Below are 129,631 nucleotides of genomic sequence, written 5' to 3'. Positions count from 1 at the left end.
GAATTTTAATTTCTGTAACGGGTCTGGGTGTTTTCTATGTATAATATGTATGTATTTACAAAAAAAAAAGTATTTAAGTATGTTTATATCCGTTGTCTAGTACCCATAGTACAAGCTTTGCTTAGTTTGGGGCTAGCGGCGCAGTGTAAAATGTCCAAGGATATTTATTTATTTATTTTTTATTTAATATACTAACTGCATAGCAGCCAAAGCTTTAAGTGTAGAAATTAGATAATTCGTTTAATTTTATAATATTTATTTTCCAAGAAATAATCCTCACAACGCCATTCTTGTGGCGGAGTTTTGGGCCGACGCTGTGTAGGTTTGTTGTCGACACGACAAGAAGAAGAAGAAACAATTTGCCAGAAGTTTTAACATTGAGCCACCAGCATGCAAAGCCAGAATCAACACCTAGTTTTATTACAGATAGGATATCAATAATATATCATCATCATCCAGTCATTAAGTCACTACGGGTGCACAATCCTCTCTAATTTACAAGAGGCAAATGGAGGATTAGCAAGCTGAAGTGGCAGTAGGCAGGGCACATAGTACGCAGAACTGACGGCCGATGGGGCAGCAAGGTTCTGGAGTGGAGGCCGCGTACCGGAAAACGCAGCGTGGGACGTCCACCCACAAGGTGGACCGACGACCTGATAAAGGTAGCAAGAAGGCGCTGGATACAGGCCGCTACCAACCGTGCGATGTGGAAGTCATTGGGGGAGGCCTATGTTGAGCAGTGGACGTTCTATGGCTGAAATGATGGTGATGATGAAATGGAGGATTCAGCCAACCAACACCTATAAGCCGAAAGACGGCTAACAGCTTACCAAACTGGTAAGGTGAACTTCATGGCAAAAGTAAGGCATTAACCATTGTATATTTATCGCCACCATTGTTTTTTTTATTCCTCTAATTAACACTTAAAATATTGTCTGCCAAAACAATCCACTAAAAGCCATTGTGAGTTAATATCGCATTAGACATTCATTGCAGGAGTGCACACTGGCGGCCGGCATGGGCACATTATTTTAATAGCGCCCCTTAATTGGAGGTGCGCGTCATATTTTGTTAGGGTGGCCATAGAGCTATGCTGTTGCGGACTAGATTGGGTAATTAACACTATTCATTCTATGGCAAGAGATAATCAGAAATGAGTAGACCCGTAAACGATTAAAGTCGCTGACATAGCCCGACGGATTAGCAAGCTGAAGTGGCAATAGGCAGGGCACATAGTAGGTACGCAGAACTGACGGCCGATGGGGCAGCAAGGTTCTGGAGTGGAGGCCGCGTACCGGAAAACGCAGCGTGGGACGTCCACCCACAAGGTGGACCGACGACATCATAAAGGAAGGCGGTGGACGCAGGCCGCTACCAACCGGGCAGCATGGAAAGCATTGGGGGAGGCCTATGTTCAGCAGTGGACGTTCTATGGCTGAGATGATGATGATGATTCTAAGGCCCAACTATCTTCAATTTTGTGGTTGACACTATGAACTAATAATTCCAAGACAACTTCTCTAAACAATCACATTTATTCTAACCCCCATATACGTATGTATCTCGGTAGGTGGAGGTAAGATAGCCATGGTTTATATGGTTGAGAATTTTGGCTGAAGCTCGCTTCCACCTTTGACCTCATCATCACTTTCCATCAGGTGAGATTCAAGCTAAGATATTTTTTTTTATGTGACAGGAGGCAAACGAGTAGAAAAGACTTTGTATTACAGTGAAAAAGTACAAAGTTATCCAATGTTCGTTTTGTTGCCGGAGAAAAAGGCGCCATTTTTCATTAAAATTGGGACTGAAAACGTGATGATCAATAAGTAATAATTACAAACTCCCTATTTCCATTAAAATGTGTCTGAAGATGTATTAAATATCCCGTTTGTCCACAAGTGTCACCCTACTAGCGAATATTAGTATGCTCACGCGCAGGCCCGCCTAAACCGTAGCGTCCGGTCCGGTTTAGGCGCGCACGCGTCGATCGCCTGAAGGACGATTTTCATACGGGAAAATGTATAGCAAAATTATTTCTTACTATTAACCTTATAGAAGCTATTAAATAATAATAAATCCAGAACGAACATCCATACTATTTTATTATGATTACGGAGTTTTTGTAACTCTACCATGAAAATTGCATACTTATCTGAATTTTTGCGCCTATCATTTTAATTCTTCTGACAATCATTAAGAAATTTAGATTTTTGATATATTTGGATTGTTTTATTACATTTTGTTAAAGAAAAACTTACTTAATGAGCACATGCTGTAAGTATTTAATCTATAACGTATACTCGTAATAACTAAGTATACCTACTAATTTCGTCTAAGTAGTGGCAATTTTCCTTGGCATCTCTTTAATTAGACCTTTTAATAAAATACGTCTACATTTTTATATCCAGATCTGAATTATTAATATTGATGAGATTACTACTGCAGAAATATTTACTCAAATTATAATTGGTTTCTTTTGCGAATTGTGCCATAACCCGGTACAAAGTAAATTTTTCCTAACCAATATTTATTTAAGTAAGTTGCAAAAACTCCCAGTTGCGTATGAAGAATGTCACTAATGTCCTTTACAATTATTTTGATTTTATACGTCGCTGCTGAATACTAAAATCGGGTGTATCACGTTCACGATATATCCAGTTAAGAACAGACTACTTGGAGATTTAATTAATCTAGAATCTTTTTACTGTCTCTTTTTAATGAGAGAATAAAAAGAGCCTTTTCTTAAAAAGTGGAGCAAGTGAAAACCAAGAGATCCCTCGGTTTTTAAAAATACTACATATAATTATTTACTTGCTATTCTGGCGATTTGGTCACTCAAAGCAGTGAATTGCTTTGACATCGGGGTTTGAATACTGCAGGGACTGTATCTATTTTATTTTTCATTATTGTGAATTAATAAGTTGATCAAATAAGTATTATTTCGCTAGCCTTAATAATAAGTATAGTTAAATGACTAAAGTAACTCGTAAGTCAAATACTACACATACAAATAATAGTATATAGTATCCTACGTTGTTATCTTTTTTGGCTGGTAATTAAATAACACGCAAGAAAATCCATACCCAGACTTTTCTCGAACTGGCCAACTCTATCATCAGACGACAGCACGCACCTACATATTTTACGCAGATCCCTTTAAAAGGAGAGTCAAGCTCGATTATGCAAACCAAATGTACTTATGCAGAGCGACTGGTTCGCAAAACGTATGGATTCTGGATTGCAAATGTATGCCCATTCCTTCAAATTAAATTAGTTTTTAACGTAAGGAAAGGTAGTGTTTTGGATTTATTCAGAATGGCAGATGGGGCTGATAGCTCAATTCGAAGCTCTTGGAAACCACGTGAGTATTTTTAAATAGAAAAACAAGCGACTCTATAAAACCAGTTGATAGCAATGAAGATAACGAGAATTGTTACTTTGTATTTTGAAATATATTTCGCTATTAATTCAAAAGCGTAAAAAAATAAAATGGGGTATTTATGATCTTCGGGAAGAAGGTATTGAAGGTGTTGCCAAATTAAGACCACTTTTTGAAAACAACAAATTAATTAATTGATGTAAAGTTTGACTAACAACACGAAAGGTCCTTTTAAAATACTTATGTTAGTTGTTTTATTTTTTGCCTTGATATTATATTATTATGCAATACGCATTACCAAATATATGCAGACAATTGCCATTTAAATAGCAAATTCTTAAACAATGAACTGATGAAGCTAGAGTCATAAGTAAATGATTACAAGAACTCAAATACATAGCAGCACTGATTAAATATCATACTTAAGGGCCAATCAAAACAGTAATACCAGACGTGGCTATGCTACGCTCCAGTATTTCCTTACTATTATTTTGATCTTCGTATGATGCGCGCACGCATCCGAAGTATTGATACAATGCTTATTAAGGCGCGCGCCTTAGAAAAACAGCAAAATTATAAGATGGACCGATCGTGTTACAGGCAAAAAGTGTACGACACATGCAGCGTACGAGCCTGAAAAATTGCCTTGAGGCTGTGCGATTTGTCGTGGCGACATCGTGGTCGTGTAGTTACGAGAATATGTGGGGGACTTTTCGAAAAGTTTATTTGGAAAATTAAGACGTGTGTAGTGCGTTCGGAGGAGATTATCGTCTCTGGTGATCCGAAATAGCGTGCATTCGAGATAGAGTTTTTCGGAATTCCGTGTACTCGAGCTAGATTTATTCGGGATTCCGTGTATTCAAGCTAGAGTTATTCGGGATTCCGTGTATTCGAGCTAGAAGTTAGGGACAGCGTGCATTCGGGGTAGAGTGAATCGAGGTTCTGATTTTCAAAATTAAGAATCACAGTCTTAACTGGCACTGACTGTGGCATAGTATATTTATAAGATCTTTGTAAGGACCTTCTGTCGCATCGCACAATGTAAGTGAGCCCATCAGCTGGATAAATACGAGTACGGGCGGAGTGCTGTCTCGCAGCCTCCATAGTAAATGCACACGGGGTGTTTATTATCATCTTTATTGTTTTTCAAAAATTATGTACAAATTATTTACTACTTTCATTCGTTATTGGCGCGTAAGACCACGTTATCCAAACCCTAAGATAATCTTGTGGTATCTAAATGTTTTCTAATATATAACTTTAGTTTCTGTGAAAAATGTTGTTGTTATTTAGCAATTTAATGATTCGAAGCAACACTCTTTGTGTGTAGTGAAAATATTACTTCTTTTACTCCAACTTTTATCTGCCTGTCATAGTTGCAACATTGTAATGAGGGTTTTCGCGATTGTAAAATCCGCCAGATGGCAATACGTAGACGCGAGGTCCAAATGCTGCATGATTGGTTATTTTTGGCATGACATTGACAGATATGTCAAAATCCACCAATCACGCAGCATTTGGACCTCGCGTCTACGTATTGCCATCTGGCGGATTTTACAATCGCTAAAACCCTCGTTAAAATAATACTCACATCAATATCTGTGCTGATAGCAAACCAAGTTTAACGATCTGACCAAACTAAGCAAGCTAAATGCGCCCAAGAAAAATGCACTCGTGTGCGCGCACGCACGTCGCTTATAATATTCAGCGTACGATCTTTACAAAAAGCCGCCCTGCCCTTTTGCGACTGCGCTCCGTTGTTATTACGGGAAAATCCTATGTTAATTACAATTATGTACTGCCCACCGTCACTTGGTGACAAAAACCCGGCCTCTATGCAATTTTAATGCTACTCGCGGTATTTACGGAAGATTCCGAGCCGGAAAAAAGTATGTGTCGTGTGGATGCGCCTTGCATTCTGATTTGTTGGTGTCTAGTGCGCACATTATGCGAATGTGGGTGGGACGTACGCCTGCAGATGCAACTATGACGTTTTTTGCGCGTCAAATTGACGAATCGAAGGGGAGTACGGCCCACTGAAATTGTTTTTCGAGTTAATAAAGTTGATAAATGACGATGACTGATGATGATATTCGAGGCTGTAGGCATAACTCTTTATATACAGCTGATGGACGCCATCTGAGCTTACAAAGTACGTATCTACACAAATAAAGAAAAGTGAGGAATACATAACATGACTCTACATCGATCGCTTGAACAAAGAACAAATGAATATTAAAAAACCATTTCGTAATGGGTTAATGTCAATAGACAATTTGACACCATTCCCCAATAATACGAAATCTCAAGTTTTTTTAAAAAACACTTCATTCTGGTCTTAAAAACTTAATTAATTTTAAATTACCTGTAAATTACGATTTTTGGTGGCAATATAATTAAAAAAGTAGTTTAATTGAGTGGGCAAAATAGTGACGTCACTTGCTTGTAGTGCCATACAAAATCTATGGGAGAGTTTCGTTTTGACAGTTTTAAAAAGTACATTAATTGATTGGTAATGTCAACACCTCTATTGGATAAAACAAAACACTAACGCCTAATGCGTTGTGCCTTCACAATTAGAAAAAAAAACACTAACGAGTTGTTCGTCTTCAAAATAAAGTTGATACTGGCAGTTAATAAAGCGACAGTTTAAAAAAAATTGCTCTCAGTTCAAGCGCTTTAATCCAAGTTCTGACTTTGAATAATGAATTTAAGAACAATTAATACAAATATTTTCAAAGAATACACATACATAGGTACTCGTACCTACTCGTAAAATTATTTGCGAAAAAGTTGTCTTCAAGCAACAATATTACCAGAAACGATAACATTCATAATAAGTAAGACTTAATTAATGCATTCCTCAAAATCGCTAATTATTATTAAGCCTTCCATAATTAGTTGCTAATGAGCTATTATAATTACCGTCTACAAATAGCTTTACTGCTTCTGCTAATAATTACAGATGTAATTAATTTACCACCCGTACACAATACATACATACAAAAGGTTGGCTGCTCGTACATTGCCATTAAGTATCTATACTAATATTATAAAGCTGAAGAGTTTGTTTGTTTGTTTATTTGGACGCGCTAATCTCAGGAACTACAGGACAGATTTGAAAAATTATTTTAGTGTTAGATAGCTCATTTATCGAGGAAGGCTATAGGCTATATACCATCACGCTACGAGTAATAGGTGCAGAGCTACAATGAAAAATGTTGTGAAAATGGGTTTTAACGCGTACGAAGTCGCGGGCTTATAATACTTAGGGTGGATTCGACCAAACAAGAGTAAATATTAATCTCAGAATAAATCGTGGGTTTTTTTTAATGATTTTCCATACAGAAACTGTCAATGTGCCGGTTATACCAGGAGTTATTCTCGGATAACAGTTTGGTCGAATCGGGCCTTAGTATATAAAGTAGGGAAGAGGTAGCAGGTTTAAAAACCGAAGAAAAATTTGGTATTTTTAGGACGTTCTTATCCTTAACGTACCTAGAAGTATTTATATTGTTCAATCAATTTTATCAAATGATCTTAGGATCAGTTCTTATTACTGTCCGAACTATTGGTCAGCTTGATTTTTAAAAAACATTAAGGGACTTAAAACTCTTTTCAAAAGTGTGTATAGCATCTTCATCATCATTGAAATAATTCCTCAATGTAAAATGTGTTTTCTTAGATTCCACAAGGACATAATTTATTGTACAGATTAAGAGAATCGGGCTACTTTGCAACGGCATTCCTTAGAGATGATTGTATTGAAACCTAGTAGTACACAGCTCATTACACTACACATTTGTAGCAAAATCACCCCTAATACAAGCACATTAAGGTGCTTGTGATTACCGTGATGTGCTGTTAGTATAGTCAGCGTCAAATAGTTCGTGACACCCAAAGTAGCCAAGAATATAATATAAATATATAATTAAATAAATATCCTTGGACATTTACACTGCGCTAGTCCCAAACTAAGGCCCGGTTTTTTGATTCGTAGTTAAAATAACCAATAGTCAAATTTGACAGATGTCAAATGACAAGTGGTTAAATATCAGAAAAAATGTTTTTCGAACAATGGTTAGCTTGACTTTTAGTACATTTTTTAACTATTTGTTAACATTTTGTTAATATTTAACCATTAGTAGCAAAATTTAACGAATTGTTATTTTAACTATGAATCAAAAAACTGGGCCTAAGCAAAGCTTGTAGGTACTATGGGTAGGTACTAAAAAACAGACATAAACATACTTATATACTTTTTTTTTGTAAATACATTACATATTATATATCGTAACACCCAGACCCGTCACAGAAATTAACATTCATCATTTCAATTTTTGCCCGGCCGGGAATCGAACCCGGGACCTTTCGGTATAGTAGTCCGGTCTGAACCACTACATCAAACGGCCGACGCAACACGTCTTTGTTACAATTGCTTTCAATCAGCGCTTTACAAGTCCACTGTTGGACTATGTGCCTCCTCCACTTTAGTGGAGGGTTTTGCCATAATCTCCACGCTTGGCAATGGCAGTTTTAAAGATTTAAAGATGTTTATCAGAAAGCACTGCTGCCCGTTCTCTGTTTAATGTGTAGTCCCTAAGCAAGCTTTCAAAAAGAGAGCGTAATATCTTCACCTTAAAGGCCGGCAACGCACCTGTAACGCCCCTGGGTCTGCGGGTGTCTATGGGCGACGGTAATCACTTACGTCTGCTCGTTTGCCTCTGTCACATAAAAAACATCATAAAGGTAGCAAGAAAGCGCTGGACGCAGGCCGCTACCAACCGGGTAACATGGAAAGCATTGAGGGAGGCCTATGTTCAGCAGAGCTCGTCCTATGGCTGAGATGATGATGACGATGATGACTTAAAAAAAGTCGGCTCTTACTACAACCACGGAAAGAGTAAGAAATAAGTTTGTGTTGTCAACTTTTGGCCACTTTGTGTCACGAACTATATGACGCTGACTGTTCCTACTTAGTATTAAGTAATGCTTAATTACTCAGTCTGACCAGCGATGCCGAAGGTGAGGCTTTGACCTGCTACTGCGCATGACTGGAATGCTCTCCACAGATTATAATTAAATTATGTAGCACAACGAATTAAATTATGTATTTAATTTTAACCAAATGACGTCCAGTGCTGTCCAAAGGCCTTCCCCAAGGATTTCCATAATGTCCTGTGTTTATAAAATTAATTAATTTTAATAAATTAAAACGTAGGGAAATATTTAAGCGAATAGGCAAAAATGCCTGTGATTTGTGTAAGCACAAAATGTATTAGATTGAGATAAAAATAACTTAGTCACATAATGATAAGTTAATATTAATATCGATCAATCCAACATGATATATATTGTTTAACAGGAGAAAAATGCAGCTATACTTTTGTAATTTAAAAATAACTCTACATTTGTAAATGCATTTGAATAATTTATTAGTAATGGGATTGAATATAAAGGCATTTGCTTTTTCATGTGAAATAACAGTAAAATGCCAATTAAAAAAAAAGTGTTTCCAAACAAAGAATCTGGAATAGTTTTTATTCGACAGCGTTTATACGATATTCCTTTTCGCCTTATATGGAACCCCAAAAAAGAATATTAATTAATTAATAGTAATACTGAAGAGGAAAAGGCACCCAGTCTCCCCTTACCGTTGTCTGTGATATTTAACCCTTAGTATCCTGTGGATATTAATTAGGGAAAATTTCACCCCCAATTAATGAATGACCATCCTTTGAGACGGATTCCCTTTGACACAAGGTATACGTTGAAATATTTTGACTTCGTGATGAATAAATAATAGTAAGTATCCTATATTTTCCGGGAAGAACGATGGTAAGTACATTAATTATGATAATAAGGCACGTTGCTTGTAAAAGTTGTATTTTTAAAGGTTTTCAGTTTATTATTGACTAACGCCCGTATTCACAAACATTATGAGGTCTCACAGTGCGGGTGGACGCACAAGGTCACACACGAACCAATCACAGAGCTCTATTCAACGCTGTGCGTTTGATTTGCTGCTTCACTTAAGCAAGCATCGTTTGTGAATACGGGTGTTCGTGCTAAGTTTGCCGGTCCGTGGAATGCGCGTCCCCTCCCACAACCGCGATTAAACGTAATTAATTAGTGATTAAACGCAATTAATGTGTCTTATTTTACGCAAATACATAATTTTTTATCAATAATAATAAATAAAAAATATTTTAAATATACCTAGTGTGTTAAAGTTATAGACGCTTCCCTTCGAGTGACGTCATATCGCCAGCGGCAAACCTAAAGCGAACGGATAGTTAGTATGTATTTTGCACCCGCCTACACAAAGTTTCTGTTTGACCTGAAGGTCAGCTGGTAGATAATGCCACACGGCGTTAGGTTCGCTTTTTCTGCTACGATTTTTGTGTGCAAAAAAGGTTTTAAATAAATTAATTAATTTTACGATTTTCATTTGCGTCTGGTAAATGAGAGAGAGAAAGAGAGAGAGTCTGCATTACGAAGTGGCTACATGTGCTGATGATCACAATGATGATGTACCAAACTAAAATGTAAAACACCCAAGTCACTAACTACGCCCACCATCAAACACAAAACTTCCTCCACATTCCACAGGACTTCCATTTCAAAGATTTGTTTGTAAATAAACAAACGACGGCACATTAAGCTAAACATGGTGACATGTAATGTATTCAAAATAGGTGCTACTTTACAACAAAAAAAAGTTCTGTGTTACTGTATTCGTCGTAAAACTGACCCGCCGTAAACTGCAGCCATCTTGAAACAAAGAAGGCAAGGGAATCCCTCAGACACCACGTGCATCTCCTTAACAGCTGCCGGCAGACCATAATTTTGGTGCCAATCCATAACCAAGGGACCAACGACTTGCCTTACTCCATTTGCCGACTTTGTCACCATCTCGGTAAGGCGGCGTCCTTAAGAGGCGACTAAAGACGCGTTTTTAGTCCAGCGGGAGTTCTTTTTTGGTCCGCTAGGCCCCAAATGGCACAGTTGCATAATGGCGTGAATGGATAGTGTTTATGTGTGTGTTGATTGCTTACGGTTGGCAAGTTCAAGTTTGTGATAATGATAAAGTCTTTTTAGTAGAATGTAAAAATGACTGAGACTATTTTGGAAGGGTATGAAAGTGCATAAAAATTAATCCTCTCTGGGTTGCACCATCTTACTTTAACTTTTTTTTTATGTGACTGGAGGCAAACGAGCAGACGGATCACCTGATGGTAAGTGATTACCGTCGCCCATAGACACCAGCAGACCCAGGGGCGTTACAGGTGCGTTGCCGGCCTTTAAGGTGAAGATACGCTCTCTTCTTGTAAGCTTGCAGGTCGTATCCGTCCGGAAACACCGCAGACCACAGTCCATTCCACAGTTTGGTTGTACGGGGTTGGAAGTTTCTAGAGAAACGTACTTTAACTTTGACAAACGTCAAAAATCTGTCAAACTCCATACAAAATACACCGGTTATCGATATAGTTACGGTCAAAGTTAGGTGGTGCAACTCAACCTTTATCTCTCAAGTGGCAGTAAACGAGACACAGTTGAATTTGGTATTAATGCGCTAAAGAGTCTCATGGCATCAAGAAGTTAAATTAAAGTTACCTATTAAGTTGTGCAAGGAGTTACATTTTAGACTAACTAGGGCTTAAATTAGTCTTTGTAGTAGATCGANATGCAATTAGTATTGCTTATTATTAAGTGTTGTTCATATGTACATGCCGATCCTAACTTTACTTATTATTTTATATTAGCTTAGTAACTTGAGAGGTTGTCTGCTTTAATTGTGTAATTTAGTCATAGGTTTGTTGGCAATAAACACGAGATAAAGCCCTATAAAATTGGTTTTGGTCATTTCTCTCTGTAGGTTAGGTTCCCCTCTTACAGTATCATAAAAAAAACTATTCTAACAGACCTTAATGAAGCCAAAATTTTTATGTTTTCTGTTAAAATAAACGATGACTTTCTAGTATTTTCCCTTTTTATAGGTACATACTACATGTAATTATTTACGCAGTAAAAATTCAATTAAATAAAAAACTTTAGAAAACTTCAGAAACACGGACAGTTAATTTGTGTTATTTTGTTCAAAAAAGTAATATCCTACATAGCTATACCTACTCGTAGTAGTTACAGTGGTCATTATTGGAAATACAGTATAATACATACATACATAATATATACAGTATATTTATTTATTTATTTNAACGTGTTAATGAATTAGAAAATACTCACTTCCTGCACACAATAACACACTTTCGTTGCAAAGTCCAATTTCAATGTCAATCACAGTGACACCGTTCGTCACGTGACCGGAGGTGGCGCGTGATTCGCCGCCGATATTCGCGCCGTTTCCGCGCAGGCGCGGCCGGAAGGACGAGGCACAGTTATGTTCGCGCCGGCCGCATTCTAACGACATCTAGCGGCCGGAAGGCGGACTTACGGCACGTTTACAAATCGATTTTTGATAGATCGATATCTTTGTTTCCTATGCATTACGCAATTAATTGGGTGTACGTAGATAGTTAGGTATGAACTGAAACTTTTAAGGAAGGCGTTAGTTTTTTCATGAAAAAGGTAAAACCGACTGACGACGTATAAACCTGTAAATGTAGTAATGTAAATTAATATTCAATTCACATTCGTTTGCTTCTAGCTGGAAAACGGCGATTTGCGGTAAAAAATATTATGTTGTTAGTTAACCGCAGACTAAAGACTTTTTGTCGTCTGATAGTTGGGTCGGGCTTTTAATCAGTCTGTAGATCTATGAAAGTGCGCACATTACATTGATTAGGTATCTGCCGATTCATCATACAAATTAGAATCGGGCCCAACTATCGGCCGACTAAAAGGGGAGTTTCAAACTACTGGGCACAGCCACAGTATGAAACGACAACACAATATAAGATTCAATTTGTAGAAAAATTGTACTTATACTACAAATGATATGTCAATGTTAAACGTGATGAGCCATCACTCTGCCTACGCTTCTTTTGTCTCTAACCGTATTCTCCTGAAACGAACGTCCTTTCATTATTTCATAACAACATTCAAAACACAAAAACAATTGATAGTCGCTAAAAAGCCTTGAATAATCACGTGACGTAACCTATTTAGCGTCTTTGTCAAACATTTGGGGACCAATTCTCGTCGCCAAATACGTTGGCGGTGTTTGGCCAATAGTTTAGGGCGCCTAATATGGGCAGCCCCTTTTCGAGTTCTAGCTCTAATTATTGTAAAACTAATTTTGACCCAAAACGTTTTGTTTGGCTTTCGTAACACGTTGACGTTGGATGTTTTCAATGACGATATAGTGTCCACGTATTTTGTCAAATACTATAAATACTCGTAGTCTGAGAAACAATATGAGCCAAATAGCGAAGGTACTCTGTTCTAACGGACTTTAAATTTAAAAGGAGATAATTGTTGTATTTTAAAGGACGCCTGCATTTTTCTTAGTCAGTAATGTCATTTATTTTATTTTTATTTAAAAAATGTATTGCACACACAAAAAAGCGGTATAAAAAGGCGAACTTAATGCCATGTAGTTAGTAGCATTCTCATTCAAACACGGACGGTTGTGGTCATTTGGACATAGTTATACAATAAATACATCCAAAGTAACAAATAGATAACTCATTTAGGACCTTAATTCAACATCATCCATGACAATGAACAGAAAAATCGGGACTATTCCCACCTCTCGTTCCCACCACTGCAACTCCTGTGTAGCCAGGATCTACAGCTTGACCGCCATAAAAACCAAACTAATGAAGGTCAAGTTTGTACCGGGGGGAAAGTTAAACTGTCATTGGACCCGCAACGAAATTAATCAGAAGAAACAATGAACAGAAAGTAGAGATGATTAAATATTATAAGAAAACAACAGTTGATGAACAAAATCGCTCTAACACTAGTGGGTAGATGAGTATATTGAGTATCCATCGGTAAATTCTCAAGCAAGAATATTTNTCACACCCATCTTACGTCACTTTCCCAAAATCTAATGGAAATTCGAAAACTTTTACCCAAAATAGTCTACAAAATCGTTACGCTGTCTCATTAGTGGGGTACCGTTACCCATTGGTCCGTTTACCCCAAAAAAGTTTTTTCCGACACAAATCTCCCGAAAAGGATGGGTGACCATTACGAAGTTGATTCAGAATGACCACATATTGATGCTTATTCGGAGGTAACGGTGGCGATATGAAAAGTAGGGTCATTCGCAAGTACCGATTTAATTCATATGAAAACGAAAACAAACATTATGTTTTTTTAATCATTTTAATTCAAACGGAAAATTGTTTTATTACCTACTCAATGAATGTGTTAAAACACTTTTAGAGTAGATATTTGCTTGCTTAGTACCTACAATTTGACAACCACCGAATCGTGCGTGACCGTCAGTTTAGCATCTTCTTTGTACTGTACAAACTAAAATACTAATAGCTCATTATCTTCTATTGACGAGTCATAATTGAGTAAATATTGTCTCACTTATAGTACTTTTATAAGGCTGTTAAAATTATTGTTTAATTTACGAAGTGTTCCCGGCTTGAAAATTGTGTTCTGCGTCAATCACATTTTATTGTATCACAACTTATCACAAGTCAATTTAGTCAGGGGAAAATAATGGTGGCTGACAGACTTCTTACAGCGCTTGAAAGAGGCTTCAATCTATTAAATACTTTTCTCAATTTTTTTCTGTAATGTTTGTTTTCATAAAGAAAAGGACCAATATTGTGGTCTAAAGAAAACTGGCTATTTAGTAATATAGAAAGTTATTTTATTTTGTACCTTCATTCAAACTAATGTGACCCCAAACTATACTGAACAAAAGCGTAACCAAGTTCATACGATTTTCCCAATAATTGGCCTGATTACCGCCACGCTGCCCGGTAAATATTAGTCGAATTACCCAATACCAGAGTTTTCCAAACTGTTGTATAGCTCCGCCCTTCAAAATTAGCAAAAAAACAAGAATACCTTTCTTTAGTATGACATAGGAACAGTAAATCATAAATCCTCATCCAATAGGTAACTTCATTTAACAACAAATAGGTGGTACCTATGCCAACGAGTAACGTCCTCCTTTTAAAATGGTTTTGAGCTAAATTGGTTCCTCAAGCCAATTCATTAGTTCATAAAAACAGGACATGAAAAAATTGGTACAGAACTACAGATTTTCCGTTATCGAATAATGTAGGTGGAGATTTTATTTTCTCCTTTTGGCTTTTTCTCTAAAATTAGTATTTAGCAAGAAAAAAACATGGATAAAAATATCTGTCAGATAATCAAGTTGATTGTGCGAAATAAAGAGTAGACAACAAGTAGTTACACGCATACATTTTTGATTCTTTGCGTAGAAAATACCTGAAAAAGCTGGAGAGCCAAAATGAGCTTACAGGTTTGTANAGCCTAATCTAGAGTCGATCGATTAATTGACCACGGAGGTTGGGCTTAGGGCTGATGAGGGCAACATGTTGAAAACCGCTGTCCAGCACGAATTGACATTAATCGGTCCCCGACCTCGTGTTTACGTCTAATCCAAGTCTCCCTAACGCCGTCCTTTTTGGAAGTGCGTGGTCCGACTGCCCCCGCGATCGGTTTCACAATAATATCCTTTTACATAGAAAATATATGCGATAAATTTTTATGACCTAGAACTGTTGTGGTCAGAGACCTCGAGTTTGTTTTAGTTTAATCAGAAACCGTCATCAGAGAAAATGAGGTTAATTTCATTTTACATTGCTTTTGAAATCAAATACTAATAAATAGTTTCAAAGATCACAACTCCTAACTAAACAGTGCCTGTAGAAATGTGATAAGACTATGGATTTAGGTATACCTAAATAGCAATTACCTACTTAACTACATAAGCTATACATAAACTATCGCCCGTATTCACAAACATTACCATGAGGTCTCACAGTGCGCGTGGACGCACAGGGTGACACACGAACAAAATTAAATCACAGAGCTCTTTTAAACGCTGTGCGTTCGATTTGCTGCTTCACATAAGCAAGCATCATTTGTTTTATCTATGGTATGACTTTTCATAATAACTCTAAAGTGAGAATACCCCGTGAGAATATCTAGAATCTGCAACCTGCACATGGTTGTTGAATGTACCTATTTATTTAGTTAGTTTTAAAACAGAGGTTTTCTTTAATCATTCGTATTTTCCGTTAATTTAAATCCAGTGTTGACTTTCTATACGTGATTTTAAGACTACCTACTAAATGAAAATTTAGACTGTACGTAGTACCTATAGCTATAGCCCAACGATACTCCCTGAAATATAATTTTTAAAGACTTTTCAGACTGATTTATCAATTTTTAGATCACAAATTCTTAAACCTAAACTGAAACTTAACTTTTTAAGTATGTATTCGCAAATAGTGCGATTGGAATAATGTCATTGATTAGAAAATTCCAATCCACGTGTAAAATTTGGATAGTGTACCTACTACTGCAATAAATTAAATTAAATCGAATCAAATTAAAAATAGGCACCTGACTAAGTAGTCAAATTAAGTGAAAACACTTAAGTATCACGACAAGCAATTATTGGCATGTATTTAAATGATCTTTTTAAATTAGCAAAAACGGCAAATAAAAAAATCTAAATGGTCATCTATTTTAATGATTGATCCTCTTTCTTTGAGACATAAAATAAATAAAATCGATCGATATTTTAACCTCTTTTGAACTACGCAAAAAAAAATTGAGATGTAAAAAATATATCTGATCGTTACTTGTTGGTCCTCAAAAATAAAAAAAGAAATGAGCACCGAATATTCAATATTGTGATACTTTTTTAAATAATTCGATTTGTATAAATTATTTTTTGTCTATATCAAATAATCTTCAAAATAATTATGTTATGGTACTTATTTTTATTAAGTTGTAGTCAAAGGATGGAAACTATTTAAAGGCACTTGATGTTCAAAGTTTTTTTTTTATTAAAAAAGCATACTTGACACTGCGTTATCGGGTCGAATTGACCTTAGGTGCTGGATGCGTTGGTGCGGGATGGATATATTCGGTCTTTTCAGTAGTACGAAAGATAAATATTGTTTTGCAATTGTTTCGTCAAACACAGTAAATATTTGGAAAAAAAAACTTATCAGGTCCTTACGACCCGATGTCACACTAAAAGTAAACAAATATCGTTTAGTGCTTATATCTTGTCTAATCGACCCATTGACAGATGACTTTATGGTCACTGATCACGGTCGAGATCGGTATACTAAGAGAAATTCAACCTTGCGATTTGAAAAAAATAAAGATGTAAAAATTATGATGTCGGGTTCAGGGATGTCAGAAGTAAGAAATTATTTTACATAGCGCCTCTAGTCCCAAACTAAGCAAAGCTTGTAATTCAAACAAACATGGCAATGCACCATTCTGCTTGCTTATTGGCCGCTAAGCCCTTGGCCAACTCAGTAACCAATGACGGACGATTGTCACTCAACCACAAAGTACCGCGTAAATTAAAAGATATTTTTTAATTAAAAATATTAACCAATAATATTTTTTGTTAGATCAAACATATTTTAAAGTTAAGTTATACCTAGTATTATATTATCTGTGGTTATACATAGATCGAAATGTATTTATTAGGTGATCAATATTAAAAGGCAAACTTGATATAAAAATCATCAAATTAACAAAATTAAAGATCAATAACTAAAAAAGAGGATCAAATATTATTTTTGTTTACCAAATATTAAAAGAGTAGGTTAAACATAAATATGATGTTACCTTTAATGAAGATCATTCATAATTTATCCGTAGATCAACTAATATAGACCCAATAATTAATATAAAGATAAAATATAATAAAAAACATCATTTATTTTTAAAAGTGCACATACAAAAAAGATCAATTAGTTTTTAGAGGATCAAATAATATTGTCCCGCAATTATTATTTGCATTAAGATTTTTAGACGTGTAACGCCATCTACCGAAAGCCAATGCAAAACAAACACTTTATCGCTGGCGATCGATACTAACGTCTGAGTCCGAGGTTCGTGACTGAGCCGGTTGATTGTACAATAAATTACAGCATTATCCAATAGGTGGCGTTAATTTCGAAAAAGCACTTCTGAATAAATAATTTTAAATATCATCTAACTAAGTAGATCAACCCTTTAGACATAAGTATTCAAAGTTTAGACATACTTAACCTTCGATACGTGACAAGTTCGATAAATACGTATTTTTGTATGTGAAGTTAACTGGGCAGACTGACACACAGATTATATCGATTCTAGGTCTATTTAATCGAATACTTACTTCAATAAAAACACGTCTATTTCTATTTAGATCTAAGTAAAGTCTGTTAACATTCGAGTTGCAAATTCAAACCGTAAACTATAAGTAAGCCGTTTAAAATACCAGCACAATATTTACCATTCCATTTTCAGAAATGGACTAAAAATATTTAGTAGTAAACATTCTATTAAAACGTCCATTACATTTCTAAAGGCTTACCACTCGAGTGCACCTAGAATTCTCAAACAGACTGTTCTAGGAAAAGGTCTAGTATTTACATAAAGCTGCAACTCCACTGTGCATTCAACCGCGAATGCGAAAACAAATAACCGAACGTTTGCGAGGGACGAATGTGTTCGCTACATTTGACAAGTATTTGAATTATTGATTTTCAATTTAAGAGCAGCTCACGTAGATACATTCCGTTCAATTTTGTGGATCCGTGTGGTTAGGACTATAATATGGATTGGGAGTTTGTGACTGGAGGAACCGATGCCTATTCATCAGTGGACTGCACCAGAAATTGATAGGAAAATTATCTAATTAATCTTTAATGTATTAATATTACTAGTTTTCCGCCCGCGGCTTCACCGCTGAAACCTATTTTTTCCAAAATAAAATTTAGCCTATGTTACTCGTGGATAATGTAGCTTTCGAATGGTGAAAGAATTTTTAAAAACGATCCAGTAGTTTTTGAGCCTATTCATTACAACCAAACAAACAAAAATTTCCTCTTTATAATATTAGTGTAGATAGGTATAGGTAAGAACAAGATGACAGTCACAATTGATTTGTGAAGACACTGTGGACATCTTCTATCTTATATTCATTGTGATTAATTGAACTTTCATTGTGTAATTTTAATCGGGTTCAGAATTGTCAGTATTCTTACTTATCTTAAAATAACTAAGTACAAATACCCTAGTTACATGTTTCCTGATATGCAAGAACGAAATTCAGTTACAGGAATAAAAATATTTATGAATAAGTAATATTATTTTTAAATTAAAATTGAAATAACCTGAAAATTGATGAAAGAAATACAAAGTAGAATTAATTACTGCATAGTTAACAATTCCCTATAAAGGTATTAATGAGGATGCACCTTTACATTCACGATTTAAAAACACTTCTGGGAAAAGAAAATACTATCTCTATTAATTGACTATTATTAAACTGTTTAAAAGATAATATACCTAGAAATGTTCTGAAGAAAAGAGCTATCAAAGCATAGGTACTTTCAGGTACAAGGTAAATAAGGTATGAATAAAATAAATAAATAAATCTTTGGACGATTCCACACAGCGCCAGCTAGCCCCAAAGTAAGCAACTTAATGTGCTTAGTGCTAGCATAACGAATATGATTATAATTATTAATTACGCAAGACGCTGAAATATTTTTCAGCCATTGTAAACAAAAAGACCTTGACATTTGGTAGAACTTGTCAGCTAAGAACGTACTAATATATTATTGTTTGTTAGAAAATCCATTAATTAATTAGGCAGAGTTGCACTACCTTAATTTAGCCACATAGCAATAAACCTTATTCGAAATTTTTTGTATGGAGTTTGACAGAGTTTTGACGTTTGTTATCGTTAAATTAAGATAGTGCAACCCAGCGATAAGTAATTTCATAGATTCGGTCTACTAATATGTAAATAAATAAAAATGTTAATGTATTTTTGGTAGGTAAATGTGGAACGAAGCTTTAAAGTTAATAGCTTAAAAACGGTCCATTAAAATTAGTTCTAATAAAACAAACAAACATGATAAACCCGAAACCCAAATTGAACTTCAATTTACATAATGCGGGTGTAATCCATGGAAAATGGAGGTACCTATCCATGGGAAAATAAATGTCTAGACAATGTCCACAAAACCCACTGCCCTCGTTTTGGGGAATGTACAAAAGTTGAATTGTGACATCGACCGACACACCTACACACTATAGCATGTAATTATTGGAATCGATTGGGAATTATCTACATGCATGCCGATGGCCAGCATACGTTGAACTCTGGGGTTGTTGAGGTGGGTACACACTAGCTAGACGATTAAAGCGATCAACACATGAACATAGTAAACAGAATGGGTAGAGTCATAAATAATGAAGCTTGTTTTTTAATGTATTTACCCGACTGCGTTTATAGTAAGTATTCGTAGGTATAAGTCAAAATGTTTCTGATTTTACATTTATAAATAATCTTCTATAAATAAAAATGAATTGCTGTTCGTTAGTCTGATTAAAACTCGAGAACGGCTGGGCCGATTGAGCTGATTTTGGTTTTAAAATGTTTGTTGTAGTCCAGGGTAGGTCTAAACGGTCAAAATTTGCTTATTTACTGCCTTTAAGGCGGAACAGAGTTCGCCGGGTATCTATCCGGGTATCCAGCTATCGGTAATAAATATTACTTAAAGATATTTTTTCTTGATTAAAAATAAATTGTTTCAAGACTAGATTTAAGTTAATTTAGTTTAGTTGCATAATTTAGAGCTGCTTCTAACTCTACAGACTGAATTTGTCTTGGCAAAAAAAAATATTTTAAATCTTTAATATTTCAGTGATAAATATGGAAAAATCAAGTTAACAAAGAACCTACCATCTTCTTCTTTTCGTGTCGACAACAAACCTACACAGTGTCAGCCCAAAACTCCGTAACAGCCTAACCTACCATAAGGACCAAGCATAACGCAGACACAGGTTGTCGCTTATTTTGAGAAAAAAATGGCTACCATTAGATGCGTCAATGTGTACGGTCTAACACCGAGGGTGTTTCTGAAACCACCATAGAGTTCCAGCTATGGTGGTCATGGCATAATTTGCGGGGGTGGGGGGTGGGGGCCATGCATAATGGAGCGGCAATCAGTGGTAGGTGTCCATCGCTGATTGTGGAACAAGCGCTGAGCCTCTTTGCAATGGAGTCGCCTTTTTTACTTTTTTATGACCATATTATGGTAATGTGGTCCGTGTTCATTTTTGGGTTTTTGAGGCTCTATGTTTACATAAAGATATGATGTTGTTTCTTAAGATACTTTATAATACATTAGTAAAATAGAGCTTGAACTAAAGAGATATTATTATATAAACACATGATGCGGTGTATAGGTAGACACGTACCTTTATGTTCACAAATACACAAGATGCCACCGGAATCAGCTTGATATGGCACCGTCCGTACTAACATAAGAAATTAATGTTGACTAACTGTTGACTAACTAAAGGATCAACACGATTGATTTATCTAAAGAATCATTATCCTAAAAATGAGTTACTTACAAGACTTAGGCTGGGTTGCACCATCTTACTTTAACTTTGACAAACGTCAAAAATCTGTCAAACTCCATACAAAAAGCATTGGTTTTTTTTTTATATGACAGGAGGCAAACGAGCAGACGGATCATCTGATGGTAAGTGATTGTTACTGTAATAGTTACGGTCAAAGTTAGGTGGTGTAACTCAGTCTTAGAGAAAATGCTACGATACGAATCATATGTGCCTATCAGAAAACTACGAGCAAAATCTTCCAACTGTGTTTTTGACGTAGTATCTTTGAGGCACAAAATCTTGTTTCATTTTCTTTTTATCATGTTATTTTCCCAAAATGATGAAAAAAAAAACAATAAAAAAAATAAAAAAATCGACTCGTAAGTTTTCCTTGTGATTGATGGTAGTGGCAAGGGTCTGGCTGGAAGCTTATAGTGGCTGCTTGTAATTTCTATGTAAGCATTGTTAGAGTCCTAAACATACCGCGATAATGATGTTTGATACTTGAACAACATTTTCCATACATTCTAATGTCGAGGCATAAAGCAAATTTTTGACTATGGTAGAAAGATAATTACGAAAAAATTATATTCATCTGTCATCGCCACTATTCGCGCTGATTTAGATTTTAATATGAATAATCTTGTACCTATTACAAAACTGGGAAAACTAACCATAAAATACTAAAATGACACTAATATTTTGTTTTCCCAATTAACTATGAAGTACTAAACCATACGTGGGCAGGCCTCCTACTAGGTGGACTGACGATCTGGTAAAGGTCGCGGGAAGAGCCTGGATTCGTGCAGCGCAGGACCGTTCATTGTGGAAAACCTTGAGGGAGGCCTTTGTCCAGCAGTGGACGTCATTTGGCTGCAACGAACGAACCAAACCATAACCAGCTTCACACATTATGAATGTGTGTGTAATGAAGATATGAATGCCTATTTTTAAATGAATATGAGCCGTGTTCGTCACACTATTGCCCCCAGCAGTATTCGAAGCCGCAACCGCAACTGACGTAATCCGGTACACGAACCACAATTCAAATAGTACCAAATCCCGATAAGCCATTTTCAGAAATACTGCACTTCAAGCTGAGCGCTGTTGCATCTTAATTATTTGAAATAGATGATATTTTTGCTAACATGTAGGTTAAACTGATATCATTATGCTAGCGATACATCAAAGAAATAAAACGCAAAGTATCAATCCATCAAAGTCGGGGTATTCAACCACTATCACACTAAAAGAGTAGTTGGTCGGGTAAAATAAAATTTGTATTAATCGTATAGTAGTGTTGACGATGCGGCCGAGGCAGCACGGGTGCCCCGTTCGATTCCTTGCTGACGCCATTTTTTACGCGTGAATTGAAAAACCTTTTGACCTAGTAAAGGGGAATTTGTGACCCAAATTAGCAAAAAGGATTGAGTTTTTAAGTGAAAACTGTGATAAGTAAAGTGACTAGATAGTTTTATTTATAGATTTTGTATTGATGTGAATTTAAGTGGTTTTAAAAATAGGCTAGTGTCTTTTTAATAGCAGTAAACCATAAGGTACGTTATTATTCGAAGATACGTTTTTTAGTTGGGCATTGATACGTTATGGATCGATGTATGAGGGCTTGATAAAATAATGGGTTCAGTAACCTCAAAGCTGTTGTTAGTTCTAAAAGGTAGGCTAGTTTGCCTAGGTTACATTGATCAACTGTTTAGGTTGTACGAGAAAACACATTCTTTCAGCAGTCGATAATACATAATTTTGTATGTTGTGTGCAGAAAAACAACTAGTCTTTGGCTGGGTGCACCATCTTACTTTAACTTTAACAAACTTCAAAAATCTGTAAAATTCTATACAAAAACCGCCGGTTCATTATAGTTACGGTCAAAGTTAGGTGGTGCAACTCAGCCTTATAGCATTACTTTGTTCTCTGACTGTTATGTTATGGTATCTACCTCTGTTTTGTGCACCAAATAAATAAAATAAAGCCAAGTTCTGTATTAGGGGTTCCCATTTCTTATTCTACTGTACTGTAACTCTTTTCTACCCAGGATTTACCTACAGCTTGAGATGTCCATACTTCCATTATATTATAAATATGAAAGTAACTCTAACCTTCTGTTACCTTTTCATGCTGAACCGACTTCTAGATAGGTAGGTACAGTTTTGTACAGATGTAGTTAGAAACGGAAAAAACAACGGATATGTTTTATTCCACTTTTTGAAAGGGGTATAAACGCGATAATCTCTCTGTGATAAAAAGAAATTCACGCGGACGAAGCCACAGGTTAAACCTAGTATCACATGGTATATCCACGTCCCTGTGATCGAGAACGTCTGGATCTAAATACCCATGATTATAAATGCATTATAATCATTATACCTTAGGCATTGATACTAAGTGGCCATGAACTGTGAAGCACGTGCTATTTCCCATGCGAGTGCAGGTGTCCTGCTATGGGCTAAGACAATACGGAGTCAGTAGTACAAGAACAGTATTCACAAACATTACTATGAGGTCTCACAGTGCGCGTGGATGCACAGGATGACACACAATCCAATCACAGAGCTCTATTTAACGCTGTGCGTTCAATTTGCTGCTTCACTTAAGCAAGCATCGTGAATCACGGGCGTTAGTGTGACCCAGTAAAGAGCTATCACTATCATGGAGCAGGGTGATTATTCGTAAACCAAACATTACTAAAAGCAGCTACTATAGAACTACTAAGGAAAAGGTTTTATTGCAATATCTGCAATTTAAAGGGGTCCGTGGCCGAGTCCCCCAGTATCCGACGCACCCGTGGTTGAAGCCCCCGATTTAAATAAATTTAATATCATATTTTTTTCGGCTTTTGCACTAAGTACAGTCAACGAAAACCATGCATGTTTGACGCTATTTAAAATGATGTATTTAATTTTTTGTTAAAAATACTTAAAACTTTCATAAAATTATGAAAGTTTTAATAAATATTTATACTGATCGTACAAATAAATGTTTAATATTATTTTACCATAGTGATACTTAAAAATGTTTTAACCTATCATATTTTATCATAGATTTTATTTACCTATAATAACATGTAAATCGTTTTACTTAATCAAAATAATTGTAACAATCAGTCTTTAAAATAACTTACTTTCTCTACATTTAACTAACTACAAATAAAAGTTTTAATTTTAAAACTTTTATTTTTGTGAGTCAGTCAGTCATTTGATTAAAAATTGCTTCTACCTGACCGGGGGCGTCGACCACGGGTGCGTCGAACACAGGGGGACTCGGCCACGGACCCATTTAAAGAACTCAAATCCAAACTCATTTATTTTGCGAGTAGGCTTCTAAAAAGCTCTTTCACACGTCCCAGTAGTACTTTCATCCTACCACTGCCTCAGGACAATAAATGGGCATTACAATGTAAAGTAATTTATTACACCTTATGGCCTTAATTCTATAGCTGCACCATATTATGGTGCAATTGATCTGCAATAGTTGTAATGTTGTTGGGCACTGTGTTGCAACATGTTGCATAAAATATTTTATTTAGAAGCCCCTAAAAACAAATAATTGATAGAAGTGCAAGAAAGTTAACCCAGTTCATTCTTATAGTTCCGAAACAGTGGTAGGGAATGGTTAATACTGGGACGTGTAAAAATGCTTGTAAAAAGCCTACTTAAGAAATAAAATGAGTTGAGTTCAGTTGGTGATGAACCTACTGCTACACATCCTGATAATCGATTAAGCAGTTCTTATAATTGCATGTTATTTTGAATGTCCTCCAGTTTGTGTTTACTTTGCTATAATGCTAGTCCAGTCCAGGTGACATGCTCTTACAAATTGACAGCGAAATAGTTGATGTATTGTAAGCATTGTGGTTGCACATTGGAATCTATTCCTTTAATTATATGTAATATAGACTAGAATGCTACCTGCTGTTAACTTTTCCGAGCCCAGTCAAGAGTGAATAGGAATTTACTAGGCAGGTAAGGGACACCAAATTAGTATATTTTTTTTTACATCAACGCTTATTTTTATGCAGCTTATTATTATTTATTTTACAAATGGTGCCCCTCACTCGGCCTGGAGCACACTGAAAACCAGCGCCGTGTCCTTCGTCACCGTGGGTCACGGGCACGGCATATGCTGCGTGGGGTCCCGTTGCAGTGGGCATCTTTATTTTTTCTTCCTTTATTATATTATATGTACTGTCATGTCTATGTAATTACCTATATTTGTGTGATGTCCATTGTAATAAATGTATCTTTCTTTCTTTCTATTTTATGAGCCTAGATTCATTAAAATATATCTAAAACTTAGCTATGTTTCGAATAAGTGTTGAAAGAATTAAAAGAATTTACTCCAAGATGGCTAATGCAATCAACGTGGAAATATCTCCGCCGAGAAAAAGGCGGGAAATGTGATAAATTGCCGCGATATTTCCTTATAGCTTCGGACTGATTCCATTGCCTTTGCTAGCCCTTTAAAAAGAAATAAGTTTTTTAATCTGTGTATGAAAGGTTTCCCGCGTTCCCGCGTCATGTTTTTTTATTATACTTTTTTTTATGGCTTGCGCATTGCCAGTTCTGTGTATTTTTTTTTTTAAGTTGTAGGTAGGTATGTTTATTCGAATCTTTTCTTTTACGAATGACGACTTATTGTTGGTTGCATAGACAATCGTCAGCATATTAGATACATTTAATTTTGTGATTCATTTGTACTACAAAATAGTACTTATGATGTTACAATCTTACGATGTTTAGAATAACGTGTCATCTTCTAACATTAATTTCGGCGACATTTATGGCTAAAATAAAGGCAAGTTTTTAAACTTAGAGAGTCATAAGATAAGTAGTGTTTAAAAATACAACAAGATGTATGGTTTACACCGTACTTAAAGTAGAGCTCTTCATTGCCCTAATAGATAGCGTTATTTACGTTGAGTTACAGCCTTTGCTCCCGACCGCCATTGTAAATTGTTGGAAAAGCTACGGGCTGTTATAATTTCCTGATTAGCCACAAGGCACAGTAGACAATAGCTGGAACAGTAGGGTGCTCTATTCAATAAGAATTTCTTAGTAAAACTGCAAAAGCGTCGGTATAATGGCTTCTTTCTTGCTAACTTCGTGGAATACCAGGTTTTAAATGAGGAATATGGTGTAGCCAATATTAAATCTAATTAAACCAAGATAGGTAGTGCTCTAAACCACGTAATCAATAGGTAGTTTTCAACCGACTTCAAAAAAGGAGGAGGTTCTCAATTCGACCCGTATGTTTTTTTTCTATGTTTGTTACGCGATAACTCCGCCAATTATGAACCGATTTGAACAAATCTTTTTTCGGCGTATAGGTAATACCTCAAGGGTGGTCCCATTTAAATTTAATAATAGAAAAAACAACCCCCAAGGGTGGAAAATTAGGGATGAACTTTTTTACACGCAATATCTCCGCCGATTATGAACCAATTTGAACGATTATTTTTTTGTTGAATGGGTATTATCAAAAGGGTGGTTTCATGCGAATTTGAAGAAAATATTTCACCCCCAAGGGTAGAACTTTTTTTTAATTTTTAGTTTTTTATTGTGTTCACGCATTAGAAGTCGGTTTTTTTTTAAAGTTAATTATTGATTATGCATATTGTTTTAAGATTGCAATGAATTGATTTGTACCAACACTCTGTAGAGTCATTACTGTATCTAACCTTTGACAAAGAGGATGATTATCCTGAAGCAGCAGTAAGGTTTAAATGGGACATGTAAAAGCGCTTTTTGAAACCCCAATGCCAAAATTTTTATAATTTTAGTGCTTGACAGTTGGTACCACCAACAACTAACGGATCTTAATCACTAGTGGCCACATCTACTAGGTACTTAGTGGGTAAAACTATGATATAATTAAAAGTATTTCATAGTGGATCCACTGAACTACCCCTTTATTGGCGAGTCAGATAAAAAATATCGCCCCGACCAACGGCGATTCTGTTTTAAAATATTTTAACGGGATTATCTTTTAAAATTTTCAACGGGATTGTAGTTCTTTGAAATTATGCGAATTTTAACCGAGGAACATTAAAGTGGCGTGAGAATTTCGTGTTTTATACGTAATTTAATAATCCTTGGTGCATGCAATAAAGTAGTTACTTATTGTTTTGGAAATCGTATGTTAGTTTGGAAGAAAATAGTTTTTAATCGATTTCAATTAGTTTTTAAGCGGTTTACTCCATTGATAGTCGTCTGGTAGGTAACCGACTACATTCATGTGGTCATCCATCCATAAGCATACCGCAATCTTAGTTGCTTTCCCCCATCGATCTCTCCATTTTTTCATGGCATAAAGCCTTCGCACCTCACGTCCCGAATGTAAATGTCTGCTCTAATAAGGCCATGATGGAAAACCTAAGAGCTATTAATTTGATTACTTTTCTGTAATGGATTGGGCGCTTTCAGGTTTTTCTTTTCATATACTTGGGTTTTGTGAGCATCTCTCGCTTGGAAGCTTGCGTGGCGTGGACGCGGAATCATTTTAATTTGACAGGCGTAGAGCGCGCCATGTTTAAATGTCTGTCAAAGTTGTCAAATTACACGAAAGAGCCAAAAGAAACACCACACTCTCCCAATATGATTATCAAAAATCAAAATCAAATTAGCAGGTAATTGTTTGTTGTTGTTTCCACGCCTAAGCCGGTAAACAAATTAATGATGAATTTTTAACCAGCTCAACAAAAAGAGGAGGTTCTCAATTCGGTACAAGAATGTAGCTTCTTGGAATAAGACTTTATGCTACTATTTGTTGTAAAGAACTTAATATTAACTTAGGCATACTTTTATTAGAAAACACCAAATAATGAGTAGATATCAAGACCGTTCTACACGTTGAAAGCTGATATTGATAGGCGTTTGACGTATGACCTATTAGGTTTTGTATGGGAATACATTATCAGTGAATAAATCAATAATAAATGAGCTTCTTTCAAAATAAGGTCGATACTACATTATGTAGAGTGAATGGTGCTGGACACTTACTTAAATTGAAAGAATATAGAGGATAGTTGACGGTATTTATACCACAGTAAACAGCAATGGAATCTTTTGTAGTTGGACCTAATTACCTACTTAGGTGTTATTTTTCACCAAAAATCAACGGACGAAAATCTATTTTTTTTGTTCTTCTGCTACTAAGAGAAAGTGGATTTAATTTTAAATGAGTTACTTCGTTCGTTCGTTTCAGCCGAATGACGTCCACTGCTGGACAAAGGCCTCCCCCAAGGTTTTCCACAATTAACGGTCCTGCGCTGCCCGCATCCAGGCTCTTCCCGCGACCTTACCAGATCGTCAGTCCACCTTGTAGGAGGCCTGCCCACGCTACGTCTTCCAGCCCGTGAAATACTTACTTACTTAATTATTTCGAAATACCTAACATACTACCGATTCCTGAAAGATTGTGGCACTTCCAAAAGGTTATGGTTACTGCACTCGTGATTACTTTTTGTAGTTTATCTAACAAAAAACAAGGCTATCTGAAACTATACCAGGAATTGAAATGAACCTTTGTAATATTTACTTTGTGGGACGGCGCAATTTCGATGAAACTCAAATCAGGTGATTCCATTTTCCACATAGTATGATGACAAACCTTTGAAGCATGATACACGAGCTACAATCGATTACCCGCGTGAACCCACACCTTCACAGTAAAATAATTACGTTGACATTTCCATACGTTGAACTGTATCACAACAAAACACGTATTTGGTTAATTGCTTTTGTAGTAAGAGTGACTCATAACTTTCGTACTATCATTATAGGGGTCTACTGTAACAAAAATGGCAATGTTAACACCAGTTAATTAATTAAAAAGTATCACAACTAGATAATTGTCTTTTATAGTAGGTTTGGTGAAAGTTATCGAGTAGCGACCACGAGGCAAATGGGCAGGCCTCCCAGTAGGTGGACCGACGATCTGGTGAAGTCGCGGGAGGTGTCTGTATGCGGGCACATGCGGGCGCCACAGGACCGGACCAAATCCTTGGGGGAGGCCTTTGTCCAGCAGTGGACGTCATTCGATGAAATGTAAAATACCTATTCTATGCAATAAATGTTTGAATTTGAATTTGAATTTAGTGAAATGATGTAGTTTTACTACATGCTACATGACGTATGTTTTTACACGACTGCGCCAGAAGGAGGGTTATGTTTTTTTATGTATTTAGCTGATCAATTTAACTTTATTAATGGAAACTATTGGTTTGGAATAGTCGTGCTGATAATGTTTTAACTTAATTTTCAGGATGAAAAACGACATTCCACGTGACCATTAAAGTTGGCTGCTTTATCGTGAACACTGAAAGCCTATTTATTTAATGAGCTTCCATTTTAATTGCCATTTCACGGTTTAGAATACCAATTAACGAACATGTGGAATCAGTTCGTCATAAAAATCAACATGAAAATAATATTTTCGGTCGCCAAAATTGATATTTGCAGCCTTTGATTCTGTAAATAAAACCAATTAATTAAAATGTACATACATGTTCAATTAATGTGTATTACGAATGTATTTTTGATATTATTTAAATTAAATTCCTTACTGTAAAATTACAGAGAGATATAAATATCTCTGGAAATATTTGATCACGTTGATTGAGTGTTAATGGCACACAAGCGGGAGTTGGCAAGAGCGGGAAATGGGAATAATCCCATTAAAATGCTGCCTTAAATGGTACTGACAATTTGAACCAAAAAAGCCCAAATCTCAATTTGGCCCAAATCAGACCACAATAACACCAAATATTTCACACTCATGTTCATTCTTTCAGATCAGACAGACTGAAATGATCTTCACCCCTTTATAACAAGACACAAAATGGGTTGCGGCTCTTCAGGCAACGTGGTGCCAGTCCAAGAGGACGCAAGCAACGGTCATAGCAAGGTTACCAATGGAGTGAAAGGGTTAAATGGTCACCATGACAATGACCATGACAGCTTGCCCACTGTGGTCCTGCCAGAGACCCCTATAAAGCCTAAACCTCGTAAGTAGTTTATCTCAGTATTTTAGTACAGCTAGGTACAGCTTTAGCTTTCGATGTAATGGTTATACATGTATAAACCCTAACTTGGTCAACCAACTCTACCTTCTGTCGTCCTCAAATACTGCCTTTGTAGAAAAAAATCCGAATATCTAGTGTGGAGAGTGTAGACCAAATCCTTCATTTACCTTTAGTAAATAAGAGAGAGTCGTTCTCCTGCAGTGGGGACTTAACGACCTGATGATGATAAATATTGATGATGATAGTGTTAAAAAAAGCTTACATATCTCTCTTTAGATTATTAATTGTTGGCTTTGGTGCGCTTTACTCGCATTCGCAACGACATAGCGACGTTAGAGCCAAAGTACACGATGCGTTGCGGCGTGTCAACTGTCACCACAAAGATTTCGCCGTATTACGTTCGCACCGCGTGTACCCGTCACAGACCTTTTTAAATAAGAAGACGCAGCGACACCGCTCCGGTATCGCACCGCCGCCGCAACGAATCGTGTGCTTTCACATGAACTATTCAAGTAAATAGAACGCTTAGCTTCGCTTTTGCTAACACCAATTACCATTACACAGGAAATCTTTTTCCAGCGGTGGCCTTCGAGATCCCCCTGGACGAGTTCGATGCTACCCGCAAGGAGTCCACCCCTCCTCCCCACCTTCAGAGGCTGTTACAGCCCCCTCAGCCGGAGATCAGCCTGCCAGATATTGAGGAGAAGCTGGCTGAGGCGGAGCAAAGGAGACTGTCGGTTAGTGATCTTTTAATATCTTTAAGCACTTGCCTGCATCTTAACTGAGATTCTTAATCTCGAAAATCCGAATCCCGATTTACTTTATCCCGAAAGAACGCTATTCCGAATTTCGATGGGCCGAATGCACGGAAGACCGAATGCGGGGAATACCCACCTGATGGAAAGTGATGATTAGGCAGAAGTAGAAGCGAGTTTCACCCGGAATACTCAACCAAAGATGAACTGCCTTGGCTATCTTACCTCCAATTGCTGGAACACAACAATGATATTAACATTGTTGTTATTTCAATTGTTATGTAAGATGGTGGCAACTATGTAAGATGATGGTGGAAAGAAAAAATATTTATTTGGTACTAAAAATAGAATGATAACAAACTAAACCGAACCGAAAAATGTTGGCCTTATGGTCGTACACTACGTTCTTTTCAGGTCTCCGTCCGTTGGGCTTTGTCGTCTCAAATATCCCTAATAATAACTTAATTAATGTCCGATCACAATGTCATTTTTATCTTGAAATGCCAATTTAAGCGTTATTTAGCGTCAAGTAAAAATTTAGCTTCAATTTTCCAGTGACCTCTACCTACAAGGTTCAAAAATGCTAATTTCATTTCACATCGACTTTCCATCAATCGCATACTACAAATTGATTGGATTCGCACCTTCACACCCTATATTAATTAATTAAATTAACAATAAAACCAATTACAACTCAGAATGAGGGAAAATTGGAAATCTTTATGTTTACCGAACTGAGTGACGGGGGGCATAAATCATAAACAATGAGGGTTTTCGCGATTGAAAAATCCGTCAGATGGCAATACGTAGACGCGAGGTCCGAGGACGAAAACCCTCATTTGACGGTGATATGTGTTTTTTGACGTTCCAGATTCTGCAACAGAGGGCAGCATCGGCGCAAAAACGGTCGCAGAGGATGATGAAGTCGTTACATGAAATGGAGAGGCTGGATTCTGATCGGGTATGTTTACAACAATCCTACTACGAGTAATATCCTACTAATATTATAAATGCGAAAGTTTGGATGTCTGGATGGATGTTTGTTACTCTTTCACGCAAAAACTTTTTTATAACTCAGAATAACATATAGGCTATAATTTATGACGATCTGTGACAAACTAAATTTCACGCGGGGGAAGCCGCGGGCAAAAGCTATTTTACCTAAATATGTTGAACTAGAGGTGCCCCGCTCCCGAGAAAAATTCGTTCAGCTGTTGGAAAATGTCCACAAAATGAAAAGCTTTCGGAATAATTCCTGATTTTACAAGTGTTTATGAATGAGATATTATTTATGTAACTTACGAAAAACTAATCGACAAATATGATTTATTTTCGGCTCTTAGCTTGTATTGTTTGCTTTAAAAAAATATAAAATAGTAATGGGACAAATATTTTCCTAATCATGCTTAAACTAAACCTCTCGGAAACCTCTTAGCTAGAGCGCATTCACAAGATTTTTAACGAATCCCTATAATAAGTAAAAGCATACGTGAAGAGTCAGAAAAACTGCTAATTAAAATAATAATTATTATCATCATCTCAGCCATAGGACGTCCACTGCTGAACATAGGCCTCCCCTAATGCTTTCCATGTTGCCCGGTTGGTAGCGGCCTGCGCCAGCGCTTTCCTGCTACCTTTATGATGTCGTCGGTCCACCTTGTGGGTGATTATAATTAGTAATTAAAATAATAATTCCCTACATTCCAGGAGCACCCTGAGACGGGGAAGCACGGCACCAACGCGCTCACCATCCCGCCCGAACCTGGAGTCTGCGAGGACAAATACATCACTTAATTTTTAATTATTTTAAATAAATATAAGATGAAAATCATGGACAATCGACGCCAATATAATTCAAGAAGAAAAAATTGTAGTCTGATAAAGATCAGCCTTAGCTAAACGCCAAAATGTGTATTGTGGAATTATTGTGGAATTCGTTCGTTCCTTCATTTCAACCTCGATATCTACTGTTGAAAAAAGCATTTATCAAAGATTTCCTCAACGACTGTTGGAACTTTTATAGGGTTATGTCATGGTGAAATTGTTAACTCCGTCAGTTTATAATATAACGCGTGTGATTGTAAACTTAGGCTGGATTGCACCATCTTACTTTATCTTCGACAAACGTCAAAACTCTTTCAAACTCCATACAAAAAACACCGGTTATCGTCAAAGTTACGGTCAAAGTTAGGTGGTGCAACTCAGCCTTACAGTAGGTTTGGATTGTAATCTAACTACGTCACATTATAATATGTCGAAATTTTCAATTTTAGGGTGAAAGTTAACAAAGATTTATTATTAAATTCACAATAAACGTCTTGAAATGAAGTACTGTCGAATTATATTCGCGTCGACTAGTTATAAGTTCCTATATCATGTATTGTATACCAAGTATTGTTAGGTGCTTTCTTTAATTATGAAAATGTAGTCTTAGATATACAAATAAGTTTTAACATTCAAAAGCTAGTTGAAGTTATATTATTGTGACGTCAGTGGTGCTTTGCAAAAGCTTGATTTAAAAAAAGGTTTAATGAGTTTCAAATTCAGTGCACTTTTTTGAAAAATTGTAAATACATCCATCCATATCCAATAGTTGTATTTTATTATTATTAATAATAAGTGTTTTTATTTTTATGTGCTTAAGTGTTGACTAAACGATACTTTAGTCCGTCCATTAAAAAGTTTTCAAATTTTATACATTTAGATTATAAAAATAACGAAAATTGTGTAAGTTTTGATTTAATAAACGTTTTGATGCCTTGAAAATGTTTATTACATATTTTCATCATATTTTGGAACAACATTGAGATTATGGAGACTAAGGGTGAGTTGCACCATCTTCATTTAACAACATAAAAAAAGCACAGGCTGTCGTTAAAGTTACCGTTAAAGTTGGTGGTGCAACTCAGCCTAAAATTTAGAGTTTACAGAAATTAAGTAAGCTTATTTGTGTAATTTTACCTGTAAAGTTTGTAGGTATAGGTAGTATAGCAGTGTTTATAATATACAATGACTAATAGATGATAAAAACTAACAAGTTGAGACATTGCATTGAAACAATCGAACAAAAATCGATTCGATCACATTATCCACCAACTGATAACACAAATGAAGCAATCATTTCCTAGTAATAAAACCTACTTGGCATAAAGTCTTGGAAGTTGCTGAGGGATGAATTTTAAATCGGCCTTATCTTTGGAAAACAATTTTCCCCGTTTTCTCTTATTTCCTAGGGGAGGGCCGCATGTCTGGCTTTTACATTTTTCAGTTTATGTTATATTTATTTTCGTCCTAATCTGCCTTCAGACATGGTTAGAGTGAGTGCTCGTTTATTATGATAAAGGATATAAAAGATGGCTGTACCTCTAGTACGAAAAACTTTCGAGTTCGTTTCGTTTGCGTATTCAAAGTGTCATCGAAAAATTTTGTATGAAAAATTAAACAGCGCCCCCTATATTATAGCCGCCCTAGGGGGTACTGATGAATGAGAATAATCAAATCAAATCAAATATAAAGGTATAGTTTCGTAAAAACGTCATATACATGCGGTGTACAATGATGAAGGTGCTTATTTATCGAACTGCCTAAGGTGGGAATCGAACCCAATCCAATATCTAAGTAGCTCAGATGGAAGATCAGTCGCCCGGCAAGCGAAAGGTCATAGGTTCGATGCCCACTTTAGACAGTTCGATTTTTTCAAGTTATTTTAAAAATATTTAGATCGAGTGGCGACTCTTATTAATTTTTAATAACTACATTCAATTTCATTGAGACTTTTGATTGGTTGACACAAACGATTTGCGAAATAGAATTCTAAATTCATGGCACCATGGCATTAGTCCAGTTAATGAATGCCTTAACGACGGTGTAGAGAGAAATCCGTGGAACACAATTTCTGACCTCGGGACTTTATTTAGCCTAGTTAGGAGGTGAACATAGCAAAAGTCCCCGCCCTTAGCCCTTGAGCCGGCGGGGAACCAATTGTAGCCACTTTTGACTCCTCATCATTCAAAAACTACTGTGCATTAACACTTCAAATTTGGCTCATGTATTGAGACTTGCAAGATATACATCAGCTTCATAAACANCAAAAGTTGCAATTTTGTTGTGCAGTGTTATGATTATGAGGTGGTCCCTGACAAGACAGAAATTTGGTAAAATGGTCCCTCATGACTTAAAGGTTAAGAACCACTGCTTTAAGCACTTGGCCTGCGTCTCGACTGTGATTCTTAATCCCGAAAATCAGAGTCCCGATTCACTCTATCCCTAAAGAACGCTATTCTGAATATCGTTATCCCGAATGCACGGGAGACCGAATCACGGAGGACCGAATGCGGAGAATACCCACCTGATGGAAAGTGATGATCAGGCCGAAGGTAGAAGCGAGTTTCACCCGGAATACTCAACCAAAGATGAACTGCCTTGGCTATCTTACCTCCAACTGCTGAAACACAACAATGCTCTTAACATTGTTGATATTTCAATTGATGTAAGATGGTGGCAGCTATGTAAGATGATGGTGGAAAGAAAAAATATTTATTTGGTACTAAAAATAGAATGATAACAAACTAAACCGAACCGAAAAATGTTGGCCTTATGGTCGTACACTACGTTCTTTTCAGGCCTCCGTCCGTTGGGCTTTGTCGTCTCAAATATCCCTAATAATAACATAATATCCGATCACAATGTCATTTTTATCTTGAAATGCCAATTTAAGCGTTATTTAGCGTCAAGTAAAAAACTTAGCTTCAATTTTCCAGTGATCTCTACCTTCAAGGCTTAAAAATTATAATTTCATTTCACATCGGCTTTTCATCAATCGCATACCTACAAATTAATTGGATTAGCCCCTTCACACCCAGTATTAATTAAATGGACAATAAAACCAATTACAACTCAGAATGAGGGAAAATTGGAAATCTTTATGTTTACCGAACTGATTGACGGTGGGCATCAATTTTTTACAAACAAATGATATGTGTTTTTAACGTTCCAGATTCTACAACAGAGGGCAGCATCGGCGCAAAAACGGTCGCAAAGGATGATGAAGTCTTTACATGAAATGGAGAGGCTGGATTCTGATCGGGTATGTTTGTACAATAATCTATACTAACATTATAAAGCTGAAGAGTTTATTTGTTTGTTTACTTGAACGCGCTAATCTCCGGAACTACTGGTACGATTTGAAAAATTATTTCAGTGTTAGATAGCCCATTTATCGAGGAAGGCTATAGGCTTATACAACATCAAGCTACGATGAATAGGAGCAGAGTGACAATAAAAAATGTTGCGAAAACGGGTTTTCACGCGTACTAAGGTGCGGGCACAACTAGTTTACCTATAAAAAAATAAAAATAAAATTTTGAACTAGAGAACTAATTCGGAATGATTCCTGATTTTACAAGTGTTTATAAATGAGATATTTATGTAACTTACGTAAAACTAATCGACAAATATGATTTATTTTCGGCTCTTAGCTTGTATTGTTTGCTTTAAAAAAACATTTTTTAATATAAAATAGTAATGGGTCAAATATTTTCGTAATCATGCTTAAAACTAAACCTCTCGGAAACCTCTTAGCTAGAGCGCATTCACAAGGTTTTTGACGAATCCCTATAATAAGTAAAAGCATACGTGAAGAGTCAGAAAAACTGCTAATTGAATAACAAATAAATATCCTTGGACATTTTACACTACGCTTCTAGTCCCAAACTAAGCAAAGCTTGTGCTATGGGTAGGAAGACAACGGATATGAACATACTAAATACTTTTTTTGTAAATCCATACATTAAAATAATAATTCCCTACATTCCAGGAGCACCCTGAGACGGGGAAGCACGGCACCAACGCGCTCACCATCCCGCCCGAGCCGGGAGTCTGTGAGGACAAATACATCACTTAATTTTAATTATTCTAAATAAATATAAGATGAAAATCATGGACAATCGACGCCAATATAATTCAAGAAGAAAAAAATTGTAGTCTGATAAAGATCAGCCTTAGCTAAACGCCAAAATGTGAATTGTGGAATTCGTTCGTTCCTTCATTTCAAGTTTCAACCTTGACATCTACTGTTGAAAAAAGGCATTTCTCAAAGACTTCCTCAACGACCATTAAAACTTTTATAGGGTTATGTCATCGTGAAATTGTTAACTCCGTCAGTTTATAATATAACGCGTGAGACTGTGAGCTAATAGTGGTTTATGTCAGCTTGGATTGTAATCTAACTATTACACTGAAATTCACAATTTAACGTTTTCAAATTAAAAATTGTCGTATTATATTCGCGTCGACTAGTTATAATATAAGTTCCTATATTACGTATTGTATACCAAGTAATGTTAGGTGCTTTCTTTATTTACCTATGAAAATGTGGTTTTAGATATTAATAACTAAGTTTTAATACCTGTATTCAACAGCTAATTAAAGTTATATTATTGTGACGTACAGTGGTGCTTTGCTAAAGCTTGATTTAAAAAAAAGGTTTAATGAGTTTCAATGCACTTTTTTGAAAAACTTGTAAATACAAATACATACCTAATTAGTTACTATTGCTGACAGTATTATTATAATTATTAATAATAAGTGTTTTTATTTTTATGTGCTTAAGAGTTGACTAAACAATACTTTAGTCCGTCCATTAAAAAGTTTTCAAATTTTATACATTTAGATTATAAAAGTAACGAAAATTGTGTAAGTTCTGATTTAATAAAAGTTTTGATGCCTTGATAATGTTTATTAGATCTGTACCCTTAAATGTAGGACTTACTGTAGATTTCGATTCAATAATCGCATCGTATTTTTGGAAAAGATAGTTGACATATTTTCATCATATACATTGAGATTAAAGAGACTAATGCCCGTTATCACTATCAATCCCTAATTTGTAAGTGACCCCTATGAAAACAAAATTCCTGTTATATATTTACCATAGAGGACACTTAAAAATTAGGGATTGATGGTGAAAACGGGCATAAGGCTGAGTTGCACCATCTTACTTTAACTTTGACAAACGTCAAAAATATGTCAAACTCCATGACAAAAAACACAGGCTATCGTTTTAGTTACCGTTAAAGTTAGGTGGTGCAACTCAACTTAAAATTTAGAGTTTAAGGAAAGTTTATATGAATGAAGTAAGCTTCTTTGTGTAATTTTATCTTTCAGTAATTCCACCAAGTTTGTATATAGGTAGTATAGCAGTGTTTTATAATATTCAATAACTAGCTTAGATGATTTATGAAAATCGAACAATATAATCGATTCGATCACAATATTATCCACCAACTGATAACACAAATGAAGCAATCATTTCCTAGTAATAAAACCTACTTGGCATAAAGTCTTGGAAGTTGCTGGGGGATGAATTTTAAATCAGCCTTATCTTCGGAAAACAATTTGCCCCTTCTTCCCTTATTTCCCAGGGGAGGGCCGCATGTCTGGCTTTTACATTTTTCAGTTTATGTTATATTTATTTTCGTCCTAATCTGCCTTCAGACATGGTTAGAGTAAGTGCTCGTTTATTATGATAAAGGATATCAAAGATGGCTGATGAAACAGAATATAGGTATAGTTTCGTAAAAACGTCAAATACTCGTACATGCGGTGTACGAAGATGAAGGTGCTTATTATCCAACTGCCTAAGATAAGAACATTTGCAACTATTGTCGTGTCGTTATTAATTTTCAAAACTATTTTCAACTCAACTAATCTCAGAGTAGTACGCCGACCACTATGCACCAGAGGGAACACCCCAGGTTTTAGTGGGTTCGAGCCCCATTTAACCTGCCGTTCCCCGGCAGTAGGTATGGATAGGCCATTTTCCTGGGTAAAAAAAAAAACATACGGGTCGAATTGAGAACCTCCTCCTTTTTTGAAGTCGGTTGAAAAAAAGTAGTTCTATACCTTGTTAAGATGTAGGTCTCAACAAGACAAAAACAAATACCTAAGCAAAAAAACCTTGTGAAAGACACAAGTACGAAGGCTCAATAGTCACTGTGAAGAAGTCTAAACACCATTGAGTTTGCCTGTGTGTGTGCCTAAGTAATAAGTTCATCTGTCAAATTGAACCAATAAAGTCCGCTAATGAGATTGACGGCCGTTTGCGACTCGCTCGGGCGAGAACGCCCCATAACTTTACGCTGGCAACACTGCTCTGAAATGACGCGCCGTGAATTTATCTTGCTTACACCCTTGTAGGTCTGGAGACGTGGTAAGTATATATATTTTTTATTTGTTTATTTATTTATTTATTTAAGAAAACCGGGGTTTTACAGTGTATAATAATGACAAGTTAAGCAACAATGTTTCAAGTTATAAGTAAAGAAAGAGTGTTACATAAAACACACCTGTATTCACAAACGATGCTTAGAGCTCTATGATTGGTTCGTGTGTCACCCAGTGCGTCCACGCGCAATGTGAGACCTCATAGTAATGTTTGTGAATACGAGCATGAATATATCAGTTTTACACATACATTATCTGAAAGTTTCTAGAATGATACTTCGCTAAGATATGGAAGGAATCAATAAAAACTACAGACGGACAATATGGGAGTAAGGAAGAAGTCGTTTGTTAGGTATAGATAAAGGTCTCGTAATAAGATAAGAGAAGCGTTTATTTGCCAGAATATAGGTTATAAAGTTCTTACAAAAAATGTGAGTACAAGAAGACTTATTATCATGGAATAAAGAAGTCTGTCCCCTAGCCTACCTGCGCCCGAGTCTAATCCACGTCTTATGTTAAGCCGCCTGAACTACGTGGCCGATACTCGGATATTTGACCCACTCCTCGTCCTGTGTGTACTTACATCAGGTATACAGGGTGTAACTATAAAAAAGTAAATAAAAGCTTATGAAAATCACACGCGGGAAACAAATAGTTCGCTCATTCATTCGTTTCAGTCAAATGACGTTCACTGCTGGACAAAGGCCTAAAAATTTCTATAACGACCGGTCCTGCGCTGGCCGTATCCAGGTTCTTCCAGCGACCTTTACCAGATCGTCAGTTCACCTACTATGGGGGGCTTGCGGCCCGTGGTCGCCACGCAAGACTTTTCTGGGATAATAAATACTTCTATGAAAAGGAACATTGCGGGTGTCACGCATGCGGAGAAATTCCATATCATGATATAAACATCCTGGAAATCCGGGACATACGACAAAATCAATAGTCCCATTAGAATAACATAATTCAATGGAAGATGTAATGGTAACATTTTATGCTAATATAAAGCCTTTGAGTCACCAACTCAAAGGGTTTATATTGGCAAGTAAAGATGCCATTCTGGGAAAATCCAGATATGTCATTTTTCAGTTAGCATTCGCGGAATTTTCTCATAGTAGAGTTATTGAAAATTGTGAATATTCTTGATCTAGAAATATTTACTGAGAATCACAACTCTCTAGCTGCAACATTGAGTTTATTTTAGGACGCAAATTCGTTATATGCATTTTGTAAATACAATACGAATACCTAAATAAATAAGTGATAGGGCTTGTTCTCGGTAAGTAATCCAGTTTGCGGGATCCAGTAATGTAGAATCCCACAAAATTGGAATGCTGTGTGAAAAAACATAATTTATTATGTGTGTCTGAAATTCGAATTTTAAAAATTCGAAGGATTGGTTTTTGCGGGACATTGCAAACTGCAAAAAAGAGGATGTCTCCATGGAAACAAGCCCTGATATTGACATACCTCTAATGACAAGCTAACTTGAATTCTGAAATCTTAATTCGATGGTTTAACATCGATATACGAGTAACAAATAGAGATAATAACGTTTTGTGTTGATTTACTCTATCCGCCGTTTTTGGACAGTTTAATGTTTATTTTTTACTCGAAACAGATTCATGATCTTACACATCCTGTATAAGTAAGCTGGGTTGTTACTTCGTAGGCTTAGTTGACTGACCGTCGACGCGGGGACAAATGTTGATAAGCACGAGCATTTATATTAGTGTAATAGATGAAGATTGAAGTATATTTGAGAATATAGGGTGTAAGTAATAAGTTATAAAATGGACTGATTATCCGAAAATTGAAGCATGTTGGTGTAGCCGTTCTCGAGTTTTACTATAAACTACAGATAATTTATTAGCGACTGATTTTAATATTACTAGTAGATTGGAAACAGGAAACCAAATGCTGATATCCCAAATGATGAGTTAGTATACGTAGTAAAAACATGGAACTGACGTTAAATCACGATTTGAAATAACAAACAAATTAAACTATGTTTGAACCAAATAAAGCATTTTTCTCACTTCTTTCTTTCTTTCAAATTGAGAGATGAATAAGTAAATAAATTATATGACTGAGACACTCATAGATTTCCACAAACTACAATGTTCTCTGCTAAAGACCATCCTAGACTGCATCCCACTTAACAGCAGGTGCGATTGTGGTCAAATACCTGCCTTGTTATGCATAAAAAAAGAATATTTTCCTGCTTAATTAAAGATCAATATAACTTCAAAATGGCGGTCCCAGGAATAAAACCATTCAATTCCGCCTCCAGTAAACACAGCGACTTTCCCGGCTTTTGGCGGGCAAAGAAAATGGTATAAGAAAAAANAAAAGGAAAATTGCGGGTGTCACGCATGCGGGGAAATTCCATATCATGATAATATAAACATCCTGGAAATCCAGGACATACGACAAAATCAATAGTCCCTGAAATAACATAATTCAATGGAAGATGGTAATGGTAACATTTTACGGTAAATAAAGCCTTTGAGTCACCAACTCAAAGGGTTTATATTGGCAAGTAAAGATGCCATTCCGGGAAAATAAAAGATATGACATTTTTCAGTTAGCATTCGCGGAATTTTCTCATAGTAGAGTTATTGAAAATTGTGAATATTCTTGATCTAGAAATATTTACTGAGAATCACAACTCTCTAGCATAGATTTTATTTTAGGACGCACATTCGTTATATGCATTTAGTAAATACAATACGAATACCTAAATAAATAAGTGATAGGGCTTGTTCTCGGTAAGTAATCCAGTTTGCGGGATCCAGTAATGTAGAATCCCACAAAATTGGAATGCTGTGTGAAAAAACATAATTTATTATGTGTGTCTGAAATTCGAATTTAAAAAAATCGAAGGATTGGTTTTTTGCGGGACATTGCAAACTGCAAAAAACGGGATGTCTCCATGAGAACAAGCCCTGATACTGACATACCTCTAATGACAAGCTATCTTGAATTCTGAAATCTTTAATCGATGGTTTAACATCAATATACGAGTAACATGAATAGAGATAATAACGTTTTTTATGTTGATTTACTCTATCCTCCGTTTTTGGACAGTTTAATATTTATTCGATACTCGAAACAGATTCATAATGTACACAGACACACCCTGTATAAGTAAGCTGGGTTGTTACTTCGTAGGCTTAGTTGACTGACCGTCGACGTGGGGACAAATGTTGATAAGCACGAGCATTTATATTAGTGTAATAGATGAAGATTGAAGTATATTTGAGAATATAGGGTGTAAGTAATAAGTTATAAGATGGACTGATTATCCGAAAATTGAAGCAAATTGGTGTAGCCGTTCTCGAGTTTTACGATAAACAACAGATAACTAATTAGCAACTGATTTTAATTACTAGTAGATTGGAAACAGGAAACCAAATGCTGATATCCCACCCAAATGATAAGTTAGTATACGTAGTAAAAACATGGAACAGACGTTAAATCACAATAGAAGATTTGAAATACAAACAAATTAAACTATGTTTGAACCAAATAAACTATTTTCCTTCCTTCTTTCTTTCTTTCAAATGGAGAGATTAATAAGTAAATAAATTATACCTACCTACAACTGAGACACTGCTAAATGTCCCCAAAACTACAGTGTTCTCTCTGCTAAAGAATATTTTCGTGCTAACAATAAGTAAAGATCAATGTAACTTCAAAATGGCGGTCCCAGGAATAAAACCATTCAATTCCGCCTCCAGTAAACACAGCGACTTTCCCGGCTTTTGGCGGCCAAGGAAAATGGGAAGAAAAAAAGAAGGTAAGCGGGCAGGTAGTGAATTAAAATTCAAACGCTCTCACTAAAAAGAAAAGTAGAGCTCAAAAACAAAGGCCGAAAAGGTGTCGGGAGCGGAGCGAGCAGAGCAAATATTTTAAAACCGGAACGGATCAGGTAACCGGTTTTTACTGGGTATTACCGGGTTTTCCGAGCCGCCGATATTAAGAACGTATTAGGTCTGACTACGGCGGGGCTGCGGCTTATTTTTTGCTCTTACAGGATAATTTTAAGTCGGAAAAGGAGTTTTCTCTTTGATAAAGCCTGTCCCATTAATGACAGATTATTTTTTGGCTGAAGGCTTTCTTTACTTTTTTGTAATTTGTGGTTCCAATATTTTTTTGCGTTCACGTAAGTACCTAGTAGTGGACTTTGATTAAAATGTGATTTTAGATATAGACGATTAAGGACGGTAAGTACCTATCAGTTTAAGGCTCATAGTTACGTTCAAAGTTAGCTGGTGCAACTCGGCCCGTGTTGCGTGTTCTAAAGTAGGAAGGTACTCATGCTTTATTGTATTTGTTTGTTATTTCAGTTAGTCCGCTTACAGCTGAAAACGTTTTTATCTAAATCGAAAGGCGTAGGCTTTACGGCTGGATACATTTAGTATGATTTTGTATTTACATTTGAAGAAAGATTATTTGTCATTTTATTCATGAACGAATTCGCCAAAACAATATTAAATATTGACACCCTGTATGGATTGAGCTGTTTGTTAAATTCACTTTTCGTCATTGTTTATGAAACGGTCAGTTCAGCGATAAAGCGGAACTCTACTTCGCACATAAATACATAAATCAACGTTGCTCTATATACGCAATTTGCACTTTCGATGAAGCGAAAAATACGTCAACTGTAATAACAAAATGCTTGACTTTACTGCTTGAGACATACCTATTTATCAAGTCTTCTTATTTTTTTTAGGAATCATCATCATCATTTCAGCCATATGACATCCACTGATGAACATAGGCCTCCCCCAATGATTTCTACAATGACCGGTTGGCGGCCTACATCCAGCGCCTTTCCGCTACCTTTATGAGATCGTCGGTCCACCTTGTGGGTGGATTTTTTATGAATGCTAGAACAATTTCATTGGTACAGTTAACAGCACATCAGACCATGGTTTATGTTGGAAACTAGCCTCTATTACAACGATAATATTAGAAAGAAGTCAGTGTTTACGTTCATACGCGTTTAAAATCTGTGTATGAAAAGTACAAATAAGTACCTATACTGGAAAAAATATTATAAGGTCCAGTTTCAAGTTAACTTAGGTATTCTTTGTGTAAACAAATTAATACATAAATTAATTCCAAGGAACCATGTACATTATGTAAGATCATTTGCATAAAAAATAAATTTTGATCACAATGATTATTTCCATAATTGTTCAATCGAATAACCGATGCATATTTATCGATTTAATTACTCGCTGTAGTTACTCAATGCGTGCTATTGTATTTTCCGGTAATTTGTATTTATTTGGTTACAAATGATCCTTTTTTTTGCCAACCAAGATTCTATGAATCTGAAGGAAAAAAATCGAATGAGCAAACCTATAAAAACAACGGTACTTCAAAAAGTGCCTGCTAGTCAATCCTACTATTCCTACGATTATTCCAACTAATATTATAAATGTAAAAATAAGTAGGTACTTGGAATGAAATTAAAATTAAAACCGTCGCGCCTTAAAAGGGCTAACTTTAAAAATAATCATAATTTATCAAGTATCGTCTTTAAGTTAACTAAGTTTAGGGTTTTGTAAAGACAAAATGACTATACGCACTGAAAACAACTGAAAGTTGGTAATGGTCATTAATAAAGTTATTAAACTTTCATTTACTAATAAATGAACGTATAAATTTAACACGTCCACGCAGATTACCATCGAAGCAACAATTTGAACAATGTGTAATTACCGGATAAACCTTATATTCATTTAATTAATGTTTCCTCCGTAGGTTCAGAACTAGTTTATTGATTTGCTCGTAAATTCCACATTATCGCCTATTATGGCGCTATTTACATCGTTTTGCAAGTAGAGTGTAAGGGAAATAAAAAAATGGAGGAACTTGGTGTCAAGCGTTGTGTTGTGAGCTGAGATGACGTAGTTGAATAGGACTGGATAGCTCAAGGAATTTTTACATTCTACGACCAGTTGAGCGACGTGCAGTGACATTTGTATGAGACAGTGGAGATGTCTGACTAAAATTAATATTACAGCCAGTGTCACATATAAACACGTCTATTCCCATTGTCTCCCACAAGCGATAAAAAAAGTTACGGTATCTGCCATTGGGGAACAGAGCTACTGAAATTTTCTCAATTTTCTCTACTGGTGGACGCAATAAAATACAAATTACTATAAGACGACTGACTGTTAGTTTTTGTTGCAAAACAATATCTAACATAACTACATTATATCTAAAAGATACACAGTGTCAGGTGGGAGTACTGAATGCAGACAGCGCTGGACCGGTCATTGTGGAAATCCTTAGGGGATGCCTTTGTCCAGCAGTGGATGTAATTTAGCTGAAACGAACGAAAAGCTTGTTGTACAGATAGTGTCATAGTTATTGACACAGGAGTTGCAGCGGTCGGAATAGTCCCGTATAGTGTCATAGGATGTGACAACCAAAGTATAGCCAATAAGTGCTGCTGACAACGCCACCCTTGTGGCGGAGTTTTGGGCTGACACTGTGTAGGTTGTTGTCGACACGAAAAGAAGAAGAAGTTGGCAATACATGTTACATTGGAATATGGTTGTGTTGTCTACTTTTTGGCCACACTGGGTGTCACGAACCATTTGACTCTGACTTTACCTACCGTTTGTCTGCACTTTTCCCATTGAAAGTGACCGTTTAATGAAACAATTACGCCTCATTCAACGTATCAGAATCTGATTGATATTGACCGGTACTTTTGGCTGTACAATGCTGCAAGGATGGCCGATGCAAATGCAAGAGCTGTGTAACACGACAGCGATATCCGCTGGTTTCGGCTGAGACCGCAGGACGCGCGCCCGGTATAAATGCGTGCGCGCACTGTAATAGGTACACTTCGCCTGAAGAACCTCAAGACAATGAACACCTACGTTACTGTGAGTATTGGATTTTGTGGGATAGATAGATCTGTGTATTTTGGCAGATAATTGTAATAATATAAAGTGTACGAAAAAGAGCCCCAGTTCAGCATTAGTTGTGATGTGATACTTGTGGTAGAGTACCTATGGCATGACGCTGATTTTCAGTCAAAGTCAAAGTTAAAATTTGTTTAGACTAATAAATAGTTCTTACAAATCGTCATTTTGCTCTTAGGGAGCCTCTACATGTCTCATAATCTTTTTACCCTACCAGCGCTTCAGCAGTTTACTTTGGGGCAATGAGGTTGCAATGAAATAAAAAAATTGTGTGAGATTTACAGTGGTCTCATAGTGTTTAATGAAACTGTCAATCTAAGTGTGAACTCAAACAAAAAGAAGTCATCTTGTTGAAGTTATACAATTAATAATCTTGATCCATATCGCACTCACTCATGTATATTGGTTTAAAAATCAGGAAAAAAAGAAGATTTCGTTTCGAATTACGATAATATTTTGTGTGATTTGATTACTGTACTAAATATTTCTGTGATCTGTGTAGCTCTACTATTTCAGGATTAATATTCGAGTCAGTAAAACAATTGTAACATTCAATACCGTCTTCATTTTCATCAGTTGCCGTGACCGAACAGTTAACAGTGGATGTAACGATTTACGATGCCTTAAATCTTCTGTTAACCAACTACAAAACCGATCGTCCATAAACGGTGTGCTACTTTCCTGTATACATTATTCCAGTTGGCTTGCCTGCTGGCCGTCGCGGCCGCCGCGCACGGCTACGGAGGCGTCGGCTTGGGCTACGGCCTCGGCCTTGGCCACGGCTACGGTTAGTATTTCAAACTAGTTTATTGGTAAAAATGCAGGAGTATAGATAAGTGATGGAACTTTTTGATGGCTGCGAAAATTGAATCCCTTCAAGTAAAAAAAAACGCTAAAGCACAGACCTTTCGAAATTACAAACTTAAAAAAAACTTTTAAAACTCATTNCGAGTGGGAGTCATTTTTAAATAATATTCTCTATATTATCTTCGATCATAGAATTAGGTACTACAACGCACGCCAGCGTCCTGACGGGCGCGCGCGTGACACTCGACTGATATAATCCCCGCCGGCGGGGCGCTTCGCTGAAGGTAATTATCGGATGTACCGCGCGGAGTGAGCCAGGCCTGCCTGAGATATGAGAGCGGCACGGGAGGGTGTTTCTGTAACGTCAGCGAAACTTCCTTCAGATTTGCATACTCTGTCACGTCATAATATTATGTCAATGTCATTTCAATGCCTCAATGCCTCAAACTCAATGCCTAAAGATTAGAGTGTATAACCAATGTGTGTTACCAGTGATAACTTATGGCTCGGAAACGTGGCCTCTCACTATAGGCCTATGCTTGATGTTTCTTTGCGAGATCGAATCAGTAATGAGGAGATCCGTAAACGAACCAAAGTCGCTGACATAGCCCGACGGATTAGCAAGCTGAAGTGGCAATGGGCAGGGCACATAGTACGCAGAACTGACGGCAGATGGGGCAGAAAGGTTCTGGAATGGAGGCCGCGCACCGGAAAACGCAGCGTGGGACGTCCACCTACAAGGTGGACCGACGACATCGTAAAGGTAGCAGGGAAGCGCTGGACGCAGGCCGCTACCAATCGATCAACATGGAAAGCATTGGGGGAGGCCTATGTTCAGCAGTGGACGTCCTATGGCTGAAATGATGATGATGATGATGATGATGATGAATGTCATTTCTCCCGAACCGCTCCCATACCTCGGGCACTGACTGAGCTATGAACTAGAATTAAAGAAGCTAAAGTATGAATTCACTTAATAGTCTGATGGACGTGAATCGACTCTAGCGAATCTCAGATCAGTACGAAAAACTTTCGAGTTCGTTTCGTTGCGTATTCAAAGTGTCATCGAAAAATTTTGTATGAAAAATTAAACAGCGCCCCCTAGGGCGGCTATAATATAGGGGGCGCTGTTTAATTTTTCATACAAAATTTTTCGATGACACTTTGAATACGCAACGAAACGAACTCGAAAGTTTTTCCTACTAGAGGTACAGTACCTCTAGCATGAACAACTTTCGTCTTCGAATCGTTTGCGTATTCGACAAAATTCGATACTCAACCTTCGAACTAAACGATAACGTGACAATTTTGATTCTCAAAATAAGTTTCGTGCAACCATTTCTCATACTAAATTTACTTTACGACATGTTCATAAGGGCGCTGTTGTAGTTTTCGTACTAAATCTATTGATGGCGATTTGAATACGCAAACGATTCGAACTCGAAAGTTTTTCGTGCTAGCCGTACAGCAGTATCTCTGAAGGCAGTCCAATACCTAAACCTTTGGGTTATCGTCACTTGACTAAACTTTGTTGTTGAAATAAGCCAAAAATTAAGTTTCTTCATACAACTCATGTTTCCCCATTAAAATAGCCTTGATATGTTCCCCGCATTTTCCCAGAGGCCTCCGCGGTGGCTTGAGCCGCAGACGTTACACGGCAAAGATGCTCACGGGCTCACAAAGTAGCATTGTCTCAAACAAAATGAACGAATAAAACTTGCCAAGGGCGACCGCTGGCTTGTGTGGGTTCTGCAGGCTTGGAAAAGTCGTGAAGAAGATCAAGCAAGTGATTTTCCGTGAATTACCGTCTATTAGGGTTGGTTTTTCAATCGCCGGATAACTTTTTAACTGAAGAATAAGTTTGGCACATTGACAGTTTCAGTACGGGAGATACGTCAAAATGACAAGTTTATTCTTCAGTTAAAAGATATCTGACGATTGAAAAATCAGCCCTTAGAATAACCATCAAGGAATTTCATCGTGTATCTCTAAATTCAATAGATAGCCTGCTATGTTGAACTTTCATCATTAAATGATCATCATCTAACGGATATTTCTTCTTAAAGTTGCTGTGCCTTAACTGGGACTGGGCCCACATTGTATAACTGCTTAAATTGTAAGACCTAATGTGAATGTGCTAATGTGGTTATGCAATAAACAATTCAATCAAAATCAAAAATATTTATTCAGTTTAGACCACAAGTGGCACTTATGAACGTCAAAATGTAGTAAAAAATAAAAAATAAAAGGTAGCCCTTATTTTTAATTGAGTATTGAGTAGCCCTTAATAAATTGAGTGTTGAGTATTGATAGGTACACTTTTGGATAAGTTGGTACTGTAATACATTTCGTACTATCAGTACTTCGACGTTTGCATTGGGAAATTTTAAGTCGCCGTTATTTAAAGGATGATGGGCAAAAATGTATGGAAAGTGGTAGGTACCCGCTCCAATAGCCATAACCAATATATATTTTAAAAGGCCTTTTGATGTAGGAAAATGTCTGCTATGGGGCCAGTTCTAATTCACGTTTTGAAAGCAGTAATTCCACTAAGTATTATAATGAAAGTATAACACAATCATCCATGTATACGAGTATGTATTATGACTACAATCTATTAATATAACTAAAAGAAGCATCGAAAAGGATTCTGCAAAAAAACTGCATTCTGCAAAAAAGTATGTATATCTTCGTACACAACCAGATCTGAGGCTGGCGGTCATAGTAAAAGTTGTTCATCTTGGTAAGACCTTTCAAACGATACTAGACACATATCTATTGGAGCCGGGTACCATTTTGCCCATTGTCCTTTCAAGGGCATTTAACTTGCTAAAACGTGATTGTACCTAATTGGAAAATATTACCGAAAAACAAACGACGACTATACGACTTCTTTCTTTAGGAACAAAGTTAAGAATTCTTTCGCTTCAAATTTTTCTTACAATTACGACAAAAAAGAAGCTAATAATAAAGTTCAAGATGTAACCTGCGGACCCCCAAACCACCTTCCGCCTCGCGAGCACGTGAAACGTATCCTAGCTTTAATATTTGTATGCGAATGTGCCTTTTTAACATAATCCGGGAAGATCCGGCGTTCCCGCATTCATGTTTATTGTCTAATTTATTTATTCAGTTCTGTATAGCTTTAGGGGATAAGCACACTTTAAGTTGCGATTGGCGATTGTCATTTTTGTTTATCTGTCTCGACATTATTCAGTTAGTACTTTTTTTTAGGATTTTGTCATGAAAAGTGGACTAAAATTCAACTTTTGGGGCCACTATAGATATCGTGAATGTCGTAAGAGGTGACTGAGGGAGAAATATGCTTATATGCCTGAGGCCTTCCCAAACCGTGGAGTGGTAAATTAGAGAGACTCGTCCTTTTGCAGTGGATACTAAACGGTTTGATAATGGTAATGATGATGATGAGTCACATCTAGACGTCTGAGATGGCTCAACTAGATGTTATCTCAACTGACTCTACGAAGCAAGCAATCATATTTGGTTTGGATAATCAGGTTATTTTAACTTGAAAATAAAACACAGAATAGTTACTTAGCTAAAGACTACACTTCGACGATTTGACTTGATTTTTCATGATGTTTGAACTAACTTACTTTGATGTGCAATCAACGATCATCATCATCATCATCATCTCAGCCATAGGACGTCCACTGCTGAACATAGGCCTCCCCCAATGCTTTCCATGTTACGCGGTTGGTAGCGGCCTGCGTCCAGCGCAACTATGCAACGAAGCAATCAATGATGGTGCGAGTATAATTTCACGAAATATTTTCAACAAAATTAAACAACAATCACGTTGTAGCAGCCTAATATGCAAGGACTCTTACTCGTGTACGGTTTTAGAGGCTACCATACTCTTTACTAGTCCCTTTTTATGGCTACCTTTCTGATGTAGATTTGATTATGGAGGGAAATAATGTGACGCTTTTTGTATACCTCTGAATAACTTTAGTTCGGTTTTGTGTTCAGTTTACGGCTTTTTTAGTTGAGGGCAACTTTGTTAGCTGTTTTAGTGGCGTTCGGATTGAAATGAGTTTCTATTTACAAGGTAACAGGAGTGTAGGCTATTGTGTAGGGCATTTTGGTTGTCTACCAATACACATTTCGTGCCCTAAGTTTGAATATTTGCCAAGAAATCTATTTTGATAAATAAGGTTCAATTTTAACTGACAAAGAATTTTATTAGTTGTGTCAAGAATGCCAAAACCATTATAACAATCCAATACTTAATTATAATTATATTTTTACCATCTTACTTTAACTTTAACAAACGTCAGAAATCTGTTCAATTCCATACAAAACATATCGGTTATTGTTATAGTTGCTGTTAAAGTTAGGTGGTGTAACTCAGCCTTAAATTCTTAATAACTAGTAACTATAAGTCAATAAATAAAGCTGGCATAGTAACCAGCTAAGGGATTCGAACCCACGACCCTGTGATTGGCTCGACGGCAATGACCCCTGAACACTAGTCGCGACGTAACTCTATCGGGCTTCGCCTTCTACGTGTTGACAACGGCATATACAGGGTGTTCTGTTCAAAAATATTACGTGCTTTCAAAATATTTATTTACGTTCACGAATGAATAGGCTTGAAAATCGGGGCTAGGGTTTTGAGGAGTCATTACTAAACACGAGCCTTACTCAGTTGCCTATGAAACACGAAGGAAATTAGAAAGTCATCAAATTCATCATTTCAGCCATAGGACGTCTACGGCTGAACATGGGCTTCCCAATGATTTGTAGATTGACCGATTGGTCCTGGCCTTCCTTTATAAGGTCGTCTGTCCACCTTGTTAGCGGGCTGTCCATGATGTGCTTTTCGGTACACGGCCTCCATTCCAGAATCTTGCTGCCCCATCGACCGTCAGTTCTGCGTTGTGCAGAAAGACCGAGCATAAATATGATTGATATTCCAAAAGTTGCTGTGCCCTGTGTCCACATTGTATTTAATTGTTTAAATCGTAAGTCCTAATGCGCTAATGTGGTAAAGCAATAAATATTGAGCATAGCCTTTTCCATAGCACAAAATTTGAAAGTGATAACAATGAGAATAAAACTCCAACCACCCTGTATATTACGGTGGCGCATATTTAAGGCCCCACATGTCTAAGGCTTTAATGAGCTCGGGACGGTGAGCTTCGTTTGCATTCCCAAATTGAGCCCTAATGGCTGGATGCGGTGAAATATGGCCGCTCACCTGGTAATAAGCGAATGATAGGTGTGGGTGACGAACGGGGTATTAATTTATACATATAGGGTGGCTTCTGATTGATTTTTTAGCCTCTGAAAGTTTTTGTATTGTTACGTGTTTTAGCATAATAACAAAGATACTTTTCCATGACTCGATCGGCATAAACAACGAAATATATTTTTGTGTATTTTTACACGCTTTATATTGACTTCATTTGTTTTGATTCAATTTAATCTGAATTATGAAGAGTTTATTATAATGTTACACCATTAATCTTGTCACTTGTCTGGGAGTCATAACTCTGGGTCTCCTAGGTCTTCTATCAATGTATCTTTAAAAGTCTACTGCCAAATTGGTTTCAGAGCTCTTTGTTACCTAAGTTAGGTCTATTGTCTACTCAGGGCTTGTATTTTTGACCATATTTGGTTTCCATTTAGACTTCTTGCTATATTAAAGACGATTCATGAAGCCTAGAGAAACTGAAAGATTTAACTAATTTGTTAAACACTTCTAGAACATGCAAATGTAACAATCGTTCATACTATCTAATACTGAAGTCTGTCCAGTGTTGCATAACACAATTACGTGTAATGTCCCCGCTGGGCATCGAAGCGGGAACCCATGGCAGTGCCGGCTCGGGTTACAGCGCCGCCAGACGGCGCGGCGACAGATAGAACCGATGACCTTAGGCTTAGTGCACACTTAGTACAAAACATGTTTTGCACTGCACTGTGATCACTCATGGATGTTGTTATTTTGTACTACCCGAATTATTTTTTTATTTTGTTACTTGCTACGATAGCCGTAAGATTTAAAGTGTATTTCAATATTGATTTCATAAGTGATTTTATGTAAATCTTTGTTAATGATAAAAATCTTTAACCGTACTTAAGCTGAATTGCACCACCTTATTTTAACCGTAACAATAAAAATAACCGGCGATTTTTGTATGGAGTTTGATAGATTTATACGTTTGTCAAAGTTAAAGTAAGATGGTGCAACTCATCCTTAATGCCTTTATTAACCGACTTTAAAAAAGGAGGTTCTTAAGAGTAGTTCAAGCATGTATAGTCATACAGGACCACTACAATAGATACTAGTAGCTGTTTACGCGGATTTCATAGAGCGTTAATTGACTAGTAGAGTTTGAGTTTCAACGCATGAAAATCAACTTATTGTGAATGTGAATTTAGGTAAACAATAGTTTATCATGGCTAAATAATGGAAACACTCTAAATTCTACCTTTTCAGGCGATTACACTCGAGGCATTACACCACTATTATGATATTTTAAAAGCTAAAACTCTATATGGCTCCTACGTATAAGGGCGAAACTGCCGCTTACGCCTTTTTCCAATTATTTAAGCAATGATTTCATTTTGCTCTAATCTATAACGTCAGCAAGAAAAAAAAATTTTTTTCCATTAGAAAATAAAATTTTATGCAAATAGGCGTATGTGCAAAACTACGCCACGTATAAAGCCCAATCATACGATTCGTCAATCTATACGAGTAGTTGCTTACATAAATATAATATATTTTTTATAATCCAAATCTTAAATAAAGCCATGAAAATATTTAGCAATTGTTTTATTTATAAATTATGACACATTATATAGTTATTTAATATTTAGCGTTAAGAGTCGCATCTCAAACTAATTTGAAAATTATAAATAACTTGAAAAAATCTAATTGCCTAAGGCATCGTGGGTTCAATTCCCGCCTTAGGCAGTTCGATTTTTTTAAGTTATTTATAATTTTTAAAAATATGACACATTATGTTCAAAGACCTAACTAAATCTCGAGCACAGTATATGGGCGTATTTGCGTTAAAACGTAATAACGATACATTAAACAACTTTTTCTAACTGATTTATTATTGATATAGCACATGATAATAATTAAAATAATTACATCTATATCTATACTATCTATACTAATATTATAAAGCTGAAGTTGTGGAACATGACGCTCAACCACCATAAGGAGTTAGAGCATTTAATTTCAAAATCTTGGTTTGTCTATATATACTGGGCAGGGTAAAAAACTTCGTCACCGCGATGCAGGATTGTATGCGCGGTGGAGTTTGCCATAGTAAGATCGTAACAGCGCCATCTGTTGGTACGGTTTGTAGTGGCGCAATTTATTAATCACGGTTTGTTTATTTGGTTGAACGCGCTAATCTCAGGAACTACTGGACCAATTTGAAAAATTCTTTTTGTGTTGGATAGTCCGTTAATCCCTGAAGGCTTTGGGCTATATATCATCACGCTAAGACCACNCTAACGTGGAAGGAACGTTGATGCTGGCCGTGACCGAATTGGTCCACCTCTTTGCCACAGGGACACGTGTGGGGTATAGATAAGTGGCAATTTTGATCGCTCCAAAAATCTAAAGTTTTCACGGAGCGCAGTAACTCCATACAAAAAACGCTAGAGCAATGACATTTCAAAAATTACAACCTTCACGTTTTGCCACTTGTCTAGGGGATATTTTCAGAACGCCGAACGAACGATTCAGTTTCAATTTTAATAAGAGTTCCAAATTTTGTTAGTCATTGGCTGTCATTGGTGTACTTGATTAAACTCGTTATTAGCTAAACTGATATGTTGTACTGTTTCGTTTATACACGAGTAGGTACGGACGACGGCACGTCAACATAACCACTGTGGGTTCTTGTGCAGTTGTAATAGGGGCGAGTTTGCAACAAAAATGGGTAACCTGATGTGCTGTCGTGTGTACATAATAAATTATCGGTTTTAAGTTTGTAAGCGTGCTGGGATGTATTGATTTAGTACAATTTTTAATTAGGTTTTAGTTCTTATTTAAAAAAAAATCATAATCAATTTATGACCAATTACAATTTTTCATACAGGTGTTGCTGCCCCAATAATCTCAGCCCCAGTCATCTCAGCCCCGATCCTGGCGCCAGCCGCCGTCTCCCACGCTAACCTCGTCAAGGCAGCACCCATTCCCGTCATCAGGACCGCCATCGCCCCCATCTCCGTTCCCGTGGTCAGAACCGTCGCCGTGGCCGCTCCCGCTGTGAGCGTAGGCTATGGACTCGGTGGCTACGGACTCGGCGGCTACGGCCTCAGCGGCTACGGCCTCGGCGGCTACGGACTCGGCAAAGGCTTGGGCTTGGGCCTGGGCTGGGGCAAGCACTAAATAGCAAGCCAAACTTCCCTCTAGGCGAAGTGTAAGAGGCTTTACACCGAAATTTATTGCTCTATAAATTGGTCGATCACCTGATTAAAGCATTCACGAACCTTATGAATTGTTTTACTTTAACAGCACATCTACTACACATTCTGATTCATTTTTGTAGCAAATTGGTACCTATTATAACTACATAAAATACTACAGTGTTAAGCTTGACCTGCTAAGCGTCTGAAATTGATAACCGCAAATCAGATAAGACTGTGCTTATAAAAATATGATTCTGTAAGAAGTTGCACATTAATGTTGTTTCGACGAATTACCTAGGCTGAGTTCCACCACCTTATTTAACCGTAACAATACAATAACTGGAGCTTTTTGTATGGATTTTAACAGATTTTTGACGTTTTTCAAAGTTAAAGTAAGATGGTGCAACCCAGCCTTAGATACTCGTAACTACAGTTAATTGAGCAATCATCTAACTTCACGTTCGTAACTGTGTGTTCAAAACTAGCTGCTGGTTACATTAACACAAGTTTTAATTTGCTGGAGCACTTAAAAGTTTTTCTTTCAACATTTAATTTCCAGTCAGCGGTCTCGGTAACAGACGGATCTCAATTATTCAGTGCTCAGTGAATAATGGAGAACGGACTCACGGTACTGAAGCATTTGGGAACAGCGAAGTTGTAAGACTGACTTGAATTGTGAGCTAGTTCCTATTTAAGCCATATTGTCATGTCATGCTATGCTCTCATGAAGCCCGTAGATCGTGGACAATAAACCAGTATAGATAGTACCAAATATCAAATTATGTGATGCTACAAGCATCACAGTAACAATTGTCCTAGACAGAAATGCAAAAAATAATCAATTCTTATCATAATGATAAATGGAGTAAATGATCACAACAATATTGTCATCATTACATGTCAACTCTTCATGCCATTTTCCAATCTCGGGACTAATACTATAATACAATTTTACGAATGTAAGGTTTCCTTCAAAAGAGAGAAAAATGTAAAGCACATATTTGAGAAAAAAGGCACAGTGTAGAGTCTAATGCCCGTTTTCACCATCAATCCTTGATTTTTAAGTGACTCATATGGAAACAAAATTCCTGGTAACATATGTGTTACCATAGGGGACATTTAAAAATTAGGGATTGACTATCTATTGCAAGCCATGAGATGCAAAATGCAACCAAGCTTTCTAAATAGCTTCTGAATTTCAGACTGAAGTAGGCAAGTACTTACTTACCTACTACCTTGTAGGTAGTTACCTACATACATATTATTTTATTTGAGATTTAAGGACATTCTATAGTAGGTATATGCCGTTCGTTTTATTTTGTAGTGTACCTACTAAGGCTGGGTTGCACCATCTTACTTTAACTTTAACAAACATCAAAAATTTGTCAAACTCCATACAAAAATCACCGGTTATCGTCAAAGTTAGGTAGTAGAACTCGGCCTAAGTTTGCTGCCTTTTCTTCACATACAAAACAAAAGACGACGCTCTGCCACTTTTTAAATAATTGTGTTGTGTGAACAAGTTGCATTCTCCAGTTAGAAGTACACTTAATAAGCGATTACAACAAACGTTAAAATTAAGTCCATTTATACTTTGGACTTGTTCTAACCTGCAGAAACTACGGTCCCATAAATGGGAGGTAATTAATTGTCACCGTGCACCTCGACTTACACTCGGGAACTTGGTTCAGGACTTGGCTCATTTATTCATGGCTCCATTTCCTAAGCTCCACCGGAGCTATTAACTACTGGCACATTTAAAATGTGTGACAACTTTGCACCTGCAAATTACTTGCAAGGTAATCTAAAATACCATCTGAATATTGTTTCATAGGACGTCATCATCATCATCTCAGCCATAGGACGTCCACTGCTGAACATAGGCCTCCCCCAATGCTTTCCATGCTGCCCGAACGCTTCGTATAAGACGTGGTAAAGTGGAAATCATTATTATGTGCGATAGCAATGTAATTTTACTTATTGATTTGCTAAAATGTTTAATGTAACGCATAATTTGTAGTAAAAACAGTTGTTTTTACTTAGTTAAAGTACCTAGGGCTATAATTTCTTGAATTGTACAGTCGAGATCACCTTTAGACTATTCTTTTATTCGCACAACAGCATATACTCACTACTTGTCTAAAACTACATAGAAAAAGAAACTGTAGTGATTAGGTTGTTGTACATTTTTAACAGTAGGTACCAGTCAACTGAGAGTTATCATAATAGAGCCAAGATCAAAGGCAGAAATTAAAGTTTAAAGTTTTGAAAATAAAGTCAAAGGATCAAACTCAAAGAAAAATCGAAGGAGACCTCGTTTCTACGCTAAGCCTTGCTGGGACTTTCGGAGTTTTTAAAGTCTAGCTAGTAGGTACTGCTCACCGAGCTAAGAACCGTGTCATCTTAATTATGTTGTACCTAATGTACTTAATAAGTATGATTTTGAAACAAAAATGTTTAGCATCATCATCATGCTGCAGCAGGTTCTGGAATGGAGGCTGCGTACCAGAAAACGCAACTTGAGACGTCCACCTACAAGGTGGACAGACGACATTGTAAAGGTAGCTGGGAAGCGCTGGACGCAGACCGCTACCAATCGATCAAAGTGGACAGCATTGGGGGAGGCCTATGTTCAGCAGTGGACGTCCTATGGCTGAAATGATGATGATGATCATCTTCATCTGTCGATGATGCTGTCGACTGTACATCTTCCGTAGTGCATTCCGAAAAACTAGAGAAATAAGTAGTTGTTGCAAGTTAAAAAAACAATGGCATCTTATGTAGGTAATTGTTATAAGCGCGACTTTGGAACGAAAACCCAATTAGAATGTCACCTCTACCTACTTACCTATCTGTCGTTGTCAATTCCCAAATCCCAGATCGAAAATTAACCTAAACTAACTTTAAGAAGAAACTGAAACTCGGCCTAAGAAATCTATAGACCTTCTTACTGAAGGCTGGGTGATTGGTGAAATCAGGCGGGAAGTATCTCCGAATAGTTGATGGGGGGAGAGGGGGGGATTTAATTGCTTTTTCAATTAATGTCGAGAAGACTCCAGGGATCGCATTCGCAAAGGCGTAGGTAATGGACTTTCAAAGGATAAGTTGTCGCAGAAGGTTTTTTTAGTTTTATGCCTTTGGGAACGCTAATCACTAAATCGATAAACAGAATGATTTTATGGAAAAGGTTTAATAAAGCGGATCTTTCTTAGTAACCACTATTGTGACGACAATGCTCAATTTTTATCTTGTTTGGAGTAATTATGTCTCTATAGTATTCCTACAAGAATGACGACGATAGTTACAATAGGGATGTTTCCTGGGTCAAAAAGCAAGAGTTTTAATTAGTCCGTCAGTTAACTTATCAAAAAATACTCTACACGTATTTTTCACTTTTTCAAACTAATGAAAATTTAAAGACATAAAGCGCGCCAAAGTTCAAAAGAAGAGGCCCGTGACGTCAATGCGTGCATAAAAGTGCCGCACGTTGTGACGTCGCGCGAGATTTCAACGCACCATAACTATGTAATTATTTGTTAGATTGACAAATAAAAATATATGTGTCCAATATTTTTTGATATTAAACATGACGGACTAAAAAAAATTTTTTAGGAAACTAGCCTATTAACACCAATACTTAAATTAACCAGCGGTAATATGCCGCAACATGTTTCTTTAAATTACTTTGTCAAAATATCAACCAATTTGTTAGCCTTTAAATGCGTCGTATGTAACCAATACATAAAATAGCAAATGAAAAATAAAAAATAAAAAATGGTGATCCAATATTGTTTCACCTTTTATTTTTTACAGTTTCTTTGTTACTGCGATTCTGCAAAATATGCTAACAGCGTATTTTTTTATTTTTGATCCACAAATAAATAAAACAAAAGTATGAACTATGAAAATAAATCTGAAATAAAATCACATCTTTTTCTAAATTACTTTTTAATTTCAAACACTAGTTTCCATACTCTGGTATTAGATACGAGTAAGTAAGGGTTTAGACGCCTATAACAATCCGGTTTGCTACCTACAGTTTGTGTCAGCTCTACAAGATGCCTAATGACTATTTGGTTTGCTGCCTACATATTTGTGTCGGTTCTGCGTCTTACTCGATGACCACATCGACACTCCGACGTTCATAATTCCATTTGCGAATGCGGACCGAGACGCTCACCTGATACACTTTCAATACACGCTCCCGACACGCCTGAGAAGACAAGCAATTATGAACCTTCGACACATCAACATTAGAACGAAACCAGAAAAACAAAACCTGACGCAGTCGGGTAAAAAGTGACATGCTCGTTTCACGGCTGGACGCATGCAATCCATAATAATCCTTATGATTTAGAGTGTAGAGATGAGTTTCGGGAAAGACGGTGATGTGTGAAATCAGGATGCTTGGGGATATGAAATTTAATGGTTGTCTAATGTATCGCCTGTAGTTTATTTACTTCTAAAAATACATATCCGTAAAATTGAGTTAGAAGAGTAAATTTCAGATGCATAGCAGTTCATAGACTATGACACCAAGATCTGACCTCAGTTGTGTCATAGAACAGAAGAAGAAAAAAATAAGGTCAGGCAGCTTATAGATGCATTTTGACCATAGATTTGCTGTGCTACTAGAACGCAGAACAGTTGCTCAGAAAGCAAAATATAATTTTCCGAAACAATTCGGGCAATTGTGCCTGATATAATATGGGTGGGTAACAACCACTACTAAAGCTGCATTTTTACACCCCTTTTCATAGTAATGTGAAAAAAATTAAACCATTATTTCTAATGAAATTCAGGCCCAAGAAAAGCCTTTAGATTTTCAAAGTCAGGTACGCACATTTGCACACGTAAAGACTCTACGTTCTACCAAAATATTTACGTAGTACAATTTAGTTATGAATAAATTGCATGACTGAAAATAGAGGTAGAAAGACTGTGCTTGGTGGTACTCTTTAGGGAAGGCTTCCATACAGCAGTGGACTGATTTAGTTTGAATTATGACGATAATAATGAAGCTTATTAAAAACCAGTAAATAAAAAAATAAACCCAATGGAAAGGTCTCTAGAATGTATCTCTAGGTACTAAGGCTGGGTTACCCATCTTACTTTAACTTTGGACGTCACAAATTTGTCAAACTCCAATACAAAAAGCGACGGTTATCGTTATAGTTACGGTCAAAGTTGGGTGGTGCAACTCAGCCTAACTTTTTTCTGTGTTCCACTTTTGAGGTACAAACGACAGCACATCAAGCTTTCCATAAGGCATCTTATGTACTTCTAATAAGTGTTATTTTGAAACAAACATAATATATAAATAGATGTGTACGAATACACTTACTTACACTTAATTAGGTATAGAGAAGGCAACTAATTTACGCAAACTACCGAAGTTGGAGTTGGCAATTAAGGCTCTACCGAATAACTCTACTTCCTTCTACTATACATAACCTAGCAACTGTATACGACTTCAAACAAGTTGACAAGCCTGGTGGGAATGAGTCAACTAGTCATTTGATTTGTAATTTTGATGTTTTGACTTTCAAAAAAGTCATAAAAAACAAGCATCTTTGTCGGAGAAACTCTTTTCAACACCAGTGAAGTAAAAGAACTAAAGAACAGGAACTATACCATGAGTTTACGTTAGGTGTGCTCGCTAGCGACTGCGTAAAAAAATGACATTTAATTGTATGACATATTGTGCAGCGCCCCACTGTGTACCTACCATGAGTTTACGTTAGGTGTGCTCGCTAGCGAGTACGTCAAAAATCTCTATGAAGATTTTGTTTCTTGAAAGTAGCCGCTAGGGGCGCTGCACAATATGTCATACATTTAAGTGTCATTTTTTTACGCAGTCGCTAGCGAGCACACCTAACGTAAACTCATGATAGGCACACTGGATAGCAGCCGAAACGTCAAGCTGTGAGTACATAATGTAAGTCATTATTAAACGTCGCGTAGACCCGTGTCGAATTTTAGTTAAAATGTAACGCGAAAGTTTAAAATCTTAATAAAGTGAAGTTGTTCGTTCATTTCAGTCAAATGACATCCACTGCTGGACAAAGGCCTCCCCCAATGATTTCCGCAATATACTTTTGTGCTCACCATGAATTTACGTTAGTGTGGTCGCTAGCGAGTACTACGTCAAAAAATTCTATGAGATTTTATTTGAAATCGTTGCGCAATATGTAATTTTTTTACGCAGTCGCTAGCGTGCACTCCTAACGTAAACTCATGGTAAGCACACTGGTCAATAATCAAAAGCTAGTTTTGCTATCCTAGTTTTAATTTTGGATACACCAAGTAAAGTAAATGTAAGAGAAAATCAAGACAGTCAAGTATTTTTTTCTATCTTCCAGCAAACTCCACGTGGGATATATAAAAATCTAGTCCATCTCACTTAGATATGGGCGATCTCGTAAATATCTCGGCGTTTAAGCCGTGGGCATTGTTCCCGAGGTAATTTTACACTCAGCCGGTTTTCCTGCAGTCACCTATTGACCTACTTCGCCAAATACCTTTTTAGAACATTTAAAAACGTGTAGAGAACGCTAACAATAGGTAAAACAATGAAATTTATTTAAAAACCTATTTTTTTAAATAAATAAAATAAAAAATAAATAAAAAATATTTATATACAAGAACATGGTTAGGTATTGGTGTTAATTTAATTTTTAGTGTCCCAGAAGAGAGTAGTCGATCAAATATTGTACTTTGTGTATGATGTCACTTGTTTACCAATATTTAATACTCCATGGTGTGAACTATGATGTAGTACACCCAACTATGCAGTACACACACCCAGTGAATATGGATAACCAATATTTTATGTAGCTCTACTCGTATAAGTTTGACATTTCAAACTTAATAACACCTCAAAAATATAATCTTGCACGACAAGAAACACAAAAAACTTATTGGTATCATTATACTAATAAGTATTTTGTGTTTCTTGTTNAGGACGGGATAAAGTGGAAATCATTATTATGTGTGATAGCAATGTAATTTTACTTAATGGTTTGCTAAAATGTTTAATGTAACTCATTTGTAGTAAAAACTAAGACTACAATCAAGGCGAGAGTGAATAGGCACTTACAGGGCAGATAGTACCATCCTAGACTGCATCCCACTTAACATCAGGTGCGATTGTGGTCAAATATCTGCCTTGTTATGCATAAAAAAAAGNTTCTTGTTGTGCAAGATTATATTTTTGAGGTGGGAGTTTCAAATGAGGTCATTGTACGTACTTATAATTATATTATAACGTCATTACATATTTCATTCTATTACATTGACTTTCAAATCGACAAATGCCTAGCAAATGATTAAAAAAACAAAAAGAAATGAAGAAAATATAAAAAAGAAAAAGAGGCTATTCATAAAACATGATAAAAAAACAACTTGTATTATAAAAATCGTTTGAAGTTCTGGAATATTCGGCGGTATAAATAAGCTTGGGAAATTGGGTACCCGACGTTCATTTAGAGATTTTCCTGAGCATTCTTTAACCTACTTTATTGCTTACGAAAACGATTTTGTGAACTGAATTAACATTATCCTGTCTTTAGGAATCACTCTTAAGTGATATTCATTCAACATTTCCTATCCAAAAGTGAAAAACGTTACTTATAACGTTTTTCACTTTTGGATAGGAAATGTTGGAAACGTTTTAATTGTTTCCAGTTTAGTTTTTTTTAGATTACAGGTTGGAATTAATTTGGTAGCTTGAAAATGTATTGTAATAAGTCTTATTGAGGCGCTAACACATGAATTCTAAAACTCAAGCGGAAAATATACCCTGATATTTGTCCAAATATAAAATGCCACCAATCTACTCCATCCACGTTTAAAATTGAATAGGTTTTTTGGTTTCGAGCATTTTTTCTTAGACTTAGTAATTTGTATTCATCAATCATAGTGATCAATCAAAGCATCTAATATAATACATGACTTCCGTTTAAAACATAGTTAAATACACATTAAGTGTTTTATTTCAAGAGTCAAAACCAATCTAATCAAAAGAAAATCAAAAAGGTTTTACACTCAGCGTGGGTGTTGCGACTGAGTGGGAGGGCTGCTGGTTACGTAGGCTCTTGGGTAGGGTTTTCAGACGTCAAGTAATTTCGTAATTAAAAAGTTAATTTGAAAGACTGCTTCAATTGGGACTTGAACCAACGACTTCTGACACTGAGCTAAAGATATAACTATGAATTTTAAAATTGCGTATTTAAAAGAAAATATTAAGTTGATATCTACTTATTTTCTTTCAAAATACCTTCTGATAGTTTACCTATCCATCAGGATTCAGGAAATTCAGTATAAAGATCACTAAAAAACTTTATGTGATGCTATAGGAAGTTGTCAGCCCTAGTCTTCAGAGTTTTGAGAATGGAAAATAAANAAAAAACTTTATGTGATGCTATAGGAAGTTGTCAGCCCTAGTCTTCAGAGTTTTGAGAATGGAAAATAAATTATAAACTCCTTTTAATGTTAATTAAAATTGACTGGAATTTTATTCCACACACTGTGGAATCTCAAACATAATTAATTATTGTGTGTTACCTAGCTTAGATATGTTTATTCCATGTTTACCTAATTCATTATCGTGTTAAAACTTATTTCAATATTCTATTCAATTCCATGGGAAGGCAATCAAGTGGTTATTAAAGTTCAAAAACAATAATCGTACAACAAAAACAATCTACAAGCAAATGTAAAAGTAATAAAGAAATTCCATGATCAGGTTGAAAGGAAAAGCCTATTGGTACGGCAATGGAAAATTCCAGAAATGGGATGTTTCCAACATCACGGCGCTCGCGATAAAATTTCTTTAAAATGGTTGTATGGAATGGTGAGAATGATTGCGAACTTCATGGGATAGAGTGTTTGAAGGGACTTAGCTTGAGAGTTGAGGTGTAAAAATGCCACTTCGAGAGGACCGCTGGAAAAATGTGGTAGAAGTAGGTAGGTATTCTAAATGGCAATGCCAAATTTTGTATGGAGGGTGGCGTCTTTTTTTTTCGCGCGGCCATCGATCAAACCTTGTTTTTTTATTACAAAATAGTGTAATAAACCAAACTTAGTATTTATAAAATGAATACTTCTAAACTCAGTCTGAACTGAGTTACGAGCATTAGAAGTTTGATGATTTTATATACTAGATTTGCTTTTTGTGCGCAAGTTTTGTAAGAAATTGCAACAAAATATTGCGCTATTTTTTATTGCGCTGATTTTACTCCATACTGATGTCTGAAGCCTTTAATGGATGGTATTGTTTGTTTACACATACAATGTCACTATTTTGTTGCAATTTCTTACAAAACTTGCGCGCAAAAAGCAAATGTAGTATGTAAAATCATCAAACTTCTAATGCTCGTAACTCAGTTCAGACTGAGTTTAGAGGTACATGTCATAGTAAGTTTGGTTTATTACACTATTTTGTAATCAAAAAACAAGGTTTGGTCGATGGCCGCGCGAAAAAAAAAGACGCCAATTTCGGGCATTGTCTTTTCGGCTTTTCCAACATCAGCGTTAAAAGGGTTAACGTGATTATTAGTAATTGTATCATTAGGCTGAGTTGCACCACCTAACTTTAACGGTACGAGTTTAGATTTTTGACGTTTGTCAAAGTTAAAGTAAAATGGTACATCCCAGCTTTAATAGGCAGGCCCACGTTAATCAATGGCTTATTATTTGCAATAAATTGTACCTAGAGTATGATGTCCTGTCGAATGTACTACTTACATCATATAACAAGCATAATATAAATATTTTCCTTTAGTTTTTAAGAATGAATGGCATGAGTGTAGCCCCAAATAAATTGGATTATTAGTATGGTATGGCAAGTAGACCACAATTAAATGTATATACTTCACTACATAGTACCAGACCATGCAGTCGTCAATAACCAATCCTCGCCAAAACTCACCTCTTAAACTCCTCTGACTTCACTTAACCACTTAACACCTGAGTTATAACTCAAAAGGCTTTCCGAGTGAGTGATTGCCACACCTACAGAAGCCTGTATCCTGCAGTTAAATGAAAAATAACTTCGCGAGCTTACGTCTGACACGCCGTGACGTGGAATGGGGGCGAGAAATTCCAGCTGCATCCAGGAATTCTGGTTATTCCGGGCTTGTACAGGTTTAAGTTGGGGGAATGAGTTTTTAGTGAAAACACGCAGGTCTAAGACATACGCCCGTATTCACAAACATTACTGTGAGGTCTCACAGTGCGCGTGGACGCACAGGGTTACACACGATGAAATCACAGAGCTCTATTCAACGCTGTGCGTACGATTTGCTGCTTTACTTAAGCAACCATCGTTTGTAAATACAGGTGTAAGGTTATTTTAAAACCGTGGTTTAGCTTAGATTCAAACTCAAGCAATTAAGGGCTTCGTATTTAGAGTGTAAATTAAGTAATCATTTATTAGTGTAGATTAATTTTATTACTTCTCAAGCATAGATTATGGTTATCGGCACACTTAGCCCCTCTCTTTTATATTCCATACTGGTTTCAAAGAAAAAGGGACGGACTAAGCATCATCATCAAGTAATTTAAGTCCTTTTTCTAATTAATAATTCTTTGCACCTTCTAAACTTGAACATACGAGTAAACCCATTTGTAACAAATTAATATTTTTTAACAAACAAAGACCGGTGCCGCGGTGACTAACGAATGGGCTACAAAATAACCAACAACAACATATTACACTCGTACTACTGGACATACAGTAAACCACATGACAGATTTATGGGGGAAAAGGGGCAGAGGTCCCAGCGGTCAAGGGAAATAATGACCCACTTTTGAACGGGTAAGCTATAGAACGCTCCTGTCTTTCTAGACCAATTTTCTAGTTCTTAACTTGTACCCAACATTTCCAGGTATAAAACAAAATTGCAATAGGTAATTTTTGTCAATATCTTTGAAAAAGTTATTTACATGCCTTTGTTCGCAAATGACTCTGACTCTAGGTAAGTACCTACCTACCAATAGGAACCAAGCTAACCAGGCTACCATGAAGGAATTGTAGCTTTTGTGGTAAATAAAAGAAATATTGAGGAATATTACTTTCTACATATTCGGTTTAGAGCTTTAGAGCGCACACACATTACAGAGTTCAAAATGGCAGCAGCGATAGTGACAACATGACAAAATTAAACGGATTTCCGTATTGCCAACACACAATATAAAATGGTCGCGTTCCATTTATTCTAACAGTAATGCTCACACATTCATTGCCCCTAGTGGGATTTGAACCTATACCACGTCTGTTTCAACAAAAGCACGGTACGGTAGGTTTGCCAAAATCAGCCAGGTGTCAATCATATAGGGTCAAGTAATCTACTCGCTATGTATTAGTTTATTTACTACTAGCATTTGCCCGCGGTCAAATCGATCGTCATAGATTAAAGCCTAGATTTTATTCTGGGTTATAAAAAATAATACTGTAAAGTTTCATCAAAATCCGTTTAGTAGTTTTTGCGTGAAAGAGTAAAAAACATGTTGAAATCCAGATATCCATACAAACTTTCGAATTTATAATATTAGTAGGATAATGTTTGAACATACTAATATCAACATAATATGTAATGGAGTTAGTAACGAGAGGTTTGCATACTAATGCAACATGTCGGCACAGGTCGATTTCAGCTAATACTGAACAGTTTGATGCTTCACCTAGCACTGTACAGTCGGGTACAACTGCATGAATCAACTGGGTACAAATAATATATAAATAACTAGAAATTCCCATCCTAAGATGTTTTTAAATGACACGTCGTACCCGCTCTAGAATGGCATTAGAAAAGTCAGGTGATTGCCCCACTATTGAGGTACCTAAGTATATTCATCGTTGTCTAACGTTAGGTTTTACCTGTAAGTTCGTGTTAAAATACAGAAGAGAAATGTAAGAAAGGAGATTGCTTCCTGCTATTGCTACAGTCAGAACACTTACCCATAAATAATACAGCCGTCAGCACCACGAATTCGGTTGAATCTCGGTTGCTTATTTCTTCGTTTGCCCTCCAGAATGGAAGAAGTTGTTGACAGTAGATCATCAGCACACCTCATAAACACACACTACACAAGCTAAACCATAGCAACTTAGGTAGTTGTAGTATTAAACACTATTTTTCAATAAAAATATCTGCACTAAACAGAAAATTCTACGGTACAATTTTCCAGAAAAAAACGGTGACTCCGGTGACGCGACGACGTCCGGAGTGAGTGACGATAACTCGTAAACTAACATTGAAAGCAGCGAGTGATCGCGGGAGAATGTTAGAGAAAATGTGGGTAGTTTGAAAAAGAAAAAAATGTGTGTTAAGGCGTCTGTGTCAGCGCGCACGCACACAGACGCATCGCCGCGACCGGTTCGAGGAGCCCAAGCTGCAGAGCGGCGCGGCGCTGCCCGCCCCCCATTCGGGTCTCAGATCGCGACGCGGGCGCATCGATTGTGTCTATTANTATATAGACAAACCAAGATAAAGTAAAGTAGATACACTAACACCATAGCTTCCTTATGGTGGTTGAGCGTCACGTTCCACATCTCCAGCTTTATAATATTAGTATAGATAACTCAATAATGTTCCAGACTCAATAACTCTACATTTCCTAGCGGTTGCAATAAACTGTATAACATTACTTAAAGTTGAAACTCCCGACCAAATTATAGAGCAACAAGCACCGAAAACCAGTTGTCTGTTCCTAAATTGTAAATCATGAAGTATAATCTGCCCGTTTAAATGTTTTCCACATAATGGAATCTAAGAACAAACCGTCCCAGCAAACAACTATTTTAGTGGAGAGTCCACTTCAGCGAACAGCTGTGCCATAGCTTAGAATAAAACAAGCAGTTCACTCTTTAGCAAACCACTGATCTGCCATTACTAACATAAATCATTCATACCTATTAAGGAATCAGTTCACGTTTGATCTTGGATGTTCTTGATTAGTTATTTACTTTTTCCGTTGAAACTGTCGTGTTATTTATGTAGTTATCTATGTCGTTTTAACACACTGGCGTCTTCTTTTCTCCAAAAACCCAACCCCGTTTCGCAGTTAGCTTCGTTCAATAATACTTCGTTCGTTTCAGCCAAATGACGTCCACTGCTGGACAAAGGCCTCCCCCAAGGTTTTCCACAATGAACGGTCCTGCGCTGCCCACATCCAGGTTCTTTACCAGATCGTCGGTTCACCTAGTAGGAGGCCTGCCCACGCTACATCTTCCAGCCTTCTTCTTCAATAATATATTATTACAAATAACTGAAGAAGAGGCGGGGCCTAGCAGCCCGTACTGGTGACGTCAGCGGTGGCGTGATCGTGGCGCAGGTTGCTGCCTGTTGCTACGGACGGAGCTCACTTTTCCTTCGGCGCTCGAGAGTGGTGGACGTGTCTTAGGTTGTTAGGAGATCGTAATTTTGTAATTTTAAAATAACGTTTGGAATATAAGTTTTTGTTAGATTTCTCGTTTTCTTTTCTTTTTTAAAAAAATAGTTTCCCATCTGATTTATAAGATCAGAAGTGGGATAGGCCACGTAGCCTTCCGCTAACGGTGTAAAATTTAACTTTTGTGTGTGCCGCTGAATCATTTTAAACGCTAAAATTTTTAAATTGTGGTGGTGGGTGGATTGTGTGAAATCTTGGAATTTATTATTTGCGTAAGTGTTAATAATTTAGAACGCGTTCATAATGCCTAAACATAAATCCAAGAAAAGAGATCGTAGTTCCAGTCGTGAAAGTAGTTCTTATAACCGTCGTCATAGATCTAGTAAACGGCGTCGCGATAGTTCATACGGACGTCGTGATAGCCCTCGTAACCAATCGTTAGATGTTATTCTCGGAAGACTAAATGCTATTGAGAATAGGCTATCCGTTCCATCGACAATTACGGCAACGACATGTCCACCACGCGAGTGCCAGACGCCACCGCTGCAGCCCATTTCGTCAAGCCAGGCGACGAACTCCACTGCAGTCGAGGTCACGGCGGAGCCAACGCGGGCCAGCGGTCGCGAGTCGAGAAATGAAGGGGACGCAACGGATAGGATTGTTGGCGCGTTATCATCCTTGTTACAANGGCCTTAAGGCAGTTGTCCAAATAATCTGGGTGCCTTCTCAAAAAATAATTTCTGCCTAGAAACGCAAACAAATATCACTGTGACAATGTCCTTGCTTGGTCAATATGTATAATGCATTCTGTTCATGCATTCTGAATTGATTACCATCTTAGCCCATAATATGCAGTAGGTAATAGTAGTAGATCAGTTGCACATTTAGGGTTGTCTTAACTAGTCAGATCTTTGCTAATAAATAGGTATTTGTTAATGACTGAGAAATTGATCAACAATATCTTAAATCCGAATTGCGTTAATACTTATTTATTGACAAAGTTATTTATTTCTTCAAATTATTTCCTAAAATGTGCAACTGATCGATCAGCACTTGATTGCAAAAATTCGACTTATTTTACTTTAATCTATACTAATTGATAATAATCTAATTGTTTGTTTATTTACATTTTTCATGCTTACACCACTAGTGAAATGAGGTAATTATGTTTCAATTAGGAAACTATTTCTTTTTAACTGCACCCAGTAGAGCTTTTTGTCTATTTTGTTTAATTAACCTGTTTAAATTGAGTTAATTTAACTTCAATTGTTTACAGGTAATTGAGTCAGTGCCTGAAGCATGGGAGAAGCACGAGAGAGTTTTTGTGACGTCAAAATATGTCAGCGAGACTTCAAATGTGCTTCGGACGTGGGCCGTTCAATGTCACGTCATAATGTCACCCCTCCCGTGCTTTCATACCTCAGGCATTGCCTCTGTTATGCGCTAGTTCTGTAGTAGATTAGTTGAATACCATTATTTTTAGGGTTCCGTAGCCAAATGGCAAAAAACGGAACCCTTATAGATTCGTCATGTCTGTCTGTCCGTCCGTCCGTCTGTTCGTCCGTATGTCACAGCCATTTTTTTCCGAAACTATAAGAGCTATACTGTTGAAACTTGGTAGGTAGATGTATTCGGTGAACCGCATTAAGATTTTGATGCAAAAATACAAAAATAATAATAAATACGGGAGTACTTATTATTATTTTTGTATTTTTGCTATTTTTATACTTAGAACTGGAACTCAAAAAATTTTTTTCATCAAATGCATACATCTATGGATAGTTCTTCAAAAATGATATCGAGGTTTCTAAAACATTTTTTTTCTAAACCGAATAGTTTAATAGTTTGCGTGACAGACGCTTCCAAAGTGGAAAAAAGTTGCCCCCCCCCCTCTAACTTCTAAAATAAGAAAATGAAATATCCAAAAAAAACATATGATGTACATTACTATAAAAACTACCAACGAAAATTGTTTTGAACGAGATCTGGTAAGTAGTTTTTTTTTAATACCTCGTAAATCGTAAACCGCTTATTACCGCGTAATCTTTCATACTAATAACTTAAATAAAAAATAATAATTTTAATTTCATAAATCAATGGTACGGAACCCTCGGTGCGCGAGTCCGACTCGCACTTGGCAGGTTTTTTTAAAACTTGCTTCATTCTCTTGATTTGATTTCACAGGCGAAGACAGAAGTCGACGACCCCACACACGCCGTCCGCGCCTCCGTACCATGATACCGTCACGATCGACTCAGACGAGCCCGAATATGAACGCGTGCGACGCGACTACTGGCCAGACCATAGAGTGCAGTCGCCTATCATGGTACCAGGTAAGAAGACTACAGTACTCCCCATATTTGCATGTTCTAAAATTTAAGATAGATATACATATCAGACAGGAGTTTCGGTTTTTTTTCTACTATAGCGGCAGACGTATTAGGCCCACTCACCACTCGCCAAGGTGAGTTGAGAACTTTGTAGTGCCAGAAAATATCAACCTGCTATTTTTATACCTACTTACTCCAATTAATGAGAATTAGTTGATCTAGATAGCTGCTGAAGCGCTTGTAAAGTAACACCTTTGTAGTATGATAAGAAACAATAACTTAGATGACGTCATTTCTCAGTTCTCCATGAAAGTAATTTGAAATTAAAATACCATTTTTCATTATCATGCACTTACATTTTTATTTGTAAACGTTATAGAACCACGTATTGTTGGTTAGCTGAGGATACAATAATTTTAAGGGGCTAAAAGTATGAACAGAACCCCATTGAAATAGTGTATTGAAGTCTTGGTGAAAATTACTCGACCATGACGTCACGTTACAACTTTTAAAATCGACTGAATAATCGATATTTCAACATTGCATTTTATTCGAAATCAGCAGGGCTACTCCGAAACGCTATTTACGTAGTTTCGGGCTTCGTTGTCACCGTCTCTTATGCTGGCATCTCGCTTTGCGTGAGAGGGATGGCAACATTCGAAACTCCGGATAACGTTTTTCGGAGTAACCCCGCAGGGTCAGTTCTAATTTCGCGATGTTCTTTTGTTCTATCCGGACTGCTTTTACGATTATTGCAAATGTATTTTATTGTCTCTGCAGGTCTCCCCCGGAAACCGATTTCGATATATCGGCTTTATCCGTCTCCCCCACCCATGCCGGCGTCGCAGGCAGGTGAGTAAGAGACGGATAGAGCCGAATGGTTTCATTTGAGTCGCCTCGAGGTAGTCAAATCACTATATCTGTAGCTGAGATTATACAGGGTGACTTTGCAAACAGTTGCCAAATTAGGAGCGACTCGGAATCAGTGACTTAATCGATTTATGTAAAGAATTTTTTTTTCTTTTCATTTTTATCCGCTGTGCGGGGTTTCATATTGGTACTCGTGATGTACTTCGTTTCGTTCATAGAAAAATACCCACAGACAGTTAACTGCAAAGCATAATCGACGTTATGGTGCGCGAAATAAGCCTTAGCCTTTAAAACTTAAGATATGCGCACTCATGAATTATTTTTTTTTTACGAAAAATATTACGGTTAAAAATAATTACGATAAATAAAGTTATATCGTTCTAAAGAACTTATTAAAATTTTTTAGCAACTGTTTGTAATTTCACCCTGTATTTGTGTATGTAGAATGGTTGTCCATTTTATCTTGGTGCAGCGGGGCTGTGTAGTTATTTTGATAGTGTACTGTTGTCTATTGGCTGATTTAACTGCTGAATACAACAACATTCCGTAATAGGTATCGTGAAGCGAAAAAGGTTACTCTACCTTTTGTTGTAGTAAAGCCCGGTCTCCGAGCACGTAGAATTTTGTCCAATGACCCCAAGCTAACTCATCCTTATCGCTCGTGCGTAATTATGTTGCTGATGCGCTCGCACACTCACTGCGGGCGCCCGTCGCACAGTCGCGATAGCAATATAAGTACGCGCGAGCGATAAAGATGGGTAGCTTGAGGTCATTGGACAAATTTCTACGTGCTCAGAGACCAGACTATAGATGTATGTACAATGTACAGTCAGCGTCGAATGGTTCGTGACACCCAAAGTTGCCAAAAAGTTCGCAACACGTCGTTACATTGGAATAAGTTTGTGTTATTATCAACTTTTTAGCCACTTTAGGTTTCGCGATTTATTTGACGCTGACTGCACCTGTTATGGGTTTGTATGGTAGAAACGTGGATTAGGTATTGGGATTTTATTATATTTTTATGTGTGTCTCGTACGGAAAGTAGTTGTAATTTAAGCAGATGATTAGAGTAAAAAATTATAAAGTAGATTTAATTTTTTTATCTATAAAAAAAATAATGACCGTCCGTTTTAGTTTTTTTGTATGGCTTTTAAATATATGTGGCTTTTGAAACTTTGATGCTATAGTGAAATGTGTTCATACGGATTCATGAAACGAAAGCAGGGATTGACAATTTTATTGTTATAAAAAGGAATAATTTCTATATTTGGACATTTCATTTCGGAAACAAGCTCACAAAATTTAAATAGCCAAACAGATTTGGAAACTAAAATCTATCCTCAATATTGTCTTCAAATAAAAAATCCTTGGAAATATCCAATAATTTACACACAGCTGTGTGTATTTTGTATCATTATTTAATAATATTGTAGTTTGTTTACTGCTTAGCATGTGTGTTCTTCAGTATAGAACTGCATGGACTATTGATTTAGTTACAGTAATCATCATAGTCCTGAACGTGCGATTTCGTGTCTTTAGTTTCCTTAATCGTAGTTTTATTTTATCTAATTGAAGTTTAAAATTATTCAGTGAATATTTGTAGTTCCTGATTAGATTTACTGCATGCAGTACCATATAAATGAGAGGTCTTGAATTTTTGGTCCTTGTCTTGAAGTAAAGTTTAAATAATATGTATAAATAAAGTAAGTAGTAAATAGGAATCCGCTCTGAAAAACGTACACTCGTACGTAGAAACGGGAACAGCTCGTTGTGTAATAAAATAAGAATGGAAATCCCAAATTATTTATTGAACCAATAAAGCTGTCGTATATTAATCAATTTACCTGCGGTAAGGTATGTCATTTTTAATATTATCTTATTAAGATCCTATATCCTATATCTTAATAATAATAATTAATAATAATTATTATAATTATTATTAATTATTATTATTAAGATCCACCCACACAGCGACCCAAATAATCTTGTTTCCATTTTCCTTATTTATTTTCTTGTTATTCTGAAATAACCTCCATCAGTCTTAAGTCTAGGTATTCCTTGAAGAGTTAGAATATGCTTCTAGACCCAGATCCATTCTTATTCTGCCCAGCGCATCATATTCATGTAATAGTTATGTCATAAACTGTTTTCACCATCATAAGGGGCCGTTCAAGTATTACGTAAGCAGATTTCTTACCATTTTTTACCCCCCCGCTCCCCTTGTCATCAAAAGTAAGCAAAGCACTTACCCCCTCCCCCTATGCTTACGTAAATATTTTAAGTTATAAATGTTTTCCCCGAAAAAACGTAAATAACTAACGATGACGTAATCATCATCTAGACCCCCCTACCCCCCATGTCATCCAAAATAAGCAAAACAGAGACCCCCCACCCCCTCTTGGTGCTTACGTAATACTTGAACGGCCCCTAAGTGTTGAACAAACGTTATTTTATTATTCTAAAACAAAAATCTACATTTACAACAACGGGACTTATCCCATCTCTCTTTCCTACTCCTACAACTCTTGTATAGCCTACACTACTACTAGGCTCCTACAGCTTGGCCTCCAATAAAACCCAACCAGTGATTGTTGAGTTGTCCCATGGTACAGTTGAATGTCTTGTACATTTACGACAGCATTATTGGCTCAATAAATATTTTCGTTACTAAAGTCCGGTCGCCGAGCACATAGAATTTCTTCCAATGACCCCAAGCTACCCATCCTTATTGCTGTCGCGCTCGCACACTCCCTGCGGCCGCCCGTCGTACAGTCGCGACAGCAATATAATTACGCGCAAGCGATAAGGTTGGATAGCTTGGGGCCATTGAACGAAATTCTATGTGCTCGGCGACCGGACTTTATACAGTTTTCCCTTCCGTTCAGTAGTCTTACCAGCACAATAATTTCAGACTCCCCAATCCACGAGGCGGTGCGCGGTCGCGAATACAGTCCCCGACGCGGCCACCGCCGCCGCAGTCGCTCCCGCCGCCACCGCAGCCGCGACCGCGAACGCCACCGCGAAGCAGCACGGCAACCGCCCAGGTATGTGTTTACGCACAGGATAATGTCTGCACAGGTACATGTCTACGCACAGGTATAAGTTTTCGTGTACACTGTACAGGTATAATTTATGCACAGTACAGGTATGTTTTCGTGCACAGGTATAATCTATGCATAGGTATGTTTTCGTGCACAGGTATATGTTTTTGTGCACAAGTATTATCTACGCACAGGTATGTTTTCGTGCACAGGTATAATCTACGCACAGGTATATGTTTTTGTGCACAAGTATTATCTACGCACAGGTATATGTTTTTGTGCACAAGTATTATCTACGCACAGGTATATGTTTTCGTTCACATGTATTATCTACGCACAGGTATATGTTTTTGTATATCTAAGCACAGGTAATTGTTGACGGATCGTCGAAACTACCGTGACCTCCCCTATTATAATGAACTGCGTCGTGTCGTGATATGACGTGCGGTTGTGCCTGGTGGCTTCTCAAGCTACAGGTAAAAAATAGAAGTGTGTAATTGTCCTCGAGTTAATAATGTAAAGTTCTGTTAAGTCAGTAATTTTTTTTGTTGCCTCTTCTACAACTACAAGTATTTACAGCTTGACGTTTGGGCTGTTTTTCGAACAGGTATTCAGTCGTCGTGTGGGTTTCGAGGCTTTTAATAAATTGAAGACACCGTTACTTTTACCCAGCGACTGCGATCATATTAGACTAAGAGCTGGTGAACGCCAGACCTACGTCATTTTATAAAAGCTGAAAGTTTGTCAGCGTATGCTCCCAATATAGGATAGAATGTTGGTGAATCATAAAGTTTGGGTCATCGTGGCTTTTATAAAAAAACGTAGGTCTGGCGTTCACTAGCTCTTAGTCTATATGGGGCTCCCCAAATGCCCATGTTCATCTAGTTTAACAAAAAAACTATGTAACGATAATAATAATAATAAGCCTTTATTACTGGATTACAAGGTATTTTACAACATTAACATTTCATTTTACAATTTAGTTGCACTCATCTCCAGTTTGTCCTTGGACATAGGCCTCCTCCAATGATCTCCATGCTTCTCTGTTTCTAGCCATTTGTGGCCATAATGGCCCTGCTAATTCGCGGATATCGTCCTCCCATCTTTTCGCTTGTCTGCCTCTGCTTCTTTTTCCTTCACGGTAACGGAATTGTATCCCTGTGAATTTAGCGATACACGTATATAAATCTATGTGTTCCCTTCATCAGGTCCCCAAGTCGGAGCTCCCTAAAGCGGCGGCGCTCGGCGTCCCGCGGTCGCCGGCGGGGCTCCACGGCGTCGCCGCCGCGCCACCGCCCGAGGCACCGCGAGGCGGAGCGGGAGCGACACAGGTAATAATACACTCCGTGACGTCGCGACATGCTTGATTTGTTGAAGGTTCATGACATTTCGGGGCCATCTATGTAAATGTCGTCTAAAACCTGGTCTGCGAGCACGTAGAATTTTGTCCAATGACCCCAAGCTACCCATCCTTATCACTCGCGCGTAATTATGTTGCTGTCGCGCTCGCACACTCACTGCGGGTGCCAGTCGGACAGTCGCGACAGCAATATAATTACGCGCGAGCGATAAGGATGGGTAGCTTGGGTTCATTGGACAAAATTCTACGTGCTCACAGACCGGGATTTAATAATACCAGAGTAAATACAATACTCATTTGTATTTACTCTGGTATTATTAAATCCATCTTCATAGAAACGCTCGAGCGCGGTTCGGGGCAACTTACCGCTAATCAACGCTAAATTTTGTCAGTGTGTGCGTGCGCGCCGCATACGTATTGGCGCGCGCTCACATACAAACCACGCTCGGTCCGTTTCTATGAAGATGACCTACTCATTTGTATTTACTCTGATAATACACTCCGTGACTTCGCGACATGCTTGATTTGTTGAAGGTTCACGACATTTCGGGGCCATCAATGTAAATATCGTCTGGAGACAGAACACTAAAGCCCAGTCCGTGAGCACGTAGAATTTTGTCCAAAGACCCCTAGCTACCCATCCTTATCGCTCGCGCGTAATTATATTGCTGTCGCGACTGTGCGACGGGCGCCCGCAGTGAGTGTGCGAGCGCGACAGCAACATAATTACGCGCGAGCGATAAGGATGGGTCGCTTGGGGTCTTTGGACAAAATTCTACGTGCTCACAGACCAGACTATAGATGAACTTAAGAAAATAAAGTTGTAATATTATACGTATTGGATGGAATAGATAAAAAGTATAACGACACGGAAGACAGCTAGTCGTATTTATGATTCTTCAAAAGTATACCCAAATTGTCTTTTTTTGAGTTATCAATGTCTACGAACGAACAACTGGCGTGATAGACTCTCGTGACTGATTTTCTTTTGCTGCGACTCAAAACAGGGTTAATCTTACAATGTGCTAAGACTAAAAGAGTTCTTTAAACCTTCAAATAGATTTGTGAATACCACCAGTTAATAAAAGCGTTTATTCCCCAGCAGAAGTAAGCACGAGTCGCCGAGTCCGCCGTCCACGTTCCTACAGCGCCGGATAGACTTCAAGGAGAAAATCAGCGATACAAGTCTCTTCGCAGAACTAGTCAAAGACAAGCACAAGAGAGCCAAGGTACGGTACAGTCAATTTAATAACATAAAGCCTCAAATTAAAGTAAAACCAAACTCAGTTTTACGACATGCTTAGCGTCATATAAGGTTTTAAACTTTGGCGTTCCATTTCAATTAAAATAGTAAGACACGGGTCTTAACGCGACGTTTATTAATGAGTTACATTATGTACTCACGGCTTGACGTTTCGGCTGCGATGCTGCAGCCGTGGTCACAAGCAGACTGGCGGTTCGCGGCGTCGTCCGTTCGGGCGGGCTTGAAGATTATCATCTACCCTCATATTTTCGTTTGTTACACTACCACTAGTGATGTTATTTGCTTAGCGTCACAGGTAGAGGGACTTTTGTCCCTAAGGGATTATAAGGTTTTCTAAAAACAATAAACAGCAAATGTTGTATTGTTTTGGGATCTAATATGCCTGAAGTGGCAATGGGCAGGGCAAATAGTAAGCGGAACTGACGGCCGATGGGGCAGCAAGGTTCTGGAGTGGAGGCCACGTACTGGAAAGCGCAGCGTAGGACGCCCACCCACAAGGTGAACCGACGACCTCATAAAGTTAGCAGGAAGGCGATGGACGCAGGCCGTCACCAACCGGCCATTATGGAAACCATTGGGGGAGGCCTATGTTCAGCAGTGGACGTCCTATAGCTGAGGTGATGATGATGATGCCTTGCTTATACTTCACACTATAGTCTGGTCCGTGAGAACGTAGAATTTTGTCCAATGACCCAAAGCTACCCATCCTTATCGCTCCGCGTAATTATGTTGCTATCGCGCTCGCACACTCACTGCGGGCGCCCGTCGCACAGTCGCGACAGCAATATAATTACGCGATAGCGATAAGGATGGGTAGCTTGGGGTCATTGGACAAAATTCTACGTGCTTAAGGACCGGGGCTTAGTCAAACTTACCTCTCTCTTGGGGGTTTGAAATAATGGCGAATTTACAATAATAAGATTTAATTTTTTATAGAAACTGCAAGAGATCCTAAACCAGAAAGAAGAGGAGTCGCAGAGCGCAATGTCTTCCACGTCTATCAACAACCCAGAGATACTCACAATCGACGAGCTGTCCAACGCCACTGCGGACAGTTCAACGCAGGTTAGTCTGGTAAAGTTAAAATAAACTCATTTTATTTATGCAAGTAGACTTTTAAAAAGCACTTTTACAATAATAGACATGTTGACACCACCAATCAATTGACGTACTTTTTTTAAACTGTCAAAACGAAATTCTCCCATAGATTTTGTATGGCACTCCAAGCAAGTGACGTCACTATTTTGTCAACACAATCAAACTACTTTTTTCAATTACAATGCGAACAAAAATTACAATTTACAGGTAATTTAAAATTAATTAAGTGTTTAAGACCAGAATAATGGGTATTTTTAAAAAAGTTGTGGTTTCGAATTATTGGGGTATGGTGTCAAACTGTCTATTGTTCTATCAATAACGCAACTCAGCGATTTGTTGTCGTTGAAGTTTTTACGCAAATAAGGCTAAAGCCCGGTCGCCGAGCTCGTAGCATTTCGTCCAATGACCTTCAGCTCCCGCGTAATTATGTTGCTGTCGCGCTCGCACACTCACTGCGGGCGCCCGTTGCACAGTCGCGACAGCAATATAATCACGCGCGAGCGATAAGGATGGGTAGCTTGGGGTCATTGGACGAAATTCTACGTGCTCGGCGACCAGACTATACCGACTGCTTACTTTTGTTTCTAACCTGTAGTTTGTGCAACAGGCGTCCAAAGAGAACGGCGACAGCGGCAAGGAGGGCAGCACCAAAGACAACCAGGACGTGGTGGACATTCCCATGCCGGTGCCGCCGCCCGACGACCCGCCCACAGCCAACGGCCAGCCGCCGGAACCCGCTCCCGTCGAGGTCAGTACTACAACCACTGGTCCCCAGTCTACAGAACAGTATTGTGGCGTGATAGTGCAGTCGACAGCACATCAACTACTCTCTCTCACTCTATCATCTTTACTCACCCCTATCACAAGCAGGGTTCGAAAATATCCGATATTTATTATAAATATCAAAATATCGGATATTTATGATATATATCGGATATATATCAACTTTGATATATATCAATTTTGTATGAAAGCCATACTATTATTTTATTGTATTATTCATGAATACTGTTGCATAAGTGTTACATAAACATGTTTTTAATGTTTTTAAAACTTAAAATCAGACAAATAAAGCAAAAACATAAAATTTCTTTTAAATACGGCAAAATAAACTAAAAAAATAAAAATCTTATGTCAAAAAGTACAAATACAGTAACAAATTTTAAAAGTTGATATATATCATTAAAACCGGTATACAGGGTGTCCCGTAATGTAACGTCAAGCCGGAACTGGGTGTTGAGGCAAGTTGTGCTGGTTATCAGAAAAATATTTAAAAAAATCTATGTGGCATATTTTAAAAATAATAGGCATTTAAAAAAAATCTAAAAATTCTACTCCAGGTGACGGTCCTTTTGCTCGTGTTGCCACAAATCTTCACTTTTTCCAAATTTTTTTTTTGTTATGTAACCCTGAATAATGCTTCTCTAAATTGTTATCAAAATTACAAAACCAGCTGCTCCAGCTTGGACGAAAAAAATACATTATTCCCTAAAAAAATTTCAAAGTAAAAATTTTGCGTAGTTTAAACTGACTGTACTGAAAAAAAATTGTACTACGTGAGTGTGGCAAGTGACGTCATAATTTGGCGCATTTAGTAAGGATTCCGAAATGGTATAACACTTGGTAAATTCTTGCTGTAATTGTCGACAACTTTTGGTTTTTTGGAAATAATCCCATTTTTAACATTATCTACCTTGGTTAAAAAATATTATTCTAATGAAACCAAAATTCAAGTTTCTGTGACTGACTACCGTACAATCAGTCACAGAAACTTTTGTCACCATGACAGTAATTAGTAGTTGACATACTGTGACAAAAGTCACCCGTGCGCGCGCGCCTTTACTACCTGCCCTGCCTGCACTTGTACTTGGTAACAGGGATAATAAGGATATGAAGTTTCGGTTATGGATACGGTTACGTATATTAGAATAATATTATACCGGNGGCGAGCGAAAAAAAAAAACAATCGACAAGTTTCTGGCAGGCCTATAGTTAAATGACAGTGACAGATAACTGACACATGAGGTGACAGCTACAAAACTGCTCTGTCTCTTTCACAGATATGGGTCTCTTTCTTTTTGCTTTCGCTTTCTTTCATTCATTTTTGTTGATTGCTGTGGTTGATTGATTGATATTGATTTGAAAGCACGGAAAAAGAACACAGGTGATCCGATCGTGGTGTTATTTTTTAAGTTAAATTCTGCACAATCATTATATGTTTTGCTTTCAAGTGAGTGTAACCACAGTGTAACAAGATGACACGACATGCCAGAAACTGTACAGCAGGTGCTGTTTACACGTATCACGAAAAGAAGAAAGACGCTGCAGCGTCTGGATACGGCACTCAGAGTGAGAGAGTAGGAAAGGATTCAGTGAAGAACTTCGATTGCTGTAGCCTCACACTGCAGCCATGCAGAACGCCAGTTGTCACTAAGGAAGGGTATTTGTTTGATAAAGAGGCGATTCTAGAGTACATTGTGACTAAAAAGAACGAGTACACAAGAAAACTCAAACAGTACGAGAAACAACTCAAGAAGGAGGAAGCAGAGAAGGCGGAACTTGCAGCTGCTGAGAAAGAGGCAAACTTAATTAAGTTCATGAACAGGGAAAAGAACATTTCCACTGTAAAGAGTGAATCGGGCCCGTCTACATCCACTTCTGTGTCCAACCTGGCAAATGGGAAAGATAAACAACTGCCCAGCTTCTGGGTGCCATCACAGCTGCCTGATGCAAAGATTTCCAAAGTAGAAAAGCCAGAGTCGACAGTGTATTGCCCAATCAGTGGCCGGCCACTCAAAATGAAGGATCTCATTGAAGTTAACTGGACTCTAGTGAAGGATCCAGATGATAAGAAGTCGCTGATAGCAAAAGAGAACAGATACATGTGCCCTGTTACTCATGATATCTTGAGTAATGCTGTTCCTTGCGCTGTGATCAGGTACAATTAGTTTTTGTGTTTACACATATTGTCTCTAAATGTCACAAATATCTCTGATGGTCGATAGGCACCACTTACCTTCACTTAAACCTTAATTTTGTATTTACATTTTTTCAGAACAACTGGCCATGTCGTGACAATGGAGTGTGTGGAGAAAATTATAAAGAAGGACTGGACTCACCCCCTCACTGGAGACAAACTGAAAGAAAAAGACATCATACCCCTGCAAAGGGGAGGCACTGGATATGCCCTCACAAATCAGAACCTGGAGGGAAAGAATGAGAGGCCTGTTTTACAAGCTTAAGTAGTTTTAGGATATTAGATTTATTTATTAGTGTTAATAAAAATTGATTTAATGACAAATGAAGTGTTCTTCATTACCTGCTGTCCTTTGTAATTGTAAATGAACAATAATTTAAAAAAAACTGACCATTCTAATAAGCCTATGTTTTGGAATGAAATTATCTCCTTATTTACACTAATTTTGTGGCTTTTCTGTGTGAGTCATGTTAACTTTTGTGACCTGCTGGAGGGGGCTTATTTGGTTTCAAGAGCAATATCTGCTTCATTTTGTGGCTGGTTAAGTATCTAAATCCTGAGGTTTTACAGGTTAGTTCTATATTTATTCATATTCACTGGACCAACAGGGTCTATCTACTAGTCAAATAAAATAAGAAAATATTTTATAATAATGATTTATTTTAATTTGTTCAAAATAAAAATAGTTATCCATATTATCTATAATTCATATAATTACTTTTCCTTATTCTATGTATTACTAAAAGAAAATAGATCTAACTGAAAGTCCACATTGCTATTTCTAATTTCAGTCTCAGGGTAGGACAGGCACTCGCTGCCTAAAGAATCTAAGAAGTTCAATACTGATGCTGAGCCCTGGTTCATTATGTGGTTATCATTCTCACTCAGAGTACCAGCTCCGACCAACTCGCTACTCAATTGCAATTTGTTCTGAGAATCATCCTTACAATCTAATAAAGCTGGACCAATTAGACTATTAGCACTAATAAAGCTCTCATCTAAACTATTAGTCTTTATAAAATCGTCATCAGATTTTCCACCCACTGAACTTAAACCGCTGCAAATCCACTCTTTTGCAGCTGCAAAAGCCAAATCGTTGGGGATATCATGTGGGTCCTTGCAAGTCAACTCTATTAGTTCGTCTCTAAATATACTTTGGAGATCAGAGTTGTCTTCGGTGGAAGGTATTGCACTTTGTTCAGGTATGACATCAGTATTTTGAATCACCTCTGTTTCATTACTTTGCATGAAACTCGCTTCGGTATTTGGACTGACTTCTTCGCAGGTCTTATCGAGTTCCAACGGCCGAATAATTTGTACTTCGTATTTTGCGAGTTTTTCGGGGTTAATTTGGAATTTCCGAAATGTTGCTGCTGATGAAGTTTTTATAGGTGAGGATCGTATGTCGAAGTGTGCGCTGTGAAACTGTGTATGCGCGCCTTTAGCTTTCTTTGGGAGATCAGTAAAAGTGGTAATCTTTTGTGTGTCCTTTACGACTACAGGTGGTTCTTGAATGCAATTATTATCACTTTTTTTTACTATAAATTCGTCTATTAATGGCTCTGGTATATTTTCTACACTTGATACTTCGATGGGCACAGTGAAATTGTCATTGGAAATTACAAAATCATCTAGCTCAATGACTGTTTCAGCACTTTCTGATGTGAGTTTCATTCGTTTGGATTTCAAATCTTGCGTCTTCTGTTGTTTGACGTTTCTGAATCTCTTATTTGCTATTGGCCATTTGTCGACAGCATTGATTCTCGCACAGTCTTCGGATTCACTCCCTGAGTTATTGGCGTCGTCGTTTTGTATTGTTTGCCAAAGTGGGGTTGGTTTGTTCAGGTCAATATTGAAGTTGTTCTTTGGCGGGGGTGGGTTATGCCTGCAGTTGCCTTCTTTGCCTTTAACGCATGAGAGTCCATCTATATTCAAGTTGTATGTTCCAGGATTCATACCAAATAACCTGTAAATAATTTCAAACCATTAGTAACATTAACTTCAGTTTGTCTTTCATCATTGCTTTAAATTTTACTACATAATTATGTATATTTTCGTGATCATACCTGCCAAGATCGTCGTTTATTGTGCACGGTTTTCCATCAACACCATCAACTTTCTTCAGCAGACAAGGGAGAAGTGACTTCAGTTTTTCAATGAGTTGTTCCAATTGCTGAATGAATATGGTGGTCCTGTCTTCTTCTGAGCCACTTTTCACTATTGCAAGTAAACAGTGGAACAGGTTGGAGTGAATTTTAGCTGGGATGTGGGTGGGGTGGTTCTCGTAATGTTTCTGAAGGCGATACAAACTGCAGAATTCCTGTAAACATAGATTCAGTTACTTGCAAAATTCTTATAGGAAAAAAAAAGACAGTCGTAAAACAATGTAAAATAAAATAAAGCTGTAAAACTTATAAATACTAACAGTCGAACACTGGAAGCAGGACACAACAGCTCCATTCTTCTTTTTTGGTTTTTGTGGTATCTCCTCAACTATCTGCTTTGGGAACTTAACTATTCTGCCACTTCTTGTTACTTTTACCTAAAAACAACAAAAGTTTTTTGTTATTTCTTGGTTATGGAAAGTTACATATTATTATTATTATCTAGTTTTTGCCATCAGATTTTGTTCTGAGATAGAAACCACACAAGAGATACAGATTAATTGAATGAAACTGTAAAAATGTGGAATATAAAGCTACAATAATAATATTTTGTGTAGAAACTTTTTATAGTGCACATAAGGTAGGCTTTATAATTTTTGCAATCACCTTTCATATAAGTTGATAAATATTCTCCATTCAAGCTTTATTTCTCTCTCTTCAAGTTTTATTTTATGTAGAACGAAAAAGTAATACACAGACATATAGATGACCCATGCTGAACTGTCCCACCAAACTCAATGACAGGGGGGCGCTACCATCGTTCAACTATATGGTTTCCAACATGACAAAAATCAGAACCAGCGATCCGGTATTGACGGTGGCGCCCCACTGTCAATGTCATGGATAGGACAGTTCAGTATTTTGGAACTATACTTTAGCATTTTAACATAAGTAGGTAACTATGTATTTTATTTAGGGCGGATTTTTCAATCGTTAGATAACTTTTAACTGAAGAATAAGTTTGGCACATTGACAGTTTTAGTATGGGAAATATGTCAAATTGACAAGGTTATTCTTCAGTTAAAAGTTAGTATTTGACGATTGAAAAATCAGCCCTTATTTACATACCTCTTCTGGAACAGTAGTTGCAGGTTCTGGCTCAACTTCCTCCACTTTAGCAACCTTCTTGGGTTCCCTCTTTATTTCTTTGATAATCTCTTCTTTTCTCTCTTCCTTCTTTATCTCCTCTCTTTTGATCTTATTCTTACCAACTACTGTCAACTCTCTTGGTGAAACAACTCTGAAAACAAAACCAGAGAGGATTATAACTTCAAGAAGTACCTACATTTGTTTTTGTTAAAAATAAACCATGCTGTAGCTTGTTCTTTAGGTCTAGCAATTTACTCAATCAGTGCCTAAGGCCGTATACAGAAAGAAAGCTGGAAACTTATAAGCGCTTGTCAGCGCTGGTCCGTTCGTTCACAAAGGAAGCAAGTTGAATGGCATTTTATATGGCAGCGTCCAGCGCTGACCAGCGCGTGTTGAAACTTATCGGTTTATCGGCGCGCGCTCATATATTTCCCTGCGCGGGTTACCAGCACTGTCAAGTGCCAGTAAGCGCTTATAAGTTTCCAGCTTTCTTTCTGTATACGGCCTAAGGTAACAAAATATGTCAATGTCACCCCTACCGTGCCACTCCCATACCTCAGGTATAGTTTGATATATTGAGTTTTCAGTCTAAAATCTGTGTTACGTTAAGTTGTGTACATACTTGTATATGAAGCGAGTGTTGGTAACTGGGTCGTAGGTGGGCTCCAAGCTTCCATTTTCCGGCTTGCTGAAGATCTTGAGAGCTTGGTTCACCATCTTCATCTGATCACTGCTCAACTGGTTGAGACTGGAACATATTAAATAATAATGTCAGATAATTAAATAAAGGATGATTAAATATGTTTAATATTTGTAATAGACTTATTATAGACTACAGGGGTGGCCTTGCCACGATCGACTGGACTAATATTCGCGATTGACCGGTTGGCCACCCCTTGATTGTGTACTAAACTATGCTGTGTCATTTAAGATTTCAAGAAGTATGTAAGTGAAAGATCGCCCAGGGTTTAGTTAGTAAACAGTAGATCTTTGTCTAGTCAAGTTGGCCACCACTGGACTATAGTATATTGTGAAAAATACCAACCTATGATAGGTCTCTCCAAGCTTAAGTAATTGCACTGAAGTGTGTTTAATGGGATTTTTATTTGGTGGACTGGAAAATAAAGAAAATAATCATGATTATTACAAGAATAAATAGATATTAACATGTTACATTCACAAAAATATTCACCATGAATACAATAAAAGTATACTTACTCATCTTTGGGTTTAATCTTTGGTAGAATCCGTTCCCGATGAGTAGGTTTTGGTTTCGGTGGGAAACTCTCTAATCTGACAATTTTTCTCTCCACTTCCACTTTTGGGACAGTGTGAACGACACTTGTAGTGACCACTGGCTTGTACACAATATTGCTTATTGGCACAGATTGTTTGTTCACATTATTTTCAGTATTTGTTTTTGGTAACAAGAAACTAGCCAGCTTCAAATTATTACCCACCAATTTACTTTCCTGCCTTTTCAGTATACGAGGCTTAGAAAAAGTGGGCGCATTGTTTACGAAACTTGTCTCTAAGATGCCGCTATTCTCGTAATAGCTTTTCAGGTTATCTGTGACGGGTTTCGGTTCTTCCACATTCGCTTGAGTCAAAATGTAAGACCTCCCCTGTAAATCAAAAGTTAAGCACTTAGTTCAAGATCGATAAATATGTCATGCACGAATAATAAATAAACAACAAAAAATACCTGAATGGCGCCAGTATTTTCCACCAGATAAACAGGCGTGAATTGACAAGAGTCAACCACTATATTTTCTTGTTTTATGTTCATGCTTCTTTAATTAACAGTTTCTCGTTGATAATATTCATAACAATTTATCAAACAAACAAAAATTGTAAGGAAAAATTTCAGGGTACAAAATAGCTCTCCTGCATAAAATTGACTTATTCATATTACGTTTAGAAATCAGAATAATTACTTGGACTTGAATAGTGCTGTAAAAATTAAAAAAATTTTGATCTTTTAAGTTTGAACGGTTCTGGTTTTTACAGCAAACATTTTTCCATATTTTAATAGTTATTTTATTTTAGAATTTCTCACTGAAATCACAGAAAATGAATAAAATAATCTTTTCTAAATAATTTAACTCAATTTCAAAACGATAAAATTTTGTCTATGATTTAGGTAATCTTATGTTGCCACAGTAGAAAAAAGTTTTCATTTTTTTTTAATAAATAATTTATTTTGTTGTTGTTTTGCAAAACATGTTTTTGTTTCTTCTTGTGAACTAAGAAATCCCTATAATTAATTTAAGTTAAACAAATTAAAAGGTTAAAATGAAATTAATCCCTTACTGACATGGCAACTTTCCTAGCTACTCTATCCATAGACTAAAATAACCTCTTTCTTGATCCGTCAAGCTTTGTATCACAAGGTGAATATCGCGAAAAATTACTAAAAAATATATAAATTGCTGTGAAATTGCGTTGATTAGTCTTGAAACAGCGTTCATAAAGTAAATTTTGTAATATACTAAGTTTTTGAGTGTAAATATTAGTAATCGCTTGACCAACAGTTGTGTCCACGTGTGGCGGGTTTGTGAGCTGGAGTTAACGAAGTAATCTGGCATATTTCAGGCAGCAAGATGACGAACTCCAAAGGTTACCGCCGAGGCACCAGGGACCTGTTCGCCCGCAGGTTCCGCACACATGGAACTATCCCCCTTTCCACGTACATGAAAGTGTACAAAATCGGAGACATCGTTGACATTAGGGTTAGTATCACTTTTGTTTGCTGGGTTTCCTCTTCATTTTACTCTACCAGAAACTTATTCCGTGATCATAATTTTTAAGAGTTTAACACTACGTTCACATCATGCGTCTGCAGTTTGTGTAAGGTAGTCAGACTTGTTAAATTTTCATCATGACATCATGTGAAAGAAAATAATCGTGATGTTCATGCAGTTTATTGTATTAGTTCTATGGCTCTCCATGTTATCCTTGTGCAATCTCAGTTCACATCTTAATTCTTGGCATTTGTATGTGGCTTATCAGGAGTTGTAAACAACCAATTATATGTATACAGAATTGCATCTATGCTGTTGCCTCCTTTATCCTTGAAATCATTATAAATGGATTACTACTGAATATGCCTAGTTCATTATGGGATTAGGAAAGTTCAGTTCCTTTTTTTTTAATATGCTAGGCAAGGCAGGTATTTGACCGCAATCGCACCTGGTGTTAAGTGAGATGCAGTCTGGGATGGTACATATCTGCCCTGTAAGTACCTATTCACTCTCGCCTTGAAAACTCCCGGATTATAGTGTTCAGGAAATACAGCAGCAGGAGGAATCAGTTAGGATTAGGGAACTCTCAGACTCATACTTCTCTATTAAACTACGCTATTGCACTTTCTAACATGTTTAGCATTGGACGGAGAGGCATTTTTGATGTAACTGATTGTATTCTTAGTATTCACACGTTATTATTCATGATTGAAACTTGCAAAATTATCTATTTAATTATTATACTATTTAATCTGCCGTTTGGTGTAGTGGTTCAGAACGGACTACTATGCCGAGAGGTCCCGGGTTCGATTCCCGGCCGGGCAGAAATTGAAATGATGAATTTTAATTTCTGTGACGGGTCTGGGTGTGACTATGTATAATATTTATGTATTTAAAAAAAAAAAGTATATAAGTAGTATATCCGTTAAGCTAGCACCCATAACACAAGCATTAAGTTGCTTACTTTGGGGCTAGCTGGCGCTGTGTGAAATTGTCCAAAGATTTATTTATTTATTATTTATTTATTTAATACTTCAAACATATCTGATTGATATTTCACTTTGTTTTAATTTTATTTCGCAATTTGTATATGCATTTTGTTATGGAATTTTCAGTTTAAACATTTTGTTTTAATTATAAAACAAAATGTTTAATATTATTATCAAATAACAAATCACCCTTACAGTAGGGCTTCCCAAACTTTTTTTACTGTGACACTTAGGAATTTGCCATTTATGGAATTTTATTTTATTTTCATTTATTAATTTTTACTAGAAAATAATAATAAAACAACACAGTAGTGAAAGTTAAATAATAAGATGTATATTTTACAGTAGAATCCATTATTATAGTCTTTTTCACGTAAGATGATCCGTATGACACTTCAAAGTTATCCATATTACGCATACTACATATGCAGATTTTTTTTTTTTAATATTTGTATTTTATTAGCAATATAATAAAAAAAAAATACTTGTATTGAAATATATAGTAAAATCTGAGGCTATTGATTATATTTTAATTAAATACGATGTAAAAATATTTTTTATTTAATGTACGCAATGTGTGAAACGGAATAGATTTAGTGCTGGGGTATTTCTTGTTAAATTAAATCTATTATTTCCACGGTTCATTAATCGATTGCAGTGAATACTTAGTTATTAAAATCATCACAAAAATCAAGTATATTTTTCGATTATTGACTTTAATAAACGTATTGAAAATAAATTAATAGTTTTTAATTTAAAGAAACAGAACCAATACTTTTTAGGAATCGTTTTTTAACACGAACCATGAAGTTTGAATGTTATCAATAAAAAATTGTTACAATAATATTTGTAATTAAAAAAAACATGTTTTTTGTTAAATAACACCTATACAAAATAATTCTCTAAAAGTAGGTTTTACTAACTCTTCGAAAAAAATCGATACATAAATCGCTATGGTTTAGTTATGTGACATCTCTAAATCTTTCAAACTCGAAACGTCATACGGATCATCTTAGGTGAAAAAGATTATAGTACACAGCACAAGTGCAAGCTTTTATTGATTTGGTTGGTTCATTTGTTGAGTAATAATGTAAAAAAATACTTCTTTACTATGACATTAACCCCCTTACTAATAAAAAGTTACACAGTTGTTGAACACTGTTTTAAAATGACATTTCCATACTAAACATCACTTTAAAACACTGTTCAACGAGCGTGTGAGTTTTATTAGTAAGGGGTTATATCATCAGTCCCTTGAGCGTCGTTATAATCGGATTCGACTATATTTTGTTAAATGGCTACTGATGAGAAAGATGTGCTTGCTTTGCCATAGCTTCTCGAAATGGGGCTCAAGTCTCATCTCTTTCTCTACATTTATTTTTGATCAACTCACGACGACCTGGGGATAATTCCTAGACTCTCCAGGACGACACAGTTTGTGAAGCCCTGCCTACAGTATTTGAAACCTTAATTTAATTTGAATTATTAAAGTATTTTATGGATTTATTTCTATCAATCTTGGGTAACACTAATCTTTTGGATGTAATAAAGGCAGTATCTTAGTCATGAACATAGGTTCATATGTATAATAGTATTAAAGATTAGCCCCTCGTACTAAGCTAAGGGTGCGCCAAAGTTCACCTAAATTTTCAACTCCGAAAATTGGAAGTCCGAAAATGTTTTTCCTAAAATTTTTCATCCTAACAATCACAATTCCTAACTACTCTGTCTCTAATGTTCATAATTCCGAATCATTCAACTTCATAATGTCATTAGCAATAAACATCTATTATACTTTTATTTGTTCTCCTAGATTTTCTAAACATAACCATATTTTACACTATTATTCAAAGTCATATCTTTTTTGTTTAGATTTCTTTCTTTGACGATATATTAAAGTTCAAGTTTGTTGGCATTAGCACGTATACTTGAGTCCCGCTCCAGTCATTCAGTCAAATTCCAGAAACGAATCGGTCCTATTCATAACTATTGGTTTAGGTTAGGTTAGAACTGTGACCGGAGAACCAGAGTGACTGACATAGCCCGCAGAATCGCTAAAATCAAGTGGCAGTGGGCGGGGCACATAGCTCGAAGAGATGATGGCCGCTGGGGCAGAAAAGTTCTTGAGTGGCGACCACGAGCTGGAAGACGTAGCGTGGGCAGGCCTCCCACTAGGTGGACCGACGATCTGGTGAAGGTCGCGGGAAGTACCCGGATGCAAGCGGCGCAGGACCGGTCTTTGTGGAAATCCTTGGGGGAGGCCTTTGTCCAGCAGTGGACGTCTTTCGGCTGAAACGAACGAACGAACTATGGTATGAGTGAAAATATTATGGTAATGTTTAGGGATAAAAGTGTTATGATAAAAAACAGTAGGAGTTTAAATATATTTACATAAATGATATTATTAATTACAATTTTCGGAAACATGAGTGTTATGAACATCGCAGGTAGCACTACAAATAGTATGAATGAAAACTTTAGGATGAAAAATTTTAGGAAGAGTGATCATTCGGATTTAAAATCGTTAGGAAGACCAATTTCGGGTAAATAACTTTAGGTGAGCCAATATGGACCCCTAAGCTAAATATGCTTGTATCACGAGTGAGCTCACCACAATAGTCGAGCGGTGGCGGGGACCGAACACGCGTTCCCTGGATCATGAGCCAGTCTGACCCCTTCTCCATTCGGCTATCGTGTCTTCAAATGGTCTTCATTGTCCGTCAGCCCAATCATATATTTACTCACCTTCCTCTTAATTTCAGGGCAATGGTGCAGTCCAGAAGGGTATGCCACACAAAGTGTACCATGGCAAGACAGGCCGCGTGTATAACGTCACAGCGCACGCGCTTGGCGTGATCGTCAACAAGCGGGTGCGCGGAAGGATCATCCCTAAGCGCATCAACATCCGCATTGAGCACGTGAAACACTCCAAGTGCAGAGAGGACTTCCTCAAGCGCGTCAAGGAAAACGAGAGACTGTTGAAGGAAGCCAAGGCCGCTGGCAAGGTAGATTGATATTTATTTCATCATCATTTCAGCCATAGGACCAGGCCTGTTCATCTCCGCGAGTTTACATCGAAAACAAAACACGCACGATGGCCCACCTACAGGATACTATTCGACAAGGCCTCACATACGAGCGAACATTGACTCACGCACGCGTATTCTTGTGTATGATGGAAGAAAATAAAGAAAATGGTGTACTAAATACTGTTTTCCGCAGTTTGGCACCTCACGTCACATCATTTTACCGAGGTCAGCCCTATAGCTTCGGCGCAGTGCCGATCACTGACGTTTGTCAACAAAATGGTGCTTGACTCTTGAGACAGGCTAAATTATAGTTCCAAAATACTGAACTGTCCTATCCATGACATTGACAGTGGGGCGCCACCGTCAATACCGCATCGCTGATTCCGATTTTTGCCATGTTGGAAACCATATAGTTGAACGATGGTAGCGGCCCCCTGTCTTTGAGTTTGATGGGACAGTTCAGCGTGGGTCATCTAAACACCATATTGTTAATGACATTGAGCATACATTTTTTTAAATACCTTTGCGAAGTAAAACTTCTGTACGTAGTACTTATTATTATTCTGGGACTTCCACTGCTGAACATAGGCCTCCCCCAATGATTTCCACAATGGCCGGTTGGTGGCGGGCTGCTTCCAGCGCCTTCCCGCTACCTTTATGAGATTGTCGGTCCATTTTGAGGGTGGACGTCCTACGCTGCGCTTTCCGGTACGTGGCCTCCACCAGGTCTTTATTTGTATCACCATAAAATAAAAAATATTTTATTCAATTTTGATCAATAGTGGCACTTATGGACCTCAAAATACAGTAAATAAAGGTAGTCCTTAAGGGGCACTTTACATGTATCTTTTGGGTTTCGTTCTGATACAAACATATGGCAAGTGCTGAGAATAAACTAACTAATGTGACCTAGGCTTTAGCTAAACAGATCATTGTCACAATCATTGTGTACTCTGTCGGTCACTGCAATTAGAAGAGAGAAGATCTACTAAATAATCACAATTTTATTTAAACTATGAAAAATCAAGTTAAGCAATATTAGTCAAGTCCAAAAGTAGATTTGCAAAATATATTAATTAGGGCTATAAGGTATTGGGTTTGATTTATTTAATTGTTGATTTTATTCAAGTATTATTCGTTAATAATTTTATTTTATTTTTAAGGTCATCAACCTGAAGAGACAGCCTGCTCCACCTAAGGCCGCCCACATCGTCAGCGGACAGGAGAAACCAGTGTTATTGGCGCCGATCCCATACGAATTCGTAGCTTAATGACAGGAATAAACTATTTTTAAGTATACCCTGTTTATTTTATTTCATTTGCTTGCTATATCCTATATTCAAGCTTTCAGTAGGTATTTAATTGGGATAGCTTCTAATTTTATCTAAATGGGAAGTGCAATAAAATACAAAATCCGAGAAAGATCACAACGGTTTATTTTGAAAAGAAATATTTTCTTATTTACAATTGACTGAATTCTAGAAGTTGAATAATAATGAATTAAACAATTTTTCAATAATATTTTATGCCTTTCCAACTTTAACAAACGCGGCATTTATTTAACATGATCTATCATAGTGACTATCTTATAAATAATATAAATTACTATTTTTATAATAATTAATGAAGAAACTTAACAACTAGCATCCCTTGATTGGTAAAATAGTATATACCCCGTTTCAGACGATTTCTGTATATCTGAAGTTAGGCCGTAGAAGTCTTCTATCGCAGAGGCGTCGATTTTCTGTAAAAAGATAAGTGTGAATATTAATACAATTCATTGTCTGAAATAACAAGAGTAAAACTTAGGGCTCTATCAAAATAACGCGTTAGATAGCGAGACCGCACACACTGATGCTAAAAAAAGTGACGTCATCCTTAACCAGTGCTGCAGTTTAAGTGTGAGAGAATACGAGACATGCCCTGTTTTATTATTGCCTCGTCTGGCACGAGTCTGCGCCGTGTATAGTGTACTTAATTTAATTTCAGCCGTAGGTCATCCACTGCTGAAGATAGGCCTGCCCCAATGACTTCCATATTGACCGGTTGGTAGCGGCCTGCATTCCACCTTTCACCTTTATGATGTCGGTCCACCTTGTGGGCTTACTAGAGTCTGGTCGCCGAACACGTAGAATTGCGTCCAATGACCCCAAGCTACCCATCCTTCTCGCTCGCGCGTAATTATATTGCTGTCGCGTTCGCACACTCACTGCGGGCGCCCGTCGCACAGTCGCGACGGGTAGCTTGTGGTCATTGGACGAAATTTTACGCGTTCGGCGACCGGACTTTACTACTATAAGAAACGGGACTATTCCCACCACTGTAACTTCTTTGTAGCCAGGATCTACAGCTTGATCGCCATAAAAACCCAACCAATAAAGGTCAAGTTTGTCCAGGGGAAAAGTTAAACTCGACTTGGTTGGACTCGCAACGAAATTAATCAGAAGAACATAGGAGTTCGAAATTAAGGTTCGACTACCCTCCATTGCAAAGCGGATGACTCCAGAGTCATCCACTTTACTACTAAAGCCCGGTCCGTGAGCACGTAGAATTTTGTCCAATGACCCCAAGCTACCCATCCTTATAGCTCGCGCGTAATTATATTGCTGTCGCGACTGTGCGACGGGCGCCCGCAGTGAGTGTGCGAGCCGAGTGAGGATGGGTAGCTTGGGGTCATTGGACAAAATTCTACGTGCAAATGGAACCCTGGGGTTCCGTGGAAAGGCCGCAAGGGTTCCGTAAAAAATATTATCCCAAGTTTCGTGACCGTTGTTCGCTCGCACCGACTTGTTTACGCACAAGGGAGGGGCAGGGCGTGCGGGCGGAGTAGTACGGGGGTTCCGCTAGGAAGAGTATAATCAATTAGGGTTCCTTGGCAAAAAAAAAATTGGGAAACCCTGGTATAGTGTACTCACATCGACCATATCGTCGTCGAACAGCAGCCAGAAGCCGTGGCTCTTGACGATGCTGATGTAGTGGCCGCGGTTGGGTCCCGAGCCACAGTGCACCACCACCGCCACCAGGTCATACAGGCGGTCCGGGTTCACGGCGTCGTCCGACTGCAAAGGGAACGCCTATAAATTGGTAACCGTCAGATTAAGATGCGGTAAGTGTTAATACTAACGCAAATTAAATAGATGACCATAAAGGACGAAGCTATGCTCGGAGTTTCCCTGCGTGATCGAATCAGAAATGAGGAGATCCGCAGGAGAACCAAAGTAACCGACATAGCTCGCAGAATTGCTAAAATCAAGTGGCAGTGGGCGGGGCACATAGCTCGTAGAGACGATGGCCGTTGGGGCAGAAAAGTTCTCGAGTGGCGACCACGGGCTGGAAGACGTAGCGTGGGCAGGCCTCCTACTAGGTGGACCGACGATCTGGTAAAGGTCGCGGGAAGAGCCTGGATGCGGGCAGCGCAGGACCGTTCATTGTGGAAAACCTTGGAGGAGGCCTTTGTCCAGCAGTGGACGTCATTTGGCTGAAAGGAAGGAAGGAAGGAGTGCTGAAAATACTATCATCACCATCATCATTTCAGCCACAGGACGTCCACTGCTGAACATAGGCCTCTCCCAAATCAGTCAGAAAATACTAACACAAATCAAATAGATGACCATAAAGGACGAAGCACACTTATCAACCCACAAACGATTCGTAATGCAGAAGCCACGATAGCCGAACGGTAAAGGGGTCGGACCGGCCGACTCGTGATCCGAGGAACGCGGGTTCGGTCCCCGCCGCCGTTCGACTATTGTGGTGAGCTCACTCGTGACACAAGCATATTTAGCTTACTACGAGGGGCGCTAACGGGAGTATTAGTAATTTGTGTACAATAACAAATTACTAATAATCTTTAAAATTAAAAAAAAAAATGGCGGCACCGCGAGTTCACTATGCAGGAAATTGGCCAAGACGTAATGTTTTTTTTTATGCACAAGGCAGGTATTTGACCACAATCGCACCTGATGTTAAGTGGGATGCAGTCTAGGATGGTACATATCTGCCCTGTAAGTGCCTATTCACTCTCGCCTTGAAGAGGCCCGGATTATAGTTTTCGGGAAAGACAGCAGCAGGCAACGAATTCCAGTCCCTAGCTGTTCGCATTATAAAAGAGTCATCGAAACGCTTAGTGCGAGCTGGTGGAATGTCAACAATATAGGGATAGTACGCTAACCTGCGTCTGGTTCCCCGATGATGGAAGGGGGCTGGTGGGCATGTGAACACCATCTCGGTTAACTTCTCCTTCCTCCTCGCGTGCGTCGTCCATAGGTACTTCGTGTGGGCTAGTCTTGGACATTTTTCCGCAGCGTACTTATCAACCGACGTCGAGTTGATACGGTTACTTAGCGGTAACCGCGGCGAGCAGGATTCTTTGTACACACTTATCCTCACCGTAACGTAAACGCCTCGCCTCGCGTTCAAAGGAGATATGGTGATCCCTTCCCGGGTTGATAAGTGCGCTATGACCTTATCAGGGCCAACATGATATTGCTTATGCCCTTGAACTTGCAATAATTCTGCCTTTTTTTTTAACTTAACCCACCACCACTGGCAGCATAGTGACTGAAAGAAGAGGTGGTGGAAGAAAGTCACCTTTGTCAGCCTCCTATGCATAAAGGGCAAAGGCTTTGATATCAATCTTGTGTTTGTTGTCAAAACAGATTTGACAGGTGAATGCGATCTTTATCCACTCACTGCTATCTTTCGAGATTGATAAATAAATCAAAATGTATAATCTCAAAAAGATTTTACTGCAGGGGGCGTTGATGCACTGATATTCACGCTAGAGGAGTGGACACCGCGGTACAGCTTTTTACACAAAAAAAGAACAATGCCATCTAGCGGCAACTAACTTAAACTAATTTCATGGATGGATTTTTTTAATGAATAATAAGGCATGTATTTGACCACAATCGCACCTGGTGTTAAGTGGGTCTAGGATGATACATATCTGCCCTGTAAGTGCCTATTAACTATTAACTCTCGCCTTGAAAAGGTTCAGAATACAGATACATACAGTTTCAGAATGAAAGAAAAACATTGACAATGGACAGTGATTTGAGTAAACTTGTCAACTATTCCCTGCATCTATAGCATAGTAAATGATAATGTACTTACAGTGTTAAACAGTCTCAATTCCAGCGGAAACACAACCCGATGCGACACTTTGATGTGCCTATTGTACTGCTCCATATACTTGAATCTTTTCAGGTGCAGTGCCAATATAAGCGGGAGTTTCTTGACTCGCATGCGTTTCTGTGCCTCCTGGTAGCTGCTGCAATGGTCGCACTTGAATTTGTTGTCGTTGCAGAGAGTCTCTGTGTCGCTGAAGCATTTGAGGCAGTGGGTGATGCTCGTGTTTTGGCCTACGTCCACCTGGAAATATGGAAGTGCAGTATAGCAGCCATAATAATTTACTGAGCTAAAACTTAGCTTATTTTTGAAACTTTCTAAGACTCCGTAAACCATCTTCGGCCTGATCGTCACTTACCATCAGGTGAGATACAGGCCAAGAGCTACCTCGTGGATAAAAAAAAAATTCGAACTAAAGTCGCTGACATAGCCCGACGGATTAGCAAGCTGAATTGGCAATGGACAGGGCACATAGTACGCAGAACTGACGGCCGATGGGGCAGCAAGGTTCTGGAGTGTCGAGCCCGTACCGGAAAACGCGTCGTGGGACGTCCACCCACAAGGTGGACCGACGACATCATAAAGGTAGCAGGAAGACGCTGGACGCAGGCCGCTACCAACCGGGTAACATGGCAAGTATTGGGGGAGGCCTATGTTCAGCAGTGGATGTTCTGGCTGAGATGATGATGATTTAAAACAGCTGGTTTACTCCCGGTTTCCATCAAGACGAAGCAGAGCAGAGAAGTGTTTAGAATAACCAATTAGAGGTGGAATTGTGTAAAGCAATCGTTATCATTTGACAGTTCATAACGTACGATTAATCTGTCAAACACTTTGTTTAGCGTATCTTTATCTTAAAGGCCGGCAACGCACCTGTAACGCCCCTGGGTCTGCGGGTGTCTATGGGCGACGGTAATCACTTACCATCAGGTGATCCGTCTGCCCGTTTGCCTCCTATCATATAAAAAAAAAAACTGACTTTATCGTACGTTATGAACTGTAAAATGAATGCGATTGCTTTACACAATTCCACCTCAGATTACATTATTTCCATTTTCCACGTCTCTTCTCCGCTCTGCGCCGCACCGCCGCCGTTGTCATTTTCTATGGAAAAATTCGTTCGCCTAACACTTCTCCACTCCTTAGTGGAAACCGGGCTTTATATTCATATCAAAATGATACAACAATTCCTTTTGTGTTCTGGCTGTTTCTAATTATAATCTTGTTGGCTAATAATATCAGAATAATAGATTGGATTTCCATTTATCAGATGGTTAATTATAATAATGCATTTATTAATTACAGGAAAAACCTTAAAATACTTTTGTATTTATGGGTTAATTTGACATGAATAGCTTTAAGTTTAAAGTGGTCAAATAAGGAAAGTTTATAGGACAAATCATTGTTTATTTATTTAGGGATAGTACACAGCACAACATAGTAAACTTTTTATTTGGTGACTATGAAAATTAGGTTAGTTCATCAAACTTATAAGATCTTTGCTGTGTAAAAATTAGTCTCGCAAAACTTTAAATAGGGTCTTTTGTTCAGTAGGTAGGTTTTACTTCATCTGAGCCTAGATTTAGGATTTAACTGGTGAATTTTATCTCACTATCTTTTTTAACTCAATATCTTTAAGAAGACAATAAAACGGTAGAAAATAATATAAACTAATAAAAAAGTTGAACCAACTCACCTGCAAATCAAAGAAGTGCTCATCCTTGCTGCTAACAGTCTCACAGTTCAGACAACGGGTCTCGCTCGTTAACGTCCCTTGGAATATCTCATGCACCCACGTTGGCTCCGTGTTCTGAGGGAGGGTGCCGTTGCAAGTCACCGTTTCCCCTGGGCCAATGCTTGTGGACATTGTAGACGCAGTGGAGTTTGCTGTTTTCTGTCCCTTCAAAGTGCTCTGGTTCCTTTCAGCTAAAATAAACAAATGAAATGACTAAAAAAAATGTTTTTAAAAGCTAGTTGCAGAAGCATTGAATAGGTAACTTATAAATTTCAGTAATAAGAGGTAGATCTATAAATAATTATTAATAATAATAATAATTACAATGACCCTCTTACCTAGAATAATTTCATTAATATGATTTATAAGGAAGTTCAAAAATTCATGGGCATCTTGCTGCATATAATTATCAAATTCCTCTGAAAAATAAAAAGTTACAACATATTAACAGACCTAACAAAAATTTATCATTCACGTAGGTAGTATGGAAAAACAAATATCAAATCTAAATAGCAACATTGACAGATATTATCTGTAGTTGATCAAAGCAGTACAGCAGATACATTTCATTGATAAAAATGTGACGTGTTTTCGAATTCTAAGAAACATTATCTGATATTATGTCAGTATAGCATGTGCCATAAATTGGCCAATCTTCAGTGTATAGATGACCCACGTTGAACTGTCCCGCCAAACTCAATGACAGGGGGGCGCTACCAACGTTCAACTTTATGGTTTCCAACATGGCAAAAATCGGAACCAGCGATTCGGTATTGACGGTGGCGCCCCGCTGTCAATGTCATCGATAGGACAGTTCAGTATTTTGGAACTATATTGTGTAAGACCTCTCCCATGGAGTTGCTGAAGAAAGTAGAAGACTTTCTATTGATGGTCAATTTAGTTCTAAACTAACTACAGATTGTAAAAGACCTGAAAATAAAAAAAAGTACAACTAAAAACCTTTTTCTTTTCTTAGTCGTGCAATAAACTTCTTGGGAGCAATGGAGCCAACTTTTTTCTTCTGTGTGGCAATACTGTAGAACAGGTCGGCCAGGCATGTTAGCAACGTCTCCTTGGTGCGCTTGTTCTTAGCTTTGTATTCCAGAACCTTCTCTCGGAATGGTCTACAGAAGTATAGGGCTTGAAGCACCGAGTTGCTATAGCATGTGTTGCCAAACTAAAAGCAAAAGACTTTGTAAGAAATTAAGAAGAATATAATTTATTATTCACTGCTCACTAACAAGATTAGTAAAAAGAGAAACTAATAATGTTAATTGGAACCTACTAATTATAAAACAAATAGCACCAACTATAATTAATATTTATTCTATTACAGGACAAATTGACGCCAATTAATTTATGGTTATAAAAATGTACATACATTGACTAAACCAAAATAATGCTCATTTGGAGGGAACTGCTCTGACCCGATATCTCTTTCCAACTGCGATATATTTGCGCCCTGAAATAGTCAGAGACATAAAAAAGGATACTAAAAACACAACCATAAAAATGTATGGCTAAAATCGCCGACAAGATTACACACCATCATATTCCAAAACGACTTCCAAGACATCGTGACTGTTACTTCATTACTCGTATGGAAAGTTATGAACACTATTTAATTCCAATTAGCAGCGAATACTGAATTAGCATGCAATTCTCACCATTCTCTGCTGGAAATTAAGGCCGAGATCCTGACATATTGACATTTGCAATCAGTTTTTAACGACTCGTAAGCGGAATAAATAATCTTTTGCAAGAGTTTCGATTTATTACACCGACAAGACTTTTAATTCAAGAATCATAGTAAATTTCTTTGGAATCAAGCAAAAATTAGCAAGCACAACATCCGAAACCTTACGTCGTCGACCATAGACTAGTGATGGCGGTCACGTCAAGCAAAAAAAGGAACTACCGGATACAATCGAGTAGATTAATCGATTTCATAGAAGTGGTCATTAGTTTTGAGTTGGATTTTGTTCTTGCTTGGATTAGACCTTCATGGATTAGACGCTGTCAGAGCCCCGATTACGGTAATTTTTAACGTCAACAATCCAGACACGCTTCTCGATTCTGCGATACGATTGGTCGTTCAACAGCGTACGTCAGCTGTTTTGACCAATCGTATCGCAGAATCAGAAACGCGTCTGGATTGTAGACGTTATAAAAGTTACCGTAATCGGGGCTCTGACCGTTAGACGAGACTCGATTCATCATAATGAGTGAACAATAATGATTCCTTAATTTTTGCATAAATCAATTATAACGCTGCAAGAACCTCCTCCTTTTTTTGAAGTCGTATAAAATTATATACATACATTTATAATTAATGTTGAATGTTCCGTTTAACCAGAACATGTATCCAGTAAAATTGTGTACCATATTTTTGAAATAAAAAATCTACTTAATGAGGATCAGTACTGTTGTAGAAAATTCAATAAAACTAGTATCTACGTTAATCTTTAAGACATAAGAAAGATATATCTTTTTGAATTATCCAAATCGGACCATTACTTACGAAGATATTAAGTAATAAACATAGGCCGTTTTTGCCGCTAAAAGTCAACGTACGCAAGGCCGCGTGACGTCATTATATCCGAATCGAGCGCAATCGGCGTACTATTGGGATGGAAAATATTTTTTTCCGGCTAAACTATCAGTTTTAGAAAAAAACTTTTAATCACATTTATTCTTCAAAATAAAGTAACCTATCGACCAGTAATTTTTAAAAGTAAAAATTGTGAAAAATAAGTATTGCTATGTCCAAAAACCACATTTTCATAGGATTCGATGCAATGCGGAGACGCGGTTGGGGTGAGTGTAACTTAATGATTGTTTGTATTGAACATAATAATACATAATATGATGCTAATACCCAGTTTCTGGCCTGGGGGGGGGGAAAAGTCATACCCAGCTTATAGCCTGGGGGGAGGGACAAGCCTTACCCAGCTTCTGGCCTTGGTGGGAGGGGAGGAGAGGCAAGTCATACCCAGAGAGGGGCGGGGGAGTCATACCCAGCTTCTAGGCTAAGATTAAATAGATTTCCAGCACGGAGCGGCTGTCCTTTCCTGCAGCAGCTGGCCCGCCCATGGGAACGGCGAATAGATAGGTAGGTGCGTAGGTTTAACTCAGAAAAACTAAATAACAGGTAGGTATTATTAAGTGTACATCGAAATGATTTTCATAGCAATGTCTTATTGTTAGAAGTTATACCTTATTGTTAGAAGTAAATAAATTAATACTTATACATTTTTATATTTTACTTGGAAGAAGATATGACTCTAACAACACTTATGTACACTTTATTTGAATAAATCGCCAAATATACCACCGCGGAGACCCCAATCGCGTCTCTGCGTGCCATTGAATCGTATGAGCGTATGGATTTTTTGCGTTATTTTTCACAATTTCCATTTTTAAAAATTACCTATCGATAGCTTACTTTATTCTGATGAATAAATGTCATTACAAGTTTTTCTCTAAAACTGATAATTTGGCTAGAAAAAAATATTTTCTATCCACGCAGTACGTCGGCAGCGTTCGGATCGGATATAATGACGTCATCGTCCCCGCGCCGGGCGGTCAGTGAACTTTTTTAATAATTTGGCCATAACTTCGTCAATTTTTGTCGTAGAACAAAAATTTTTGCACTGTGTATTAAGGATTTCTTAACCCTATAAATCTGCATTCACAGCTAAAAATCGAAATGATCCTCATTGATTAGATAGCTGCTAGTGATGACCCACGAAGACATACTGTTTAATCTGTGCTCGGAACATAAAAAAACTGAAATCTGTCAAATGAAATGTCAAATCCGGCCGAGTTCGTTCTAAAATCCGGATAATTTGTACAACAAGCCCACCGAAATAAATTAAAATTATTTGGTAAATATTTCAAGTATACGGAATTACATTTGTAAGAAATAATAAACAGTACAAAAACACAAAAAATATCTTCTAGATCAGCTATCTTAATTTTATTTTAATAATTAATAACAATTTTGATTCAGTTTCTACTATAAATTAATTAAGTATTTGAACATACGTCATCCTATGTTCCAGATTCCGGCATCTCCTGTTTTATCTTTTCGGGAAGAAGGAAGTTTACGTGTTTTGTGGTTTTGTGTTGACGTGGCAACTTACAGTAGTACGTATCTGAAAATTCTGAAAGTTTGTGAATCTTACTGAGTTATTTGTTCATGATTTTCTGAGGGTTTGTTCTTGAAATTTAGAGTTCTTGTTTTAAGATAAAATGCTGAGAACGCTGTTCGTGGCTTTGGCGGTGTCAGCGGTTTTCGCCGGCGTACCTAGTCCGGAGGAGACTAAGCGGCTAGTGGATCACTTGTCCGACGAACAGCACTTCAAGAATGAGCACCACAATAAGCAGTTTGACCACGACGCTTTTCTGGGAGAAGACCAGGCCAAGACCTTCGACCAACTGTCTCCTGAAGAAAGCAAGAGGAGGCTTGGGTAAGTTACCTACTCTTGTACTAAAAGAACATACCTGAGTCAGTGCCCTTTGCAGTAAATCTATGATTAAGATCCTAGAGAATGTGTTAAATTAAGTAAGTGTGGATTATTGCATCAGTATATTATAAATTTTAATGACAGAAAGAAGTGATTAAAATGGAACATCTGAATAAACAATTACTTTCATATTTCAAATTATTCATACTCAGATTTATCCATTTGAATAAATTATGACATAATTATTACTGTAGTTATGTACCTATTTCATGACAAATCTTAATTAAGTTACAGCCACCATGGAAGTCATTGACCAATCTATTTTTACTCTATTGTTATCTGTGGTCCAATAATCTAGTTTCCTCTTTAATGGTAATCTAGTGAGTTATCTCACATGCAATATGTAGGGTAGATAAACTGACAATGTTACCTTTACAATGTAGGTTGCTTCTATTAGAACAATTGCTCAATTTGAGAACAATGAAGCCTGTTTGTGATATACACCTACATACTTTTATGAATACATTGAGTATGTTTCTGAACATAAAATTATTTTCTAATTTTCTGAATGAATATTACTCTGGCAGTTTAATGAAATAGGTGTAATAAAAATGTCATAAACTGTATTTATCGCTGTAGGTATTTTAATTAGCTAAAGAAACACAGTTATGGGTATTATAATTAGATTTTTTACTACTGTTTTGCTAAAGACACATCATCCAACCGAAACGCTTATCAATGGTTCACTGACCTCATTATCTGTGTGCTAATAAAACATATCGCACGTTCATAATCAAACCGTCACTATACGAAATTGGGAGAAATTGAGTTAACAACACCATCTATCAGCGCTCCGCGAAAAGTGCATGCTGTAAAAATCCCACGCTTAAAACTCAAATAGTTTGGCAGATATCAGTAGTGTCGTTATGGAGTTTAATGGGGAAACCGGCATTTGTTGTGAGTAACAGTGACACGTTTTTAGTAGTTACGGGAACTGGACGGGCACACCTTGATAGTTATGTGGACTCTGTGATGAAAAACGTCATTTTAAGCATAAAGACGCTTTTACTCCAAACCATAAGATAAGTCGCAATAAAGTAAAACGCCTTAAAACAAATTTTTAAGAAGATTGTTCCATCAATTCGTAGAATATTGTGTTTATTTATTTATTTTATTGGGCTATCAACACAAGATACAGTATCCAAATTGTGTAATATTAAAATAACAAAAAATATTTTTAAGTGATTAAGTAGTTGTAATTTTTTTAACATCTAACAAAAATGCCACCAGTCAATCCAAACACTAGTAAAATCAAAGAAATTATCAAGGTAATTACTACTTTGTCTAGCGTTTGTGGACTATGAAAAAGCCTTGGATTCGATCGAGGTCTGAGCAGTGCTACAGTCTCTCCAACGGTGCCAAATTGACTATAGATACATCGAAAGGCTTGTACGAAAACGCCACAATGTCGGTTCGTCTCCAGAATCAGGACTCGAAACTCATCCAGTTGCAGCAAGGGGTGAGACAGGGAGACGTCATATCTCCGATACTGTTCAACACCGTCCTGGAAGATGTTTTCAAGCTTCTAGACTGGAGCGGATTCAACATAAATATCAACGGGTACATCATCCACCTTCGATTTGCGGACGATGTCGTAATCATGGCTGAGACTGTGGAATATCTAGGTATAATGCTCGATGGCGTAAGTAGAGTTTGTTGACAATTTATGTATACCTGGGACAAACAGTCCAGTTACGTAGGTCCAACTTCGAGAAAGAGGTCAATCGTCAATCCAACTCGGCTGGGCAGCATTCGGGAAGCTTCGTGATATTCTCACGTCCGAAATACCGCAGTGCCTCAAGTGATATTTTATAGATCTGAGAGGTCACCCAAAAGGTGATGGAGCGTGCGATGCTCAGTTAGTTTCAGATATGAGGAGATCCACAGGAGAACTAAAGTGACCGACATAGCCCGCAAAATTGCTAAAATCAAGTGGCAGTGGGCGGGGCACATTGCTCGCAAAGGTAATGGCCGCTGGATAATGATCCAGAATTTAAACCTACTTCTCTGAGCCTTTTTCCCCATGAAAAATCACTATCTAGTTCGTCAAGTTCATCGAGGTCATCAAGTTATTGTTGTTTAAAGGCTGCCTGAACAAAAGAGTACCTTATTTTCTAAGAAGTTGATTTATGTGATGTAATTTTATAGTAATTTCATGTGTGTAACGTATTTTTTTCTAATCGAGAATTTACATTTATTACTGTTACCATTGGTACCACTTAATCCAAATTATTAAGTTTTAAGTTCATTAAAATTACAGATTTTTCTATGTTAGTTTTATTTAATAATAATCATTTTTTTATCTTTCATCGTTAAATTTATATGAAAATAGTGACATTTCTACCGGAATTAACAATACAACATTAAGATGTTTTTAATTGAAAACTGTCACTGTCTCAATTTTAGTGGAAAAGTGACACTATTTTTAGGGAAAAAAATAAATATTAAATAAACCATTATGATATTTTGAAAGATATTTATATTCCCGTAAAAGGCGAACAAGCCACTACTGGTATTTAACAAAAAACAAAACATTTAAGAACATTTTGCTCATTTTGCAAAGGTTTTAAAATTTGAGTATTTCAAATGGTTTTCCTGAAAAATCGACTTTTTTGTATAGTGACAGTTTGATTATGAACGTGCGATATTTCTTTCTAGAATCATCGTTGACCGAATTGATTCAGACAATGATGGCTTTGTGACCCTGGTCGAGTTGAAGGATTGGATCCGGTATACACAGAAGAGGTACATTGATGAGGATGTGGAAAGACACTGGCGGCAGCACAATCCTAATAATGATGAAGTTGTGCCGTGGGAGGTAAGTCATTGAGAGTTTTAAACTTCTTAATCAAAGTACATACATATAGGGTTGCCAGGCGTCCGGATAAAGCCGGACATAGTTAGGCTTTTTGATTGCGTGTCCGGCCAAAATAACCGATGTCCGGCCTGTCCGGCTTTTGTTAGGCTTTTTATTTGGCTGCCGCGCCAGGCGAAAGTCGAGCCACAGAATAAGGCACGCACGCATCAGGACGTTAGGCAACCGATGATGATAGTACTCACTCGTGAGCCCACTAATTGCCCCCCCGCCCCCCCCCCCCCCTCCGTCCGGCTTTTAGGGTAAAATGTCCGGCCAAATGAAGCACATAGTCCGGCTTTTGTGTTTTTGGACCTGGCAACCCTACATACATAGGAGAGGCCTGAGATGAGACTACCTTATACTGTTACTACCTACTGCTTATTTATTTGCAATATGTTTAATGCTGCTGTTGATACCTCATCAATTTAAATATCACCACCCACAATTACCAATTTACGACGCCTCTAATTTAGTTCACTTGCTGGCTGCATTGTGATCATTACTAATTTATTTGAATGTGTATTCAATCTTTTTAGGTCAGTCCTTTTTAATGTAACTACGCTAAAACTCGCGTAGGCGCCTGCACACGTGTCAGTATCGTAAAATAGTATGAGTAGCATAATGTGGCGCGGACGCGTACGATGGGTTTCTCACGCTCCGTGCGCAAGTTTAAGGCTCGGCGCAAATGGGCCACCGACCACAGCCACCGGTGGAGCCCGGAGCCGGCCACAAGAAGCGAGAAGCTGCGTTTTGTAGTGTGTGGCGGCTACCGGCGTCAACCGTATGCGGCGAGTCCATATAAAATGTATGAAACTACAGGAAATACGCCGTTTGGCGGCGGCGTTTTGTGGTTGTGGCCGGTGGCCCGTGTGTGGCGACCCTCAGCGTAGGCCCTTACGTAGATTAAAGGATTGGAAGTAAAGTGATGAATGACCAGTAAGTCCACTGGATCCAATGTATTTTGAACTCCATGTCTTACAGAATACATTTGCTTTTAGACATACAGGAAGAATGTATACGGGTTTATGGATGAGATGGACGCCAAAGAGCTGCAGTCGCCCAATGGCGAAGGCTTCACGTACTCTAGCCTCCTCAAGCGAGACCGCAGGAGGTGGCATTATGCTGGTGAGTTGATAATTAACCTTGATTTAGGCAAGCTGTCAAATGTTCAAGAAGATCGTAATCTCGTAAAATCTGATGCTTGAAGGTGAGTGAGAGCTATCGTATTTACTCTCACCAGTTGGCGCCACTGTAGATCATTCGCTAGTGGCTAACGCCCGGTTCCTATATTCAATCCTTGTCCAAATCCGGATTACAACTGTCAAATAGAATTCAGTTTTAGATTATATTTCCAAAATGTTCGATGCATTTACACTTTAATATTGTTTAAAAGTCTTATAAACAATATAAAAATGTAAAAACATCAAAAACCGCAGATATTTTGGCCAAAAACATATTAAAATTTGACAGTTGACAATCCAAATCCGTCCAATTTGGAAGATATCCAGCATAAGACGGTGAGTGCTCCCCCTCATTTAGATCCTTTACATAAAGTAGTTGCCATTATTTTTATGTGCACGTCGCACACATGTGCTTAAGTGCCTTTTTCCTGTGACGTGAATGCGTAGGCTACACAAACGCGGATAGGAAAAACATTAATGAAATAATGAAATGCGTGCAGCCAGCCCCATGCGGACCAGATCCGCACGCGTGCCGAAAAAGGTAGTTAATAAGTGCGTGACATTAAGAGAATTGTATGTTTGTACATGTTGATATCTTGTAGCTGTTAGGATGTAAGCTAGTTCTAGAAGACAGTATTCAATAAAGTCATTATTATAATTTCTTACACACCCGCAGACGCGAACCAAGATGACGCTCTAAACCGCACGGAATTCGCGGCCTTTCTACATCCAGAGGAGCATGGCGGCATGCGCGACATCGTCGTACTCGAGACCATGGAGGACGTCGACAAGGACCGCGTAAGTTCACACATTCATCATCATCAATGGAACTATTATCACCTCTCGTTCCCACCGCTGTAACTCCTGTAGCCAGGATCTACAGTAACAATAAACCAACTGTAGATACAGTACCAATAAACCAACCAGTAAAGGTCAAATTTGTCCCGAGGGAAAGATAAACTGTGCATTGGATCCATTGGATCCGCAACGAAATTAATCAGAAGAACATTATCAGCCGACATGGTATAAGCTCCACGATAACCTTTATCGAGGCATTTTATCGCTTTCGCACGATAAAGTCATACATTTGTCATCTAACGGCCGGTTCACACATGTCTCCGTTTTACTGTTCCGTTTTATCGTGTACGTTTTTTTTTGTTTTTGATGTATGTATTACTGTATACAGAATACTGTGTCATGTGTGAAGTCGCTCATACAACTACATGCCATCGACGAAAAAAAACGTACACGATAAAACGGAACGTCGGACGGACGTCCATTGATGGATGCAGGCCTTCCGATATTAGCCATAGAAGACTCGCATTTCCACTTACCAGAATGGCGCCATCATAGAGTAAGGTCCTGTCACTCACTAGTGGCGCCAACTAGTGAAGTAGCTCAATTACGGTAGCCATCCTTGTACTCCCGTCAGTACTAATCAGTCATCAATTGCCGCTCAACTAACGTTTGGCGTCACATGTACCAGTAATAATACACAATTTATCATTATAATGAGTAAAGTAAGTAAATTTTATTATTATAATGTTTCAGGACGGCAAAGTGTCGCTAGAGGAGTACATAGGCGACCTGTACAAGACTGAGGACGGCGACAATGAAGAAGAACCCGACTGGGTTAAACAGGAGAGAGAGCAATTCAGTGGCTACAGGTGATTTAGATTTTATATGTACATATTAGTACGTAATAAGTACTAAGTCCTGATAATGTACCCAGTCCCTGGGTATATTATCAGGACGACAAGACAAGGGATTTTTAGGTGATGAATAATAATCTATCTCATAATTTTAACAGTTGAAATTGCAATATTAATGGTTTTACCAAGCTACGGCATGCTTAGAAATACTTAAGTGGGATTGCAATTTCAATCATAGCGTTAAAACTAAAGGTACTATCGGCAACAGTGTTAACTGGCCATTGCCGGTCATGTCGTCTCGTTCTATCGCAAAGAATCACCATTTGATGAGCAAAAACGGAAATGGATAGTTAGCACTGTGGCCGTGTTACATTATTATTCGTCATCTAAAAATCCTTTGTCCCTAATAGGCTGGATAAAAAGTAAAAAAAAAGGTAGATCGTGCTTTGTTTAGCCGAACCAAAGACATCACCACCTCGAGATAAGGGTTAAAGTTCTAGAATATCCCATGATTAACAGTGCGAAAATTGCAGCGAAAATATAAGGTTTAGATTTCCTTGTCGTGGTTCGTATGATTTCATTAGATAGCAGACAGATGAAATTAATGATTTTTCACTAGTCGCGCCAGTGGCGGATTTACAAATTTGCCGCTAGTAGGCCATTCAATTTTTGCCGCCCCTACCTACTGACTTTTGAAATTCAATACGTTAGTTTAAGCCCGTTATTAGTATGATTGTGAACTTAATGATATTTTTGTCAGTTACTAGATTATTATTGCATCCCGCTTTGTACTGAAGAGTTTAATGTTGACCTAAAAACAGCAGCATTGTACTAATCATAAGGTGGGGAAAGGCATGACTTAAAAATACCTACACTATAATATGAATACAGACAAAATAATGTGTGGTCAGTAAACGGCTATTTCTCATCGCCACGGTTCTCATCGTCACCTTCGTGGCAAATTTTATTTTTAACTTATTTCAACATTTTGTAAACAAAAATTGTAGCGCTTGATGTGAAGAGTGTATTCTCAGTAAATCAGTCAAATAGTGAGTCTAGNCGAAATAATTATAAGAAGATATTTTTTTGACTATTGTGTGGAAAGTATATTTAATTACGATGATTTTAGTATATTCTACACATAAATTGAATGAAAATTGTGAATGCAATAACCAAATGTTTCATTGCAACCGAAGGTGTGACACGATGAGAACGCGAAAAATGACCCCGTTTTTTATCGTTTCATGTAGGGTTTCTGCTCGAGCTTTCTCGAACTCGAGAAAACTCGAGAAATTTGGCTTCATTCGAGACGAGAAAAAAATTACCGGAGCTCGAGAATTCTCGAGTTTCGATTTTGAAGCTTTAGTATTCTTGAAAGCCGATTTTCTTAGACAAAAGTAAGTTTTTTATTATTTAATAGGTCAACGTTGCTTTTAGACTGGCCTATTCTTTCCTTTTTTAACTGATTTGATTTGCAAGTCATGATCTCATTCGAAACTAAGTACATAATAATGTTCACCAACAACGAGTATGCTATATTTATTATGTATGTTTAATCTGACTGAAAAATTTGTTAACTAGACAGTTATCTTACCTAACAGACGTTAGGTTAGGTACTCGTGCCTCCTCGTAAAGTTAATTCAAGTTTTTTTTGTTCATAAAAAAATCTATTTATTTAAGGACAGCTAACAAGACATACACAATTAACTGGAAAAAAACATTGAAAACAATACGTGTTTATAGTGTAGCCTTAATTAAAAGCTGCCACGACATGTGCATAGATTGCGTGGAAGCGTGGTATCGACTAGTCTAAAAAAAATTGAAAATTTATTTATTTATCTATCGTAATTCTGCTATTTGGACTTGTGTTCTTTAAAAAACAAGTGATTCAATTGTAGCTCCAGATTTTTATTGTTATTTATCCTTAAAGTGCACGCGACTTTAAGACTTTTGTTATGATTATAAGTAAATATTAATTATAAAAGAAGATTTTATTTTTTGTTTATTTCCTTACCAAAATAAGTGGTACTAAATTCTAATATTGATTGTTGTGCATAAAAGTAGGTATATTAGATAAAAGAAACCTGTGTTTTTATTAAAATTCAACCGATTTCAGCAGTTTTCATTAAAAAACTCGAGACCCGAGAAAACTCGAGACTTTGGCCTCAAGAATTCTCGAAACTCGAGAAAAAAAATAGGTCGAGAAATCAGAAACCCTAGTTTCATGTGATGTTTTCGTATTATTTTTGCTTCTATTACGATAAAATTTATTTTGTATGTAGCTAAATAGATATGTTATCACCTGATTTCAAAGTTATTGTTCTAACTTATACCGTTTATGAACTATTATTGTGTGACCATCAAATTTGAGTGTAAATGAGAAGTACCCAAACATTGTTATTTGTTAAATATTTTTATTGCACTTAACAGTTTAAAAACAATACAAACAATTTCTATTAAAATATAACATGTTAACAATACAGTTAATGGTGACAGACAATGAGATCAAATAAGTTTTACATTATTTTCTTGCGAGATTTTAAATTTGCAAAATCATTAATTTATCGTCGTATGAAATCTTTTTCATAAGTTCTGACTCTATGCACAAAAGAGATAAAGCATTAAGCTTTTGATTTTTGGCGTCGAACCTTAGACCAGGCATACGGCTAGGCAACGTAGTCGTGCAGGAGGATACAAGGAAGAGGGGCAGCCACCGTAGGTAACACAGTCGTTCAGGTGAGTGCCAGGAAGAGGTGCAGCAACCGCAGTTAAGGAACGGCTGGGACGAACAAGGATAGGCGCATCAAGCTCGTAAGCCTTGATAGGGTTACACTGGTTGAGGCGCTCCTTTTCAAGACTTGGAAGCCTGCGGGTAACGAGCCATTGGACGTGGAGAGGGTCATTAATTATACACATATTTTCTACTTTGCCGAACATTTGCACGAGAACGGTTTGTTCTAAACATATGAATTTGGTCTTATTTAATGCAAGATTTAATGCCCTTGAACCGTCAGGAAGACCACTTTTCGATAGGGTAAGTCCTTTACGCGGTATAACCGGAAAACCGAAAAAGCGCCCCTTTCGGGGGCCCCCACCACTTAAGCACAACTCCGTCGAAGTCAAAAACCTAGGAGAGTCTTTATGGGCAACTAATGAAGCCATTAAAGCACTAAAATCTTTAGTAGGAATTATTTCCGATTTAATTCATTTTTGTGTTTAATTCTACTGGCCTATTGGAATATTTTAAAATTCATGATCACATAAGTACCTAAGTATACAGGTGTCCCGTAAATCAACATCAAGCTGGAACTGGGTGTTGAGGCAAGTTGTGCTGGTTATCAGAAAATATAAAAAAAAATCTATGTGGCATTATTCAAAATAATAGGCATTTAAAAAAAATCAAAAAAATCTACTCCCGGTGACGGTCTTTTTACTCCTTTTGCCACAAATCCTCACTTTTTCCAAAAAATTTGTTTGTTTTGTAATCCTGAATAATGCTTCTCTAAATTGTGATCAAGTTACAAAACCAGCTGCTCCAGCTTGGATGAAAAAAATACATTATTTCCAAAAAAAAAAATATCAAAATAAAAATTTTGCCTAGTTTAAACTGTCTGTACTGATAAATTTTGTACTACGCGACTTTGGCAAGTAACGTCATAATTTGGCGCATTTAGTAAGGATTCCAAAATGGTATAACACGTCTTGGTAAATTATTGCTGCAATTTTCGACAATTTTTGTTTATTGGAAATAATCCCGTTTTTAACTTTATCTACCTTGGTTAAAAAATATTATTCTAATGTGCCCAAAATTCAAGTTTCCAGCTTAAGTGAGGTGGAGAAGCCAAGATTTTACCAAGTGTTATATGTGTTACGGTTAATGTGATAAATTGAAAATTATTAATAATAACCGGTTATTATGAATAATTCCCGACAGTCGCGGTGAAAGTGATAAATTAATCACATTTAACAGTGATTATTTAATAATTCAACCTTAGTACTAACAAATTTCATAAAAGAGAACAACATCTTGTGTACGTGCTCGTGTACAGCCAAACTTTTGAACGTTTTGATATCATATATTAATATAATTTGGCATAATGAGTTTGGAATGTTTCTTGCATAATATTACTTTTCCATGATGCCTATAACATACTGTTTTGATTTAAAGTGAAAAATAGGTTAAGGTGCGGCGGGGGTGGCCCTTGGGCCACCCCTAAGCCGCCTATTTAGTTTTATACACACTTAAATGACCTCATATTAATCACATTTACCAAATCATGCGGTAATTATTCATAATAACCGGCGATTATTCATAATTTTCACATTTATCACTTTGACCGTAACATATGTACTATTTTGGAATCCTTATAAAATGCGCCAAATTTTGACGTTACTTTTGCCAAATGCGCGTAGTACAATTTTGTTTATTATTTTATATGGATTGTGTATACGTATAATTATATTATTTTTTTCTGTAAAAAAAATAGCTAAATTTGCCGCCCCTCTAAATCTGCCGCCCTAGGCACTGGCCTACTTGGCCTATTGGTAAATCCGCCACTGAGTCGCGCGGTTATTGATTGTTGCATACATACTGTTCTGTGAAACTGTTTGTTTTTTGTTGTGTGACATAAAATGAAACAGATATTGTTACATTTCATATTTTAGCTAATTAGCAATCGTTCATCATAATTCATACTTAATTAAAAGTAGCACGTTATATGAAAGAGCTACATTAAAACACTGCGAATAAAAATCATTGCCTGTGAAATTTCGCATGTGAAATCATATGAAAAAGAATCATCATTTCATATAATGAAAATGAATGAAAAATCGCAATCATTTCCATGCCTAAAACAAACTACTCAACAATCTTATTTACTTCACAGAGACAGCAACAAAGACGGCTACATGGACGCGTCCGAAGTGAAAGAATGGATCGCTCCGCCCGAATTCGACCACGCGGAGGCCGAGGCGCGCCATCTTATCTTCGAGGCCGACGCCGACGCCGACGAGCGACTCACCAAAGAAGAGGTCTTGGATAAGTACGACTTATTCGTGGGGTCTCAGGCCACGGACTTTGGGGAAGCCTTCGCTAGGCATGATGAGTTCTGAGAAGGAGGGTCCGCACTGGTGAGGCGTGTCGCGTTTACATAAATATCAATATTAACAGTGGTTTATATTGAACTTTTTGGAGTAGGTTAATTCAGATGGAGTAAAGTGAATAATGCCCGTTTTCACCATCAAATATTAACAGTGGTTTATATTGAACTTTTTTGGAGTGGGTTAATTCAGATGGAGTAAAGTGAATAATGCCCGTTTTCACCATCAATCCCTAATTTTTAAGTGACCCATTTTACAGCAAAATTCATGATAAGTGTTACCATAGGGGTCACTTAAAAATTAGGGATTGATGGTGAAAACAGGCATAACTGCCAGAAATCCAACAGATCGAGGAAAAAAAATATGCGAGATAAATAATTACATAATCCTAAATAAGTACTTACTATACTATTCAATAGCATCAGCTAGAAGTCTGTAGAGAAAAATATACATCATAAACTAAAAATATAGCCTTCCTTATGAAATACCCCCACGGCTTATTATGTATGTACTTTGTATGAGCTTCCATACTGACTACTAAGTTAGTTGTCTTAGTGCAAATGTTATGTTAAAATCTAATTTTCTTTACTCGTATAAAGACGCGACACGTCCTAGTAGTGTGAATGCAGCTTTATAAGAGCCAGTGAATTGATATTTGGACTGTAATTTTCTGTAATAAGGAAAAATCATGGAAAGAGAGAATTAAATATAAAACAGATTGGAACATTGCGAAATATGTTTATTACAGTTTATTTCTTAAGACATGTCGAAATAATATTTTTGTCTCATTTATTTTTAGTCTGTTTTATAATTTTATTGAATTCGATGTTACTTAAAAATTATCCGTACCATAAATAAACATAAGAGGTATAGAAATTGGCAACTTAAATTATTGAGGTATTTGCTCACTACATCGTATCATATCATACAACTATTCTCTGCTTAAATTACCTAGGTCTGTGACGTTATTGTATAATAATGACGTCAACTGACCGAATTGTTAAGGATTTAAATTTAAATTAAAAATATCAACAATTTTCAATGATACTTTCATGGCCATATTGGTGTAGTGGGTAGATACCTTAATACTTAGATCGTTCGCAGCTTACCTATGGTCTTTAGTCTTTTATCTATGTTTAATAATGTTACGTATTTCGACGCATTTATTTGTATTGCTTTTAGATACATTATTTTGTATTTATTTTTAAATCGTCTGCCATATTTGTAGAATCTCTAATTGTAAGTTTAAATGTAATCTTAACTGAATTCGCTCGACTTAACATTTTGAATTGGCAATAATTTGTATGTGATAACATTTATGTAATAGTATGCTTTATACTTGATAAGTGAAATCTTAGTTTCTAATACAAGACCAAAGTTATTTCCAGTATACTTACTTTAAATAATTCCACTAGCAATTGATTAGGATAGTATAAAAGAAAATAAATTTCCAATGAATTGATTCTAAATATTTTTGTATGATCTATAATTCGTATAATGTGAAACGGGACTAATTCCGTCTAATATAAATATTATTATCTATTGCATTTAATTGTATAGAATAAGTTCTTATCCAGTGTCTGAATAACTTTTTAATGAATGTCCTTTAAAATATGTAGCAATAAACTTTGATTCAGTACAACTAATATAAGTACATTATAAATCTTTTATTTTCGTTGAAAGTGAATAAACATTTAACTTTATTATGGCGTTTCTTTTTCTGCTGAACCTTTCCGTAATTTTTGGGTATAGTATAGTTCTTGTAAATCACGAAGGCGAGTGATCTTTACTAATTCCTGGGAAAATTAAACTTAGTTTAGTTTTTTTTTTATTAAGCTGCTCTTCTACTCGTACCAAAGATCTATGCAGCTAAAATGCTATGAAGATATGAAAGCTAAGCTACTAATACGTGCTAAAATAAGTGTTGCAGCGACAAGACAATTATTATGAGCTATGAATTCATAGATAGGTATGCATCATAACACGCATCCATACCATAAACACATACCTAATAGTAAAGTTTAACCTCTTTTTTTCGGGGAAAAAATGCATTGAATTGCATACCTATCCTGCGGAGACAGGGTAGGTTATGTAGGGCTCACCAAGTCAGAAGGACAAAGGCATACCCACTAAAAAGACCCCGGTACTCCGTCATTCGCCTTAAGTGGGAAGGAACTGTGGGATTCCGGACAAAGCCTTCTTCACTACCACAGTCCCTCCCGGCCCTACAGGCCCCCAGTAAAGTTTAACCTGTTTTAACCTAGTGGGTTATACGTACGTATTTAAAATTTGCTGCGATATGTATATGTACTATGTGTATGTCTATATGTATGTGCAGTATCACAAAAAGAAAAAACATTAGGTACATAATGTCCTATCAAACTCATGCAGCGTAGTATAGCACTCTAGTGTAAAAGCTGCTTTACGCCAAGTATTGCCAAGTGGGTCGTTGCAATCGCGTCAAGCCCCGCTCAGATCACGTTTCCCGCTCGTTGCGCGCGCGCGGTCAGCCGTGAAAATGGCGACGGCCGATGCTATCGGCGCATCAGATTTTATATTTTGCAGTTGATTTATTCAATTTTTAACTTTCAACATTCGTGCGCACAAGAGATTAATGGCGTCCGGCTGGCGGCCGTGCGATTTTGTGTTGAAAATTTTATATTGATTAAAAAGAGGATAGAGGAAACGTACACAAATACCTACTCTTGTCAATTTTAATAGAGAGTAAACAATCTTTAAAATCACTTATTTGTAAACCATTGTTCAAAGGCGGGCTGCGCCCTTTTTGCTCAACTGGCATCCGCAAAATACCAGTGGTCGTGACGAGCTCTCTGCCGTCACGGCTTATACTGAGCTGATGCCATTTTGGTGAATGTACCTTACTGTTTGGTTTTATTATAACTATTTGTTATTTTATTTTGTACTTGCATCGAATAAATACTTTTTCTTTCTTTCTTTCAAATGGCTCAATCAATACTCAATACTCATTCATACAAGTTAAACACTCACTGCTAATAACAGAGCAGATACCTAAAAAAATTCATCATGATCATCATCATTTCAGCCATAGTATGCAGGCCGCTACCAACCGTGCGATGTGGAAGTCATTGGGAGGCCTATGTTCAGCAGTGGACGTCCTATACTACTATGGAAATTTTTTTTTACCTTACATGTAATTTACTTACCTGCTATAAGAGCTGACTAAAATTTAACAGAATAAAGTAACAAATCTAAAAACCACAGTCACGTTTTCTTAAATAAGAAAATTTTTAAATGAACTTCATACCTACCTACTCTGTCCTTTCCCATTTAGACTAGCTGAGACGTAAATTATGTAACGGAATATCGGACTTTATCACGCCCTGAAAAGACACCGCGTCCGTCAGCTGTTTTATTGCGCGAGGAAGATTATTAAAACCATAGAGACACGAAAAAACCGGCTCAGCTACCCAAGGATCCCGCCCACAAATTATTTACATAACAAATGCAAATTAGACCACTCGAAATTTACGCGTACGAAATACGTACCCAATATCGCCGCGCGTATCTTCGCGTTAACATCTGAAAGGCAAAGGAGTTCTCTTCCATATTTTTGCATACTTACAACGCGACAGTAATACCTCGGTTCATATAAGAAAGGGAATTTGTATGATAATTTTCATTTTGCATTCAGTCGGTTATTCTTCTTGTGGCTTGTTGTGGATAGCGCTCGGGGGAAATTCGGCGGCACTGTCGCAAGATATTGGGCCAAAGAGAAATAAAACTAGAAGCGAATGTTATTGGGAAACCTGTGAAATTTAAAATCTACTCGCATTCTAGTCCCATTGAATTTTTTAGCCCCCATGTTGGGCGCCAATTCTAAATTCAGGCGTAGGTGAATTGCACACTCAAGGTCCTTACCATACCATAAAAATGGAAGTCTAAAGATTAAAATCAGCATCTTCGACTCGAATTCTCCTTGACAAAAATGAATGCTATTAAAATATTATGCTGAGAGCTTGTCAAAAAGGGCGCTAAAGAGCGCCCTTTTTTACATTTATTGCTTCATCCAGCACCGTATATCATCGTCCCGCGCATCTTCGGTAGGTAATTGTCATCGCCTATCCCGGTGCTCGGGCTACGAATCGTAAAGCATTATTTGATCGCGTCAGTAATACGTCCCGCGGGACCTGTTTAGGGAGTATGAGGAAATGTGGATCCTCCGATAAGTGACTGGCGACCGTTTGTTTTCTTTGCGATATTTTGGAATTGAGTTCCAGGATAGATATGTGGAGTATTTTTCTAGGAAGGGTGTGTGAAAAAATATCTGCTACAGTCAAGGAAACTATAGACGCAATTCTGCATATACGGAGGAACGCGTACGTTACGATCACGTTAGGTGACAAGTAAAATCTTAAATTGGCGCCCAACGTGGTGCTAGTGAAATTTAGCTTACCTACAATTTGTAACACTAAAAGAATCTAACTATCAATCTTTAAAATTTAAATAATGAGAAAAAATATAAAAGAGATTTAAAACACTAATTGTGCAGTAAAATTAACCATTTCCCACATGCCACCAAACGCGACCCCGGCATAGCGAGAACATTTTATTAACTCTTTAACTACGATATAAAGTGAAAATGAGTTATATTCCCTCACCGGCTCATAATTTGTTGAACTCAAGACTTTATCTCGCCATAACTTAGTTGTTAAAAATTTAGTCGCACTCTTAATTTTGGTCTTTTTAAATTCGCGCCGGGTTCCAACGGGGTCCCCGGGGTAAGGCTTCAGCGTTCCAGTTTACAGCCGTATACAAAGCAGTTGTCTGGGGGGCTGTGAGTGCACAAGATGTTTGCTACACAGTGCCTCTTTGATAAAATTGGTGACAACATTGAGGTGTGATGTAGATTTTGTGGCGTTGGGAAAATGACGAAGTTATTTTGATGTTTTAGTCCCTTCTCCATAACGTACCTACAGTAAGGCAGAACCAGTCATGTGCTCTGAGTCATGTGCTGTGTGTCTTTTTGGTTTTTTAGAGAGCCTTTTATTCAAATCTCAAAGAATTGACAACAACAAAGCATTTAGGTACTTATCTTTGAAAAGGTTTACATACTGCGTCAAAATAACAAAATGGAAAACCGAATCATGTTCTCGCTTACAAATAAAGCTGAAATTGTTCGAATTAAAACTGTTCACACAAACAGCAGCTGTTAATCGCCGCGCTTAATTCAAAGATGGCGTATTTTTCCCGCGCACTTCGCAAGTAATAAAACTTGGTGTAATTTCTCAGGTGGGCGAAGTAGTCCGCAGCGCAGAGCCAACTCGCCGGAACATTATTACTTCAGTTTAGGGTTGGGGGGACCAGGGATAAGTACGTTTTATTATACTTAGGCGATGACTTTCAATTTGACAATGAGGTTCTGATCCAAACATCATAATTTTTCAGCCATAAGACGTCAGTGGACTGAACAAAAGCTCCCTCAATGATTTTCAGATTGACCGGTTGGTTAATTGATACGATCAATAGAACGGTACCTATCTATAGTTTCTAATATTTCCTAGCTGTTGCTAGAAATAAGCGAGAATGTTGGGTTAACCATGCTGCACATACAAGGATGATAATAAAATCGTTTTATTTATAGAGTTCGCCATTAGTAAAACGTCCCAGGTACATACTTCCTACATCATTGGGATACAATCTGTAAAAAAATGGTGAAAATGAACTGTTTTTTTTTCGTCATTTTTAATACTCAATACCTTATTTCTTTCACCACATTAGCATTTAGGTCTTACAATTCAAGCAGAACAATGTGGACAGCAACCTTTGGAAGTAGGCAGAACGATCTTAGCAGTTTAAATAGATTGAATTTAACCGATTTTCAGTACCTTTCTGGTAAATAGAGTCGAAAACAAATCCAAAATAAGAGTGCGATGTCCACTACCGAAATAATTGACGGACTCCCATTTGAGCGGTCGCATTCGTTCGATTAACCACATCGCAACACTTGCGAATTTCCCAAAAATCCAGCTGCAATCAGTCGCAGCCCTGAAGTCGCCATCATTAATTCCGGAGCGCCGTTGACAATGCGTGCTGGAATTAAACGCGGTTCCACTCCCGAGTTGGCAACTCGAGATGAAAAAACTTCCCGCACTGGATCGCCTGTCATGTAATTGTTTCGACTGAGGTACAGAACCGCCCGCTTTTCGCGCTCACCCGGGCATAAACACTTCAATGTTAACAGATTAAATTAAAAGTTTCAATGGATAGTGGACAACTATCAACAAAATAATTGAGATTCTCATAAAAAAAGTTTAGGATGACGATAGTCGTGTCTGATCCGAATATGTGATTAGTTAGATTGATGGAGGACTTTAGAAACAAAAGGTTATTATATATGGTGAAATAGATGTTTCTTAACTTCATTAGTTACTTACATCAATAACTGTTTATAAAAATACAAGTAACATTTTTGATTTTAAAAATATGTAGTTAACAGATTTTGGCACTCCGTTGCTTTATTAAACTACTGGAAAATCATATTACGTATACCTACAGGGGTATTGTAACCGAATTTGCTCTACTGGCCGATCAAACATCACTAGCTCGCGACTCGACGTCAAAACAGAGGAAATGTACAACTGTCTGTACAGCAAATCGTTTTCGCACAGCCATTCGGATAGCTGTCGACCGGATTGCCCGTCGTATGAATGACAGAAAACAAATCATAGAGTGTTCACCGGCTGAGCTCGTGTGTGACGACTACAGTGTGAGTAAACTTTGATAGTTGGAAAAATATTTTAAAACATATTTCTCAACACTGACCAGGATTTCGTTCGTTCGTTTCAGCCAAATGACGTCCACCTCTGGACAAAGGCCTCCCCCAAGATTTTCCACAATAAACGGTCCTGCGCTGCCCGCATCCAGGCTCTTCCCGCGACCTTTACCAGATCATCGGTCCACCTAGTAGGAGTAGGGATGTTCCGATACCACCTAAGTATCGATACCTACTCATTTCGATAATACTCAAATCTTTTTTCGATACTACTTAAATAAGTACTCATAAAGTATCGATACTTACTGATATCGATACTTTTTGGAACTTTTATTTTGTTTTATTATTTTGAGGGTGCTATCAATGAACGTTGAAGGACAATAATTTAAACAAAATTGAGAAGAAAACAACTATTTATTTATCGGTTTATGCCATGATAACATTGGAATAAACCGATGAATTTGATGATTACAATTAATAAAATTACTTGTAAATAGTCACTTAACACTTTCACAATGGCGGAATGGCGAGATGATTTGCGGGCGGGCGCGGGTGTCTCCTTCTCTCGCTTTCGGCTCGGGCTCTAGTAACTCGGTAACCGATTAAAGCTGATTAGCTGACTGTTTTTACTCTTTCAGTTCTGTATGATGCGTTCTCGGTTTTTTTTATTGTTTTCGGTTGTTTTGCTGATTCGATTCGATACCAAGTATTTTTGTTTCGATACCGATTATGTATCGCAAAATTGATTCGATACAATAAATACTTGGTATCGAATCAAAAGTATCGAGTACCTACTCGTATTTATTAGTATCGGAATATCCCTAAGTAGGAGGCCTGCCCACGCTGCTGACCAGGATTTGCACTAGGGGCTATAATTGAGCATTCACAGAACAGACAATAATTTATTTTCCACTCCCAACCCCACTTTTTTGTGTACCTGAAAACTGCATCCAAATACAATCTATTCAATCCTATAGACAGAGCTAGCAGTTATACGCAAACTACCATTCGTATCTCTAGAGATTCGTTCGTTACTGGCTGCCATTTTTAATTTGCCCCACTGGCGTATAAAAAAGTTTTTCATTAGTGATGTGCATAGGTAAACGGTAAACATTTCCATTCGTGCCTCTATCGACGAACGGCTCGTTTAAACTAAACAAAAATCTACATAGAGACGGATTTGTTTTTTTTTAATTTACGCTTTTCGAATTTCAATGGATGCTATGGTGGATAGCAGAATGGACCCGAATGCTTTAGATAGCTGATGTTCTTTTGGTTTTATGTTGGTGTACTCGTAGCTTGTAGAATAAATAAGTAAAGGTGTTTAAAAAACAATTTGATATTTTTAATTGATACTTAACTTTGTAGGTCACGAAAAGTAAATTAACAAAAGTAAATGCAAAAAATACCTCAGGGCACTTTAGTGAACATTTAATTTTAAACCTAAATCCTTTCTTAATGGTTTTAAGGCGATATTATGCCTACATGTAAATAAAACACAAAATGTAGGTCATGCCTACACTCTTTTTGAGTAAGCGAAGCAAACCGACATCAAGGGCTCAACCTTGTTGTGTTGTCACTTTTTAATTAACGAACAACAGCGAAACAACAAAACATATTATTTTAATTGTGTCGCGAGCTCGAGCATACGTTAATATTTTTAGTTCGCTAAGGAACGACGTGTGAGTCTGTGTTCGCAACGCGTGGCTTCGCCGCGAATTTTGCTCGCGGGCGCAACCCAAATTAATGAGCATGCTCATTTTAATTAGCTACGATAAACTAGTTAGTTTACGCTATTAATTTGATCATTCAAAGGCCTTTTTGCATAAGTGTCTATAATAAACCACCCAGTTGGTAACATTTTGAAAAAGAGCTTAAAATATGCTTAGAATTACCTACACAAAAGGTAGGTAAAATGAGCTTTTGGTAACCGTTCCGTTATTATGACATACCTACGTATTTTAGGCGGAGTTGCACCACCTAACTTTGACCGTAACTATGACGATAACCGGTGGTTTTTGTATGGAATTTGACAGATTTTTGACTTTTGTCAAAGTTAAAGTAGGATGGTGCAACCCAGCCTTAATGAAAAGTGATAAAATTATGATATATGACAGAGTTTCTTCTCTACTTCTTCTCAGCACTGCCGTTAAATGGCTTTTATGATTTTTATGACCAATAAGTATAATTCTAAACTATGGTGGGCCACACGTTAGGTTGGCGGTTCTCGCCAGGCCATATCACAATACAGCTCTTTAATTAGTGCCAGCTTAATGAAAATTTCCCAGTAAATGTTAAATATTTGCCCGCCCGAAGGATTTTAAAACGTTCGCCGTAGGTTATTTCGTTATCTTACTTCTGTTATTATTAATTTCGGGGGTTTGGTAACACTGTGTTTAGATGTTTAATTAAATTAAATATTTATATAGGTAGGTATTTTGTTACATTGTTTGTTCAGATTTGTCGGAAGAATTTTTGTTGCGTATAATTGTTAATTAGGATGCTTTATTACCTGAAAATAATGATTATGTTGCCATTGTAAGAAACTGTGTGATGAGCTAAATGAAGGGAAATGCTTACCATTTCCGTATTAAAGTAAAGGGGTAATACTTTCGCGAATGGTTAGAGTTGGAGGTTTTCGAATTTGGAGTCCTGGTCTCGAATCCCAGGGGTCATATTATGTACAAAAACTTGTTTGGTAGGCTTGAACGAAACCGATTTTCCTTCCTATAGATAGACTATAGTTAGATCTTTGCTACGGAGGTCACGCTAAGCCATCACGTCGAATACCTATATGATAGCTAATAAGATCTAAACTAGACTAACAACTCAATTTTTATAACACATTACGAAAGATTAAAATAAGAAAAATTCAGAACGCAAAAAATCAAAATAATTTTGCCTGCCACATGTATATTAATTAACCGTTTTAATATCTGTTTTTAACAAATAATATTACTTTGAACGCAAATCAACCTGCAAAGAAAACGACTACAATGTTAAATTCATTCCAAGTGGTAGCGTTAGAGACAGACTGCAATGTAGCTAGTACAAAGGACTAACTTGAGAACTCGTTAGGCGAGGGCACGTTGACAAAACACCTAGTGCTCCAAATTAAATTTAATTGAGCCACTAGCTGCTTCTTCGTGCCACTTAACGCAGACTTACATTACAAAAAGGAATAGGCTAGTTGCCTAAAAAAATTTTTTTAGTCCGTAATGTTTAATATCAAAAAATATTGGACACATATATTTTTATTTGTCAATCTAACAAATAATTACATAGTTATGGTGCGTTGAAGTTGCGCACGACGTCACAACGTGCGGCATTTTTAAGCAAGCGTTGACGTCACGGGCCTCTTCTTATGAACTTTGGGGCGCTTTATCTCTTTAAATTTTCATTAGTTTGAAAAAGTGAAAAATACGTGTAGAGTATTTTTTGATAAGTTAACTGACGGACTAATTAAAACTCTTGCTTTTTGACCCAGGCAACATCCCCATTCCGGTTTTTTCGGCGAACTACTCGTGGCAGTAGCGTCTTGATGATAATGTACTCGAATTTAGTATGAAGTTCGTTATCGTGAAATATGTGCGTCCCGCGCACTGTGAGACCTCATAGTAATGTTTGTGACGTACCGCGCGGCTGTTGACATTTATCCCAACTATATAATATTATAAATGCGAAAGTAACTCTGTCTGTCTGTCTGTCTGTCTGTCTGTCTGTCTGTCTGTCTGTCTGTCTGTCTGTTACGCTTTCCCGCTTAAACCTCGCAACCGATTTTGATGAAATTTGGCATAGAGATAGTTTGAGTCCCGGGAAAGAACATAGGATAGTTTTTATCCCGGTTTTTGAAACAGGGACGCGCGCGATAAAGTTTTTCTGTGACAGACAAAATTCCACGCGGGCGAAGCCGCGGGCGGAAAGCTAGTTTAAAAATATGGCCGAGTTGGACTACTGTATAGGTAGTATTTCCGTGATACGGGCGTCAATCTCTATGATGATTCTTAATGTAAACTATTTAACGACACCAAAACACTTGCAATAAGCTATAAAAGCAGCGTATTGCCAAAGTCTAACGTTTCTTATTAACGCAACTTACTTAACGTCTTAATACAGTTCCCGGCTTAGGTTTTTATCGCCCTACTTGCGATTCCGCGCCCGCGTCTGTCTGTCATCAATTAGTTTCTTTGCCGACTCATTCAACTTTGCCGCGGACAAACTAGAGTGATCCAGTTAGTCTTGGTTTGAGTTGGGAACGGCGCTCACTTGTGCCAATTAAAGAAAAAGATATTTTACATAAACATAAGGGAAAACATTACAGAGAAATATGAATACATATATGATTATTAACAGAGTTGTTATGATTTTTTTTTAAATTTATGCGACTATTTTAGGGAACTATGACTTGCAATATTAAAATTCTAATGAACTACTAAAGCACACACAGTATTGAATTATCACGTTTTTTAAGAGATATTAAAGTGTAGGCAGTCTAGACGTGGTACTGGTTCTTGTAGTATATCTAGTAGTGGCGTAATTCACTGTTGCTTTGATAGTGCCTGTTATATTGTTAGAAAGGCAACAAGTTTAGTTGAAGCGATGTTCGTTAGCCTAATTATGTAGTTTGCAAGATTACCTACTTACTAAATATTTTGGTGTTAACTTTGAAGGTTAAATTGTGTATTTTATTGATAAACACCTGAGACTCCCCTAATTTCACAAATTAGGGCAGTCATAATTGCCTTCAAAATAAATTAGACAGTAATCTATCAACAATTTAGACTGGCGCGCGGAGCATCCCAAAATCACTCAAAATTGGCCCAATTTAAAAGTTAATTTTCCAAATTTTCAAGCAGAAGTCGCATCTGCCGTCCATTAGCTGAGCAAAAAAATCCGGAAATTTTTGTCAACTTGCTCTAGTGAACGCCTTCCCTTATTCGATTTGTAGGCCCATGATTATGGGGTAACTTTTACATTATTTAATTAACTAATCGAGTTGGTTTGATTCACTTTGCGAAGTAAATAAGACTCTAAATAACATTTTGTCCCTTTGTAGTACGATATTTAGGGCGAAGACGTTTTGTTGGGGCTGAAATTAAGTTACGGGGGTAAATAAATAATTTGTTATGGCAGGGATTGATATCTATGAAAAGGAACATTTCCCCGAAAAATTAATGAACAACATGATTATAACTGGATGAGAATGCCTTATGGCATTAAGTTCGCCTAATGTTAAAATTTTGGCAAGTAGTATAAATAGTAAAAAAGTATAAATAAATTATACAAAGTGGAATATTAAATTGGTGTCCGGTTAATTTTAAAATAAAAAGTGGTTATTAGTTCCACATACAAAATGAAAACTAATTGTCAAATACAGGTGGTTCATACAAAAATACCATTCAAACTGCATGTTAAATAAAGAATTCCGGGTAATACCGAATCGCGCATTCCGATATCGGTCCGTATTATTTTAGCTGCAGTTAAAAACTGGCTTAAGTTAATTATTCAGGCTATTGGGCCGTACGGGACGCACTCGTCTGTGGATGTTCTGTAATATGCATTTTGGGCAGAGCCGGATTTCGGACCGAGTGACGTGTGAATGGGGACCCCATGTGGATGTATTAAAGAGTATTTAGTGTGTTCAATTTGACGTGCGTGCGAATAGAAATCCTACTTATTAAGCTATACGTATTAAAGAGTTGTATCTATAAATTCTCAGTCTTTTTTCTCATTGTGCAATAAAGATAATAAAAGATAATCAAATTAAATTAAATTAAAAATTATTTATTGCAGACAATTTTAAAAGTGCATATTAAACAAAAAAAATGAAAATAGGAAAATTGTACCCTGTGCAGAGACGGACCGTCATGTCAAAACACTCATCGTATTATTTACCTGCACCCAATTATAAAGTTTTGTTGCGAAATCCCACCTATTTAAATACTCATGAGATCACAGTGCTTAGCTTGATGTAATACTACAACATAATAAGGTTTAAGGAACCTGACAAAATACGTATTGAAAATCAGTGGACTGATATTTCATTACAACATTTATATTATACCTACTACCTATTTCAGAATAAACTAAATCACGGCACTGTTTCCCACAGACTTAAATACTTTTCGAAACTGGAATCAGTAACTAGATCAATCAGCTTAAATGTTGTAAAATTAATTAAGAACTTTCCTCAAGTCTCGTAGTAACTTGATAACTTTCATAGGGCTTGAAATGCATTAGCAGATTCCCGTAGTATCGTCCAACTCGCTACGAGCTACGGCGTAGTTCGTAGCAGCTACGATATTTTGCTACGATTAAAGCTCTAGTACGCCTGAAGCACAAGAAGTCGAGTTCGAATTTTACCGATGAATGTGTTAAGTCTTGATTCAAATCGGATTTTCGAATAAGTGGAAAATATCTTCGTATTGAAATTTTCTAGCGCCAGATTGTCTTTTACTGAGGGACTCTAAAAGTGGAAGATTAATAAATTTTATGATGTGTGAATGCTACGTTATCTCATGCATGCTTCGAATGTTCTTCAGATATTCAATTGGGTAAACGGTAAACTTATTTAGAAGGTCAAAAATTAAATACTGACTGCTGTGACAGTAAATATAGGCAGAAAGTTTTTCATGACACCAGGTCTGAGATGTTAGTTGTTGTAGGTATAAGGCTGTTATTTAAAATTGGGGCTATACAGATTAAGTCTTGTTTTACCAGGAAAAAAGTATTTTTCTTTAAAACAAAAAAGGTTAATTGAACAATGTTAACCCCAGTCCGTCCCTGCCAAGCGGCTCCGATTCCGCTGCGCTGGGTGTGTTTGAACGATGATTTTAGCAGCAAATTTACTGCCAGCTGTTCATTGCTATTCTATTTCATTACCAATTTTATTTTTGTTGCGCGCTCCACTGATTGAATCCTGCACTTTGTTTGAATCGAAAATAATACGGAAATGTCATGGGAATATGAAAACGGATGAATAATGCAACGCTATTTGTGTTGTAGAGAAAAAAAATTGAGCTTGTGTTTGCTTTGCGCATAAATGTTTGCGTTTAGTTGGCTCTAGACTTTCTATTAATGTGTTTTATGAATAAATATGAATGACATTTTCAGCTGTTATTGGCACATTTAGCGAGAGACTGATGGGACTTGAAAAGTCTCTTCAACAAAGTCAAAGTGAAGCAATGGTATGAAAGTATGGTAACAAAAATGGATTCAGTGACGCGCAATGGTGTGACAGACTAGAAACTGATGTAGTAATACTACCTACAGGCTACAGGATGATCTTTTATTAGAAGAACATATTAAGAATAGTTAGTAAGTACTTACATCAAAATCGGCCAAGAAACTTCATTTGTTGCTTTTTCTTCGCAGTTGTCACTGAAAAAAAAAGAACATTAACATAAATGGTTTATTTATAATGCCATCAATGAAATGATTCTTAAAATCCAAAGCTTTTACAGGACAAATATTCAATTACACTTAGTAAAAACTGTTTTTAGTAGAAAAATATCACAGAGTAAAAATATTAAGAGATACTCTGCGATAGCCAGATTCCTCAACAAAGAGTATTAGTCATCGATTTTGCCTCTCATATTGTATGGAACGCTTTAGTCTCCTTCAAGGGCCTTGTTCAAAGTCTACGCAGCGGAGCGGAACGGCCCAGTATGCACGCAAAGGCCCAGGAATTTAGATTAAAAATCATCGCGGTGCAATGTCGCGTGAAATGTTCAGAGTGGCTGCTATTAAGCCGATGTACAGCTTCGGGGAGCGAAGATAAATCGTACTGAAGACAAATAGATCAGACATGCTGGATAAAGGTTTTGATCGAAGAATTAATGTTACATACAATGATTTTAAATTGTTTTAATTTTGGCAATGACAATGAGTGGTACCGGTGTTTGCGCTCACTAGTTGGCGCTATAGATGACCCACGCTGAACTGTCCCACCAAACTCAATGACAGGGGGGCGCTACCATCGTTCAACTATATGATTTCCAACATGGCAAAAATCGGAACCAGCGATCCGGTATTGACGGTGGCGCCACGCTGTCAATGTCAGGGATAGGACAGTTCAGTATTTTGGAACTATACTGGTGAGTGACAGGACCTAACTCGACAGTGGCGCCAACTGGTAGGCACTAATACGGTGGTCCTCAATAAGGTGTTTGTGTCAACATATTTTTATATTTAAGTATCGAAACCTCCGCACGATATACTCGCGTGTAGGGTTGCCAGGTCCAAAAACACAAAAGCCGGACTCTGTGCTTCATTTGGCCGGACATTTTACCCTAAAAGCCGGACATGCGACCGGTGCAATTAGTGAGCTCGCGAGTGAGTACTATCATCATCGGTTTCCTAACGTCCTGATGCGTGCGTGCCTTATTCTGTGGCTCGACTTTCGCCTGGCGCGGTTACCAAATAAAAAGCCGGACAGGCCGGACATCGGTTATTTTGGCCGGACACGCAGTCAAAAAGCCTAACTATGTCCAGCTTTATCCGGACGCCTGGCAACCCTACTCGCGTGGAGTGTACAATTCGTGCTTAACCGACTTTATTTTACAGTAATTCTGTAGGGCAAAGATTTTACAAGTAATACATTAAATCGAGATGCTTTTTTGAAATTGTGATACCTAAGTGAGTGTTTACCAATTGTTATAATTTTGCTTACTTTTCGTGCTTTTAATATCGATCGCGATTTGACAGTTCACGTTGAAAGTACTTGAAAACACCCTGTATTCTGCTATGCAAGCGAACAGTCGCAAGTGTCGCCCGAATCCTCGCGAGGAATCTCCCGGAGTGCACGGCACGAGTGCTCCGTTAGTTTCAGGAGGGAACGAGATATTTTGCGATCTCCTTTTAGCTTTAGATCTTTGAAAGCCTCTCTTGATAGAGCTTTGTACCTACAGTTAATTTAAAATGAATAATTTAAAACTACGTTGTCATAATTAAGTCTACGTCTGTTTTGTATTTGGGACTGATATTGAAACTCGATTCTTTTGCTTTTACGTTAATAAATAACATGGCAGTACCTATTTTGTAAATTCAACAATAAATTCTTGTCAAAATCAAACAACTTCTACAATAATGGGAAATCTTGGAATTTCTGAGATATACTTTGCACGTGTATAATTTCACTGAATTCCAATATAGGACAAATGGAAAATCATCCAATATATCCTTTTCATTTTAAATAATACGTGCCGACTTGTATTT

The 129,631-nt window shown here is 37.3% G+C and overlaps 8 protein-coding genes across 18 annotated transcripts; 6 read left to right on the top strand and 2 right to left on the bottom strand.

The window, feature by feature from the left end:
* Positions 1–22,254: 22,254 nt before the first annotated feature.
* Positions 22,255–36,667, top strand: LOC114361769 (uncharacterized). 6 transcript variants are annotated; one of them, XM_028316929.1, is made up of 5 exons: positions 22,255–22,494; positions 29,746–29,958; positions 30,541–30,713; positions 31,603–31,692; positions 32,439–32,880. In XM_028316929.1, exons 2-5 carry the CDS (start codon positions 29,793–29,795, stop codon positions 32,523–32,525), a joined length of 516 nt encoding a protein of 171 aa, XP_028172730.1. In that variant the 5' UTR covers positions 22,255–22,494; positions 29,746–29,792; the 3' UTR covers positions 32,526–32,880. The 6 variants fall into 6 exon arrangements, with proteins under 6 accessions (XP_028172730.1, XP_028172731.1, XP_028172729.1 ...); XM_028316930.1 differs by lacking the exon at positions 22,255–22,494 and adding an exon at positions 24,618–24,916 and having other exon boundaries at positions 32,439–32,881; XM_028316928.1 differs by lacking the exons at positions 22,255–22,494; positions 31,603–31,692; positions 32,439–32,880 and adding exons at positions 24,937–25,096; positions 35,728–35,817; positions 36,547–36,667.
* Positions 36,668–45,826: 9,159 nt separating this feature from the next.
* LOC114361777 (cuticle protein 65) lies at positions 45,827–55,201 on the top strand. The gene is made up of 3 exons (XM_028316949.1): positions 45,827–45,874; positions 46,613–46,700; positions 54,814–55,201. The coding sequence occupies exons 1-3, from the start codon at positions 45,857–45,859 to the stop codon at positions 55,104–55,106; spliced, it is 399 nt and encodes a 132-aa protein (XP_028172750.1). The 5' UTR covers positions 45,827–45,856; the 3' UTR covers positions 55,107–55,201.
* A 13,832-nt stretch (positions 55,202–69,033) lies between these two features.
* LOC114361778 (cyclin-dependent kinase 12-like) lies at positions 69,034–80,652 on the top strand. Its single transcript, XM_028316950.1, has 10 exons — positions 69,034–69,147; positions 69,798–69,889; positions 70,706–70,854; positions 71,632–71,703; positions 74,633–74,765; positions 75,971–76,093; positions 77,225–77,351; positions 78,323–78,451; positions 79,092–79,270; positions 80,631–80,652. Exons 1-10 carry the CDS (start codon positions 69,034–69,036, stop codon positions 80,650–80,652), a joined length of 1,140 nt encoding a protein of 379 aa, XP_028172751.1.
* LOC114361776 (nitric oxide synthase-interacting protein homolog) lies at positions 80,529–81,785 on the top strand. The gene is made up of 2 exons (XM_028316948.1): positions 80,529–81,422; positions 81,540–81,785. Exons 1-2 carry the CDS (start codon positions 80,740–80,742, stop codon positions 81,724–81,726), a joined length of 870 nt encoding a protein of 289 aa, XP_028172749.1. The 5' UTR covers positions 80,529–80,739; the 3' UTR covers positions 81,727–81,785.
* A 316-nt stretch (positions 81,786–82,101) lies between these two features.
* Positions 82,102–86,617, bottom strand: LOC114361775 (uncharacterized). The gene is made up of 8 exons (XM_028316947.1): positions 86,421–86,617; positions 85,934–86,340; positions 85,761–85,829; positions 85,338–85,463; positions 84,695–84,866; positions 83,887–84,003; positions 83,528–83,781; positions 82,102–83,427 (listed from the first exon to the last, which is right to left on the bottom strand). The coding sequence occupies exons 1-8, from the start codon at positions 86,502–86,504 to the stop codon at positions 82,191–82,193; spliced, it is 2,466 nt and encodes an 821-aa protein (XP_028172748.1). The 5' UTR covers positions 86,505–86,617; the 3' UTR covers positions 82,102–82,190.
* Positions 86,618–87,001: 384 nt separating this feature from the next.
* RpL21 (ribosomal protein L21) lies at positions 87,002–92,776 on the top strand. Of its 2 annotated transcripts, none has more exons than XM_028316941.1 (4): positions 87,002–87,108; positions 87,311–87,447; positions 91,211–91,453; positions 92,641–92,776. In XM_028316941.1, the coding sequence occupies exons 2-4, from the start codon at positions 87,319–87,321 to the stop codon at positions 92,746–92,748; spliced, it is 480 nt and encodes a 159-aa protein (XP_028172742.1). In that variant the 5' UTR covers positions 87,002–87,108; positions 87,311–87,318; the 3' UTR covers positions 92,749–92,776. The 2 variants fall into 2 exon arrangements, with proteins under 2 accessions (XP_028172742.1, XP_028172743.1); XM_028316942.1 differs by lacking the exon at positions 87,002–87,108 and adding an exon at positions 87,171–87,189.
* Positions 92,777–92,924: 148 nt separating this feature from the next.
* Usp12-46 (Ubiquitin-specific protease 12/46) lies at positions 92,925–100,244 on the bottom strand. Of its 3 annotated transcripts, none has more exons than XM_028316940.1 (8): positions 99,889–100,244; positions 99,724–99,804; positions 99,303–99,519; positions 98,681–98,761; positions 98,304–98,533; positions 96,593–96,850; positions 94,393–94,551; positions 92,925–93,221 (listed from the first exon to the last, which is right to left on the bottom strand). In XM_028316940.1, the coding sequence occupies exons 1-8, from the start codon at positions 99,916–99,918 to the stop codon at positions 93,111–93,113; spliced, it is 1,167 nt and encodes a 388-aa protein (XP_028172741.1). In that variant the 5' UTR covers positions 99,919–100,244; the 3' UTR covers positions 92,925–93,110. The 3 variants fall into 3 exon arrangements, with proteins under 3 accessions (XP_028172741.1, XP_028172739.1, XP_028172740.1); XM_028316938.1 differs by having other exon boundaries at positions 100,010–100,242; XM_028316939.1 differs by having other exon boundaries at positions 94,393–94,536; positions 100,010–100,236.
* Positions 100,245–102,212: 1,968 nt separating this feature from the next.
* On the top strand, positions 102,213–115,150 carry scf (Calumenin B scf). 3 transcript variants are annotated; one of them, XM_028316944.1, is made up of 8 exons: positions 102,213–102,229; positions 102,407–102,491; positions 102,577–102,814; positions 105,530–105,689; positions 106,727–106,853; positions 107,586–107,707; positions 108,461–108,576; positions 113,448–115,150. In XM_028316944.1, the coding sequence occupies exons 3-8, from the start codon at positions 102,597–102,599 to the stop codon at positions 113,671–113,673; spliced, it is 969 nt and encodes a 322-aa protein (XP_028172745.1). In that variant the 5' UTR covers positions 102,213–102,229; positions 102,407–102,491; positions 102,577–102,596; the 3' UTR covers positions 113,674–115,150. The 3 variants fall into 3 exon arrangements, with proteins under 3 accessions (XP_028172745.1, XP_028172746.1, XP_028172744.1); XM_028316945.1 differs by having other exon boundaries at positions 102,407–102,515; positions 102,592–102,814; XM_028316943.1 differs by having other exon boundaries at positions 102,214–102,229; positions 102,591–102,814.
* The last annotated feature ends 14,481 nt before the right edge of the window (positions 115,151–129,631 follow it).

This window comes from Ostrinia furnacalis, unplaced genomic scaffold (assembly GCF_004193835.3).
Source record: "Ostrinia furnacalis isolate ACB-3 unplaced genomic scaffold, ASM419383v2 OfSCF5991, whole genome shotgun sequence".
Lineage (NCBI taxonomy): Eukaryota > Metazoa > Arthropoda > Insecta > Lepidoptera > Crambidae > Ostrinia > Ostrinia furnacalis.
This window is presented reverse-complemented; position numbering and strand designations above follow the sequence as displayed.

Bases quoted from the DNA above. Each gene is read 5' to 3' on its own strand.
- LOC114361778 (XM_028316950.1), top strand. From the start codon at position 69,034: ATGTCCACCACGCGAGTGCCAGACGCCACCGCTGCAGCCCATTTCGTC. The intron at 70,855-71,631 runs GTAAGAAGACTA...TTGTCTCTGCAG, and splicing joins GTCGCCTATCATGGTACCAG to GTCTCCCCCGGAAACCGATT. The intron at 76,094-77,224 runs GTAATAATACAC...TTTATTCCCCAG, and splicing joins GCGGAGCGGGAGCGACACAG to CAGAAGTAAGCACGAGTCGC.
- LOC114361775 (XM_028316947.1), bottom strand. From the start codon at position 86,504: ATGAACATAAAACAAGAAAATATAGTGGTTGACTCTTGTCAATTCACG. The intron at 86,341-86,420 runs GTATTTTTTGTT...TTTGATTTACAG, and splicing joins AAAATACTGGCGCCATTCAG to GGGAGGTCTTACATTTTGAC. The intron at 84,004-84,694 runs GTATGTAAATAA...TGTTGTTTTTAG, and splicing joins CAACTACTGTTCCAGAAGAG to GTAAAAGTAACAAGAAGTGG.
- Usp12-46 (XM_028316938.1), bottom strand. From the start codon at position 100,054: ATGTCAATATGTCAGGATCTCGGCCTTAATTTCCAGCAGAGAATG. The intron at 99,805-100,009 runs GTGAGAATTGCA...TGACTATTTCAG, and splicing joins TTAATTTCCAGCAGAGAATG to GGCGCAAATATATCGCAGTT. The intron at 98,762-99,302 runs GTTTTTAGTTGT...TTTATTTTTCAG, and splicing joins ACGACTAAGAAAAGAAAAAG to AGGAATTTGATAATTATATG.
- RpL21 (XM_028316941.1), top strand. From the start codon at position 87,319: ATGACGAACTCCAAAGGTTACCGCCGAGGCACCAGGGACCTGTTCGCC. The intron at 87,448-91,210 runs GTTAGTATCACT...TCTTAATTTCAG, and splicing joins GAGACATCGTTGACATTAGG to GGCAATGGTGCAGTCCAGAA. The intron at 91,454-92,640 runs GTAGATTGATAT...TTTATTTTTAAG, and splicing joins AAGCCAAGGCCGCTGGCAAG to GTCATCAACCTGAAGAGACA.
- scf (XM_028316944.1), top strand. From the start codon at position 102,597: ATGCTGAGAACGCTGTTCGTGGCTTTGGCGGTGTCAGCGGTTTTCGCC. The intron at 106,854-107,585 runs GTGAGTTGATAA...ACACACCCGCAG, and splicing joins CAGGAGGTGGCATTATGCTG to ACGCGAACCAAGATGACGCT. The intron at 107,708-108,460 runs GTAAGTTCACAC...ATAATGTTTCAG, and splicing joins AGGACGTCGACAAGGACCGC to GACGGCAAAGTGTCGCTAGA.
- LOC114361769 (XM_028316928.1), top strand. From the start codon at position 29,793: ATGGGTTGCGGCTCTTCAGGCAACGTGGTGCCAGTCCAAGAGGACGCA. The intron at 29,959-30,540 runs GTAAGTAGTTTA...ACCATTACACAG, and splicing joins CCCTATAAAGCCTAAACCTC to GAAATCTTTTTCCAGCGGTG. The intron at 35,818-36,546 runs GTATGTTTGTAC...CCTACATTCCAG, and splicing joins AGAGGCTGGATTCTGATCGG to GAGCACCCTGAGACGGGGAA.
- LOC114361776 (XM_028316948.1), top strand. From the start codon at position 80,740: ATGACACGACATGCCAGAAACTGTACAGCAGGTGCTGTTTACACGTAT. The intron at 81,423-81,539 runs GTACAATTAGTT...ACATTTTTTCAG, and splicing joins GTTCCTTGCGCTGTGATCAG to AACAACTGGCCATGTCGTGA.
- LOC114361777 (XM_028316949.1), top strand. The intron at 46,701-54,813 runs GTTAGTATTTCA...TTTTTCATACAG, and splicing joins CGGCCTTGGCCACGGCTACG to GTGTTGCTGCCCCAATAATC.